The following is a 142,224-nucleotide window of genomic DNA, read 5'->3' on the forward strand; positions in this document are numbered from 1 at the left end:
CACCATGTTGGGCGAAATGTTGGGCGAAATGTTGGGTGAAATGTTGGATCCTTTGACCAGGGCTTTAGCACTCGAATATTAGGAAACCTTTGTTTTAAAGTAGGAAAGCGTAGTTTTTGAAAGCAGAATAACATTCCATCAGCACGCTTGGTTGCTTTCTAACAGGTGTTGTACCAAACCATGTGTGCGAGGGTTTGTGAATATCGAACAACCACCCGTATTTGCAGGCACTGAGATCAAAGCTTACGTCATGTAATTCAAATTGAATGTTAAAAATTTGACGACTTTCAATAACTTGTTTTTGAGCAATCACTGGGCCTATTTAATCAGAAGATAATGCGCTTTTGTTTCGCAGGAAAAGGCGAAAATCAAGCTTAAACAACAGTGACAATTTACTGAGTAAAACATCTTGTAGGCTACAAAAACCTGGCTACAGGATGGCTAGGCCAATTTTCTTTCTATTAGCTTTACTTTTTATTGCCGCTATCTGTCTACAAGCAACTGCAAAGCCGAAAGGAAAGCATGCAAAAAGGTAAGAAACTTCGTTATCTTATTTCTTCTTCATTTGCGTTGATGTTAAAGGCTTTCAAGTGATCAGGTTTATGTGATCTTTGGTCTTCATTGACACAATTGGCTATGTTTATTTCAAACATCTGTCTAACTACGATAATAATGTTTTTATTAGTAAACTAAGGCTGGTTTTTCAAAGAATGGGCATTGATTTATATTATTCATTATTTTAAGAACTTTTTAAAATTGGGACTTTTTTAAACATTCACAAATTTCGTGACTTCATTTAGACGTCACTGATTAAAATTGAATTCCTTTTTCCTCTTAGTCAAATTTTAAAGATATCACAAGTTTTTCTAAATGTTTCAAAAATTTCCCCAACATTTGGAATGTACTTTCAAAAAGAATTGTGTAAAGTCAACCCAACATCTCTAGCTACATAATAAAGAAATGCTGTATGCCATCATTTTGCAATTTGCATTTTTTCCTAAAGTAAATTGATATTCAGTTTTTGCTGCCCCCGACTTGGAAATGCCACAAAAGATGTCAACTGATCTTACTAGGGATTGCTGCTTTGGCTCATGAAACTCCGTCACACGGAACATGACTTTACTTCGAGCTTTTAATAGTCTTGTAATTATCATCATAAAGGACATACAGGCTATATAAACTTGGATGAAGCCACTGCAATTTAAAAATTGCTTCTAAACTTTCTCGATTTTCAAGGGTAATTTCAAAATCTGAATATCAAAATAGACATCATAAGATCATTAGAGCCGGTACCAAAAATTTCCTCTTTTTCCTTTCAGTGGCTTTAAGCCACCACTCGCTAAACTTGAGTTATGCTAACATAGCTTCTTAAATTCAAACTGTTAATACGATTTACAATTTAAAATACAGTAGTTCTTAGAATTCACTATCTCTATGAATCTTAGAGATCTTAAAATGAAAGCCCGAATTTGATTCTCTGATTCTTTGATTTTCAAAAAAGGGGAGACATGGCCCACGTGCCTTTTCTGTCATTAAAAGCATTAAATTTGCATCAGATAACGTAACTTTGAAGTTCGTCGTTTTCAAGCCTAGAATATATTCTTGGCTTTTTGCGTTTTTAATTAATTAGACGTTTCTTTCTGTGCAGCTCAAGCGCCAAGCCTGAGAGGAAAGAAAAGGAAATAAAGCACGGTAAGCGACAGTCTGTCGGGGCTGGCACCGGAGCTGGTACCGGAGCAGGCACAGGGGCATCGACTGATGCATCGACACAGTCAGATTCGGCGACCCAGTCCGATTCTGGCTCAGAATCAACGAGCCATACTGCAACTAAAGTAGGCACTAAAATATCCACATCTTCCAATGCACGCTCTGGTGCAAATGCTGCCTCAAAAGTTAAGACATTTGTGCATGCAAACACAAACACAAAAGTGGCTGCTGAGCAAAAGGGCGCTCCACAGACCACTCCAGCACCAGTCACTCCTCCAGGCGGAAAAGGAACCACTGCGACTCCATGTGGTCCAAAATGTCCACCCCCAAAAATCATTGTTTGTCCATGTCCTGTACCATGCCCTGCTCCTTGTCCATGCCCCTGTCCACCACCACCTCCACCGCCAATAATTTGTCATTGTCCACCACCATGTCCCCCACCATGTCCCCCACCACCACCATGCTGTCCACCGCCACCACCGCCACCACCGCCACCCCCACCACCACCACCTCCTCCTCCATGCCCACCGCCTTGTCCACCACCGCCGGCGCCGTGCCCGCCATGTCCTCCTCCATGCTGCAAGGGTCACATACCAACAGGACAGAAATTAACTTCGAAAAAGAAAGCAAAGATACATCGCAAGAAAAAGCAGGGAACTGTCATTAACTTTTAAAATAAAATTGAAAATCAAAACACTTTTATGGAAATGATTTACGAAGGCTGACACTTTATCGTACTGTGGAAGTTGGATTTTAGGATTATTTAGGCCCTTGCTTCTCGCATGAAAGGACAGAGGGGCACGGGAAAGTTACGGCACCCACCTTCACCAAACAATTATTTTAACGCAGCAAATACTGACAATGGCGCCCTTTTTGCATTGCATCGATGCCCCTCTGCCTCTCACGTGTCAGCAACGGCTAATCATATTACTTCATGTAAGTGAACATCTGTTTTGTACAGTTAACGTTAATCAAAGCACTATCATTTCGTACACAACTCAGTCGTATCAATTAGACAATATACCATATATAATAGGACAAGCATTCGGAAAGGAATTTTAGACTTATAAGTAATACCTTCTAAAGTAGGCCAAAATACAATGTTTGTCCGTATCAACTTTCCTTGCATAAGCATCGAATGGCAGCTCCTTTGAAGGAAAGAAGTTGAGATACTGCGATTTTTCCAGCTAATTTAGTTAATCGTGGTCCTAGTGTTAATATCATGTATACGCAATCGCTGCTCAAAAGTACCTAAAATTAAGAAAAAACAAGGCCCATTTATTAGAGTGAGCTAAAACGAGCAGTCTCTGACTAGGCCCTTGCTTGAGCTTATTACCTTTTTAAACACAATCTTCAAATAAGCGAAGTTATTTGTCTTCCTTTTACCTCTGAATTTTTTTGCTTCTCCCAGGCACACAAGTTCACCCCTTTGTCCCCTAGCCACGCAAATTCTCTTATGATATTGTAATGGCCGTGCCTTTATTCCGAAAATTTTATAAGTAAAACAGATTGCAATTGTACACAACCATGTATAGAATATACAACTATAACATTACTTGAAAAGTGTAACTCTATTGACAGTAAAAATAACTTCACCTAAATAAATATGTTCATTTTTTGGTGTAAGGTGTGTGACGCACAAGATTCTAATTTCTGTATCTTAAAGAAGAAAAGTCATATTGAAGGAAAGAAAAATCTATTATTTTCTTCTAAGACTTTTCTAGATGAAAAAATATATTCTATAAAAAGTATAGGCAAAAGGAGATTAATGGCCAAAATCGGCATCTGCAATTTCTGCCAAAACTCCCCCGAACACACTGAAGTCAAATTAAGTTTAAAAATTACCAGTTCTTGGCTGTAGAATACAAAAATTATACCCCCTTCTCTCAATCAATGATGACTGAAAAGCCTATAACGTTTTCAACAGTGCCACACTTAGTATCACATACAATAGCGACGCCACGGGGGATATGCCCCCACCCCAGTTCTCGGCAGGATCAGTGTTGTATTTCGTCTAAATTATACGAGAAACTGTTGGAAGACAGACATTTTTTGATAACGTATTTTTGCGATATACTCCTACGATTTTGAAACTACTTTTAAGTGACTAAAAATTAGTTATGGGGGTCCCCTGTTTGTAAAAGGGCGTTTAATGACATTAAAAAGGGCATGGCCTAAATTGTTTGTCTCGTCATTCCCCTCCCATAGAGCCTGGTGGCTGGTGCCGCCCCTGACCACATAAGCTTTGGAGCTATGACTAGTCAGTATTGTTGCAAGGAGGAGAGAAGAATGCAGCTGAAATTATGTGAAATTTTAACGTAAGGTAGCAAGTGCCTTATCACAGGCACTGTTTGTAATTTTGAGATTATAGGTGCCAAAAAATACTAATTTTCAGTCTCTAGTTGCTTTTAACCATGAAACTTTTAGTCAGCAGCTCTTGTCAAATATATTTCTTCAAAACTTTTAAGAATTTTTTCTCACAGATAAATCAATTTTGTGCTCTTTTTTCCATGGCGACCGTCCAATAATTCTCTCTTTGGCCAGAGAAATTTAAACCCAACAAGACGTCAAGAAATAGTGGAACACAACATATAGTATTGAAAATGCTTTTCTTTCAACAGAGTATTAAAACGGTCGAATAATATCCAAAAGTTAAACAAAAATTCGTTTCCCGATGCATGTCAAAATAGTATGGGAGGCAGAATGATCGTTTAAAATTTTGAAATTAAAGTCTTTGAAAAAAGCCTTTTCGATTATTCTTTTAAATGAACTCTACAATTTGATCAAAAATGATGTTCAGTTTTCGGAATATCTTCTTCAAACATATTTTCAGAGGAAATTTATTTATTGGAATCTTATCTTGTATTTTCTAAAGAAAACAAACAGGCTAAAGCACGAGAAAATGTGAATCGCTGGAATGTCAAAGAAGCGCAGCCTAACAAATTCAAGCACGCAGCCGTAGCCGCAGACCATTACAATTGTTCAATAATTGGAAAAGATATTCTAAAGAGGGGTGGAAATGCCGTTGACTCGATCATTGCTGTGCATCATTGTGTAGAAGTTTGCAATTTACATTCCACGGGCCTTGGAGGCGGTGGCTTTATGAATGTTTATATGAAGGGCAAAACGCCAAAGGATGGTAAGTTATCAGCAGCTTCAATCAGCTCAATGTAGTGTTTAAGGACACTTCCTTGATAGTGTTAAATTTGAAGGTTTTCATTGCAATACCATACCAAGCATTGTTAGCAAGTTTGCTTCGCTCAATTTTCAGAATGTTGTAATCGTTTTCGTTGTTGTTGTTGTTGTTGCTATTTTGTTGTTGTTGTTGTTGATGATGATGATGATGATGATGATGATGATGATGATGATGATGATGTTGCTGTTGAATCCTCATCTGTTGGAATAACAACATTGATGACGAATGAATTCCCATGTCGAAACAATGATTGGAGATTTTGTCTTGAGCAGAGAATAAAGGGCTATTCATGAACTTCATAAAACAGAAGTAAAAAATATTTTTATAACTTTCTTGGGATCAAATTTAGTTGATCTTTACTAATTCCACGTTTTGAAGCAACTGGTATTTCAAACATGCTTGCATAATTTTGAAGATTTTCTCCAAATTCTTTCGAAGACGTTTTTAAGTACGTACTTATACGGTGGAGAATAAAAGAACACATTGAAAATACTGAAGCATGTAAAGCATAAATGCTTTGTTATCCTAACTGCAGAATTCAGTTTCATTCTTTCAACCTGTTACACCCCTTAGATTCAATCAGGCTTGTTTACAAAAAACTCTTTCGTATTTTGGTTTCAATTCACTAACATCTAAACAATCTCCGGTAAGTGAGAACAAGAATGCTTAAATAGTGTAATCCTTTGAAAACAACGGCATCTAGCCTTGAAGAAAAGGGTCGTTAGCAATATGGAAAACTGGTGTTTAGGTCCCTTTTAACGTGAAAGAAATGTCCTTATTTTATCATTCCTACATTCTTTTACATATGGCAGTAAGTCTGCTCTACCATTTGAATTTGATAAAAAGAAAGCTACTTTGTATGCCAATAGTTTTCTTAGTGTGGCGTAATAAAGAACGCTATGAAATTCATCTAAAGCTGAAAGCTCGTTTGAATAAGTTCAATACTGGGTGAGATGTATTCAGTGAAAGTTCGCCAAGCGATTACTGCTATTTCGGCTTGGCCGATAAAGTTATGACAAATACCAAATTACAGTGATTTGATGGGATAACAACCTGTCATAATGGGACCTTATCTTAGCTAAACTGCAACATATGTACCTGATTTAGCACATCTAGCTGTATTTTATGATGCTATGTCAAGCGATGCGATCTAAATTCAAAATTTCAAAAATGAGACTTTTGTGACGTCATCACTTAAGAGCTCTTTAACAACAGTGGGCGAAGCAAAAGGGTAGGAAGTGCCGACATAAGGCAAATGTCTAAAAAAATTAGTTCAAGTCAGGAAAAATTGACAGAACTGCTTAGTGAATTTACAGTATAAAGGCAGACGGAAATCTATGTTAAATTTTTTATCAGATTCGTATGCGTTTCCCTTTCTTAGTATAGGGTTCTTACTTTCAAATCCAAAATGTTTCAAATGTTACATGAAAATTCCTCATAACATCATATCTTTCTAGATATCAAAGCAATTATTGACTTCAGAGAGACACTACCACTGGGATTCAACGATGAAAAAAGTATGCTTTATTTGAAATAATGATATTTTCTTGCGATTATCATGAGATTAAGGTATCCAGACTTTATTCAGCTGAACATCAGTATGGCACCTCTTGTTTCTCAAAACATTGATTGCAAGCACTGAAATTGTTTACTAATTTTTAATAGCATTCTAAAACCAAGATTAACCAAAGATTACAAAACTGAAATTTCTATTCAGCTATTGAGTAAATTCTAATTCGATAATTTGATTATCAACAGACAAGACACAAGGAGAGACAATCTTGGTTCCTGGTGTCCTGAAAGGCCTTTGGGAGGCTCATCAGAGATTTGGGCGACTGCCGTGGAAGGATCTCTTCCAACCTGCCATTAAATTGGCAAGATATGGATTCCGCATTCACCCGGCCCTTGCAAAAGCAATTGAAAAGAAGAATGATTTCATCGACTCTAATCTTGGATTGAGGTAGCAAGCAACCCTATTTTTTCCCAATTGACACCTACACTATTTATCAAGGAATGATGGCTTTTGCCCCCATAGCTACCTAATCTTTGATTTTGGCAGCGCAGAGAAGCACAGAGTCTGAATTTAGAAGAGTCATGTTCTACAAATCAAACCAAAGCGCAATTTTGAGACTTTTTGATGTTGTTACCAGAATCATTCCTCCGAGAGGCAATTCAATCTTGCAAACAGTGTACGATATTTTCACCTACACAAAAGGAGTTTTGGATAATACACTAGGATTTCCACCAAACAGAGTTTTTCTGCTATCGGAGATTTCAATAGAGTGATTTGCCCTTTGAATTCCTCGTAAAATCTTTGCATTCATGATGGTTGCTTTTTGCTCATCAAAGCCTATCCCACAGAAGACTTTATTGTTAAATTCTCTAATTGCACTTTTAGATTGAAAACCTATTTTGTTACAGGGAACTTTTCAAGCCAAATGGTTTTCTATTGCGAGAGGGTGATGTTCTACGTAGGCCAAAACTTGCAAACACATATGAAAGATTGGCTGAACAAGGAGCTGACCTCTTCTACAAGTAAGCCTCGTTTTCTGATTTCTAATACAGGTTCTTAATTTTACTGCCACAAATCATTACTTTTGCTATGTTTGAACGTTTCACGTCTTGTCGTCACCTGGTGATGTAATTGAAAAGAAGAAACAAAAACACATTTCATTCAAAACAGGCTTCTTTTTCGATATTTTGGATAGCGAATTGACGTAGTACAATTTATAAACGCTTGCCAGACTTAGTCATTTTTTCGTTACTGAGCGTCAAGTTGTATTTTGTGTTACGTTTATCATTACCTTGAAATACATGCTCTCCCCAGTAACAGCAACCCTCTTACATCACTTTGCTATTGATAAACCTCTTAAGGAGAGAACATGCCCTGTGCATATGAACAATTCCAAAGAAGTCAACGTTTAAGAAAATTAAAAATTCTAAACTTGTTCTTCAAATTTGCGACGCGATGATAGCAGAAAATCTTCTCTAAGTTCAATTTAGTCTATGTTTTTCTAGTCTTTGTCTGCTTTGTCTACATTCGCTAAATTTACTTTCAGAGGTGCAATCGCTCAGCAAATTGTCAAAGACATTCGCGAAGCTGGTGGCACTCTTAGTCTAAAGGATCTTGCAGAATACAAGGCAATTGTTCGAAGGCCATTGGAAGCAGAAATTAAAGGACTAACCATGTTGTCTAACCCACCACCAGGAAGTGGCGCTCTTATTTCACTGGCTCTGAAAATCATGGAAGGTATTAAAGTTATTTTCTTTCTTGTCATTTATTTCAAATATTTGGCAGAGTGTGTGCAATATCAAGGCTAAAATTTTGTGTAGCCTTTTTTGAGATGATTGTTTTTTTGTAATATTATCACAATGATATGAAGGTGTGATAAATATAGCTAGAAAATTACTCATAATATATTGTTGCAAATCAAATAGCCTTTTATTTCGATTTAGAGAAGTTGAGATCAATTAACATTATAAAAGCTAAGTCAATTATTTTTATGTACACGCCCACATCGAGACAGACACTTTTGGATCTGGGGTGTAGGAATGGTCAAAAACAACGAAGAAGGCAAAAAGTGACTTATGATTCATTGTTTAAACCAATAGAAGGGGCAAACGTTGCTACTATTAAAACATTTTAGTTTCAAGGTCCCTAGCCCCCCCCCCTTATCTGTTGGCTCTGCTTTTGGCAAACAAATTTATAATTAAACCTCTAGGATTACTTGCATGAGGGGCACATTTAGCAGCTAAGTTCTTCGCTTTTTGTTTCTCACTTGGCTGTTGAAAGTTTTGGAATCGTTGAACAGTTAGGATGTATGGCTTTCTAGATAAGTCATGCACATGTTTTTGCATTCTAACTATCAGTCTTTGTTGAAAAAAAAGCAAAAATAAAAGCTTTTGAAATAAACTTTAAATGAAATTTTAATAAGAATCTTTATGGGCTTTAAGTGAGCAACTCTGATCCTTGCCCTCTCGTGACATACCTTTATGCAACAATAGCTTTCACTCAACTCTCAATTCGATTCATTACTAGGGTTCAACTGGAATGCTGAAGACATGAACACAAATGAACGGGCTCCACTCACTTATCACAGGATCGTCGAAGCCTTAAAATTCGCTTATGCACCATTTACTTTTTTGACTGACCCAGGCTTCAACAACAACACTGAAAAGGTATTTGAAAAAAAATCCCTTTTAAATGCTATTTGTCTTCAAGATTCTTATAATTCAAAACAAACTTTTTCTGAAGGTAAACAGCAGTATCTTTTGCTAAGTGAATTCCATTTTTTCTCAGCCGAAGTTTTCAGATCGACTTTTCTGAGCTCCACAGCTCACGTATAGAGAATAAAGAAATAGCTTTTGAAATGTTTTTTTACCTTTTTACTCGAAAAAGTTCACAACTTCTGTGTTACGTATATTTTTTCTGGAAGTGATTGATAGAAATTTATAGAAAATTATAAACTTTGGTCTCTCTGTGATCTTTCTTTTAAGAAAAGGTTAAGAAAAGTTAATACAACGATGGGCTGCTCTCAATCCTGTTCTAGTGACTGTTTGACTCTTTACAGGTCGTCAAATACATGATGAGCCCAGAAGTGGCTGAGAATATGCGAAAAAGAATTGATGATAAATCTCATACCGTTGATTATTATGGGCCATACAGTGAAATTAAGTACGAAGACACAAATGGAACATCACACATGTCTGTTGTTGGAACAGATGGCGATGCTGCTTCTATGACAACGTCAATCAATGCTTAGTAAGTCAAAGTAGAATATTATTTGTAAAGAAACAGAAGCTAAGGTGTTTCAGAGATATAAGATTTTTACACTGGCTAAAACGCAAGTCAACAAATTCTGTGCTGATGTGATGGTATCCAAATTTCTAATCACTGTCAATGTTAGCTTGCTTCTTACTGATATCAGTGAGATGGAATAAAGCATTTTATAGATCCAATTAGGTGGATAAATTTTGTCAGCTTCTTATATACTAAATCTCTCTAACATCCATCGTAGTATAATCAATCCCTAGTCTATATCTTCCCGTGATTTTTAAGTTCTTACCCAAGGTAGTTTTGCTTCTGTTTTGTTTAACTATTTCTCATAATAACTAACACCAGCAGTTTGTCATCTAGAAATAATTTGAATAATACCAGAAGTATACGAGGCGATTTGTCCTATATTCTTACACTATTCTATTCTGATTCTTTCTTCCTAGCTTTGGCTCAAAATTGGTTTCACGTGAACTAGGATTTATCTACAACAACGAACTAGCCGATTTTTCAGAATTCTGGCCCTCAATCTACAATTTAACAAGAGATGAAAAAAACCCAGGAAAACGACCAATGTCGAAGTCTTCACCAACAATTTTCATCGATAAGGACCGAAATGTTCAGGCTGTATTTGGCGCAGCAGGGGGCTTCTTCATCCCATCATGCCTTTCGATGGTAAGACTATTACTTTGACTCAACATGTTCTTCAAAAAGTGAGAATATGACTTTTTCTTTATTTCTGTGTAAGTTAAGATGTCAGGTTCTCTAGGATGGAAGTATTTCAACAATGATTTTTTTCTCTAGACTATGGCAAATTGGCTGTTTTTCGGAGACAACTTGAAAGTAGCTGTAAGCAGACCTCGCCTTCATTGTCAGCTCTTTCCACCAACAATAGTCTACGAGCCGACTTTCCCAGATGAGCTTGTTCCGAAGCTAAAAGCTTTTCATCACGTTTCAGTAACTAACAGCACATACGACGTATCAGGTAATTCTTTGATATGATATAATACTGCTTGCTTGAAAAATACGTAAAAAATGCACATAGTTGTACATTATTCTGCAATGAGTACAATTGCAAGTTCGTTAGTTGCTACAGCTGTTTCTGCGACTTTTAATGTTGCGCCTTATTCATAGCTTGAGTTTCAATTCCTTATAGACCTGGGTGTAAATTATTTCAAGTGTTTGCCTGTAAAGTTTACATCTCCATATTGTACTACAACATAAGCCTGTGATAATGTTATTTTGAAAACCAACCTAAAACACATATGCTGAAAAGTAATATTGGGAAATTATTGTTTTGTATTGATTTTTGTCAAGGGTTTTATGAAACTTAAGACTGTTAGATGATTTTTAATCAATCCTTTCACCGTTATGGATTTATACCATAGCAAATGACAAATAAATTACCATCAGGCACTTTTAAATGAAAGTGGTAAACTTATGCAAAGTTTGAACAATCAGCTTCTCGCATTAAGCCTTGAAAACTGTATGTAAACACGTGATATATAACCGATATATTATCAACAAATGGATTCCTATTTTAGGACAAATGCATGCCATTATGGGTGTGGTTCAAGCTATTGTCCGAGATTCCGATGGTAAGCTTGCAGCAGTTTCAGATTACAGAAAAGGAGGAAAACCAGCTGGCTTCTAAGTATGTTATCAAATACCGTAGTCGTATACACCAAGAGCTAAAAACAAACTAGATGATCTATCTCCATTGTCAAAATGCAATAATGGGAGAGAATTAAAAGCAGAATATCACGATATCACATAACCTTTTCAAAAGAAAAATTTGCTGTGGGGGCAAATCATTGTTTATATAAAGAAGGGTACAATAGCCTATTATTTGAAACAATGGAAGTCAGTATGTTAAAACAGGCCCTGAGAAGATTTTATAATATTTTCCTAGGGAGCATGTTTTTTTAAGCGGAATAGACAACTTTAGCTTCTTTTCATTATAATAATCTTACATCTTAGGGCCTCTTGTTTCAGAGAACATGACCATCCGTAATGGTTAGGGCTACAAAAAAACCTAGGTAGAAAATTCTATATCTCTCCATCTTTAAAATGTCTTGGTCTATACCTTCAAAACAATTGTTTCAGACTTTGCTAAACTAGTAGTAAAGAAGCGTATCTGCTTTAAAAAATAAAACTGTAATTTCCAGGCACAGTAAACCTGCTTTTCTTAGACATGCAACTTATCCATTGTTTTGCATTCTAGTTTGATTTTTGCTTCGGTGTATTTGCCACATAGGCTTTTTTAGATAAAATGTTTGAATTTAACCTTAAGTCATTTTTAACTGTTAAGTTATTTGTAACAAAATGGTTTATGAAACTTTTGTGAGTTTGAAAAAATAATTATTGTATTTTCGAGAAGATTGAAATGTTTCATCCAACATCGGCGTCTCTTGTAAGCTCTTCGTGGAGTAAAACATTAAAAATTTGGTCATGATGATAGTTAGCAAACGATTTCTTTAATGAACACTCTACTGGAATAAGCATGTTTTTACCAAATCTTCTGGAAGAGCTGTACGAAACGTTTTCACAGAGTTATCTTCATAAGGTATTTTCAGTTTGATTCTCATCTCAAGCTAATTAGGATGACAGTATTATTCTGATACAATAATACAATGAGAAGCGACATTTTTGCAATTCTGGGTATTGTATAATTGCAGAAATTTCCTCAGTATTCGATAAAAGATCTTCTTTAAACGTGAAAAGTTGTAAAAGTTATTGATTGGAAATAATATAATATTTGAATATAACTTCTTTGTATTTTTCATGGCGACTCTTCTGCTTGTGGCTTTCAGCCTTTGAACTGGATCAGTAAATCAAATAGAAAATTCATTGGCTAGTTCGGGCGTTACAAGCTTTGAAATTTGGAAAAATCAAAAATTTAAGTTAAAAGCTGAAATATCAGTTGCATCTGTTGGAAAAGATTATTTGTCCGTTGTAGGAAAGTTTCTGCTATAAGAAGGTGTTGCTGTAAAAAGTTAACTTTGTTAAGCTTTGTTGCTTTTTTATGCAAAAATGCATATAAAAATTATATTATGTCTTTGAATTGGAAGCATCTCAAGTCTTATGGACATTTATTATTGGAGAGAATTTTTGCGAATAAATGGTAGATTTAGGCAACTAAACTTCTCATGATTGCCTAATTGGCCAAGAGCTATTTAAAAGGTAGGTTGGTAGCAATTGAAGTATAATTCCAATGACTTGTTTTGTATTTTGCTAATAGTAAACGACATTCCAAATAGAGATTTATTGATGAAAATCATAAAATCATGCTGAACATTACTTTTTACATAAATTTGCATAAATCAGCATAATCCAACATTTGGTCGAGAACAGAGTATTACGAAAAGCGTATGGAGAGTTTTCTAGCGACTTGAAATGTTTTCTTACACATTGATTGTTATCGAAAATTGCATTTGTTTGTAAACATTTGCTGAATTTACTATTCCACATTTTGAAGTCACGTTACATAACAAAATGTAGCAAGTCTCTAAAAAAATATGTTAAAGTTGTTGACTATTGCTCAAGCTTTGATATTTGCAGCTTAAAGGTCTTTGCTCTACACTGTGTGCAAACTATCTAATCTGCGTTTCCTCTGTCTTCTCTGTATTTTGAGCATTCTTTACATGTTTAGAGCGCTTTTGGACGCTTCGTACATGTTTGCTTTGATAAATAACTACTGGCTAACTAAAGATCTTTACGTTGATCAAGATAACAACCAAGGAACCGTTTTGGATAACAGCTGTCTGGAAAATGTTATTTCAACATAAATTTTCGGAAAGAGTCACACGAATTTCAGCAAAGATATAGTTTGGTACACCAAAGTGTTCAGTTTATTCGAAACCTCCATTGACCAGTAACATTTCCTTTCGATTTGAAAACCATTTAAGCAGGCCATTACAAAATGCTTCTTTGTTGTCAATCCTCGTAATTTCTTACATTGCAAGGAGAGCCCTTTTATCAAAAGGATTGCATTCCCTACTACCCAAGAACTTCCGTTATTTATGAGTTTGCATGCCAGTGTGGTTCTGGCTACGTAGAACGCCCAACCCAAAGATCACACTTTCATTATTTCACTTTTTCGCGGGATAATATAATAATATAACAATAATGAATAATTTATTTTTAGCTGACAGTAACTTATTTCGTCTATCTAGCATTAAGCTAATTCAGGCCAACTATTTACAATAAAAGTGATTATTTATAAAAAGTAATGATCTATGAAAAGCCTAACTGTAAAATATATATTTTGCACAATCTAAGGCTGCACTCGAAGTTTTCTTAAGTTTTTTTGTTTCGTTTAAAGAACTTTTGCCATATTTTTTGGCCAATAAATTAACTGGTCTCTGTACCATATGCTGTTGTTCTTGCACTGGGCAAAAAAATGGTGCTGTTTGCTCGAATTCATGTTTTAGTTTTCTAGTACCTAAGAAAAATTGCCCATAAATGATGGATTCAAGCTGTTGATAGTTTTATGTGTCTTGATCAAAAGCAGCGGTAAATTTGTCTGGCCAATAGACACTGATTTTATTCCAGTTAATAATTGAACAAAATTGTAGGTGTTTCTTCTCATATGATCCGAAGTGCATCTTTATCAATCTTGTTTATTTTGTTATTTAATTTAGTTTTTGACTTGTTTTTGCAGAGGTTAAGGTTACTCCAAGAAGTGTCTCCTCGGTGCTCTCTTTTATCACAGACCCACGGATGTTGACAGAAACCTCTGTATCTTTTTCCCAAATAAAAGGAGATGACATTTTTCTTCGTTCATTTTTAGGTAACTACCCTCAAACCATTGCGATAAAAAGCAAGCGTCTCTTTCGTACGATTCTATATCAGTATCTTTCACCAGATCAAAACGTCGTTAATGTAGATATTGAAGATCAGGGGACCCAGCACCGAGTGTTTATTTTGTTTTGCTCAACGAAACTCCATCTATTTCTCGATGGTCCGAACATATGAATCTCTATGGGTACGAACACAGAATAGGAAATTCTGTGGTACGAAGTTCTGCTTCTGCGGAGGACACTGCCTCGGCCAATTTCTACAGCAAACAGGGAAGGAAAGAAATGGCAGCGATATACAGTATTTACGTCGTGAATAAAGCGGGCAGTTTGATTTACCAGTTCAATCATTACGAGCCTAAGTCCGAAGTAGAGAAGACATTTGGTTATCCACTTGGCCTAACGCTGCGTGAAGTCGACGAAAAACTGGTTATAGCGTTCGGAGGAGGGGATGGCTTAAAAGTAGGCCATAGTCTTCTGGCAGTGAATGGAGAGCTCCTTTCAGGTTTGAAACTTATTCTCATTTTAGCGATACCATAAGTAACCGAGCCATAAAGCTACCTAAAAAGCTAAAAATTTTACGTGAGGCCAACTTGCGTTCTCCTAAGCGCAACATGCTGACTGATGGATCTTTACTTTACACAGTCTGTCTGTAGTAGCTAAAAAGAAGCTGGGTTCCAGGGTGGACAAATGAACGTTACACGAGAGGTATCCAGCATGGTTGCATGGACTTTTTCTTCAGGCTTGTACGCTTGATTGCGACTAAAATTTTGATACCTTGCTTTGATTAATGTAGCTATAATGGCTTCGTACGCCATAATCTCCAAAACAAAAATGTTATGTTATAGGCATTAAAGTATTTCTTTTAAAGCTAGTAACTTTAGAAATCCCCTCATAACCTCTGCTGCGATTGAGGCACTTTGGTTTGGGGTTTGAAAGTTAGGTTTAAGGTTATGGTTAAATTCCAGACTGGAAACTTTGTCATGCGTCTGCACTAAATTGCCCGCACACTCAAATTTACCATCTGCATACTTTTGCATATTGGCCGCACAAAGTCCCAATTTAAAATAAATTTCCATTATTAGCACTACAAATTTCTGAATGTGCAATTTTTCAGGCCTTGTGCATTATTTCAGGCCAAATTTTCAAAATGAACTTGCCTACCAAGAAACAAAGTTTCCAGTTTGTGTGGTTAATGCTGTCCAAGACTCCAGAGCTTGGTAAGCCATACTAAGGAGTATGACATCGGCTTTGAAAAAAGCAAACATTTGAGTTAATTAAAACTTTTCAAGTTTTGTACCACCAAAAGATTGTTTAGTATGACATCTCAGACAAGAGTGCTTGAAAAATGTAAATCCACCCCAAAGGGAACAATCTGCATGAATATGATTTTGCTGGGAACTACCATTAAGAAATGGTCTGAAAATTCTACCAGGCTTAAAAAAGGTCTATGCAAGAAATGCACAACAGGTCAATTATTTATGCCTCATGACCTTGGTTTTATATCTAAACTGAAGCTCAGCAGAAAAATCAATCAAATCAATATAATATTAATTCTCTCAACAAAAACTTTAAAAAGGTATCATTCAAGTTTGTATAACTGGTATGGTAAGCTGCAAAATTGTAATCATTGCTGTCTTTAGCTATTGATAAAATAAAATTCGGTATGATATTCTGGCAACACTGCAGAGATCACAAGATTTTTCACAACCAAAAGCAATCTTGTTGTTTTTCTTATAAAGTCTATTTAGAATTTTGTTATAGTTTTTTCTCTTGCTATAGTAAAACTTTGACCATTTTTGATGTGTTATGCAAATGTTCATCTTTAGGAAAATATTTAGCAAATGGCGAGGATGCTCGAGTTTTCTTGAAGAAAGAAGAAAACTACCCTGTTTCTTTAAAGTTTGGAAAATCCAAATTGACGACAAATGAAAGAATTATGCTAGCAAGTATGTTCCACTCTATGTTTGCTATTGCTTGTAAGTTATCACCAGTTGAAAAGTCATCAGGTATAGAGTCAATTGAAGCAGACTCATTCAAATTGCACTGCTACCAGACACCAACTGGTACAAAGTTTATTGTGCTTACTGAGCCAAGGGTGGCGAACATGGACTCCTTACTAAGAAAGGTGTATGAGTTATATGCTGACTTTGCAATGAAAAACCCATTTTATTCCCTTGAAATGCCAATTCGTTGTGAACTGTTTGATGCAAATTTGCAGCGACTGTTAGAGCAGACTGAAAAAAGCATGAACTTTTCAGGAATGAGCTAAAAATAATTATATCTTTTATTATTTAGAAAACCAAGAATAGAAGTAATCTTTGTAAGTATTGTATTTTAAAATTGTAGTTGAGTGAATATGTATTACACTAGTTGAAGTAAACGTATGCTATCCTGTTGTCTCTATGCTTAACTCATTTTCATGATGTCTGACCTTCTTTCTCGATTTCTTTGAATATTCATTCGCTCTTCATTTTGTTCTTTCCTTCCTTCGTTTCTTTCCTTTGTTCATTCCTGTCTTTGTTTGTGTCTTTGTTTCTTCCTTTCTTAGTTCTTTTCTCCCTGTCACACTTCCTTCCTTCATTGGTTAATAGTTTGCATTATAAAAGTCTATCTTTTGAATTTTTGAATTTCAACAGTAACAAATAAAATCATTAATTGTGCAGAAATGTTAAATCTATTACAACGCGGGTGCAACCTGGCTAGTGAAAAAATCAAGTTTTCTAAGGAAAAAGTTACTGTATAAGTTTGGTTTCAAAATTCAGAGCCAAGACTACGAAGAGCAAAGAACAGTTATTTAGGAAATGGCTCCTGCTTGTGTCGCCCTTTTCCAATTTCGGAAGATTCGCGAGTTGCTCTTGAAGGAACTATTTATGACATCTTACAGACTATATTTTATAAATTCTAAATACAACCTGAGGATAGGAATCTTTGGATGACAAATATCAAAATTTGATACAAGCATAAATACAATTAAAAAATATAAGACCTAACTAACTTTGTTTGATCAACCAGTGTTCTATTCTTATAGAAAACCTAGCTTTAGTAGAGAACATCACCCTAATTCCAATCAATTGTTAAGTATCATTTTTGCCTCTTTAAGGTAAAACATTTTCACGCTTTAGCTGGATCATATCGGTATTTGTAGAGTCTTATCAAATTTAAAAGTAACAAAAATAACAAACTTTTACACGCGCTTTACAAACAAATAACAAAATGATAGCTTTAAGCTTAGATTATTTTAAACGACCAGTGACAAATGCATTATCAAAATATTGTCGTTCCGAAAGAAACCCCGTTAGCGGACAACTCCTAATGACGGACAGCTTCAAGCAATGGAATACAAGTTTGTCTCAAAAATTCATTTTCACAATGGCAGTGCCTAGTATGAGTAGTCTTTCTGTAACGGAAACTGGTACCAAAGGTATCCACTGCATTGATTTTCCTATACTTAGTCCAATTCGGATTCACCAATACCGTAAGTCCTCAAATTGCCTCTCCCCCTCGAAAAAGCCCCCCCCCCTCCTCAAATAAGCCCCACCCTAGAAATATGAATTTTCAATAAGCCCCCCCTCGAATTAGCCACCACTGCTACCCTATATCTTTGAATTGGCCCCCCTCGATTTGTTGGCTGTTGTCATCTGGCGTTGCTTTTGGTGTTTTTTGAAATACCACAAAATTTCATACTAATAATTAATTAAATGTTCTTAAAGAAATTCATACTAAATTATTGGAAGTCTTTTAATAATGCCTTCTTGATGTCTACTTTCATTTTAGAAACTCCTCCATGTATAAGCCCCCCTCGATTAACCCCTCATCCAAAAATATAAAAATAATGTAAGCCCCCAGGGGGCTAAATCGAGGATTTACGGTACTTGTGTGTAAGAGCCAACACCAGAGACTACCAGGACCCAGGCCGTTTGCTGTTAAGGAACAGCGCGTAATCAAGTATCGTTCTTGCTACCCTGGGTACCAGACTCTCTATTTTATTTTATACATAGTGAGTCTGGTATCCAGGGTACGTTCTTGCATATGCGGTATTAAAATGCTCTCTAGGCTTTGTTGGATGTTTTATAAAAGGCATTAGCTGAAAAAGAATGTTTTTAATTCCTTTTTTTGGAACACAATAACTCGCCATGAAACCAGTAACTTTCCTTGACCATACTGTGTCAAACACTAGGTTATGTTAGCTCAACCTAGTTTGCTTTTATTCGCATCATAAACCATTTACACACACAATAACCCACCATATATCACCTAAATCCATGTAGAAAGTTTCATCGGCAAGATCACGATCTTCGCAATCCTTTTCACCGTAAACAATCGTCTTCTGGTGGGAGTTTTCGAATTGTTTTTTGAAACTATTTTCGTTAAGGTGATTAACCATTGGAATGGGTTGTCAACCAAGGTTAGCGCTCTTTCTCTTACAGTCGATGGATCATAAAACAAGAAAAAATTCCGGGGGTAGTTTGATAGACTTCTTTCCAATCCAGCTGGCAATTCGCAATAAGCATTTTTCGTATCTGGTTTTATTTTATCTAGAATATATAAATACAATTATGAAGATTCTCAAAAGAATTTAACAGTGTATAGCTACAAGCTTCACATTGGTTTTTTCAACAATCATTGCGGTGCGGTGACACGTTCGCTTCAGTTTATCTAGTTGTTCTTCTCAAATTTGCAGGAAAAACATCCATTACGTTATTCATCTCCATATTTTAGTTTGTGGTTCTCATGCAATCGTTATTCTATGGGCTTTTTGAAATTGCAATGCAATTTAGACTTTGCTGTTTGAATGAGTAGTGAGTTCATGTGGAATCGTTTATAAATTACTGATGCTGTCGAAAGTAAACCGTTTAACTTTGTACAAAGGCTTGTCTGTGCCCCAGTCCAGGCTAACAAAAGCAGGCATGAAGTGGACCACACCCTTTCTAGAGGGCCGCCTTGAAAATTTTTTGTTGCTGCTATTGCGGGCTCCTATCCCCAGCTCTAGCGTCTAAGATGACTACGCCCTTGAAAAGGTCGTAAACGTACTTTTCTGCCTGTGTATGGAGGAAATGTGACAAAAAAGGTATAAGTACTACCATGTCACAAAGCTGCTTACAAGGTTGGAATGCCCTGAGCTTTTTGAAAGCATTAGACCTGCTGTGACAATTTCGTTTTGTTTACCTCTTTATCTTTATACATCTTTATATGTCTTTATACAGCATCTGTTGTAAGAAAATTTTATTTTCTTTCATTGTGAAGATTCAAGAACTGTAAATTTATCGTAAGGGTTTACAAAGTGTAATAATTAACAGGTTTCTGCACGTTGCTGCCTTTTGCTAGAGGAAATGACTTTAAATATGGTCTACCAGTCTTTCGACTTTTAGCGATATGTTTTGGAACGATAATGAAAACTTAGGAATTAGTGGCTTATCTTGTGACATCTTTCAATGGGTTGTTTCATTGAGGATATCTTTGCAGATTTGAACTCATTTTATTTACCTCTTCATTTTATCGACCGATTTGAACTCATTTTATTTATGTTTTTTGTTGCCGAGCTTAGTATTAGTACATTGTTAGTTGTAGCGCTGTCTTAATGCGTCAACGTGCTTTTATTCATTTAAGTAAAAAGGGAGCTTTTTTGGGAGGACTTTTTACCTATATCACGTTACCTAAGCTACTTTCACCGTGTTATTATAGCTTATGTTTGTTAACTCCCCTTGCTTGCAAGCTCCAACTGAAAATGTTTTTGTTATCACTCTGCCTGCTTCACATTGCCTGTTATTCATTATCGTGCCCTTAAGGTTTCCACCAACCTGCCGGCTACTTAGAATTCTTTCTACTTCACCAATGTTTTATGCAATGGTTACCTTCATGGCACATCGCAAACCAAACCCATATGTTCCTTTTCAAAACCACTTCAAGAGTTTGAACGTACTCGGAGAGTATTCAGGGTGAAAATAAATAATTCCACCTTGCCAATTTCGAGTTTTTCTTGCAATCTTATTTACGCGCGCTTTCAAGGTCACGTTATAAAGTACGATCGATATGGTTCTAGCTCAGCTTGCCTATAGGGCTAATTGAAACTCAAGCAAGACATGGCATGGTTGTGATTGCAAGCTCGTAGTTTTAAAACGTAAATCGGTATGCTTGCACTTAGTTAATTTCTTTTTATTTTGGCTAGCTCTAAATGCTTAAAGGCTGCACGTTGCCATAGTTCCTGCCAACGAAGCTGCGGAGGACCGTGTCATTATGCAACTTTTTATAACATGGCCAATAACTTAAGACGTGGTTTACACAACAGTCCTTTGTCTAATACATTTTATAACAAAGTAAAACCAGTGGTTTTGTCAATTTATAATTTTTGCATGACAATAAACCATCTAATTGGAGATGAGCACAACCCAAGGAAACATCTGACCAGCTGCCTTGAATTCTGTGTACCTAATAAATAACTTTGTTTCGGGTTCCTTAGATTATAGGCGCTTGATAGATAGCCACATTGCTGATATGGTTTCGTTGGAATCCTCAATTGGTTACGATATTCCAGCGAGAAAAATGGCTTGGACTTGATTTTGTTAAGACCGACCTCCCCTCAGTGCTCCCAGACCTAACCCCCGGAAGAAGGTTTCGATGACTTTGCAAACTATTGGCATGGTAAAGGCTCTTTGTTTATGGTTTTACAGGACTATTTGTAAGCGGTTCCAAATGTTTCTAGCAAAAGTATTTCCTAGTTACCAAAAGCAAAAGGCCATTGACGGCACCATCGCTTGCAAGGACAGATGAATGCCCCATTGCTAACATGAGAAAGAATGGCCAGGCAACATTTCATACTGCGCGGAGTTTGGATTAACATCTTGTTGTCTTGTAACTTGGTGCTAAATGGATACCATTCTGAAGTGGCTGGTAAGTTTCGTTCGCTTGAAATTCCATTAATTGATGAGCTTTTCTTACCACTGCATGTTCTCTGGAACAGAGCAGATGGAGTGTTAAATGACTTATGAAGCAGCTTTTATGGACCATTAAAGCAGGGGCTACGGGGGTTTTAGCCCCTCCAAAAAACTTCCAAAATGTACTTAAAACCATATAGAAAATCGCCCTGCTCTTGGTTTTTAGCATGTTTAGCCCCCCTAAAACGTTTTAGCCCCCTTAATCTGTAATATGCTCCTATGTCCTTGCCAGGCTGGTATGGGCACATCATAGTCATTTTCAATTGACTATGGTCAGATCATTTAACTTGTTGACATCCATATTTAAAGTTGGAATAGCTACGTTGCAGGAATCATATGTTGTGTTATTTCATAAATGTCTAAATGCCATATTTTCAAGAAGGTTGAATAATGGTAACCAATGAAATATTTTCCAAAAGAGCTCAGCTGAAAATACTTTGTGGTGTGAGCAAACAAATGAGGCAAGTGCGTTTCATTTACAACATTTGTTAGCATATGAAAAGTTTTGTTTGGACCCAGTGTTTTTCGAGACGTCTTGGGTGCAAAATTTTAGACTTTTGAAAAGTAGTAACTTAAATATAAAACAGCAGAGAAGACTTTTTTGCGAAATGTGAAGGTTAAGGCAACCGTTGCTTCTCCTATTTTTACCATGATGCATAACCTTTGTCTTTCCAGGCTCCTATTTGGCCTATATCTTCGTCAATGAGATTAGTTTTGTTGTAAAGAAACAGGTTATTTTTAAAAATCTCTCAATAAAAGCAATATTCTCTTGTAAGTTTACCGCTAGACTTTTTTAATAAGATCAACATTGAAATGACATGCAAAGGACTTATCTCGTTGCCCATCTAACCAATCCAATTTTGTTCAGACGAGAAGAAATGTTTTCTTTAAGGTTTGGGTTTTGAGTATGAAAATGGAAAGGGGCCTTATGGCAGGCTGTGTTGGATTCCCAAAAAAAATACTTTGATAGATGCAATGTCGAATAAGCGAAGGATTATTGCTAGAAGAACAAAGTTAAGGTCTTTTATTATATTTATTGATATTATATTTCATGCTGTGCCGGGGCGTTTCAAAGCAAAATTGCAAAATCATGAGAAAATCCTCACACAAATGAGCGATTCTGGCATTCCAAAAATCCTAAAATGTTGAAGATGATATTTTTCACGAAAGCGTCAAATATTCCTAGTTTGTTCTATGCCATAAAATTGAAGAGATTCTGGAAATCAACTTCCTAGTTTAACATCTAACTTATGTTTAACTACGTAGCAAGGTAAAGATTTCCTTGATTTTCTTTCAATCTTCAGCATGCTGCTTTTTGCTGTTACATCCACTTACTTAGCCCAGCTTTTGTTCTGACAACAAAATGCTGATATCAGATTGCCATCCTTTTGCATCCATTACTACTGTGTAGGTTTAAAGTTGTGACGAACTTGAATGTCACATGGTTAATGACTGCGTGGAATGCTTTAAAAGGCGAAAAAAATTTAGTTAGCACAGCCAGCCTTCGCTTAACATTTTGGAAAGTTTTGGCTGATTGGATAGTGGAAGGATAACAACTTTTCTTGATGTATTAAGTTAGACATGTTCTTTCATATCAATGACCCTTAACATACCCATTGGAACAGCCAACAAAGGTCCGTGGTACTTCTGTAAATCATTATCAATCATTAACCACCTTAAAGAGATACAACTTTAGGTCGACTGGTCTCTAGTTACATAAAATCTGGATGCAATATCAGATCAGAAATTGTTTGAGCAGATCTCTACTTAGATTTTACTTTAGTAAAGGGCGTACAAAACCGCGAAAGTTTGCCAAGCTAAAGAGGCTAGAAACCATACTAAAAATGATAGAAATACAAAGAGCAACGGCTCATTAACTTCTTCAATGCTCTTGTCAATGATAGTCTAGTTTTGGACTACAGAGCTCATTCCACCAAAAAATTGGCAGCGAAAGTGGAGGTAAATCGAGTGTTTTTAGTTAGGCTATGTTCGTTCTTTATTTCAACATGATGAGATCCCTTCACTATTACACCGATGGCCTAGTTTTATCTTATTTCAATTAAGAAAGTCCTATGCGCAAAAGATGAAATGAGAGAGGCTTCCTCAAAGAGTCTATGACTGGAAGTCAATTCGTTCTACAAATTCCCACCACTGACTGTGAAAAAACCCGATTTCTTTTCAGCGTTTGAATGAGTTACTGAGAATGGCAAATGAATCGATTAAGTTGAAATAAGCGAGTCATACTTAGTTTATCTCTACTTGCATTCTTTTATGTCTCATAAAGAACCATGAAGAACAGTCAGCTTTTATGCAATGAAAATGTGACTTATCCAACATGCATTATTCATAGGGTATATTTACAATATCAACCGTCTAAATTATTGTCATCCATTGATGTGTTTCGCAGCTGTGTAACTCATTTCATATTTTTTCCAAAGATGATCAATGTGTCAATTATGCTCTACTCTTTCTTCGTTGCATCGCCTTAGTAACATCACATAACTTAGCTGGACGTACCTCATTACGAACTTAAAATCTGTTAAGATAAAGATTTTCGTAAAACTTTTAAGGAGTAAGGGTGCAACTTTTAGCACTTCTAAAGATAAAATGGAAATCCTAAATCTAAATCTAAAGATAAAAAGATAAATGATAAATTAACTTTTGTACATGAAAAAGTAAATACCACATTTAATGTGACACAGAGACTAGTCAAAAAGGAGCAATTTAAGAGTATCTTCTCTAAACAGGTTGCAAACATCGAATACCCTTAGGAATGGCGTCCGGGAGAATACCTGACACAAGTTTATCCGCATCAACGACGTACGGGTCACCAGGCAGTTTTGATTATGCTCCTTCTCAAGCGAGGCTAGGAACTGTCTCGTGCTGGTGTGGAACAGATAATGGAACCTGGCCAAATGACTGGATACAGGTTGCTTTTGGTGCAGAAATGTCTTTAACTGGAATTGCTATTGAGAGGGGCTCTGAGAATCCAGCAGACATATTGACCGAGTTATATCTGGAATACAGCCACGATGGCGTTGTCTTTACAAATCACACCGATCTCAATGGCAAAATTAAGGTACTGCTTATCTATAGTTTGTCAAGAAATCTGCTGTTTATTTCCTGGTATATTATTAAATTTTTTCGAGTCGAGGACATTGGTTTATGTTGATTAAAGTACTGGGACAGTGGATGATTTCTACAGTTTTACGATTTCTAGTAAAGACTTCTTTTTTCAAGGAAAGAACGCATAAACCACGCTTTTTCACAGTTTTTGGCTTTTTGCACAATTGGCTTCTATGGTCATCTTGATCTTGTAAATTTATCTAGCGTTGCATTAAAGTTCTTATAAAAAAAATTTGTAATCAAAAGAGTTCTCTACTCTACAACGAGTTGGCAAACTCTGCAGTATAATGAAACTTCAGTGCTGCAAACCTTTCAATAAACTTGTAATCTAAACACATTCATATTTTTTTTAGTACAATGTTATCAAGATGCCATCAAATGGTATCAACACACAGTTTTTCTGGCTTGATGCTTTTGCTACAAAGTACATTCGCATTCGTGCCTCGAAGTTGTTGCTGGCATCAGGTAGCTCAAGGTTCTGTCTACGATTCGAGTTATTTGGCTGCAATTCGACATTGGCTGGTAAGAGATTTGCTGCTGATAAGCAGTTTTATAATAAGATGCGCTATTTCAGAAAGGACTTTCATCCCTTAAGCTTTGTAACACCCCCCCCCCCCCAATACAGCCAAAGGAACGGAAGCCAAATGCAACTTCCAAGGCTAGAACTACCTCCTTTGGAATAGAAACCATTTCATATCTAGGGGGGGGGGAGTTATGGCATACGTTGTCCACAGAAATAAAAGATTCATCAAATCTTGTACAGTTTAAAGCTCGGAAAAAAATGGAAAGGACAAGAATGTTGTTGCAAACTATATAGATGCTACGTAGCTCAAGTTGGATTCCTTGACTAGAAAATTAAGAAAAATAGTCGTCTTGGTGTAAAAATATTAAAACATCTTTCAACTATTAACGCATTGTAAAATTTAAAAAGATTTTTTTTAATCTTCAATTTCATTTATTTCATTAAATAACTAATTGTTTTATATATGTAATTATTAATTATTCATTCTTAATTGCTTTTTATTCTAAATTTTTGTAAAGTAGGCCTCAATTAGCTTGTACATAAATTGTACATAAATAGCTATATTATACCCGCCTGCTGTAAATAAATTGATTATTATTAAAAGCTAGCAGTGGGGCGTCCATTGGTAGTTGCCAGCGCAACCATGCAAACCCGAAACCCCTACTAAACCACTATATCTTTTTTCCATTGCCAAGGGAAGCATTTTATCATTTAGAGATGTAACCTACGGTTAATAAGTAGTGTCAGTGATGGTTTTCAAATGCCAATTTCCTTTCAGATAAAGATATATTTCCAGCTGGTCTAGAGAACCAGATAATGACCAATTCACAAATTTCTGCCTCATCGAGTGCCACCAACAACCCAGCCTTTCATGCAAGGCTCAATTTTCCAAACAGTTGGTGCCCTGTAACTCAGATGAACGAATGGCTACAAGTAGATTTAGGCCTAATTTTGCTGATCAAAGGAATCGCAACTCAAGGGGCTTACGGAAGAGCTGCCAAAGAAATGGTTTCGTCTTACTTATTGTCCTATGGAAACGACACGACTTCTCTTGTGTTCTTACAAAATGGAGGGCAGAATTTGGTAAATCACTAGCTTATCTATATTTGCCAAATTATGATGTGAAACTTACATCTTTTCTGAACAAATACCAAACGAAATTGGGTTGCATAAATTGTTGCCAAATCGAGAACTTTTTCCTCACGAAATATTTTGGCAACAAAAGGTTATTGCAATTTTCGAAGAATTTGTCATATTTTGATTATTTTAGTAAATATAAGTTCAATTCTCAACGTTGAAAATTCATTAAAATATTATGAATTGTTTTGCAGCTTCTAATTAATAAACTGCCAAAATTGTCACTGCATCAATATGAAACTCTTATTCTTTTCAATTCCTTCCAAGTTATGTACTAAATTCGGATTTTTATTAAGCACAAACCTTTTTCGAAAACGATAACAGCGAGTCCTATTTGCAACAAAGGCACCAAAATTATTGAGAATTCTTTAGTAAAAGAGAGTAGAAGGCTGTTATTCAGAATGAGATTCAAACTCTCAAACCGTGCCTGCTACAGCATGGCCAATGTTATCATTTCCTTCTGTTCACACAACTATGAAGCTTTCTGTATTTTCTCAGACGTTTACTGGGAACAACAAGACAGCCGAAGACCCAGTGTTCAATGCAATAACAACGAAAGTTGTTGCAAAGTACCTCAGGTTGCATCCATTACTAGGATACAAAAGTGGATATACAGAAAGATTTTGCATGCGAATCGAAGTTTTTGTCACCCATCCAGGTTGGTGTATATTCTAATGACCCATTCATTGAATTTTCTTATTTTTGTATGTTTGTATGTCAATGATAACTGAGTAAGGGATTTGAAAACGGGCTTGTCGCCATGGTTCCCGAGAAATGCCTCAAAAGGTTGTTCTGTCCCAGTACCGCTTGACTTACAATAGTGCAGTTGAGATGACAGCATGAAAAAGGCCAACAAATGCGATTTCAAAAGAAGCGGTTTAAATTTGTATGGAAATGAAGCTATAAAAACTGTGACTGAACTAAAAGCTCACCATTGAATTTTTCGATAACATTTTAACATCAGTCAATGGATTGCAGAAGGGAAACTCTGGCTTGAACAATCCATTTGGGCCACTCTAAAGCTATTATTTGGAACGTCGTTTATATCTTAGGCTTTGCGTGATCACAAAGCTTCCTGCACGCTTGTTTTACCGGTCTCCATTTATTATATTAATTATTACTTTTCTCTTTTATTTTTGCTACATTTTATTCCCTCTTTGCGACGTTGTTTAGTTTTTGCATATGTTCCTCTGAATTATTCTGAATTATTCCTCTGAAATTTTTAATGTTTCGGAATTTCAGAATGTTCAACAGACTTGACATCCGAAATGCAAACAATAGCGACCGTTATCCCAAACGAGGCCTACAAGTATTCTCCTTTCCGGTTTGGCATCAACGCCGCCTCGTCCTGGTGCCTTGACTACCAAGCACAAGCCGAGTATTTACGAATTGACTTCGTTAATTTGCGCCTAGTCACTGGTGTTGCGGTTGCAGGCAGTTCGGATTATGCTGGTTGGGTGACAAAGTTTGATGTCAAATATGGCTTGGTCGGTAATAATATGAGAGTTTTGAGAAAGGTGAAAAATATTGCTTTTGTAAAATCACATTTCGGTTTAGTAAGACAGATAAAGACACACGAGAAAGAGTGAGATACATGATCATCTGGTCCTAACTATCGTTGGAACTTGCAATTTAGTTTTGATAAGGTGTCAAAAATAAATAGAACATAAAACAGACACGCAAATGAAGAAGGACTTCTTCTTTGGTTTAATTACATAACAGAACCCCGGCTTTGATGGAAGAATATGTACCGACGTCTGACAAAAATAGCCACCCTGAGAAATCAAGCTATTTCAACGCAAAATGTACCACCCAGAGCCAAAAGGCCAACCCAGATAAAAAATCCACCCCCACCAAATTATGTGAAACAAATACACCCAGTCCTGAATCCCCTCCACCGAGTGGGCAACACGACGACACGTAGATAGCATTAGGAAACCAGCAATCCAGGTTGCACTTTTTCAGCTAAGGGGCACAACCCACAGATATACTGTCAAACCTTATCTTGGATTTTTCTAAAGTGATGCTACGTTTGTTTTAAACACGATGGATAAGGCTGCTAGCAACGGGAAAGGAATGACCTAAGTACTAAGTGCTGTGCTATATCGTCATATATATAGTTTATTGAGTATTTGAGTAAGTCTCATTAAGTATAGCTGACAGCAGAAGTCCAAAGGATGGGTAAGGGGGCATTGAGCCCTTCTAGTACGCTTACAATGAAATGTACTGATCATGATGTTTATGGCAGTTTATTTGTGTGGTAAGGGCAAGAAGAGCGCATTTTATAAATGGTTTGGAAACGTCACTTGTATCGTAAATATTTTTTATACTTATCTTACGTTCTAGATTCGTTTGTTGTTTTTGAAAATAAGTAAAGTATATGCTACACTGTGTTGCAATTTTCGTCATTGCATGATATTCATAAGCGCTCTTATACCAACTAAATCTCATGTAGGCCCTTCATGGAAGCACTGGAAGAACCGAAGTAGCAGTAAACTGGCTGGATGAGCCAATTATCGCAAGGTATATTGAAATAGCACCTAAAGAATTTGTTGGAAGCAAGTGTTTACGAGTCAGCATTCTTGGCTGCACTGGCGGTGAGTGAAAATATTACTTTTATAAGATTTGCATCACAAGATTTTTTTTATGATTTTTATCCAAGTTTTTATGTGGCCGCCGATTTGTTATTCTCCCTGTCACGTTACGATTTGTTATTCTCCCTGTCGCGTATTTGGATAAAAATTGTCTACTTACCGTTAGCCATTATCTGACGTTTATGCTCTGCGCAGTTTCGGCTGAAAAGTACTAAAGGACTATATTCAAATTTTGCAGTATCAAATTTTTGGTCATACCCTCCCCTCACGAAAGTATACACTCCCCTCACGAAAGTATCCGGACAGTTTCGAATTTATTTGCGAATCTGTTGTTAGAGAAATTTGTTTACAAATTTCAATGTCAGTTTTCACGAAAACGTTTTAATCAATTTCCTCGAATTTTTTCTTGAAGTTTTTTTGGCCTTTTATCTATTTATTCGTCGAAAAAAAATAACCTTATCGATACGTAAGCAAACTCTGTAAGGGCTTTTCCTCAAGGTGGTAGCGTCCGAAACAAGAAAATTGACTCTGAGCAGTGTCTAGAAATAATGTTATATCGCATGGTGGGAAAAAGCCATCGTTGGATGCACATTAAATTGCTAGTATCGTTGGATGCACAAAGACTGCCGCTTTTGAGATATGCAAAGAATTGAAAAACAAGAAGTTTAGCTATTTACTGTAATTTTACTACAGTTTTATTATAAGACCTGTACGTCACATTCATTAAAAAGGGGGAATTTTTTTTGGTTCAGACAAACTGGATTTTTAGGATAGTTTATTTTTTATCTAAAATGGCAAATCTCACTCATAATGGCTCTTGTTGCATCAACTTAATGCAAGGAGGAATTTACATCCTTTTTGGGAATCTTTGAAAGCAAGCAAGGTTGTTCACTCGTTTGTATGGAACTTACATAAAAAAGTTTACCCCATTACATATGTTGTCGACGGAATTCCTAATTTGATCAAATGCAATTGGCCGACTTCACATCTTGCTTCACCAAAGATTGTCCTTATTTCTAAGCTAGAGAATTTATAATATTAGAAATTAACAAAATGTAGTCAGAATTTTTGGTAGCTTTCAAATGTAGTTAAATTAGTTGTATTTCAATTCCCTCAAGCAATCGATAGTTTCAGAGTTTCTTAGGAAGCGCAACCACAATTTGGCTGCTAAGTATTGTTTGCTCTAAATCATGACTAGTGTATAAAGAGGACAGGCTTACTGCAGATAGAATGGCCCTGCACTGTAAATGTTCCACAGAAGACTATATTATCTTCACTCAGTATTATTGTTCACGTTTTTACCGAGTGATCATCAGCCATGACACAACACGAGCACAATTATAATCACAGCTTCCCTACGTCCACCATCTGCTCATTCTCACTACATCTTATCTGTAAAAGCACTGCAATATCGTCAATGGCATATCAAAAATTCCGTTTCGGTACGTTTTCAAAGTACTCTCTGAGACCTCGCGTATGTTCCCGTAAATATTTAATGGAGCGAGGCTATTTTTACGTTAAAGACGTTGCAATGTTCGCAACAGCAGTCGAATATTTGCAACTGTTTTGATGAAAATTCCCTGAAAAGTGGAGGTATTGACTTTGAAATTAAAGATAAATGTCACGTTCGTCCTAAATTATTTGTTGGTTTGAAACTTTGAACAGTTTTAAGTATTCAAATACGTCCAATTCCTTGATTGTATTTTCGAAATTTCTTTGAAAAAAGCAGACATTTAATCACTTACTACTTAAAGCTTTTTCTTCTGACACTCCTCGGACTATTTGACATCAAAATAAGGGTCTGAAAGAACACTACGGAAAGTATATACCTGGTTGTGGATACTGTGAAGATGAGGAAGAATTAGATCAAATAAGGAAACTGATAAGAGGATTTTTGGAATGTAAAATTGTTTCTCTGCTTATTTTGTTCTCATTTGCTTTTAAATGTTTATTTTGGTTTGCTTTTCGCTTTAAATAATATATCTACTTCTAACGCGTTTTCTAATTGCTAACAGAATAAACACAGTCGAGGTCATTTATTCGGCATTATTTGAGTCAATAACAGTTATTTATTTAGATTAAAAAGTATCTCCTTAACACGTATCAATTTGTTTTTTTCAGTTCCAAGCAATGCATACAACCCAGTTATCAACTATGTTGCTCAAAGTTCTAGACATGCATTAATTTACTTCTTGGTAAGAAACATTATTTAGAAATTGTTTATGATTAAATGTGTTGCTGAAAAGAATTTGCATTGCTTGCCTTTAATCAAACTGTGTTTAGTGTTCGTCTGAAATATTTAATTAGGCTGTTTTTCAATGCAATTTTCATCTCATTTTGTCATTTTTTTGCAGACCAATAAAATTTCCTTCGTCAACGGTGTTATTGTCAAGTATTTCTGTGACAACAGCAGCTACGGGTTGCCATGTAGGGCTAAAACTACAAAGATTTTCTCTTGGAATGAGTTCAGTAACAGCACAGTCAATCTTACCGATCTTCAACCCTGGACAAAATATCGATTTACCCTACGCCTCGTTTTCAATACCAGTCTTTCCAACGAATCGAGCCTGACCAATTTCCAAACAAGCGAAGCAAGTAAGCACATTATTAAGAGCACTTTGGTTTTTAATTAAAAAATTTATGGATATTTTGCTTTATCAGCTGAGATACCCCGTGGTCCACATGCCCATTGTCCGATAATGCTAGAAATTTTCAGGGGGGGGGGGGTAATTTTCTATGAGGGGGTGAAATAACAACGAAAAACCGAAGCAGGCTGTTGCTGTACAAATCGGTACTTTTTGCTCATAATATCAAGCCTCCTGTCTAGATATCTATCGCTGTAAATCTCTTTTTCAGTTCTTATTCAATTCATATATATTTAGCCTTTTTATAAATTAGAGCTAGAAATTTTCCACTTGCTTCCTAGCATCCCAAAGAATTACTGTAAAAAGAGATTAAATCACTTTTAATCACATAATATTTTCAGTGCTAAAATTAGGGTTTTTGTAAATATCTGTTCTGTGCTTTTATATATGTTCTGGAGGTTAATCACGATTGAATGAACAAAAATATTTACTGAAAAGGCAGATATTTGTGTATTGAGAGCATCAAAGTGGTGGCTGGTGTGAGGAACACTCTACTTAGGTTTTACCCTGGAGGGGGAGGGAGGGAGAGAGGAGGGGGAGAGAAAGGAGTGAGGAGGGAGAGAGGAGGGAGAAAGGAGGGAGAGAGGAGGGAGAGAGGGGGGAAAGAGGAGGGCGAGAGGAGGGAGATAGGAGGGATAGAGGAGGGAGAGAGGAGGGAGAGAGGAGGGAGAGAGGAGGGAGAGAGGAGGGAGAGAGGAGGGAGAGAGGAGGGAGAGCTGGCTCTTGAGTACCTTTTCATGCATAAAAAGCACCTTATGAAAAACTTCAACCTTCTTCATAGAATTTAGTCTCTTTTTAACCCATAGGACCGAGACAAGCCCCAGGAAGCTGCAAGATCACCACAATGACCACATCCTCAATAACCATTTCTTGGACAACGTTGCCCAGCGATGCAGTCAACGGAGTTTTGTTGGGTTATCAAATAACTGTTAAAAGTACACAAGACTCGGCAGTAAATGTGAATATTTCAACAAGCAGCTTCCCAATGCATTCGTTTCATTATTTGAACTCCAACACCGGCTATTCAATTTCTATCTCTGCTTTTAACAGTGTTGGTCTTGGAACACCATGCACAGCAGCTGGACAAACTTTACCAAAAGGTATTGCCAGTGTTTTTTTAAGGCCAGATGGTTCCAACCTATGGGCTATTTATGCAAGTATTTCTATAGTCACCCTAATTTAGATGAAAAAGAGAGAATGTAAGCTCATGTCCAGTCTCTATCAAATGCCATTTAGACTGTCTATTTCTCATTATGTAAAGGAAGACATACTAGGATCTGAATACCTTATGATTTGCTTGAATTCTTTTCTGCTTCGTAGTAGCTCTCAAGTTGCTTATGATTAAACAGCGAAATTTGCATCTTTGAATCTTTTATGATCTTTTATGATTGCAGTCCCAAGTGCACCTATCAACGTTACCCTAGTAAAACTCACAAAGAAACTCGTTAAGTTAGAATGGGCTCAGCCACTTACACTTGATGGTCAACTGGAGTACTACGTTCTGAGCCACAAGGAACTGTCATCAACAGAGCAGAGAAAGGTGTTGTTGCCAAACTTTACCTATTTCTATTTGGACATAGACAACCAAACAGGGATATATGAATTCAAGGTAATCTTCCTTTGATATTAATAATTTGTTTAGTCGTTTTCTAACGAAGGCTTATTTAAATGATTACTATTAAACAGTTTGTAACATATATAGACAGATCAGACTCAAATTCTGGTGTGTAAAAAAGGATGGTTTTGCGTTGTTTACACGAGTTTCACGTTTAATGCAATCATCAGGCAATTCTATAACAAGAGAGGCATTTAAAATGGGTTTTTTTTCTAGAATGCCAGTAGAATCTATTAACCATTCTATGATTTAATCTAGCATCTAAAAACAGAAAAGTTACGTCATCATTGAGATCCTTAAACCGGCACGTTTTACTTTTCATGTGTGTATTATGAAAGTTCAATTTTTTCTTGGGTTTAGGTTCGTGCATACAGTGCCGTTGCTGGGTTGTGGAGCAATTCACTACTTTACTGGGCAAATGGACCACCTTCGAAAGGTAATTATCTACTGTTTTTATGAATCATATGAGATCTTGGGTGGTTTTGAGCAGCGACAAATCGAAACATTTCGCCCAATGGCATCAAGAAAGGAAATGGAGGTTTATAGAGATTTTCAAAATTTTGCGTAACCTCGTGATTTGTATCTTATAACTTCTAAACAAGAAATCCAGCAGGATTTGTTTCTTTTATACCTCTTAAAACTGAAATATGTGCATGAAATTTATTGATAAGCCTCAATCATGCATTTAGCAAATAATTATATGACAATTTGACTGAAAAAATGAGAATGACCGAGAATAATAAAGAAAGGTAGTACAAATAGGCCATTAGCTAGATTCACAGATTTTTACAGTAGTACGACTTTATTATACAAAATGTATTGTTAACACCATGTTTCTTCCTAACATGCAGGCTTTTGTTCTTGTAATTACGTAGTGCTGATGTATCCTTACCTTTTAAGTCTATGAAAAAGTAGAAATTGAATCAATCCCGCTTTCTTTTTCACTAGAATCCACGAATAAAGGATCATCACATGATAGCTTCTCTAGGAATTCAATGATTGCATTGGTGACCTGCGCAAGTGCTGTGATGTTCTTCGTGTTGTCATGTATACTTGGCAAAGCTGCTCACGAAAAATACATTGAAAAAAAGCGAAGAAAAACGTGCTTTAGACAATGGAGAAACTTGCAGCGACTGACAATAAACGATTTCTTAGAAACGCAAGAGAAAAGCATCGACAATGATTTGATTCAGGATCGCGATAAATTGCGCAGACTTATTGAAGACACTAGGTTAAGAAAATTAAAGGATGCAAGCAAAAGTCGAGCGGCCATTGGACCGGCGAAGTACTTTGAAACCGTAAGTGCGTCAGCCCAGTCTTCAGGTAAGCGCAAGAAGATGAAAGGTGGCGGTGGCCTTAACAATCTCCCATCAGTGAAATCAAATTCTACTAATAAGCTTTCACACGAGGCAGGGCCTGAGGATTCACCGCAGCTGCGAAAGGTTGGAATAGACAATACAGCTTTCGGAAGTAGCCATCGAAAGGAAATGATTAATAAAGTTCCAAGCAATTGAAGATCGAACTGCATCAATACAATGCAATCGCTTACAAGCAGTTTGATTCTTCAAGGCCGGCCCTGATAAAGTTCCACTCTAAGAATCCAACCTTTTTATATTGAATTTCGTGTACAGTCGACGGCTGTAGGAACGTAAAACCATTGAATTTAATTGCACTCTTTGGCCTATCATCGTCTTCAGTTGAGATGATCGGCATAATTTTCTTCTTAAAAGAGTAAAAATTTTAAAAATATCTCCCCTCTGGATAGGGGAAAGGGGTTAACTTTTTTCCACAACTTTATCATTTTGATTTTTGTACTGCATGAAAAAGACTTGCCCAAAACATTTTTCACTGCTACATGAGCTTATTATAATATAATCCACGTAAAAATTGACAAAACCCTTCTTATTAACTCAAGCATCTTTATTTCAGCCCGGCAGACTTTTCTGTTTGTTATTTATTTTTGGTGACGCCAGTGAACTTCTAAGCACAAAATCTAGTGAATTGGATCACAGAGGAGCAGTTCGTTGCTGAGATATAAGAAACGTAGGATTCTCCAATAGAAAACCTTAGATGCCAAAAGTGTATTGACAATCAAAATCTGATTTCCCTCTTCTCTGCAATTGCAAGCTCAATTGGTCTTCACAAATTTTGTGCTTGCTTTTTTCAGGGTAAATGAATATAACAGCACATTTACAGTCGAAACTTTGCCTGTCCAGTATATTGCATTCTTAATACACAGTTCTCGTACCTTTCATCTATGACAGCGTTTGACCAATTTACTGCCCTACCTAAGTCAGTCCCTATGCGGTGCACTAGTTTTCTACAGAGCAAAGTATGTAAAGCATGATCATATTAGAAAGAGTTGGTAATGAAAGTAGGTTAGAAAAGTGTCTTTTTACAATACCTACCGGTTGGATTAGATCAGCCGTAACAGCACTGAGAACATTTTGTATTCGTTTTTACAATTGGATTTTGTAAACAAGTGTTTTATTTGTAAAAATATCAAAAATTTTGTATAGAATATCAACAATGGGATGAAATTTGTTAAATTTTACATGCTTCTGCGAAGTCGCTTTTACATTAGTCCTTATAAACTTTCAAATTGGCACGTCTCTCGTACACAGTGTCAAGTAAAGTTTCCCCTTTATTTCATTGATCTGTCAGTACTACTGGCTACATGCCCTTCGTCTTGGTGAGCATCAAAATTCTCTAAAATTTTATTTGGCCCCAGTGGTTGCGCCAACCACAAGGCTCTTGAGGGGAGGAGGAGGGGGAAGGTCATAAAATAAAAATAAGAATTTTTAGGCTACGCCTTTTTTACTGTCAGTAAACGCTCCTTTACCAACAAGGATCGTTAATATTAGAAAATTCCCACCCCCCTCCACCCTCAACATTGCTATTTCAAAGCAATGTGTCTTTGTTCCAGAGGTGTTCTTTGTTCTAGTGGAAACAAGGGTTGAGTCCACTTGTTTTTGCTGAAAAGCAGCAAATTCTGCTTTTGCTTTTTCAACATTTTGCGAGAAAACCCTCCTTGTTATTTGTATAGCAAGCACTACAACTTTTTCGAACTACTACTACACTACAACAGCAAAGTTTTTCGAAGAACAACGTTTTTTGGCACCCGGTTGCTTAGAATGTATGTATCCCTGTGGCCTTGCGACACAGGTAGTCTCTGGACTGTATTTATGCAAGATGGCAGCGCATGCAGCAAGACGTGGGCTTCAATTTCTGGTCAAGGGCATTCTTCCAGCAGCCCCTAGAAGCATCAAAACACTGAACAGAACTGCGGCTCTAACTGGAAGTTCAAAATTTTCTTCAGCAGGCCTGCTAACTAGTGCATATTGCCACCACAGGTATTTATTTTTAGACATCAATCTCTTTCACACATCGTTCTAAAGTTAAGCTGTAGGTGCATTTCTTCAGTTATCAGCAAGCTGCCGAAAATTTAATTGCTAAGAGAAGAGACATTAGACAAATCTGGTTTTATTTGAACTCAGGAGTGCGTTATTCTAAATCTTTTCTTTCCGTCTTTCGAAATCCTGTTGCCTATGCCATATTCGATATCTCTGCAAAATAATTTGAAGTAATGAATCAGAATAAACTATGGGTCGTAGACAAAAATCGAGTTAAACGCAAAAATATGAGATGTGTCACTTCACATGACACAAATTCAGGTAGTGATCATCTGTGACCAGTGGCGTCGCCAAGAGGAGTGGACTGCGGTGGACATATCCACCCCAGTTTTCCCAGAAGTCGATTTTCTTATTTCTCGAAATATGTTGAAAAAATTTGTTTTCGTCCACCCCAGTTTTTTTGAGCTGACAATGCCACTGTCTGTGACACAAACGTGGCATGGATCTGCTTTGGAAACAAATTTTTAAGATCATTTGAAAAAAAGATTATATCGAAATAGGAGGACAAATGTAAGCAAGCAAGCAAATTTTAGCTCCCTGGTTTGAAGTTACCTTACCAAAACATTTTATCCTGGAGATTCATAGAGGGCATTAAAAAGTATGCTGCTTATCTGACAATAAACAGTATTTTGCAGTGATACTTTGTCCAAATGCTTGCAACTTCTCAGCATTCATAATTTTGATAAAATAGGGTAAAAAATTATTTCTGTTTGGCAGATGCTAATATTTGCCTCTCGATCAGGATGATTTTAATCAATCATTAAAAATCATAATGTTGCATGCAATTCAATTTTTATTTTTAGCCCCATACGTTCATTAACAGTTTTTGGCTGTGGTGCTGGGGCCCCCGTAAAGTCAATCAGAAACTAACAAAGTCAAAAGAACAATGGGCAATAAAGCCTTATACTAAGGTAACTGTTTTGAAAACATGGTGGAGGGGCATCTCCAATTTTCTTGTCACTCATATGCTTATGCCAAATTTGAATGCCTTTGCCAAGACTGGTGCACAACTTAAAGGTGCAAGGAACTTTTGAAGGGGTACACACAATAACCCTTGAATTAGAACCTGCTTTAAATGAGTACCCTTACTTTAATGTGCACACCCTCAAGTGAGTGCCCAGCAATTGCAGCACCAAGAGGGGGGGGGGGGGGTCAGGGCCTGAAATAAGAAATTTTTACAGATCCACAGTTTTTTGTAAAAATTGGGTCTGGTACTTTGCTGAGATTGGCATCATGAGGGTAGCAAATATAGAAACTGCCATCATAGTGCAAATAGCATGTCCTAATTGGGCAAATTTTTAAATTAATGAAGTATAAGTAGCAAAAGCTGATTCTTTACAATAAATGGATTGGGTTAATAAGAAATTAGCTACATATAGCGTTCCTAATATGTGAGCAAAAAGTTATCAAAAGGAAACTCTTTTACGTGGTTTGTTCAGATCTTTGTCAAGGTTATTTTTTATTTCCTTTCACCTTCAAAAACTCCCTTAAATCTGCCTTGCTTCCCAGACTTTGGTGTTTTTTGGTTTTTTGGAGCCATATCTTTGCAGCTTTTCTTGAAACTCGAAACTTGCGAGATCAAGCATATATATTGCAATATTCATATCTTTATTAAGCTATGGAGCTTTCCCCACCTGCTTCTATCTTATTGTAGGTGATCTTCTCTCAGTGTCTCTCTGCATTCTCGGTGTTCAATCAGCCTCTCTGCATGGACAGGATTAGGGTTTGCTGCGAGAATCCAAGCCATTATCTTGTCTGGTAGAATTCCACTGAGAACAAGTCTCAGATCTCTGTGATCTTAGTCGTTTATTTCTCAAAATTTAATGCATAATCGAATGAAATATTTTGTCTGGGAAAAAAGTTGGGTGAAGTCGCTTTTTCTTATGAAAAGTTCTTAATTGCATTCAGCCCATCAAATTCTTTGCTATCAAATCTGTTCTTCAAAAAGTTTTGATACTATAAACGAGAACCTCGTTACAGATGGCAAATAAATTCTTCTCTCGCTGATGTACAAATTGTGCTTGTTTCGTCTTATTCTCTTTTCGCCCATTTTGAAAGCATGATCTTTACCTCCATCTTGTTTGTAATGCAGACACCACGCACCAGCACCAGACCTTAATTTTGGAATTACGCCAAATTTGTCATAAGATTGTGCTAGATTTGCAAAAACTATGCTAGATTTCAAATCAAGGCAATCCTGCCCGAGAAGAGGCTGATCCATGCTCAGAATATCAAAAGTGGCCAGAGTTGCAATTTGGCCTTTTTGACAACCCAGTGTACTTATTCTTCATAAACAAAAAGGCAATTTAGATCCATGGTTTGATTGCCAAAATTCTTCATTTTGACAGTTTCTCAAAACCCCTTGGCCGTCATAAATTGATTTGGCCAAAGAAGCAAAATTTTCCTGAATTCTGGCAGCATGTGGCAAAAAGCAAAACAAATGCAAAGGAAACACACATGTTTGCAAAGATAGTATTTAATTTTTTTTAAAATAATTTCAAAATTGCAAATGATGAATGATGAAACAAAGTTAAAGATAACAGACAGTTTTAGATAAAAGCAAGTGAAAACTTTTGTAACCTACAAAGCAAATTTTGATTACGGTATCACTCCCAATAATTAGCAAAAATTTAGCTTTTTTGTATACTGCGTTTAGCTGGCTGCATTTGGCTGCCAACCACAAAATATGTGGCTGCCAACCATTCAAAACAACTGGCAATATCCTGAAGGTGGAAAGTCACAATTTACTCCCAAAATGAAACCACAGATGCTGGTGTAAAGTGTTTGCATTTGGTAACGATAGACAATGGATCAATGGAAACAATGTTTCTTCTAAATAATATCAGAATTTTGCAACAGTTATGCTAGATTCCAAATTATTCTAGATTTTATGCTAAATTACGTTTTTGGCCAATATTATGCAATATTACCCTAGATCAGATCACACTGGCACAAGCCCACAAGGGAGTGGCTAGAACGGGACTAGGAGTCTTGCCCCTAAATATTTTCACCGCCACGCCCTTTGAAACGCCGGAAAACATCCCTTTCAGAAAATATTTGCTTCTTTATGTCCTTATTCATAAACATATACAAGACCGAGTTAGATAAAATAAAAATTTATCTTTGATCACACAAGATAAATCACCGTCAAAAGGAACAAAAACGTGTTCCCAGCAGAACTGCTACTGTATACAGAGTCTATTTTACTTCAAAATAGCACACAGCATCATAAAGCGCAATTGATTTTTCTCCGCATGCACTGAAGCTTCGAGCTCTGAAGTTTCTTAATTCTTCTTTATTGTCCATTGCTTATTTCTTATCGCAATTTTCTTATAAAAAATGAGTGCAATACATAAGGCTGGCATTAGGCATTCACTTCGAATTCAAAAAATATTCCCATCTCTTTCTTAGGCGTTTTGATTGGTATTTTATGCTGCGCTTTTAAGAACATGCATTATTTACAAATCCACACTTTTTACAATTACAGTTCCACAATTTTAATTTACAACCCCACAAAGTGTGTCAGATCCACGCTTATTTTAGGTCCTGGGGGGGGGGGGGGAGGTTGGGGATGTCTGCCATTAGTTTAGTCCCCTCAGAGTCTAGTGGCTTTCCCACCGCTGGTACCTTGGCCCTTTAAATGTAAATCCAGCGTCTTGTTTATGAATTGAATTATAAGGATGATGTTGAATTATAATGACGACAGGGAAATTGAAATTTAAAATGAACTTGAGTAGAGAACTGACAATTCACTTTCTAAAACAACTTGGAACAAATTTATTTTCCAGCAATTATTTTTTTCTTTTGCATGAGATCTGTGAACTTTTTAAAATCTAATCAGCACTACCTTTTGAATGAGTGCCCTGCTTGAATGATATTTGAGGATTGCATGATGTTTTTGACGTATCTTTGTCACGAGTAAGAATAAAATGGCAAAAGCGATTCCAAACCGAAGTCAACAAATTATAGATATAGCATGGGCTCCGACGCAGGTTGGAAAGTGGAGGAGCCAAGAGAAAGTGTAACAATCATAACCAAAGTTACTTTTAAAAAGCTCTATTGTTTTGCAAAAAAAGTGAGGGGGCCATGGCCCCCCCGGCCCCCCTTTCGTCGGAGGCCCTGTATAGTATTCAACTCCACTTTCCACAACCTGCTCTTCAACTACTACTCAAAAACAACTCTACTATTGTTCTTTATATCAAACAAGAAACAAAGTCTAGCCCTCAAGGGGCTATTAATTCTACTTTAATTTCAATTGATCGATCTGAAGTAACCTTTAGATTTTGGTGAAGTGGTGTAGCATAGCAATAAGGAAGCTTAGAGGGCAGACCCCTGGTTCGATTGCCAGAAAGCTTTTCATAGCGCTACATCCTTTATCAAATGAAACTCTAGTCAATTTCGAACTGCAATCTATTGCAAGGGATTTTGTTTCAAAGTTTATTCATTTTTGCAGCCCTTTCACCCCCGCCCCCCTCCGCTTTCGGTATTTTTTATCTAAAAAAGGTTTCCCTGTGGCAAGCCTCGTTTCAAGCATACACGTGAAGCCTCACTCCACTCAAGGAATTTGCTGACAATCAATGAGACTGCAGAGCTCCAGCTCTTTCCCACATTTGTAGTCAAGCCAGAGGCGGAGCAGAGAAGTCACTAACCAACGTCGTTTTCTCTTCACAGCACCATGAGCAAAGCCTTCGTCCAACAAGCTGCACCTCATTTCCAAGGCACTGCCGTCACGACTAATGGTGATTTTAAGGATATAAAACTTTCAGATTATAAAGGTAATTATTTTCAATTCTCAGAAAACTGTGCCGAAGTCATAGTCATCTAGGCCCCACCCCAGCTGACTAGATTTCGCAAAGGGGCGCGTGGACAAAAAATTGGTTTTTGCATTTAATTTTTCATAACGCATAACTATCTGAGTGTGGTGAGAAAAGTGCGAAGAAAGGCCAATTTTTAAACGCGGCATATAGGGATGATCATAATCGCAAGAAACACGAAATGGCAGGTGGAAATCATTTGATGTACTTCATTTGATGGTCTTCAATCTTTGGCGAAATTTTTGCCCCAGTTAATTTTATGATTGTCTCCACGGAATTTATTGTTTTTTCGGAAGATGATTATTTCTATGCTGTGATAATTTGTAAACCTTGTCCATAGAATCCCAATCATCGTCAAATTTGTTAGCAAGTGCAAATGTGAATAGTCAGATTTGAACGTTCTCAGTCACATCGCATCGACCGACATACCGTTAAAACATGATAAGGAAAATTGTTCTAACTTAAAGTTTCTTTTATCCTGTGAAAAAAGACGAGAACTATTCCAAACTCGAGCTAAATAAATAAAAATAATCTGTGTGTGTATTTGAAATACAAATATAATTCTGTGTATTTGTTTTCCAGACTTAATTCCAGGACAGGGTTAAATCCTCTCATTTTTCACCGCATAGAAGTAAATGCAATGTTTTCTTAGAAAATTAGAGCTAGACGAAGAGAACAAAACAAGGAATCACCATATTTGCACACACAAAAACTTAGAAGGGACAATCTTGTTACCATTCCCTGTCTTTTTCCTGATTGATAAAGTACCCTGCAAATCAAATGCTTATAATTTTGCTCTATTAACGACAGTAGCGAATCTCACCATACAACACTTATGATTTAGTTTTGGGTTTTTGGTTGTCAGCTACTGAATAATTTTTAAGTATTTGTGCTGACATTTGCCAAGCAAACAAATTTCTAATTATAGATCAAGTATATTATCTGAGGTACAAATCACTTTGGCAAATAGTGTACTATTGATTTTCTGATGAAAAATAGGATTTCCACCAAAGTTGTATAAAATTGCCATATAGTGATCTGCCCCTTGATATTATCTAATGGCAGAAAAGTATAACACTCAAAATTAAATCTGATCTAATGAAAAAACAAACAACATATTCAAATAAAGCCTCTCTTTGCGGCTATCAAAAGATAAAGAATAATCAACTTGTTGTCAACAAATAAGACAATGCCTGAACGGCTCTTTCTTTTTAGGTTGCCTACATTACCTTTGCAGAAACTCTTTTTAGAGAGATACAATACTAATGAATTAAAAGAGTTACAAATGATTTGAGACAGATGTAGAATAATAGCACAGGAAAGGATTGGATGTAACAAATAAGATGCAAAGCAGGTGTGGGACAGGTGTTTTTCTGTTTGGTCAGGATAGCTTGATAATTTTGCAGGTGCCGTCTTTCTTTTTTGCAAAATTTAAAGAAAATTAGGTGCTGCATTATTGTTATAGAATTTTTGCATGGCTAAAAAAACCAGAATGAACAAGTGATACACCATCCCCCCTGCCATCATACTAAACCACAATTTTAGGTTTTGGCAGAGAGAAGGGGTTAAAAATCCCCTTCCAGGAAACTGTCAGTCTGTTCTTGGAGAAGCTTGAGATTGCTCATTTTGGATACTTCCATTTATAAAAGATTTTAAGAGCCTGCATTAAGACCAATTGGTGTCTGCAAGATGTCAGTAAATCAATGTCTTCTTGCACTGGTTGTGTTTTTTTTGTGATTGTTGATTGCTAATGAGAAAGACAGCTTCCTTGCATTTCCATCCTTTCATGGTTTTGAAAATGCTAGTTGTTTAAGAAGCAGAACCTTATGTTTGCTGACCTTTGCAGAGCTTCTGTGACCTTATGCTCGCTGACCTTTGCAGAGCACTCTAAGCAAAGAAGAAACGTCATTGGGAAAAATCTAGGTTAAGTGAGGTTGTCAACAACAGTGTTCTTTCTCTAAGCAATAAACTCTTGAGAAAGAGAAAAACATGGCATGGGGGAAGTTGCTCTCCTGTCCATTTAAGAGAAATACCAGCTTGTATATCAGCTTGAAATATCAGCTTGAAATATCAGCTTGAAATATCAGAATTATATTTGTATTTCAAATACACACAGATTCTTTTTAAGAGAAATATCAGAAATACCTACAAGCAACCCTGTTCATTTAAGAGAAATATCAGCTCATAATATGTGAAGCTGAATTCATTCAAGATGTGTAAAGGGTAACTAGTAAGAATATTATTATTATCTTAGTCAGGGGCGGTGCACAGAGTTATGGGGTTGGTAATAGCTTCTGTGAGCCATTCCTAAATAATGGGGAAGAAACTCGGCACCAAGGAAATGCTCGATGTTAGTGGCCATTCAGTTTTGCAAGTGATCAAAAGACACAGGATAAGAATAAAAGAAAACATTTCTCCAAATGAAGTAAAAACTCTTGTAAAAAGAAGTGCATTCATAAAAAACGAACGAATGAAGCTTCTTGAAGAAAATCCGTTTTCCTGAAGAAAAGGTACTTTCTTCATCTGAAAAAAAAACAAAATTTATTTGCAACGTTTTTGCATTGACAGACCCCTTAAAATGTTATTTGATATTTACTATGTTACCACAAGTTGTAGGCAAAATATTAATTCTATAAATTCTGTCCTTGTCATCCATTGTGAACGCATTGCAAAATAAAGGCCGGGGCTGCACAGGTGAGACCACTTTTATGCAACGCATTTCAATTGGATGGCTTATTGCCTTTTCTTTTAGCTGCTAAAAGGTGCATTAATAGATTTGCAATTATATTAACATGAGAGCCCCTTTCATTACCATTGCTCATCCTGAGCTTAGTAAAAAGGTCTGACAGAAATATTTTGATCTTTTTTTATTGTTTATAAAAGTAATTTGTTTCTAAGTTACTGTTAATAAGTCACCAATGACTAAACAAGGCCAAAGAGAGTATTTTTCTTCATCTCCACACGTCCATGGATATGCTTGATAAGCAGATTCACAGGGTCTGTTCTTGAGTGTGAGGTGTACCCTTTTCTTTCATATCCAGCAGTTGCTTGTGAATTAGCTTCCCTTGCGACAAAACCAGTGAAAAAACTTTCTGGACTTTCTAGTGATATTTAGTTTGATCGTTTGCTAACAAGCTCTTCGTGTTTAAAAGATTTCAACTGATTACCTGGTATTCTCTGGCTACGTTAAGAGAATTTGAGAACTATTGCCTCCAAAGCCAAAGCATGCAGTTTTTATTCATGAAAACAAAGGAGCTGAATCAATGGGTTATTACTAACCTGGTTGTTTTGCAAAGCTAAAATGGTAAAATAATTGCAAAACTATTAATGCATGGTGTTTCACAAAAAGCTCATTGATAACAGACAAACATGCTCATTATGATTTTTGTTGGCAATAGAATAGAAATTTGTTTCATTCATAAAAGTTCAGTTGGTAAACAAATTTTATTGACTGCCTTAAATTTTCTTTGACAGTTTATATTCATTCAGAGTTTTATTTTAAAAAAGTGGTAATAGACTATTAACATTATTACCACTGCCCGCTGCCCCTGATTAGTATTATTAGTTAATCCAGTCACACATTCTTTCGATCCACACCTGAATATAAATTCCCAGCCAGGGGCGGACACTTGATCAAAAAATATTGGGGGGGGGGGCAAGCCTATTGTTTTAATAAGATGACGTCACATTTACCATTGTTTTAGAACAAAAGACCATTGTCCTCCAAAGTATTGGGGGGCAGTCGTTGCCCCTTGCCCCCCCAAGTGTCCGCCACTGTTCCCAGCTTACTTTCAGCTTGCTTTCAATCGTTGGCAGACATTTATACTCTAAAGAATGTAGGACAAAACGTTTGCCAGTATGCTATGTTTCTGTTATTTCAAGCCATCTTCTAATTTTGGGGTACCATAGACTTATAGGCGTTCTGTAGAGCTTAAAACGTTTTTAACAATTGAACCTCTTGTGAATCATATGGGTTTTAGCATAAACAGGACTTAGACATGGTTTCTTCCATTTCACATCCTTTAAAATAGAATTATATATATTTTGTTTGTTATACTCTTTCAGTTTTATTTATTGAATAATTTGAAATGCTTGCTGATGCACATAATTTTTTTTCAGGGAAATACCTTGTTTTCTTCTTCTATCCACTTGACTTGTAAGTAGTTATGATCTTCAAATGTTATGTTGTAAGATATCTTAGTTAGTCTTTATTTGAAAACAGAAGAAAGCCAGGTTAACAAAACAATCGGAAAAAGTAATTGTTTTAGCTATCAAGCCACCAATTGCCATTTTTTGTTGAAAAATAGCAGTTATCAGCTTGTACTAGAGTTTTAAATTTGAAATTGAAACCAGAAAAAATATATAAGTTATCAAAGCTACATAAAGTTTGCAAAATTTACTGTGAAATACTCTACAGCACAGAATTTACTAACAAAGCTACATCACAAAACAATATTAAAAATATGTTTGCATCTTTTTTTATGCATGGAAAAAAATGCTGGAAGATTTTCATCAAGAAGATGAAACACTTTAGTAATTGTTGACCAAAATTTTGATCTTACCAGATCCTTGTGTTGATCAAAATTTTGATCTTACCAGATCCTTGTGCCAGTTGACAGTTTATCTCCTTTAGCTGATGAGGTAAAATTTGAATGACAAACTGCACTGCTATTTCTATCTCATGGTGGGAAGCCCATCACCAGGAAACATCTGATAAAATGTATTATACTATTAATACTTTGACAGGAGTGTGGTTTGAAGGTAGTTTTTTTAGAAATCCAAGGAAAGAGGATGTGTGGCTCTTTAAAATATTCTGTATAGATCTTAATATTTTACCATTTTGGTTTTAAATTTTTGTTGCAAATCTTATTCAAGAGTGATTCTTAGTTTGCAATGCATTCTGCTTCTGTGGAGGTGAATTCATAATTGATATGCATACTAGAACTGATATCATTTTGGTTTCAGCACATTTGTTTGCCCAACTGAAATCATTGCCTTCAGTGATAGAGCTGATGAATTCCGTGCAATTAACTGTGAAGTCTTAGCTTGTTCAGTAGACTCACACTTCTCTCATTTGGCATGGTAAGTTGAGTAAACATTAATCTTTTTAGTTTAAGTGACCTCGAAAATGCTAAAATCATTATCAGAACAATAATTATTTTTGTATCAAGCTGGCAAACACAAATTCCTTTTTTAAACTCTTTTGAATTACACTGTCTGTCAAAGCAAACAGACTTCTGTATATTTGCATGCTAGCACAGAGTAGAACCGATGTCATTATATGGTTGTAAATTAGACCAAATTAGATATGGATATGTTTTTTATCTTATGTATTGCTTATAGGAACAATACTTAATTGTCTTCTTCTTTAAAAAACCATACAAAGTGGCTCTTTCTGCAAGGTTAGCTTTCTTGAAGGAATTTTTTTAACCGGGGTCGATTTGTCCCTTATCATAGCCCCTTCCCCTGTTTGAAATAGCATGGACATGTTATTAGATAAAGCACTTGTTTTTTGAAACCAGAGAAGCCAATTCTAGTTTTGAAACAGAAATTGTTGGAAATTTTGGCTACCAAACTTTTTCAACAACTAAGTTAGTTTTCCTTTTAAATTGGTCAGTAGTAAACAGGCTACGAAATAAAGGTGCCAGTTTTCATCCTATGAAAACTCTTGGTTAATCTTCTCCTTATCCCTACCAAAACATAAAATTAATACATGGATGCTTATTAATGAACATAAAAGCCACTCGTGGTAATTTGTTGCCCCAGAAAGCTATCAATGGATTTTATATTTGAAAGGTTCAGGAAGAAGAAGCTACCCCTATTTCTACCCATCCTCCAGGGAGGGGGGCATGAAAACCCACCTGACCATGTGACTGGGTGGTTGCAGGAAAATTTTCTTGCATAAAGTTCTGCAGGAGATTTTTGAAAAAGTTTTTTCTTGCATTTTTCATTTGCATTCTAGTCAGGGGCAGACACTTGTACGAATATTGGGGGGGGGGGGGGAAGCTATTGTTTTGATAATGTGACGTCACATTTCCTCATTGTTTAGAACAAAAGACGAGTGTCCTCCAAAAAATTGGGGAGTGGGCAACTGCCCCTTCGCCCCCCCTGGTGTCCGCCACTGATTCTACTAAACTTTAATATTCTGATTGTAAATATTCTCACAAGTTAGGAGGTTTGAATTATAGCTAAGCCCTTTTCCAGATCAATTTAGGCTTTCACCACTAAAGGATAATATTCAGTCACCAAAACAGAAAATGATTTTGAAGTGTTTCTAAAATTGCCTAAACCTTTATAAATGTAGCTTATACTTTCGTCCACAAAAAGTTTGATTGCATGATTTTTTCATTCTCTGTTTGCCTCTGCCACCTTAGTGTCCCACCAAATCTTGGATTTAGCAGTTTTAATGGCACTTTATTTGAATACCGTATTCCCTCTAATGAACGCCATCATCTGATAAACTCCGCCCTCTATTAAACGCCGCATCCAAAAGTTGGATTTTTTAATGAACGCCGCGGCGTTGTTTAGAGGAAATAAGGTATATAAACTCATTCGTTTTCAGTGTATATTAAAATTGCTTTCTTAGTCAGCATTGATTCTTTTGTTTCAGGACAAGCCAAGATAGAAAGAAAGGTGGTCTTGGCAAAATGAAAATTCCAATCTTGTCTGACATCAAAAAGGAGATTTCTAGAGATTATGGTGTTCTATTAGAAGATCAGGGTATCTCTCTCAGGTAACCCATCATTAAACTATTTACGTCAACAGATTCTTCCTCAGTAAATTGCTTATTTTCGATCAATATCAAGCATAGCGTTATAGTTAATGCTTGAGGTAATAGCAGACTTTGTCATACAGTAATGTGAATGCAGAGAGACTTTCTTACATTGGACACCGGTGACCCCTTGAAATATGGTTTCGAACCGTTTTATTCGCCCGTTGTTTTGGTGTTCAGTCCTTTATGTTCATGCAAGTTAAATCGCCCGGTAAAACTGTTTTAACTTTCAATTTAAAAGTTTTGCAGTTGTTAACGTTGTTTGAAGTGAAGTGTTTGAAGTTTGGTTGCTATAAAGTTTTGTTTGCCTTTCTGATGACAGCTTGTTGATAGAGCGATTATGGATAAATCGAAGGGTGTCATATTGCAATAAACCACAAACTGATATGCATAAATGGCGTTTCAAATCATTTTTTTAAGAAACTTTTGTTCCGCCTGCCGATCCAGCTGCCTGGATTCAAACAGACTTTACCAGAATAAACAGGCTATTCTGATACAGGTTGCAGGTTTCAGCACTGACAGGAATCGTCGGCAGATCCTGAAGAATGAGGATGTTATTTTTGTGATACTAAGACGGATAACCACATGCCCAAGGAAATCAAACCGGGCTGTTGTACTTGACTAAATAAAGCGAAATCATTTCATTTAATAGGTAGCTTGAAATAAGAATCCCCAAGAAACATTCTCCCAACCCTTTACTTATTGCTTCTTCACACCTTCAAAATCTTTTGGATGTCCTTTTGCTTGAGTTTCTTTTAAGTTTTGTAGCTTTTGAGTTTCCGTCGTATAAGTTAAGATTTGATTTTTGTTCCAGCTTGATGCTAAACTTAAAGATTTTATCTACGACGATAAAAGTAAAATATTCCACATAAGCCTATAGTATCATATTATTGAACTCGGGCAATTTTGATATGTACCCGGAAAATTGCGGTTCCGTATTATTAAACTCGGGCAATGTTGATATGAACCCGGGTATTTTTGTTAGAATCTGTACACTAGTGCTTGGAAAGAAATGGGAGTAGAATTTAATTTAAGAAGAAATGGAAGTAGAATTTGTATAGTTGATAAATTGTTAGCTTGTATAACTGTATAATTTGTATAACTGGTAAATCGTTAATCGTTTGTTTGCAGAGGTTTGTTTATCATCGACGACAAGGGAATTTTACGACAGATAACTGTAAATGATTTGCCAGTTGGAAGATCTGTTGACGAAACGCTCAGATTAGTGCAGGCGTTCCAATTTACTGACAAACATGGTGAGGTTTGCCCTGCTGGCTGGAAGCCTGGTTCCGACACGGTGAGTGTTTTTCTCCGTATGCATCTAAAGCACTATTCCCAATCATTAAACATTTCACGTTAACAATAGGCTCGAAAAATACCCTTATCCAAATATGTATGGGGTTTTATCAATGACCAACAAAGTATCCATAACGATTCATAACGCGTATCTTCTGAAATTAAAAAGGCACAGTTAAGGAATTCTGCCTTAAAGACTCATTGCTAACAATGAGCCATTGCGCTACGCAAGCATCCCATAATGCATTTTTAGACAGTCTGAAATCAACTTTGGTTAATCCGTAGAAGTTTACTGCCATTGTTTGGATCGTCGCCACGCTCGCAAAGGCTCATTGTTATTGTTGAGGAAGACCCCAGATAAATTTCTCGATTTCTTTGACGAGCAAATAAGTTTATACGATATCTTATTTGATAATTTGTACACTTACTGCAAAATAAAGAAAATGCTGCGAATGATGTTTAGGTCTTGTTTTCTATGCCTAATGCAAAGGTACCCATTATGGACCGTCAATCACTTTTTACCTTTGCTTTTTCCACGCCCCCCCCCCCAGTGTAATCATTTAGCAAATTTGAAAATATGCATATATAGTAATTGAATAACGCTGCCCCTACCCTTTACCAGAAAAGTTTTTTATCGTAAAGAGTGCAGAAAAACTTCTTTGTCAAGTAAAAACAGTTACACACCATTCCACATCCACCAATCCGACATCACAATGGCCTATTTTAAATTTGTGCACTTTTTAGTCCGTTTACTTTTGCTCTGATGAACCCCCGTTTGCCGGGGCGAGTTAATTTAAGTGGGGCTATTGTTGTTTGTTCTCGGTCTGTAGCTTCATTAGAATCAGTTTCTCCGCGCCGCTCAAGGCGGAGGCTGGTCACACTACATATCGTTCCAATTAATTACAAGGACCAACTGAGTTTGTAAGTTCTTGCAAGTTCTAAGCCCCCATCAAGCTTACTTGTTTTTTAAGGTCTTTGAGAAAGTCTCAGTCGATTATGTTGTCATTGCAACAACGGCCCCCTCACAAAGAATTAACGATAAGTACCCCCCCCCTCCTTGGCTACGTAATATGTGTAAAGCCTTGGCTAAGATCGTTTGAGGCCTGTTATGAGAAACTGGTCTGGTTTTCCTTTCAGATTAAACCTGATGTCCAGAAAAGCCAGGAGTTTTTTTCGAAGCAATAAAGATCTTATAGCAACTCTATCAAAGACTGATTATGCTGAGGTAGCTTAGCTGTTTTAATTGCGCCAGGGTGAGAATCTGTTTCTTTGTGAATTGTGCTTTTGTTTTAATTCATGAACTGTATTCCTTATAAGCAGACTTTCTGAACTACAGAGACTGAATTGCTGGATAAATGCCTGTATCATAACAGATTTGTGGCGTCCTTTTGTGTTTGTCTTTCTGTTTTATGATATGTCTGAACAGTTTCAAATAGAATAGATGTAAAGCAAAGGATTTAGTTTGTTTAATGTTCAGCCATCCTTGCTTTAGGTGTTTACTTCGCACCACTACCACATAGCACCCAGGCAATACTACTAGCTTCTGCAAGTGATTCGTTGCCACGCTTTCTCGACATGTTTTATATAAAGCTAAAGTCGCGAAGAAAGTTGCGGAAAATAAGAAAAACATGCATTACTGCTTCAAAACATTTTCTTCCTTAAAAATTTCCACAATTACAGTTCGAACATGTTTCGGGCTCCAAACAGGGTTCTAAAACGTTATTTAGTGACTGACAAAGCATTTAAGAGCCTTAATTTTTGTCAATACAAATTTTTGATGCAAAGTGTGAACACAAGATTTGTATCCTTCAGCGAAAATTGAAATAAAGATTCTTGTCTTCAAATGCTTGTCATTTGTGACATTAACATGTAACGTTGTAAAGACAAAAATATGGAAGAACTTTGACAGTGAAAAGTGGGTGCTTGTCAATTGTTTACTAACATAGAGATATGCGTGGTCGAATTCCTTCTCAATTGTCGGTATTTTCACCAATTTGTTTTTTGGCAAATGCCCTAATGAAAAATTTAATGCTTGCCAAATCTTGAATGGCGAATCAAAACTGTCATTCGTATGAATTTATTTATATACATCAGCATCTAGCTTAGAGATGAAGACTGACTTTTAGAAGCATGCTTCTGATTATTTACGTGAAGTAACTGCAAGTCCTTCTCTAGTTCCATGTTTTCGGTTGAAACTGATTGAGTGATTGATTTACGTAGAGCCAACAGCTGTTCCTTTGACGAGCCCTCTCTCTGAAGTTTTTCTTGAAACACATCTCCATTGACCCTCTCTTCGGCCTCCATGCCCAAAGCTTTGGCTTCGTAATCATTATGAGACTGACTGTCCTCCCTGTTTAGCGGGATTGCATTGGTTGTGGTTGAGGAACGAAGCATCTGACCCTTGTTTGACTCGGTAACTTTGGTTAATTGCTTTTCAGGATTTTCGTTCTCTGTTTCTTTCTTCATTTCATCAGTATTAGGGTTTATTTTTAAAAAAGGAATCCGCACATCAAACTTTGGCTTATTCCCAATTCTTTTTTGTTGTAAAAGCTCAGGACTTTTGCGTGTTGTTTCTGTTCCGTGGTGCTCCGACTTATCATACTGACGAAAAGAACTATTTTCTTCAGATTCCAGGCTGCCACAACGAGAGGGCAGTTTTTCGGTCAATCCTTTATGGTTGCTGCCTTGCAGTTTGTTCGTTTGTTTAATGGGAACCGTCTTGCCGGTTTCTTCCTTACTACGACTTCTCTTTTCGGTTTTCTCTTTGTCTCGGCACTTTTGTTTAACAGGTTTATCGGTCAGTTTCCTAATGGATTTGCCGTCCACGGATAGGTAATTGTAGATGTTTGAACTTTTCTTTTTTTGTTGGTTCTCGTGATTGTCACTTACGGTTATCGATTCATTTGAAGATCCACCACTTGAGCTATAATATCCATCTAATGACGTCTTACAACTGTTCTCAAGACGAAAGCCTCGGATAGATTTCTGTCTCGTTGTCACGTTTGGCATACTTTGTATTATTCGTATATCCACGGGTCTGAGTGAATAACCGTGCCCGGCCCTACCACCCTGCTTCCTCTGTTGAAAATCTTTTCGTTTATGCTCGTATCGTTTCGGCTGGTGTGAAAGATTCTCAGGCGTTGTTCTCTGAAAAGAACAAAGCTTTGTGAAAATTTCTTCTAAAAATATGAAGATCGGTCTGCTAGAGCAAATTGTGTTTGCGATTCTGCTATTTTACAGCCCTAACTTCGCTGTTACGTCACACTAGCAATATGCCCAACTGTAATTGCCTTCTTATGTAATTATTATAGTGTGTGCTGTCAGACGCGGAGGATTCGTTTTTAGTAAATTTTTGTTGTTTTAAATGGTAGCTGAGATTGGTTTCTATTGTATGATAATAGGGTTGAGTTTCATTTGACGAAGTTTGGTGTGATCTTTAACAAGATAACGAGAAACAAAACAAGAAAGTTTCAAAATAAATCAGAACTTGAAAAAGTACAACAATAAAAAATAACTATAGAAAATAGCTTCCCCTTTCTAGATTTACACTGTCAACATAGACGGCAACAAATGAGAATATAAAAGTGGTTATTCTTTGCATCAGACAGTTCCTTGACATCGGAGTAATAGGTTTTGAGAGTTACAGCAGGATTTAATGATAGGCAAAAGAGAAAGGAGGCTGAAAGAAAATGGCATTGGCCGATGTTCGAGCATAGGGCTCCGAAAGGCTTTGCAACCCGACTTTGAAGTTGATACAGGCAAGACTAGCGAGCAGTTTCAACACTGTACAATATGCAGCCATGGGATCTAAAGATGAGGGATGCGAGGGACATTTTGTTTAATATTTCCATCTCTACACTTTTATCACGACAATCTCGACGGTAGCAATCTCGATGTTTGTGTTTTTAGTGGGGAAGGATTGCTCTTCGACTCTGCAGAGACCATTTTCCCCATAAACCCCCTATCAATCAATGTCTCCGTTGCTTTTTAGATGATGGTAGAAATAAACGAATTAGGCGTGACTTTATTGCTACTGAATGAGAGTCTTTGGATCATCGGAATCCTGTTGCTTAATCTTTCCTTACTTAGAGCTGCAATTAGTGGCATGGCGTCCAACGTCAAATGTCCTATCAATCTAGTTACTACGACCTTATGGCAACTTGATGACGGACCGAATAGCATTTGGGTAAATTCGGAAACCACCAGTTTTGAAAAACCGTGTGATATATCGCATACTTTACCGTGTGATCAGATCAGTAGAAGTGACGACTCCACGGAGGGGTTAGCAAGGGGAATGAGGAAGAGGATCTACCTTACCTACCCCCCCTACCTCTCTCATCTTTATGGTCTGTTTCCCTTGCCGGACATCATTGTTTTACGTCACTGCTTACCTTTATATACTACTAGTTAGATATCGTTAAATAACTCCTTAGAAGCGTTGATAAACCAACTCCTGAATGTCCTACTACCCAGGGGGTTACTTAAAGTTTTCATATACAGAGGGTCCATCCGATAATTGTGGGTAAAAATTTTCCTTGTGGTTTTGATAATTTGGGGTACCTGGTTTGAAAATATACTTTTTCATACTTACGGCTTCAACTAACACGTGACAATATTAAGAACAGGAATAACAGAACAGACTGATTATTATAGGAAACAGTCTAAATTACTTTGACTAGTAAGTAGTATCTTATGTACTCAACAACAAGATTTTGTATTTTGATTATTTTCGGTCTTATTGACACTTTTTACCTGATAATTATGGGTCAGTAAAATTTGTTTTTGATACTTTTAGGTAAATAACTGCGGATGGACCTCCACGTATATAAAAAGTTTGAGTGACTCCCCTGGTTAATACAATGAGTGCCTCAAATGGAAATCGTTAGTGTGCCAAAGGTCATTTACACTAACGTCATTTTTGGTGTGCGAAAAAAGTAACTGTGGGGTTTGGGAACACGATTTTTCAATGTTTCCTTTTTTTCTCGAAGGAAGACGGAGCACAATGGGTAGAAATTCAAAACAAAGAAAAAACGTTTCGATTTTCAAAAAAGAACATGGGGGCGGGGATAGCAATTTCACATTTGTTATTAAAATTACATGACAAGCAACAAAAATTTTAGTAATGCAATTTAAAGGCCTGTCACACAAAAAGCATTGTTAAATGTGTTAAGAAAAGGAAAAGCAGAAGAAAGCGTAGGAATGAGAGCTGCTGAAGTAATTGACGGCATTTGTCTCAGAGGGGTTGAGATTATCCCCAAAGACTATTCGTAATAAAGATGCATTTTAAAGAAGTTACAAAAAACAGGGTGGATCTAAAAAAGACAACGTCATGAGCATCGAAAACTTTCGTCACCAAATATCATTCCAGGGTCGGGGTAACTATGGCAATGGCCTTGGCGATATCTAAATGCTCAAAATACGAATTAAGGGATTTGCTTCGGTATTTACTGTAGTGTAAATAGGTTTTTGCAAGCCCGTGAAGTACAAATAAACATAGCATCTTTTTACAGAGCATCTGAAGCATATTTTCTAATATGAAATTAGGAAAGGAATTTCACACCAATGTTAAGAAAGTCGTATGAATGCTCCTTGCTTTGCAATGCTTGCAAAATTAGAATTTCCAGGGATTTCCCAATAATACAAGAGACATTGTTGCTCAACCTTACAAGAACCTAAATTTAAGCACCAATTCGCCGTCTTTCTAATAAGATCGACAAATGAAGTAGCCATAGGCATAAACCCCCTCAAGTTTTTCTTGAAAGACGACTGTTGGGTGCAAGTAAGTGTCATAGTGTCCAGGGCGAGAGAGAAAGTTTCATGACTTAATGCCATGCCAGATCACACAAAAATATTTTATTTCATGTTTTGTTTCCTGATTTTCTTTCTTTGTGAACCTATGAATTGAATCTGATCAATGGTCTTAATAAGGGTTTGGCCAATATATTTTGATGCTGTGTTACCATCAGCTGTGGTCAGGGAACACTGTCAGAAAGGATATTTAACAATTGTGGTCAATTTGAACCTTCAGTACTTTGCTGTGTATTATCAGGAATGTGATTGATTTTCCAGGCATGGCCTAACCATTAAGCTACGTTACGTAACTTCCTAATCTTGATTTAGAAGGAGGGGAGTGGTTTATATATTAGAGATCCAGTGTTGATTTTCAAGGTCTTGTATAGCTATTAGGACACATTCACATCCCGTTTGGCTGTCTCTGATGAAAAATATATACATGTTATGAAATTTCATTTGTCTGGAAGTTCCTGTTTTATTAATCAACAGAATTCGACTCGAAGGCGCACTATTTCCACCTGGTTTTCGCTGTTTATCTAGAGCAAAAATCGATCTTGAAATCATTTCATTGTAGGTGTCTTAATGTAATAAATATTCTAAGACAAAATGGCTATGTTTATCACTAAATACTTGATTTTAATTGGTTGCTCGAAAAAAGCAGCTGTAGTTTTAGTAGGAGCAGCTTTAAAATTCAGCTGTTGTTTCCCAAGTTATCTCATGCTCATCTATCAAAACAGCACAATTTTGAATTTTTTATCTGCATTTTCTAGGTCAGAAACTAAGAATAGAACTATTTTAAGCCCTTCGAACATTTGTACTGGGACGCTGCTTGTTTTTTGCGTCCCTTCCTTGTGTTAATGTCTCATAACACGCTTTTTACCTGATGAGATGTTCAAAAATAAAGTACGAAGATAGCAAATAACCTCGCACCACTTGTTATTTAGCAGTGACATAACCACAGAATACAAGCTGTTACAGGCAGGCCTATCAAGAATCAGTTGTTGTGTCGCAAACCTTATGGTATTTCAAAATATTTGAAACATAATAGGATGAAAAAAGGTTTGATTTGTATTAGAAAGAAAATTAAGTCGTTTAGGGTTTAGAATTTTTGGGTCCTGCGTGATTTCTAAATGATTCAAACTTGGGTCCAAAAAAGTGGTCCACTAGGTTTTGGTAACCATGTTTAGAATGATGAAACAACACTAATCCACTTGTAATGTGATAAGAATTAGCGATTTGCTTCCATCTCGGGGGCGCGTTTTGCATGTCAGGTTGCCATTGGCAGCTGTTTGTCTTTTGAAATTCACGTTCACAGCGGCTTAAAATGTGCACGTGACTAGAGAACAATACTCGCAATGCTGTAACCAGTTCGATCAATAAAACCTGGCAGATGTTCACAGAAGTTGAAGGTTTCATAAAACATAGCAGTTAGCGAGAGCGGTGAAAGGATAGACGGTCGTATACGATTGGATAACGTGCAATTTAAGGATTACGTAAAAGCGTTGGTTTCATTACTGTGGTTGACAGCCAATCATACCTGCATTCACCAGAGCCGGTGAGATATCGTCGATGTATGAAGGAAATGAATACACAACACTGATCTCTACAAGAATGAATACACTACACTGATCTTACCAAAATCGAAGTGCAACCGGGACGAAAACACTAAGAACTTCGAAGTTTTGATCAATTAAGCGGATATTTGGGTGGGCAAAAATTTCGACTGATTACAAAGGAAATTGGATTTATCGTTTTGAAATAAACCTGTTAAATTTTTGAATATACACCTCAATTTGACAGGCTTTCTGGCAACAGCGTTCGGAGACAAGTGTGTTCGTTGAAGCGGATAAAATATATCTAGCAGTTCCAACTTGATTTGGAAAAATTCAGTAAACATGCTTGACCAAACAGCGCTAAAATTTAGACGTGCAATGTCATTGCCGAGTATCTTACTTGACGTGGAGGCTGAGGAGAGTGAAAGGCTTGTTATTGGCGATAACCCAGAGTTTAAAGCTGGTCAGGAAAAAAAAGAAAAAAGAAAATGGTACAGCCGTCTCCCTAATCCGGGGCACCTTCTCACCCCGTTAAGAAACTCGTTGCTGAAGTTTAAGCGAAGGCATGATCATTACGAAGACGCTAGCAATGAGGACGAGAATGGAAACGTCGAAAGAGCGAGAAAAACAAGTAACGACGACGAATCTGGCGTTAATACAAACAAGAGCGCAAGTGATTACGACATCACCTACGTTGATAGCAATACTATAACAGTAGAAACTGGCATTGCTAAAGACTATAGGCTTTCTAATATTATCGACGTAGATGTCAATTCAAAGCATCTGAGTTTCAACGAACATATTGGAGAAGCTCGTGCTTTAGCGCATGGGAGGGTAACCGTCAAGGATGTATTTTGCGGGCGGTATAGAAAACTGTAATAGGTCTTTTGTGAGCATTCAATTCTAGATTTCTGACATATTTCAAAGTGGCATTGTGTATGGAATTACTCAGTCAATGCCGGATTGTGCAAAGCGTCTGGTCTTCCTTATTTTGCTCTACACAAAACATAACAATAAATGAATCGATGACGTGCTTTGTTTACCTTTTGAAAGGTCGGAATTCCGATCACACATTACATAAATACGAGGATGAATTTCGGGCTGGTTTCCTTTCCAGTGTCACAGTATTTCTCAATACACGCCTGTTTATATCCGATGGACCTGCTGATCCTGTTTCGTACGCGAATTCTTCAAAATGAAGTTGTACGGTCTTATCCCGATAACTCAAAAATTATCAGGGGGGTGTGAACGTATAAGGAAGGTAGAAAGAGGAATGCTCAATCAATTCGAGTTAGCGAATGCTCGAATTATCGAGGTTCAAGTCATACGGTCATACAGTACTTTAGTGCAGAGATTCCCTACCGCAATGGTACCTATCATAACCACCTCAAGAAAATATGCATTTAATTGCACATATGGAGGCTTGTGGCGGTGTGTGATTAACATTAACACGATATTCGAAATCTTAGCCATACCAAACCTTGGATATACGAAATATGAGTTATTCCGCAGATTCATTCATAATTTATACGTTGGTTAACTAAAGCATGTATTTTTGTCTTTTTTAGACGCCAAATGTGCACTTTAACCAAGTTTCGGTCGCCATTGCGTTTAAAAAGCGTGAATCTAGCGAATCGTTTACGCGATTCGCGTTGGCGACCGAAAAGGCTTGAAGTCAGCAAAATCTTTCAGTTTTGTTTATGCAACCAATGATATTCTCCAATGCTCAAAAATAATTAAAATCTTTTTCAAGTGCATGCATTTTGACGCAGGTAAAAATACTTAAGATTACATTTTGTGTTTAAAAGATGTTTAATAAAATGTTTCTCATCTTGAGAAACTTTTGGCAATCCGGCATATGTATGTACTTAGGGTAGATTTAATATATGGCTTAAATTTTAGAGATCAACACAATTTTAACGTCATCCAATGTTATTTATGAATAAGTAGGTTAGATTATCGTAGGATCTTCAGTTTTGTTAACTTGGATTTATAAGTTACGACTATTCTAGTGAAAATTCTATGCAATGATATATGGAACGAAATATACTTGATATAGAGAAGGCACAGAGAAAGCCCATTACTTTCTCCATGGTGGCTTCTATTTCCTTTTTTCAGTTCCTTTTCTTTCGTGACTATGTTCCTGACCCTTGTACTTTAACTTAGTTGTTTTAAATGTGTTAAATAATTTCTTTAATGTATCATTTGTAACATAAAACTGACTTGTATTTATGTTTAAAAATTGAAAAATTCAAGTTGATTCCTCGATGTTTCGTTTTTTGTTGATATGAAAATTTTTTTTTCAGTTAGGATGGAACTGGTAGAATTTTCTAGCAAGTGACAAACAACTTATTTGCGAAAATGCCAAGTTATGTGTTTAAATTTTGGTCTTTCTCTTTTGACAATCATCCTTTTGACTTTTCCTTTTCTGTGGAGTATCAAATTAAATAATTAGGGGAACATTTTGTTGTTTAAACGGAGAAAGATTAGAATTATTGGGCAAGGCAGTCGAAATGTATGACTACATTCACCGTCCATCGGGGATTTGTACCCAGTTGTAATGCTTGGTGAATGAACAGGTACGGCTGATGCTTTTCGAAACCAAGATGAAAATTTGTAACGGTTCTGTCCACGACGCATCTTACTCTCCTATTGTGTATATCAAGTTTCGAAACGCCCACCACGCGTTCATCATTGTTCAAAAAACAGTACACGTCCTGCTTCGAATGCTAAGGAAAACTCAGTACCTATACGTGACCAATTTTTTCAATTTCTTGCATTTTTTCTTCTTATAACCACGTAATATTACAAGAACTATTAAAGGTTATTTAAAATTTGAATTGTCTGATTCCATTTGCATACCTCATGGTGATTCAGTAGCGATTTTTGACTGTGGTATGCAGATATTCTGACAATTTTTGGCGTTTTCTTTGAAAATCTTCATCAACAAACAGCTATCTCCTTGTTCAACTCAGCAGCATCGTTGAAGTTTTAAATGCACATACTACACACTTTCAATCACTGCGTGGTACCAATGCAAGAAAAATGGTTGAAAATTCTTGGCATCGCTATTAAACAAAGAATCAACAAATCTTTAAACGTAAGTCGATTCCCAAAGTTTACTTCGGTATATTGTCAGTAGTGGGCATACTAAAACATTATGAGTTCGGTTAATATAGAAAAACGCTAAGGGGTAGCGCTGTAGCCCACATTTGCTTTTAGATTAATTGCTGTCTATCACTTGATGCATAACAACCATACATCCCTTGTTGCAAGCTAAAAATTGTTCATTGCAAAGTAAAAAATAATTGTTGTAGCCTGTTTCCAAACATAAATTTAGTATGTTCTGTTAAGATACCAGGAACAAGGCTCTGCCAAGCCCACCTACAAAGGCCATTCAAAATGGATTGCTTGTTACATTGCTTTCCCCTTCCCCGTGTTTTTTATCGCAACTCTACCTATCTCGCGAGTGACGTCACTCGTTCCCAGTTCTCTTACTGACAAGCTTATTTTTAAACACGACAGTCTTATTATACCTACCTTTTCTTTTCTTGGGTCTTTTTCAGGTGTAGTTATGATCTTCACCTGGAATGCAGAAGGAATGGTTTTGAAATAGCACAAATAAACCTAAGAACACGTAAATCTTGTGCGTTTTTGAAAAACTTTTAGAGGCAAATAAAGATTTCAAAATCCAAAATGACTTGCAAGATGAGTTGAAACGAGGATCTGCGTTTTAAGAATGTTTTGTGTATGAGATAGTGGCCGAGCTGCATCATGTGACTCCAGCCTACAGAGACTCAAGGGTGCATTATGGAAGCATGGCGTAGCTGCAAGTGAAGGCATTCCATTTATCTATAGTTTGAATATTAATAGCTAAAAGTTGGTATTAGAACATTGGTAGGTAAATGAAAATTGGACAGTTAAATGCCGAAACGGTGTCTGGATTTTTCCAAACTGAGAAAAATTTGAAATATAAGGTTTGTGTGCATCGTTGTAGGCCCTTCAGTATCTACAAGACATAGAGAAACTTTCACGTTTACTTACATTTTCCCAACTAAACTGCTCTTTCCACGATAGCGGGAACGGCCTAATTTTTTTCTCCCTGCATTTCGCTATATGTTCATCGTTGGTGCTCCACACTATTTTATCATTTTCCTCTTTTTCTTCTCTCTCTTCTTTTTCTATCCGCACCATATCTTTTCCATTCTGTCCAACTCTGATATTTTCAGGGTATTTAAGCAGTCTTCCAACTTTGTCACCTAGTCTCACATCCATCATATAACACATCTGATTCTTATTGCTTTGTTGGCATAAAAACGCGTCAAGTACACCTCCGTGGCCTTCTGCATGAAAATCTATCCATTTCGGTGCAGGAAGTGTTGGGTTGCTGAAGTTGTACCACTCAGAGGCGTAGGCACCCCTTTCTATTTTATGTAGTATTTCCTTAACGCACCGGTTAGTGTATGATTTTCCGACATTTGCAACAGTGTTAGGTCGCCATTCTGTCTTGTCTTTCTGAATACTCGCTCTTGATGATGGCCGGTGGACTGGTAAACTTTTTACAGATAGATTCTCTTTGGATAAATTTGATTGTGTCTCGCTCTTACTAAACTTTCTTTCCGTTGATCTTCCCACTTGTGGATTGTTACCCGCTGAAATTGTGCACACATCAATTAGTTCGTAAACGAAGTTAGTTTGCATAACATTTCTAAATATTTGCTACCAGCAATTTTGAATCACTCGCATGTTGTATTTTCTTAACCGAATGTCTATAACGTTAAAACTATACGCCTTATAGACTTTGGGGGCTTTTGCTACTTCAATGCTTTTTTTGAAGATAATCGTTTACTTCACATTAACAAAATCTATTTGATTTACAAATAACCAAAAAACCTTGACAAGGAAAAAACAATCATTCAAGCAGTTTTAGGTTCGAGAGGGTCGGCTGAGTGATATCTGGCAAGATTCTGCTCAGTCATGTAGAACCTAGAATACTATAATTTAAGGTCTTAAATTAAAAGGCAGCAACAGAACCCTACCCCAGCCTGTCAACCCTTTATTGTGCCACTGCCATAATTTTCTCTGGGTCCACCCCTGGTGGCTCAATTTGCAACAAAATATGACATTATTTTCTTTTGCTTTAGAAAAGGGCAGAGTTTGACAGCTTTTAAACTGTCCTGCTAAAAATGTCAGGCAAAACCGTCATTTAATGGTTTTCGAAACATTTTATAAATTGTAAAAAGTCAATGTTGAAATAGGAACATCATTAAAACCTCAAATTATCACAAAAATGTGAAATCCGAAGCCTCTTAAAGAAGGGAAGCATCCCATGGCTGAAAATCAGGTCTGAGCAGAGGTGATTTAGTCTTCCTATTTCCCAAAGGGATTACTCCTACATATACTGGTTTGAGATGTGACATTTTTTGGGGTACCTTTTTTCAAGTCGAAAATAAATTTTGAGGGTATCAATTTTGGTAAAATCAGACATCGTCGAATCCAAGCATGGCGGAGCTTTGAGAAAAGTAGGGGGGTCTAAAAAATGTGGGGGGGGGGCTAAAACCGTATAAAAAAGGCTTTATCATTTACCTACCAATGTTCTAATACCTTTGGTAGTTTATTACTTAGTATTTTCATTTTTTGCAAAAAGTGGGGGGGGGGAGTGGCTAAAGCCCCCTCAGCCCCCCTGCTACGTGGTGCCTGTAGTCATAAATCTTGGGACTGATATTAATCATGACCAGAAATTTTGGAGAATCATCTCCAAAAGAATGTTTTCATTACTTGATTGAGTTGTTGGACTTTTGCCTCAATTGAATTTGCATTAAATTTAACGTATGCATTTCATGTTATATTTAAATTTTTGGGTTGGGTTTCAAGAAAATTTATAAACTTTAGGTGTGTCTCCATAACTCAAAATGGTACACCTCTGTCCTCTGCCTATTAAAATTACACCCCAGGCTTATTGCTAGGTCTGAACTTACAATTTACAAAAACCAAACAGGTATATCACTCTTGTGTAACAAGCTCTATGAGAACCATTCTGCTGAAAATTTTATGACAGTGTCCCCTTTAAAAAAATTGAATGGTCAACAGTCAGTCTTGGGTTCCATCTTTGAAAGTTTTGCTTTTCTGCCTAAAAATGCACAGCAAAGTTATCTTCAAATGTTTTAGGGCCACTTTCTCTGGGCACATTGTACCCATCCTTTGCCAGTCCAAGACACAAACCCCAATAAAAAAGAAGCTTGTTTTGCGTGTTACAAAGGGGTGATGTATATGTATAAACATCTTTGGCTGGAAAAAAGGACCAGTATACCCTGCCTTTAATTAAACTGCTAAATACAAAAACCTTGGAAAAATGAAACAGAATGCATATTTACCTGCATTGGTCTCACTTCTTTTGAACACATTTGCAGACAGAGAGACATGTCTTCTCATACCAAGTTTCCTATTTAAAAAACTTTTAAAATAGTGGGAATGGCATCTTTTTGTTGCAATTAAAGATTGTTATGAAGATTATACTAGTTTTGAACTTTGTACCTAAAGCAGACAATGCACTTCTCATATCTCAAATATTAAATGCATGCATTAATCTAAGTGTCTTCATTAAACATGTTCACCAAATTTCAGCTTGACTGGAAAAAAAATATTGGCTACATGGAAGTCTCAAAACCAGTTTACAGTGGCGTCACCTGACTTTCCAGACTAGGGGGGTGGAGGGTCATCAATAGAAAAATTTACCGCAAAGGCAATAGAAGAGAAGAACTTGGGTGTGCTATTTCACCTACTGATGCATGATTTTGCTAACAAACTGACGATTTTCTAGACAAACTGAGGATTTACTGATGAATTTATGAAGTATTGGGAGGGGGGGGGGGGTTGTTTCATCCCCTACATCCCTGGTAGCTACACCCCTGCTATTTTATAAGAAATCTTTACCAGAAGGATGCAAGGGAGGCACTAAATTGAATGCAAACTTTAAGCTGGGGGTGCCATCCTAAAAAGTAAGGAAAGGGTTTGTCTGGTTGGCAAGTTCTAGAAGACACACCAAAAACAACAAACACTGCCATACCCATTATACTTACATTTGTGTTAAAGATTCAAACCCTTTGAACTCAAAAGGCTGATAGGCTGTAAAGCTATTTCTGCTTTTATCATTTTCTTGAATTTTTAAAGCTTAAAACTTGGCAGTGTGTGGCAACAGGGGTGTTTGTGAAAATGATCAAATTGCTTTGATTTGTACAGCAATTGTCATTTAAATAAAAAGGTGAGCCTGGCATGATGTAGTGATATGAAAGGAACAGAGAGTAATCTGATCCCCTGTTATTAAAAGATAACTGCAAGAACCAGTACCTAATTGGTCAACTTTGAAAATTTTGTTAAAAATGGGCCTCGTGGCAACATCCTTCAAGTGGATCAGAAATTTGTTGACGACAACTATTGACCTGATGTTTAATAATGTTTGTGCAAGCTGTTCTTTTATTGCATTAAATTAGTAGTCTTAATGTGCAAACGCATTGTATGCACTATTCCTCCATGATGAACATTTGAATAGGAAAGCATCAGGGGAAAAGAAATCTTTTTGTACAACAAATTAAGTAGATGTTAATGTGTTTCATTAAAACTTGGATATCCTACCTCTGAGAGCCAACATAACTTCGTTCTCTGTCGATTTTGGCCAAGATTTTCTCAGCATTAGAAAAAATATCATTCTGAAATTCATGCAAAAAAACACAGATTGATAAACAAAAATGTTAGGTGAGGCAAAAAACAACTTAACAGCATAGCGACGCAAAGTAATCGAATGCAGAGAAAGTATTTATATAGGTTTATAGAATTTAAATAAAGTTGCATAATCTGAGATACCATTACAGGGATTTTCCTTCTAAATTTTTGATCGATTCTATATTTACCTGTCGATGTTTCTTTTCTAAGCCATGGGACACTTCATTGATGGTTTCGACAGCAGAGAGGCACCTTGACACCATAATTGAAAGTCTAACTGCAGATGGTGTATTGATAAACTAATTGTTTTTCAATCGTCGTCTGATGTACATTTTCTTGTGAAGAGAAGCTGGGAAAAAAACAATCTGACGGCTTTGTCGAATGCAACTGGCCTGACCTGAGAAATCACGCGTTGGAACAAGTAGCGAAGAGTTTTGTAGAATGAAAAAGTAAAATATCAATTGAAGCTTCTTTTTGGTGACAACAGCACTCCGTCGCCTTTTTAATGATTTTTCTTGTATATTCTTGTGTGATTGATTAAGGTCCCATTAGAACAAGGAAGCAAGGTCACTTGCTTGGTGATAGTAACCAAGAAACGTTGTGCGTGAATTCAGGCAGGGGGTTTCCTACACATTTGAACTCACTGAATGAATCATTGTGACCGAATCTTTTGAGCGAGAGTGTCTTTGAAAAGTTTCCTTATTGATAAATTACACTATTTCTATTTTGGTTTAAATGCGTTAGGCTCATTTCATTTAATCTAAAATTTTTAAGGAGGATACCACTTGAGCAAAGGGACCCTCCATTTTTAATTTTTTCTCTTGAATTTTCAATTTTTAAGACAAATGAATTAAAGTTGTTAAAGCAAGTTCATCTGCTACACATAAAAAGCCTTATAGTCAAAATTCAATGTTTGGAATAGAAGAAATTTCAGAATTGTAAGCACTTATCTACTGCATATGCTCTCTCAGATAACCCCCTGTCCTAACTCCACAGGTAAACCATATCGTGATAAGTTGATTTGTCCCGATTCAAGTGTCGCTTACTTCTATTCTTTTGTATAGAAGCCGCAAAATACACATTCAAATCATGTTTATTTTCATCAACCAATAAATAATTTGTAAGTGATTTTTTATTGTCTTTTAGTCCAATCAAAGCTTGTTATTTATTTTAAATCCATTACGTCATTCTTCGTTTACACGCGGTTATTTCGAACAGTGTTGTGCTTATGCTGATGAATCACTGGAGAGCCTTCTACTACAACTTTGTCATAAACAACAAAGATGTCGCTGGAATACACGAAGGATCAGCCTTTGCTTGCTTCTAAGATTAAATGGACATCACAACCATCGGTAAATGTCTTATTTTCGTAATCTCAACAGTAGTTCTGTAGACGCGCGAGTTTTCGCATCACGCACAAGGCAAAGACCTGTTTTAGGCCACATTTGACAGTACAAGTACATACTGCTTGCTATGTTTGGATTGGGAAGTTTTGCTGATTTTGCATAAGAAAGTTCTTTATGATAATAAAATCCCAATTCTTTACATTAAACTTTGAAGTGAAGTAGCAGCATTAGTTTCTAGGCCTATCAGACCTATGGATAACGCCTCATATTCCAAGAATTCTGCCTTATAAACAATACACGCCTTCTTTTCTTTATCAAAGTGGTTTTTGGCCTGTAAAATGTTTTAGTCCAGGAGACTATGGTGAGATAATTTCTTTTCTGTGAAATTCAAGTTAAAATTGTTGCCAAGGTTTCCCCACCTATAACTGTCTCCTGTTAATTTTGACATGAATCTATTAACAGTTATGTAGCCATTTAGATTGCTAGATGTTTTTGAGAAATATTTTTAAATTTAGATTCAAGATTCTAGTTATGAATAGAAATACAGCTTTTCAGAAGGGGGTGCCTTCTCAAATTTACGGCTTTTTGACGGGATGGCTTCCAAAATTTGAACCTGAATGTTGTCAGTCAGTAGGTTGTCACATTTGGTTCCAAATAAGTAACAGATGGTGCCTCAGAATATTTCTCTGATATGCATATGTAAACCCTCTCTTTATGGTTTGAAATATAAGACCTGTTTTAATGTGATGCAGTTATTATAACTTTTTACAGCATTGAAAAGGGTGAAGGCATTTATGTTTCCACTTTCTTATGCATACATAATCTTTGAAATTTTGCACTGCAAAAGGTTTGTTTATTACCAATTTATTTTGCCAAAAGTTACAGCATCATATAAGCTCTATTTGAATCTATTGACAAAGTAAAGATCACTGATTTCTGGTCCTAGAAAATTCGCTAAACCAAGTAAAATATATAATTAGAGGATGTCAATGTTTAATCTTTGTTAAACAGCTATTTCAAATCAAAAGGACTCTCTGGTAGCCTGAACCATGCTGTTGGGAATCTTGGTAAATTTGCATTGCCCATCAGCATACAGCGATCCTACCTTGAACTTTGGGTTTGCGGGACTATAGTGTAGGGCAAGTTTTTGCTATCAATAATTTGGAATGTATATCATGAAAAGGTGCTGGGGTCATCATGGGCCCCTAGCCCCTTAATGGCACTGCTCCTGGGCACACTAGCAGAATCCAAATTTGCTTTTCATGTATAATTTATTTACAGTATAACCTTGGAAAAGTTTTGTTTATTTTGCTCTTCAACATAACTAAATACTTGCAAGCTTCTCTGATGTTGTAGTTTTATATTTGTTAAATTTTCAAGGGTATAATCACTCTGATAAGTTATTCTGCCGTGAAACTGTGGGAAAAAGAGAAAAATTGAAAATGCATCATCTATCAATTGCTGCAGACCTCAAACCACTGAAATAAGCTTCAATAATTTCGTTAAGGCTAGGGATTGTTGCACTTTGTTATAAAGGATTTTGGCACAACTCACAAGTCTGATTATTCGTTAAATTCAACCTTTGCGAAACCTTTGCGCTTTTGGCGTTTGCCTCGTTTAATAAAAATTTCAAACGAGACTGCGTCATAATAGCCCGTTTGTTTTGAATCTTTGAATCGACTGTCCATTACTTTTTGGGCTGTGGCTTCCATGGACTGATGGACTAGCGACATTGATTTAAGTATAAATCTTCTAGTAAGTTCTCATCAAAATTATTTTAGAAAAGCGTTGTCTTTACGAATGGTAAGTTTGTTTTATAATTCATTTGTTTTTAAAATGCTTCTGGGAATTTTATATTTCCAATTGGTTCTGGCTTCGTGGTTTGAACGCCGCTGGTAGAGTGGTCGAATGTTGTTTAAATTTCTTACGCATTGACAATACTTTATTTTGAAACCATGCTGTTAGGTCGGACGTTTTGTTAGTTTATTTTGCGTAATGTTAACGGATTAGAATATAAACTGCTCATTGGCCAACACTTGTAACAAAGAAAACAACTAGGAGGGATGCATGTCATTAATAATTAACGGTAAAATTCCAATCTGCAAATTGAAACTCAGCTCTCGATTCATCTGGTTCGATGCACGAATGTTGCCCTGAGTAAATCTTTCGCTCCAAAAATTACGTGTCACGCATACTTTTACAACGAATATCGATTCATTCAGAGTTTGTTTTTGAGAGGTAAGTGCGTAATTTGTTCAGAAAATAAGAGTTCCTTTTTATTGAAACGGCATCATATTTTCTGACGTTCTTTGACTGTTTTCTCTTTTCACATGGCTTCTAGAGGACCAATTGTTTCAATCAAATGCTATTTTTTTTACTATGATAGCCACTTCATGGCTATTCACTAAGTATTTTGATTTACAAAGGAAAAAATTATGTGCTGAATAAATGACAGGGGCAAGAGGATATATTTTCAAGATATTGAAAATACAAAGATGTCAAGATGATTATCAGATAGAATGTGTTGTATTCTTGAATTTCTTGATAGTTTTGCATTATGTTGTCAGATTGATTAATAAATGAACTAGGTTTATAGGTAGTCTGATTAACAGAAAACTCTAGATGTTAAGTTACAGCCTGTGATAAGAAGAGTAGATTGAATATATCCATACCATTCAGAATATCAATGCAATCTGAATTTATTAGAAAACTGATATATATCTATTGCCTGGCAGATCTATAATGAAAAGACTTGGTTAACAAAATTTTAGGCTTGAAACTTTACCTCAGCTTTTAATGAATTTTATAGCTGCTTAAAATGGCATTTCCTTCATCGCATTGTATTTCTTGAAAATCATAAAATCTTCTTTGTCAGAACTGAAATATTTTTGCCTACCTAGGACAAGTGTCACCCATTAAGCTTTGACACAACTGCAGAAATCAAGGGTCAGAATTAATCTAAAAAACTGATGCAAATCTTGGTGTTCTAATGCATATAAGGTTTTATGCATCTAATCATGCTATGTATGTTCCAAATTGTTGATGTCTGAATTGACTCTCTAGATATTATGCTTTTCTCTAGACATTCTGATTTCTGAAGAGACATTATGCTTTTGAACTAAACATTTGATTATGGTCCTTCCTAGCTGGAACCAAACAAGCAGATCAAAGCAACCATGTCAAATAGCAGCCAAAACCAAAGATCACCATCTCCACTGGTAAGCTGCATTGGTGTTATAAAATTTTCAATATGAAAGAGGAAGATATTTTTGTAGAATTAGGTGATATCCAGTAATTTAATTTTCTGATAATTCAAAATACTATTGGTTATTTTAATGAATTTATTTCTGATTTTGGCCTCAAGGGTTCTCCATAAGTCCTTTGTGCATTCACAGTTATTTTTTTTAGTTAGCTCAAAATGTGTAGCTTTTTCAATTAAGGTTGTAACTATTTTCTGAATTAGGTTAAGTTCAGGTGTCAGGCATTCAAAAAAATAAACTTTTTCCATGATCAAGAAATTTGATTGCAGTTTTTATGACAGAAAAATGCCATATGGACCTGTAGTTATTCCACAGAAGCAATACTTTTGTATCCCTCTTTTTCAAAATCCTGCTGCAATGAATGGAAAATTGCCTGGGTTTGATGAATAATGTATGATAGTTTTGTCTTTTCCTTAAATATCAAATCTCGAGTTTTCCTCTGACTCAATAAAGTTATTGAATTCAGTGTTAGCTTGTTGCTCCTTGTGCTGACTGAACAGCTATTCCTCAACATTGTTTAGGTATCTTAAGAATGTATTTTTCTTTAGATTTTTGCTGTTCTATACTATTGCCATGCATACCTACAAAATTCAGACTTTTGAAAGCATTTATTTCAAGATGTCCAGACCATAGAATCCCAGCATTTTCATGGAAACTCTAGTATGATCAAACAATCTCCTTTCCACTGAAATGTGAAAAACAAGTGAATCATTGACCAAAAAGTTTTCAATCCCCCAGTTAAAAAGTTATCCCATCAATTGGTTTACCCAAAAAAGTTTGTCAATGATTTCTAGAGAATTTTTATATTACCACCTGTACACAGTTCACAACTGTGAAAAGCTTTCTTCAGATCATGGTTTGCCTACTATTGAATGCATGTTATGTATAATGGAATATCATGACGGATCATGAACTTCCAAAAAGAAAGAAATTTTTCAAATTTCCTCCGTACTTTTTCTATTTCTATTTCAAAGGAAATTTTGATTTTTAAAGGGCAGCGGCTAGGTTGGTAGTGATTTGAGACATATTAAGTGAGCCTATTGTTTAAATTTACTCTTGTTGCGGTACAAATGTGGCACTTTTTGCAGAAAAACACATTTTGTATCATCAGAGAGTTTCAAATAGAGTTTGCTAATAAAGAGAGACCAGCACATCAGATTTTTTCAAATATACATTGGAAATAGAAATACTTTGAAACTGCGTTAAGCAAATAGAGTTGGAATGAATCAACCCTAGCATCTATATTTGCTTGTTATTTTGGTGATATAGGCCTTAAAACGGCTCTTTGTAAGTATACATAATCGCAGCCTAGATCGTATTTTCTTGTAAATCGCTTTGTGGACATTATTCTTAAAACGCATACATATAACTACTGACAAGTCTTAACATTGGCTCAACCGGTGTAAACCTCTTTATATGTCCTGTTTGCAGTATCTCGCAACTGATCTGCGAATTAGTTCAATTATCTCTCCGCACCCATTACTGCATAATGTAATCGCAGATGACTTCGTTAGCTACAAGGCTATCTTCTGTTTATCATTTGAGAAATACGTCGTGTACTGCGTTACATACTGCCTATCACTTCATCATCGTGGTTTGGAACGTCATCGAATTGGGCATCTCGTGTCTTTGATTCGCGTTTTTCTGTTTGTAAACAAACGTAATGTCGACTGTTAGTCATTCAGTGCACTTCCAGGCATGTTTTATTTGCCACCTGTAATGGACGTAAAAGAAGAAACCAGTGAGAAGATGTTTTAAAAACAAGCATTATTTGATTTTGAAATCTTCTCTGAACACAAGACTGCACGTGATATTGCATCAAAGACGAATTTTTTGGCCACAGTATGGCGAACCACCTCAATACAGACTGGGTAATTAAAATTGTGTCGTCCATTTCTATTCTCCAATGCGCACTAAATAAAATTTAACGCTCTTAATGGATTCACTTTTTCCACTGAATGAGTTTTAAGCATTTTGTGGATTGTTGGCCGAATTGTCGAATAGGAGAACTCCTAGCCTACAGGATCATTTTTAACTAGAGAGTCTATCGTAGCCAATGTCATTTTCCAACACTGGCCTAGAATACTTTTCATCTTAGTGCTATAGAGATAATAACATATGTGCAGTCAAGACCATTCATGTTATTTATTAGAAATTTGTGTTAACTTTCCTTACTGACATGCCTTGTTATTGTTTTGTTTTGCGTCTGAATAGCCCAGGCTTTCCGAAAGTTTTGTATGCTCCATGCCTATCTTTTTGCTGTAAGGAATTCTCAGGAGATGGCAATTCCATTTCTTTTAGATATTCATACTACATTGCCATTCATGCAATCCCAGTGTCGACTTTTTAGTGAAACCCCCTTTTCTGGACATAGCTGTCTTTATCAATCCAACTCTTCATTAAGGTTTTATTCCATAGAAAATTTTCTTTTCTGTTAGAGCATAGTTATGTTAGCATAAACAAAACTCGACTCTTGTCCTAAAGAAGTAAGTCCTAGTTGCCATTGTTGTACCTTCGTCAATAGATTGTGTTTTATATTTCCCAACCGGCCTAAACGATGGGGAATATTCTTACTCTTCGTTTGGTTTCAATTAAGTAGCCGAAGAAAGCTTTTTGCGGTTACAAGGTGTTCTGGTTTTCCAATTAAAGACACTGAGATTAATTCTAAGACTTCGAATGGATTACCCAGACGCTATAATTTCGAGAAAAGTGTTTTTGCAATGATTAAATTGGGGATTTTTGTAATAATTTTATCAAAATCTCTACTGCCGAAAGCCATTTTGTCAAAATTTTTTCGTTGCTAATCGTTTTCAATTTGAGTTAGACGATTAACGATGGTCGATGATCTAGTTGACCTTTTGAACACAATATTTGTTGATCTTCAGAGTAAAGAGAATCTCGTTAACAGACCTCTTCATTGGCTTTTGCTTCGTCGCTTTTAGAAGCCAACTTTGTTTTTAGCTCTTTTATTTTCAGTTTTGTATAGCCCGTACGTCTTGCTACGAAATACATTTGTTTACAGGCACAAAACAATATTATGAAGTGGCCTAACTTCAAAATAATGTTGATCAAACATTGTTCAAAAAATTAAAAAATTCAGTTCATGTATATTTAATGAGAGAAACTAGGATTATCGAAACTGTAAAGGTAGCAATATTGTGTTTGCATACGGTGCGTGTTTAACGAAGATTATAATGACAGTTCTAACCTACAATATCTTTCGATAGGTTGACAAGCCGGTTTTTAATCACAGACGTCGTAGTCCATCCCCAAAGTCAATGGTTTCTGGACGATCGAATTCTGAGAACGTGCTGGACAATGATCTATCTGCAAAAATGAAGAAAATCGTCCAGAAAGCAATGAGAGCCAGGCTATATCTTCTACACCAAGGCGGTCCGCTGACATTCCTTATTGGTGGTGATTCACCTGAGCACAAGTATCGTGTTACGATTGGGAAACAGGTACTTAATTATCGTGTAAATCTGTCTTAAACTTGTGAAATATCCTCAAAGCTTTGCCTATTTACACCGCCTGTTTTACGGAGGCCTCCAAGCAAAACCATTTCAGCTTAGCCTGTGTTACCCAAATTCCAAAAAGAGATTTACTTTTTGCTCATATTCAAACATTCACGACCAAATAATCCCTACAATTCTTGTTCAATATTCCTTAAGCGGACGTTTAATTAATTTTTTATGTTTAGTCCTATGAACCTTGCAGGGAGAAGATTGCACCGTTATGTAACTGCTGATATTACAGGTTTTTCTTAATCCATAAGTATAGGGTTTATTGGTGATCTCATGTACCTTCATTTGCAAGAGCTGTTTTGCTTTTAATTCTTATTGACAATGTTTTAAGAAGGCTCATATTTTTAGCTTTATTTTATTTTTGCTGCAACATTGAGCTTTTGATACAACATTATGAAGTACTTGATAAAACACAGTATAGATAAAAGCTTGAAATTTAATTTATTTTGAAATTTATTTCGTGACATTGGATTCTCGTCGTCGTATTGCTTTGTTCCTGTATACCTTTCATAGATAAAAGCTGTCAGGAAAATACTCCGCCATACGTTGAAAACAATTGAATATTACATTTTTTGCTAAAAGTAAACCCAGTAAGAACAGAACAGAAACAGAGCAGCAATATTAAAAAGAAAAAGCTGCATCTTTTGGTTATGATATAAAGCAATTTGACAAGCTTTGGAGGAAAAGGCCATGTAGAATGTGATATTGGCATTCAATGAATGATTGGAATAGTTAGTGGAATATTTGCTAGAATTGTTAAAAGTTCGAATAATTAAGCGTTGGCTTAAATGGGGATGTGTATAAAAGGAGAAACATTTTCTTTCATTTAGGGTGAGGGGAGTCGCTAGTTCTCTGTTCTTCCAGGCGTAGGAATCACGAATTCTCGTCATATCGAGAGGAAGGAGCTGGGCACTGCTCAATAAGCATAGCTTCTCAAAGTCTTAAAGCTACTTTCAGAAGTTTGATAGTAGCAGATACAAATAACAAATAAAGATTATCAAGCAGTTGATTCACCTGGTTTTAAGTTATGTCATTCCTACCCTATTTTATTGACCTACCTTAATTTATTTCGAGCATAGCGTTAAACACGTTCTTATACATTAACAGCTTCAGGCAGCAATCAGTTACATTACAGGCAATCAAAATTCTTGACAATCATTCTGCCAGTTGTTATTTACATCTATTCATTTTGCAACGTCATCAAACACATGTAGTCTGCGTCAGACAAAAAGAAAGTGTCGACTTAAAAGAAGCGAATCTGCATCGATTTTTATGAAAATGTTGACTCCATACCAATGTTTCTATGACCCATCTGTAAAAGGCAATGTTGCCTGTCGATTCGATCAATTCAAGAGCTTACAAAGATAATTAAGTAATTTACAGAGGTTAAAAGCGCGACAAGCAGAAAATTGTCAGCTCAAATTCATGTCTATAGTTTAACGTAAAAGCTCTTTTGTAATTAGCCCTTTACAATGTGTCAGCAGATGTTTATAATGTAATCATCGTATTTCAGACTGGGCGGTATCTCCTACCAGTCATGCACATTGTTTGGTGTCGCCCTTCATAACAAAAATGATTAAGTTCAAGCTGTGGTTTTTTCCTAAACCGAATCTGTCCAAGGCATATGAATTTTGATTCATTGAGCGACGTTCTCCAACAAGTATCTGCTAATAAGCGAAAGAGTTTGTTTATATCAGGATACAGTTAGTGGTTTTATAAGGTTACGCAGAAGTACTGTTTTATTATTTTTTGAAAAAGAAAACCAAAAAGGAAGAAATACATGCTTGTCGATGATAAATTATTGAGTGATTCATATGCCAAGTTCTGGAGCACCGGGAACAAAATTTTAGCCGTTGACATCTAAAATAGCTTTAAGAACAAAACATTCTGCAAATTTTTGTTATGGAGGAGCACTTGTTTTACCACCTATAGTTTTTGTTTTTTAAATACCGTCTTTCTTTCGCTTTTTCTTTACCAAATTTTGGGGTATAGAGTCTGAAACAGATTAGGATTGCCGGATAAACTGTCGTATAGGGTTACTGTACAAAATCGCCAAAAATATTTCGAGAAGAGCTTTTAACTGTGTTCTGCTGAATATTTTGTCCACAATAGTTGTACCCGGTCCAGAATTTTGAAATCTTAATCGTAATTTTTGAAACGAAAATTTTCTTTGTAAGTGCTAAAAAGCAAAGTAGGTTAAGCATGCCCGGAAATCTCTTAAGTGGTTTCGCAGGAATCTATTCCCAACTGAAGGAAAAGCAAACAGAAAAAGACGCAAAGAAGAAGGTAAAAAATGAACGAAAAATAATTAAGCTAGATTTCGGAAATTGTAAATATCGGGTAGCAGAAATTTAGATGGTAATTTCGCCATTGGTTGGAATAAATAATAGCCCATTGTTACGTTTCCCAATCGGCAACAGAAGACTTATTCTCAACGTAAATCCTGTATTGCCGCTTTTTTCAGTTATAAACGCGACGCTGAGCCTGAAAGATTGATTGACGGGACAAAGTTCCTTTAACAATCAGCCAACAGTTGTCTACATAACAAAGTTTTGGTGTTATGTTTGATAGTTCTAATTCTGTTCTTTTTACTAGTCCTGCAGCTGTGGTAAAGGCCCCCATTGCATTCACGTGTTATTTGTCATGCTTCGTGTGTTTCAACTGAAAGAAACCGATCCTTTGCTGTGGGCAAAAGAGCTGAAAAATTACGAGGTACGAGCTGCGTTTTATTTCATCATTTAAGTAGCTTGAAAGTATGGTAATGTTGCTTTTGTTCTCCTTTGCAGAAATCTTTTATGTCTCTGTCTAGCTATAACCAATTCGTTCATACATCAGCCTTTCATTGTCGTCATAATACCAGAAAAGGGAACGGAGATGGGCAACATACCCTCTTTCGAGAAAATTAAGTGCTTTGTAGTTTAGTTGACTTTGCTATCTCAAGCTGGAATGTGACAAACCTGAATTTCAATAGTATTTTGCAGATGGTGTTCAGTAGATACTTTCGTCCAAGAATGGGACCTTTTTGCCTATTAAGTATTAACCTTTAGCTACTCACACTTACCAATGAAAAACAGGCCTCCCTACCTCTGCGAAGGTTTATTGTTATCTCTCAGTTATTTTCTAATTCATTTCATTCAACCGAAAATAACAACATTTATTTAGTAGCTAATTAAAATTACGTATAAGAGTCTTTCGAACAGTAGTACCACTCAGTTTAGCATTTTGCTAATAAACATCAGCATGTCAAACATAAATCAATTTACAAAGAGTACGAAAAGAAAAATATCATCAACTTAACACAAGATTGCTGAACCTAATAACTCTAGCTAGAAAATGAAAACCTAGACATAAGTTTGGCATAAAGTAAAATGAAAAATCACCACTACAGTACAGATGCTCTGATATCCTTAGGGGAGGGGTGGGAGGGAATTCTTATCCGCAAAATAGCTATCGACGTGTGAACTTAAAATTTCAGTACAGACTATTTATACTGACACAACTTCACGTGTAAAACAACTTAAAATCACTATCACGCTTGCAGCACAACACTATTGTAACCTTCTTGAAGACTCTATTCTCTTTCTTCTCCTGGAACTAAATAAATTCAGTGATGTTCTCTCTTAAGGTGGAAAGTCTCTTCCGAACGTACCACAAACGGCTTGCCAATCTTGCAAAAGGAAAGAGGCAGCCTATAACTGATGGAAGCAAGAAGTCGTCACAACAAACCGAAGTAGCATCGACATCACAAAGCTCCACCAGTGGTTCGAATTCGCTGCCAAAAGAAAAAGATGATGACGAAACGTGTCCGATTTGTTTGCTCGAGATGGTCGAAGGCGAAAGTATGACTATATGTACAGAAGGCTGTTTAAACAAGCTGCACCATCACTGCATGTCTATCTGTAAGTTGTTATTTGCAATGTACTATAACTCCTCCTTGTTTGTGTTTAAAAGCTTGCAAAACAGAATTATACCATAGACAGTTGCAGTTGAGCTCATTTTGTTTACGATCCAGACTTTGCTCACACTTTGCTACTCTACTATACAACTAGGGGGGGATTTTAGCTAGTATAAACAGCCTTTCGATTCCTCTACCTTTTTGAGTGCTGAAATGAATTATTAACAATATGCTTGTTATCGTTGAAGCGCTTTCTGGTAATGTAAATGTCTGTTTTAGGGGCACAAGAATGCAAGAGACGTCATGAACCAATGCTTTGCCCTCTCTGTCGAACAGAATGGAAATCAGCAAGGAAGCGAGCAGCAATGCCTGTAAAAACGAGGTAAGTTTTACGAACTTTTAAAGAAGAATCTTTTCTATCTGTACCAAAATACTTGCTCCTCAATTTTGTCCCGCGTTTACACTGAATCAATTAATAAACTACTGCCAAATTCCAATAGACAGTTTCGGTATCCCTAAATCTGAGAAAAGAAGCAGAAAAGTTCCTCACGAGTCATTCACTAAGCTGTCCTTGCCTTGTATGAATATGTTGTTTCTGATTTATAAAGGTTCTGTTGTTATTTTTATACTTAAGAAAAATCATTTTCCATAATTTGTCACGCTAGATACATATTTTTTGAGTGTTTACATCAAATTATGTTGATTGGTTATGACATTGCTTGTTCGTTGTGAAAATTTAAAGTTCTAAGAATGTTTATTGGGTAGTTCTTTATCAGTTTCATCATGCTCCTTACTATAGCGAGATGAATATACCTCACAAGGGTATAACCTTAATCCCCCCTTTTCAAATGTGATATATTCTCCTCCCAAAGACTTTGAGTCTGCATGCATGCTACCCTCCCAGGGCCCAAGCTACTCCTGCAGGGGTACCAAAGAAACAATGGAGATAACAAAAAACATTCTTTTTCTACGTTTCTTGCATTATCAGACCACTTCTAAACGACTGCCATCGTAATATTATATAATATTGCAACATGGCAATATTTCATGATATTGCAGTTATATATATTCATTGTTGCAGAGATTCTATATGCTTGCATTCAGCATAAGTTTATCACGGCTATTTAGAGCACTTGATTTCTATAGGCTCCCTCAAGGTTCAGAGTTTTCATTTTTACTATTAGATTGTTCCTTGTGGATTTCAACAAGTATGAACATTGTTTTTATAGCTTGAATTCTCCAAGGATGGCAACAGTGCTAGGTGGAAGTCAACAACGAGAATCAGTGTCACCAACTTTGAACATTGTTCAAGAAGATGTCGGCCTACCTAAAGGAGAAGTTATTCCTGATGATTCGAGAGAGTTGACACAGTCATGGGTGCAGGTGAAAAACCTTTCTATTTACCATACTTGTCTCATTTATGCATTGCATATAGACTAAATAAATCAGAAATGTTTGTATAGAAGATACCGATAAAAATAATGTATATGTCAGATAGTTTTCCTACATTGACCTTTCAAAAGCAGTAAGGACTGCTTCCCTCGTTTTTTTATTTTGCCATAAATCCATCTCTTGTCAATTTACGTAACAATATTTTCTTGATATTTAGGGCTTAATGTTCTTAAGACTTTTGAAGCTTTATGGAACTTCCTCCTCATCCTAAATAGAGTTTGGATTTCTCAGTAAGGTTTGACATAGAACTTTTCAAATTGATCAGTTTTTCTCAAAAGCTTTTGTACTTGTAAATGAATTTAGCACTCACCAACCTAAAAGCGAGGACGCCAAATGGTACAACAGCTTTCTTCAATGAATTAAACATTAGCGTTCACACGCCTTCATTTCATCAACACTGCATTTTAGATATTCGGGAATGACATGGTTGCTTGTTTGCTCTCGAGAGATTGGAAAAACAGAGAGACAGGATTAAAGTACATGAGTCGCAAAGTGACAAAAGTTTTAAATGAGAGACGAACGACGACATCTTACCAAGAAACAAGATGGAGTGTTCTAGATGTTTGCTGCTCCGTTCTGAAGCACATGTCAAGTGATCCTGTCTACAATGTTTATGTTGGAGCTCTGGTAAGCTGATGATTTCATATTAGATGCTTCCTGGTGCAAAACTCTAGATACGGATCCTAAATCAAAGCAAACATTTAACACCTTATTCCTTCACCATAATCAAAATAAGGTTACCTACCTCAACCATGATTAGATTGGCTCAGGTATCGTTTATCTCACATGGAGACCAAATCATAGCAATTGCAAATTACTTCGCTAATGCCCCCCTATAAACTAGGTGGCAAATATGGTTTTTAAGTTCTGTTATATATCTTTATCAATAGAACATGACATACTTCATTAGTATCTTACAATACAACATAACCTATATTGCTATCAAACGACTAAACAAAATAAAGGATTATAGATAAATTTTGAAAAGATTGAACAATAAGGGATTGAATTTGAGTTTTGCCTGACTTTTCATAACAAATATTCACTCATTTATATATGCCTATGAAAGTACTCGAAAGATGTGAATCAATCCACATTGAAGAGTTGAGAAGGTCTTGGTTGCTTTTATCGTAGTGTTCTTTATAAAGTTGTTTACCTCATCGAGCAGCTGGCTAACTGCAAATTTTCTGATTCATCGAGTCTTTATGCTCTTTAAAACTGTTCTCCCATGATGATTTTAAAATTCCTTGCTCATTTTCGTTTTCTATTCCCTGTCATTTGCAAGTCAATGATTTTATTCCATTGTTCTCCATTTTCAGCGTACGTTTCGAGCAATGCTAAGCTGTGTCAATGTGCGCCGTCATGACGATGTGGCGACGTTTTACGAGATGGTTCAACCAGTCATCGAGAAGATTATTTTGAAATGTGCTGACAGTAATAGGTGAGAAATTAATGTGCACCCATTGTAAAAAGTTCCACACAATTATGTGGTGTTATCATATTTTAAAAATTGTCTGCTATTTTCATTGTATAGGAACATCAACATGTGGCGAATGAGTTGTTGATAATCTCCTTTAGGCCATCTCCTGTTGCTACGAATTTTCATTCCGACTTCTATGGAAGCTCTACAGTAAACAAAATGCCCCTCTTTTCGAACAAAATTTTCTTTCCCTTTGCAGTCATAAAAGGTGATTCTGTGTTAAAGTTTCTAGCCAATTTTAGTGCCATCACACCATTAGTGCAAATAAAATCAATCTTCTTAAAACCGTATTGCTAAGTGAGGCAAAATCTTACTGCATTAAGTCTTTTAACCTTTTGGTACTGCCTTGGATGAAGGAAAAGCACGGCCTTTAACTTCAACGCGGACTTTCATAAAACTTGAATGCCAATTGCAATTTCTCATAACATTTCAGAATTGATGAAATTCTTGAAGGAGAATAAATATTCGTGCGCCATTCAACGTCTTGCATTTAAGCCAATACTAAAGCTTGTTTGCGACAGTAATATGTTTTTGGGAAAGCTTAAAACTGGTCAGTATATTTTTGAGCATCATTAAAAACTACGATCTAAGTCAGATTCTCTAAATCCAAAGGCAGTCATATCACCGAATCGTCGTTTAATTACGCCTTGCTTTTTATGTGTAAACATATCGATCGAAATATCGTTACTTCTTTTTTGTCAATACATTAGAACAGCCATGAACAGTGTAGAACGCAGATTTCGATTGTTACCAAACATTTACTTTATATCAATGTTCTGAAGGCCTAACGCAGCATCATTGACAAAGCAATTCTTTTTTCGAGGCGAGTGACGGTAGTATCATTGAAGATTCTTCAAGAGTTTGTCAAATGGGACAGTCAGCCAAGAGATAACCAAGCAGCATGCAAGGTGCAGTCCTCGGGTTTCGATTTCATAGTCGAGCTGCTAGAGAAATACGAAAATCGTGGGGACTCTTCGTGGCAATGGCGTCTCGGGTTTCTTGTGTTCTTGAAAAGAGTTTTTGATGAAAATCTAGAATTTGTTATAGGCATACCAGAAGAGGATCTTGACGAACTATCTATTCAGCCAGTGTCATTAGATTCAGATTTTGACATGAGCAACTTTCTTGAAACCTTGGAGCAAAATATAGATCATGTTTCTGGAGAAAAGCTTTTTGATGAGGAATCTCTTTCGAAACTTAGAGCGATTCTCCGATTTTGCGCCACCTCCTCAAATTGTAAACACAAAAATGTTTGGAAGATGGCGCTTAGTCTGCTTATACGAACGACTCAAATTGTTGCAAAGGATAGAGAGACGTTTAATAGCTTGAAAGTCTTATTGAAGAGTTTAAAACCAAATATACAACATATTCTTCAAAGACAATTATCTAGCGATAGATTAAGAACTCCGACCAGCATGAGTCCTCCTGCTGAAGATTACGCACCAGATGATATGATCATAAACGAAGCGATTGATCTCGGAGCAGCTGGAACATCAACTCCTGTTCGATCAGGAAGCCCATTAAAATGTGACAGGCGCTCTGGCACAGGATTTTTAACCCCACCACCAACCCCTCCAAAGTCTGAAAGTGCCACTGCTTCGCCTCTTAATAATACAGATTCACCAAGGTCTAGACTGAGTCAGTTACGAGAAATGTATGTTCCAAAGTGCGAGGAGCTAGTGGCACAAGAAGAAGCTGAAGCACTTGCTATGGCTATTAACATGTCACTTACCAAAATGCAGTCGGTCGTTCCTGACCAACTGTCCCAAGGGAAGGATGATGACATCATAATAAGGGTGCAACCGGAAGTAAGTAATTAAGAATATATCCTTCTGGTAACATAAAGCTAGATTTCTGCTTTTGGTATTTCATATTGCCTTTCTTCAACCTTAATAACCAACTTCTTTTCTAATTTTATTCAAAATCGCTAAACTGTCGCAGCCATTTGCTTTCGTTTTCAAGATGCATTAAAGGTTTGGCCGAACGAATAAAACAGCCTCAAACAGTACAAAACATTTTTGTACCAGCATTGTTGGACGATGTTTTATGACCTGGCCAAGCGAATCAAACAAATGTTAAAACATATGTTATGATTAAGCGCTGCCGCACAGCTTCCTACAGTTACTCCGCTGCATTTGCCAAATTTGAACCTACTGCGCTTGTGTACGTAAAGCAGATGTTTTAAGGGATGGCCAAACGAACGCAACATTGTCGATCAAACATGAGAACAAAAGAGATGTTTTACGAATTGTTTAATGGAAACCAAATTTTGCAAAACATCTTGAAACATCGTTAAACATTGTGGCCTAATGAATAAACATGTTTATGCAACAATGTTGAATGATGTTTTATGCCGATGTTTTATTCATTGGCCAGGGATCAAGTAATTTTAGCATTTTCTTAGCATTGAATAATTCTGATGCCCAGATGTAAGAGAAGGTTTAAGAAAAGATTGATAGAGTTTTTTTCTTCCAACAAATTGTGTTTATTTGTAGCCAGTGAAAGTACCAACATGGTTGCAAGTATAATTGCGAGGAAATATATAAGGAAGTAATTGAAAGACTCAGTGAAAGAGAAAGAAAGTTGTGGAAATGTTCTATATAGCAAAAAATGTCATGAACAGCTTGGTTTTTTAATAAAATGATTTCAGGAATTGAAACAAGAGTTTGAAGCGCTTATTTAGACCTATATTTATAATATCAAGTGCATTTTATCTATAGGTCAAAATGATAACATGATAATTTAGTCACGCGTGCCTGTCCCAAATTATTTTTTCTACGTTTTCAGGTTTGATTTGGTTAGCAAAATCATGTATTATTGGATGAAGTGGCATGATTTAAACATCTACATGATGAAGTGGCATGAATTTAGTCTCTTGTGATTGGAAAATTATCTCGCTAACGTCCCGGTTGCCCTCTAATTTTAGGGTCAAAGATATGTTGATTAAATTTCCAATTGTAACTAAGAAAATTTACATTATTGGCCTATTTATAATCGCCTAATTGCTTTTTTCAGAGTGAAAAAGACGAGCATGATGGCAAGCATGTCTACCTTGAGAATAGTCAATGGAGGAAAGGGGGTCTTCTTGGAACTGGCGCATACTCTTCCTGTTTTGAGGTCTCTGATATCAAAACTGGAAGGCTAATGGCTGTAAAACAGGTATGCTAATTTTGAATGGGAAATCCGTAGAACCTGTATTAGAGAGATTCATAACTTCAGCTGTCTGCTTGCTTCAACACTACGTTAACGCCATGATTTGCAGATCATATACAAACATTTTGATTTCAATTGAAAGCTAAAAAAATTGTATAATATATATATATATATATATAAATATATATATATATATATATATATATATATATATATATATAAAGCCATGTATAGCTGTGCGGTGGAAAGAAACAAATAATAAAGCAAAGAAAACGCAATAAGAAATCGTCAGAAATTAGAATGTGCATTATCAATTTGATATGATAATATGCATATTCACGGTCCTCTTTCCCCGCTGCCGGGGAGAGAAGGTCCTATGGCCCAGATTGGTTTGAAACACCAAAACAGTTTTGTTGCAAAATCTTTATCATGGGTTTTCAATTTGCTCCTGCTCCCCCCCCATCCCACTTTCCAGCTTGTGCTGGAGACTTTCAATCTAACGTGCCATTATTTTCATCTTCATAGTTGGTATATCGTCCTTTCTGTAATGTAACATTACTGTAATTGACATCTTTCATCATTTTGTCATTCAGGTATCATTCTATAGAAACAGTTTGACAGAGCAAGAAAAGGTGAAAAAGGCTGTTCTTGATGAGATCAATCTAATGTATCGTTTACATCATCCACATATTGTAAATTGTTTGGGTGCAACTCAACATTTGGGTCATTTCAATATTTTCATGGAAATAATGCCAGGTAAACATTTAATAACCATTATTTTGATGATTTTTTTGTTTCTTTCTGCCCAAGCATATTGACTTTGGGTGACCTATAAAAGACCATTGACCTGTAAGTTAAAAAATTGTTTGTTTGTCATATCGTTTATGCATGCTAAGGATCTTGAAGTTGTAGGATGATCTTCATTTTGTTAATAATGTTAAAAACACAGGCTAGTGTAGGATTCATGCATCAGAACTAGTTCCTCTTCACAGTGATTCAAAATTAGTAATTGATCGTGTTATCTGACATCTCATTGTGTCATTCGGAACAACTTAATTTAAGGTTGTTACTGTTAGCATTATTTCGCAACCTTTTAATATCAACATTGTTTATGTTTTCTGTAGAATGATTTAACTGTTCAGTTATGAGTTAATAAATGACAAACATTTAAAGTGTTATTGCGTCCTAAGAAGTAAGTTGCACACGTGACTACGTTGAATGCAAATTGCACAGAAATATGAAGATGATTTCCGTTTGGATGGATTCATGGCATATATTTTATTGTTCATTGCTGTTTTATCAATTTGCTTTTAATGAACCATTCAATTTTATCGCAGGTGGATCGTTATCAAGGCTGTTATCCCGTTTTGGCGCTTTCCAAAATACTGTTATCTTAAAATATACTAGGCAAATATTAATGGCATTGGCTTATCTTCATGACTACGGATGTCTTCATAGAGATATTAAAGGTAAGGCCAACTAATTAATTAAAAATTCATCAAAAGTATTGTCAACATTTCTGTAGCTGATGGTTTTGTCACACTATTCTTTAAAGCTATCTTTTTCTAATAAAAGCTCGATCCCTCTACTAGCATGGGTTATTTAAATTTTTTTCATGGTGTTATTCTGTTGTGCATCAATGTAACTAAAACGTTGACAAAATATGCAAGCAAAATAACTGCATTTTTGTTAGTCATGATCCTTTGCTATTGATAGGCAGCGTATTTTTTGAAAAAAAACAAACGACTAAATCAGGAGAACATTTGATAACATTTGGAATGGAGTTGAAAGTCTCCTAGGCAACACATTGTAGCATTTGACGATGCAATTGTCATATGAAATAGCCGCAGTGCAAAGCTCTGTCTGCAGATCTTCCTTGCAACTATTTCTCTCCTCGTATATCTAGGCTATCACTGAAGGTTTTATATTTGTTCTTGATTTTGCTTTGTTATTTGTGACGAAATTTACACATATTCACCAATTTTGCCGAGCGTGGTAGCTAAGAAATAATGAGTCATGAAACTTGTAGCAGTTTAGAAGTCAATTTGTAATATAGCTATGTAATGCGTGCATGAACTCAGTCCTTTTCCCTTCCTTGCAAACTTATTTACGCGTCGTATTCAACATCTATATTTTGAATCTAAGGATACCGTTTGGATCTTTTTTAGGCGCAAATATTTTAGCAGATAGCACTGGTCAAGTTGTCAAACTTAGCGATTTTGGAACGTCTTCTAAGCTACTTGCACAAGGAACAGGCTCACATGAGTTTTGTGGCCAGCTTTTAGGGACAATAGCATTCATGGCTCCAGAGGTAACAATGAATTCTGTTTTCATACTGGTGTTTTTCTTATATGTACTACATATAACGCATCCATTCTTGCTGAATAGCTCTCAGGCAATGCCGTTTTTTATTTTTCTTGTAAAGTATTAGATATGTGAGGATATAGTATATTAACACATAAAACTTCATATCGCACCAGATTATCATATTTTGTTTGAGTTATTCAACCTTTTAGTGCTCAATATATGATGCTAATGTATTTCCAGTTACTTTGGCTTGTTGTGATATGTTACTGATACAAAGTGCCAAAATCTTTTCTAGCAATTTTTGGATGACAATGTTTTGATAATTTGTTAAAAAGCTACCTTAATTAAAGCTTTGAAAGTGGAAATTTAGCTTAAAAACGTAGTCATATTATAAGAGATTGCAGTGGAGACAGGATCAAAGCATTTTGATGCAAGGAGTGTAACCAGAATGTTGCATAACCTGATTTTTTACAATCAAATGAAGCTCTCCTGCATACAATCGTTGTAATGATTAGATTCAAAGGTTTTAAAAATCTATATTTCTGCAGAAGTAGCAGTTAAATGTTATATTACCACCTAGGTTATAAGAGGGGAGTCATATGGTCGAAAATGCGATATATGGAGTCTTGGTTGTGTTATTATCGAGATGGCCACGTGTCACCCACCTTGGAATGCAGAAGCTGTGTCAAACCATTTAGCTTTAATGTACAAGGTAAGATTTGAAACATCAAATGAGCTGTGGCTATGCAAGCCTTGTAAACTTTTCCATCAGTTATAATTGTGAAACTTTGGCCACTAGGTATCAGGGGGTAGTGCTATTAAACGTAGGGGGTCCTCGCAACCAATTCTTTCAAAAACGATAACCAGAAGTAGAAAAGGATTTTCTCATTAACAAGGATGCGCATCCCCCTAGCTCTATACCTCTGTTAGGTATACAGCTACTACCTAGTTTTTACCGAGAGACTGAACTATTTTGTCGTTTAATAAGATTCAACTCTAAAGAATAAATTTTAAAGGGAAGCTGAGACTACCATACAGTGATTCGCCTCAGTAAAGAATAGTTTCAAAACAGGGGATTACGGAATGCATACCTTATTTCTAGCTTTGTTCTTGTTCTTGTTTTTGTTTTTGTCCGGTAGTCCGCTGCTTTTTGTAGATAACTGAGATAAAAGTGTCTATTATTATATGAATTGTTCGTAATGAAGCTGAGTTTTGTGTATCATTTTCTCCACAGATTGCTAGTGCAACAAACCCACCACCGATACCAGATCAATTAGAGCCAGGTATGCGGGATGTAGCATTGCGTTGCCTTGAGCCAAAAGAATCTGATAGACCAGCCGCTCTCGATCTTTTGAAGCATGCCGTTTTCAGAGTTTAAGAACGGATGAACCGTGAACTTGCTCTGGTGAGACCTTGTTTTCTATTATGCTGTGGCATAGGATGAAAACATTGATGCATCCTTTACTGATTTAATTGTGCGGTGCAACATTTAACTTTTTCATTCTATAAGGACTGGTCCATACTTTGCATTGATGCCTCAAACATTATCGGAATGATAATGTGCAAAAAATGCGCGTTAGGTTATAAATGTGAAGGAAACATGCAGCAACCCCATAACGCACGGCGACAAACAATCATGCAGGGGTGAACCCAATGAAAACGCCCGCATCTCAAAGTCAGGTGATGCATGGAAGATTGCAGACTCTTTGGATCTTGCAGACTGGCTACTTTTGGTCTACGGCAATCTTTGCTTACTTTCTCCCAGAAGCCAATTTAAAATTCTTTACCCTCAAGGGCAGTGTTGACAAGTGTCCACTACGTAAAGTCTGCTCAAAACTTTTAAAAGTGTATCAGTTTGAGGATCAATATAGCAGCTTCAAGGAAGGTAGATTTCGGTGGAAGGATATTGGCTGGTGATTATGATATTGTGTAGGTCATTCACTGCTGTTTGATTCAGATTCCGTTCACAGTACTATCTTTTCCTAAAATGCCGTTTTGAATTTATCCATTGTTGCCTTGCATTTAAGTTGTCACGGCATAAAAACAGATATATTTGAAAGCGTTGTTTGAAAAGGAGCAAAACGAAAATGGACCTGAGTCGAAATATGCAATGTCGATGCAAAAATACCGGAACAATTTTCAAATGTACATAATGTGATGACTGTGCTAATTTTTCAAGCGAAGCAGTATGAACTGCCAGTTAAAAGGGGACATTTTGGCCAAGAATCGAAATGAAGACAGCACAATGAAGATGGATTCATAAGAAAATCGCCTTGGACATTGCAAGTTCACGACATTGGCATTGAGAATGTTTACTATTTAAGAACAGGGTGATAATATATACAAAGTTTGGTGACCTTGTTTGTACCAAAATATACGCTAAACAAAAAACCCTTTCGTTGACAATCCTGTATGTGTATGGTGGCAGAAGGACTGCACGGAAACCTGCACCAATTGGCCTGTGTGATGAAAAGTACGTTTCTCGCTTTTTGAGGGTGTAGAATTAGATTCCTCACAAATTGGCGAATTTGATTAATGTGATTTGACAAATAACTCCAATTGAATGATCTTCCGGCTATGATATTTTAAAAAGGGCTTGAACTTTTTATGTTGATCAATGGGTTTTTGTCATGGTTTCAGTCTTCGTCATTATTGTCATATGTCAGGTAAGTCACACGCATGATATATTTCATGCGTGCGATTCACCCTCTTAGCCAGGGTCCCCAACAACAAGGGGCAATGGGGCCATTCCCCCCACTTTTGCAAAACAAAATATATTTTTAACAAATCATTTGTTATAAGTTTTAAGTCCCCCCCCCTTACTTTCCTATTTGTGTCGGAGTCTATGTTACCTATTTGGCTTTTTTATTGAAAACGTTACTTTTGGTGGGCGCTTACTTTCAGCATTGCGTGTATTTCGGGATTTAAAAATCACACATAAAAATGCATATTGCGCTAATTCTTTGATTGTACTTAGTTTCGAAAACTTTAGGGCAAGTACCTAATCATTTGAAAGAATCATGACCATCCCATCTTTAAAATAATAATTTTCGAGCAGTTTATTCAAGTTGAGATTTATCTGTACTATGGTTCGCAGTTCAATTTTGTTACTTTTCCTTGTTTCTACTACAATTAAACGCAAGTGAAAAAATGAAGGTGAAAAGAACAAAAATGATTAAAAAAATGTAAAATAACAGTTAGTCTGGGTAAAAACGGGAATGGAAAATTTTCAGCGCTTCTGCATTACTGCCTGTTCACTAGTGGAATTTGAACAAAGCAAACCAATTAGCCCACTGACACAGAGAAATTGGGCAACTCTTTCAAACGTTTATTTTTATCACAACACCCAGGTCTCAAAGATAGACGCACGGGCGTGCGGTCGTTCTTAGCGTGAAGCTATTGTACGTGAAAGTACAGTAGCAAGTACGACTCTGTATGATAAAACCAGCTGGAAAGAAATCGTCAATACAATCTAAGGATAGAAACATCGGAAATTAATGCATTTCCCCGCCCCACATACTTTTTATCAGCCCAAAAAGACCTGCGAACTGTCATAAACATATCGCCTAAAACAAGTGCGAAGAGATTGGCATCCTGGATTTGGTCGAAAATTGATTTTTATGTCTTTGCTGTCCCTCGATTGCATGTTACTGTCCTAAATAATTTGAGTGTTGCTTTTTTCCAACTGTATGATATTTTGATTGTAGATAGGGTATGCAACAATTTTATATGAAACACAGATACTATGTTATTCCCTGTGTTAGAGTCAACGTAATTATTATTGTAAACCATTACTGTGTTCTTACTAAAAGTCTTTTTCGTGTTATTCTGTTATTTTCATGTGGCTGTTTGTTCTTGTAGAGAACAAACTTGAGTCCCATCACTACAAGGGGGCATGTGACACACCCTTGAAAAAAATTACATTGTAAAAAGGGAGGATTTTCCTATCTATGGGTGCTAAGTCAACATATTTCCAAGCTTGTTGGCAAATGGGACTTGGAAACCCCCTTGAGCACAATAGCTAGCAACAGGGCTGATTAGGGTAGCGTGAAACAGGAAGCAGATAAGACTTAATTGCAGAATGACATAAAAAGACTTTGAGCAAGTCACCCTTCACAGTATTTTTTAGTTATAGACCATTTGTTGTTTTAGCAAGCCATGTAAATATAGATTAATGCCAATTTGGGAGATGTGTATTTTGAATGGAAGTAAAATATAAACAATTATATTTCAACTAACATTGAAGTTCACTTGTTCATTTTTGCTTGCAATTGAAATTTTTCAACCAACCCAATGTTTGCTAAAGAATAAGCTTTTCGAGACAAATCAAGCTGCTATAGATATTTTTAATCAATTATATCATGAAAATAAATTAATAAGTATATCGCAAAGAATGTAATAAATTATCCCTCATAACATGAAACAGAGCAACTTTGAATGTATGTTTTACAAAAAATGTTTATTATTTTGAATCTGAATCATCCTAATAAAAGTTCCTTTAACTGATATTTGTTCTTGAGTTAGAGTCCATAATTATTTCAGAAATCTACTTCTAATCCTTGAAATCTGTTGTTTCTCGACCCACTGAAATAATAAACGACTCTATTCTAAAGATTTTTGTACTCTTCTCTTTTTATGATTTCAACAAAAGTTGCATTAATGTTGTACAAAAGATTTTGTAGAAGGATGCAGATGATATAATACTGAACTTGCAAAAGTGAATAAGTGAACCTGCAAGATTGTCATTCCATTTGTTCTTGTAAATAGTGGATAAATTTGATTTTGACAGTGTAAATTAGACTTTGAAGTGATCAATTTAGATTGATATATGATGTGTTTCATTACCTGTTATTCTATTCTATTTTTCTAAACATTTTAAGCAAAATGCTTTCTTCAGTATTGGACTACAAAATAGCTAGGCTGGTGTTTTTGACTTGCTGGTGGGTTAAAAATTTGGTAAGATTACCCCTTCCTTCAATTTCTTGCTGCTATTTGTTGGCATAAAACTTCAATTTAACAAAGCCATGAGGTGCTTTTCAATAAAATGATTATTAAATTCATGCAATTTCATGCTATTTGTTGGCATAAAACTTCGATTTAGCAAAGCCATGAAGTGCTTTTCAATAAAATGATTATTAAATGGCAGAAAATCATGATTTGCCTAAAGCTATGCACATGAAGCAATGCATGATTTATCAAATCCATTTTAGTAATTTTAAAAGATATCAAAAACATTTTTGATAAACACTACATTCTTGAGAGAAACTTGATAAACACAAATTAACTCAAGTATACAAAAATCCAGCATGTTATAGTTTCAACAAAAATATTGAAGCAAATTGGCACTGCAAAATTAAGAGAATTAGTGCTCAAAATGCATGCAGGTTCCAATTTTGCTTTTATATCATTGATGAATTCAATATGACCTTTCTATTTGCATTCAAAAGGTGTTAATACGGGTCGTGGAAAAGATAGGAAATGATACTTGTATGTGAAAGGTGGAAATGTTATCTTTTCAATGAGATGTGGCAATTAAAAGTGGCCAGTGAAAGTGGCAATTAAACAAGACCAGCAAAGTGACCATCAAAAGCATAGCTGGTCCCAAATATGATATTGTGTGTTACTACTATGAGGTGCTCGACCCAATGTTGCTTTTATTCTGCTTCTTAGTTGGAAAGGTCTGGTACCTGGTAGGAGAAAATCAGAATATTGCAAGAACACAAACAAAATGAACAGATCCAAGCAATAAATTCAATAAATTACAATAGGGATGTTGGATGTTGGCTACAGTATGAAAACTAAAAAAAAGCATCAATGGTTTGCCATAGTTTAGGTTAGTTGACACAAATAGAGCAACGGAAGAAGTAATCACTTTGGTCAAATTTGGCAATCGCTGAATATTGAGGCTTCATTATCAGCAAGAGTTATCAACCTTGCAGCCTTTTGTAGGATGCCAATTGGTCTTTGTTGAAGAACATGACTTTATCTAAAAGGCCAGCTTATATTGTCAGTCATTGGCTGAGTTATCCAATGTCATCTGCACTGGAATCACTATATCACTTTCAGACCTAGGCAGGACTAAAATTGTAGAAGAGCCATTTTCATTGCCACTTTGATCATAACTCACAATTGTTATTTGGCTTTCATGGAGACCCTGAACCATTTCAGAACTTTCATTGTCCAAAATGTAAGCCAAATTGTCTGCATTTTTCTCAATGTCCTTTGTATTTGAAATCCTATCACCAAAAATCATGCTATTTTCCTTTAGAAAAGATGTAGCCCAGGTTTTATCAATGACCATATCACCTCCAAATTCAAACAGTAGAGACCTAGTATAAAGAGAAACCCTTTTTAGATTGAAAAATTGACAAACCTAAATTGAAGGTTAAGAAAACATTTTAGAACATACTTAAACTTTTTGTCTGACACTCTTTAGAGTATAAAGCATCAGAACATAGATCAGAACACTAAACGCATATATTCTAAGTTGCTTGATGATCATCAGACAACTTGATGATCTGAGAAATTTTATTCACATTTAGCATAAAAACCTTAGAATGATCATTTTGCAGGCAAGAAATTACTTCTACCTCAGCCTACATGGCATCAAGTACTCTGTAATAAACAAGGAAGAAGTTATCTTAGTTTATTATATGCAAATATAAACAAACACATGGCTATTGAATGTAATTTCTGTTGGAAATTCGTCTGTGGATAGTTTGCTGGGGTGCATTATCTGTTGCGTTTATCAGAAACTGTTTTCAAAAATTATCAATCTATAAGGTGTTTCCCAGAACTTATGGCTTGGGTTATACCTAATGCAAAATCTTTTTTTTAAATTTTATCTTACTTCACATTCTTTTATTTCTAGAAAGTTGAAGAACACAAGGACACGGGGAATAAAAAGCATCAGGTCTCTGAAGAGCCTGCTAAATTGAAGATGGGTTTTGTGGCTGCTACGTCCAAAAGATGTGCCTGAGAGAAAGAGGTTTCTGGTTTAATTTCACCAACACTTATTATTCTTATTATTTTTATTATTGCTTAATGAAACTTTTTATCTTTTTTTGTAAATAAGAATTTTGAATGTCTCAATGTTATCATAATTGATAAAGGAAGAATCATATGAAAATATAAATTGTGAAAATGCTTTCAATAAAATTTTTGTTTTGGCTACATCAAGTGCTTTTTGGCAAAGTTTGAAACAAAGTCTTTGCACTTAGAATAAAATAAAGTTAATATGAATAGGATATTTTATAGCTTTATGCTAAATAACAAATGTCAACTTTTTTAATTGAGCTAGTAAATATAGCTCAAGGACTGAAATTAGGATTCACCACTGCCAATAAGGAAGTGGAAATTTGATCTCACAAAGTTTAACAGGTAATTATTGTATAGATAGAAAATACCCTGTTTTGATAAGTAAAAAGGACAGAAATAGAAATGTATGCACAAAATAAGCATGATATTTTGCACAATGCTGCTGCCAGATAGATTGTGGGGTAGTTTCCAAAAGAATTTGACAGCAAGTTCCATAATTTAGGACTGAGTTTGTAGAAACCACATGTAGAAAGCTTTCAACTTCTTGAGAACAAGTTGAAAACATATTATGCTCTGTTCACGGTTTGATGGCACAAATAGGAAGAGGCACATGTCATAGAACAAGAGCACTTTTTGAAGAGGTTATCCTTAGTTAAAGAGATGTGTGACCCTGGTGCACCCCTGGTTCCAATGCCCCAATCAATATACTTTTTAAGAATACCTGTTTTCAGTCATAATGACACCTTTGGCGATAGCAATCACAGCTTTTGTGTTCAGCATATTTGAGTCTTTTTCTGCTATTGCTTGCAAGTATTTGATGATTGTCTCTTTTATTTGTGGATCATCTCTGTCTGGACGAGCCCTTTTCTTTCGTTTCTTTCTTGGTAAGTTGTTTATCTCATTAGCTATACTTGTTATTGGGATTATCTTATCTGTCAATGTTTCAGAATCCTCATTAAACTTGACTGTTGTTACTAAATTTAATTTATCCATGTAGCTTCTATTCACTTCTGAGATTTTATCTAAACCTCCATTATCCTGAAGCTCGCCAGCTGTGCGCTTTTCTAATTCTTCCTTGAACATGTTTTTGAAGCCCCTAACCGTTGACTCAGAAAGACCTGGGTAATCTTCCTTTAAGACTTTCAATGCATTCATATTCCCATTTTCAAACGCGAATTTCCCGATAGTTGCTCGTTCCTGTGCAGTATATGTCCGGTACTTTCCTCTTTGTTTTCTCTCGCGTTTTTCTACAGTCTTTTTATTTTTGGCCATCTCTTTTAAATAGAAAGTCTTGAAACTCCTGACAGTCGATTCTGCCAGCTTCAGCCCTGGGTTTTGTGTTTGTAATTGCCGCATTGCCCTGGTGCTTCCAACAGCTACAGCTAGCTGGCCTATGTTGCTTTTTTCTTGCGGTGTAAACTTGTGGTAGTTTCCTCGTCGCCTTTGCCTGCTGTTATGCCCATTATTCCCTGCAAGATCTCTAGTCATTTTTTGACAACCATTTTCATCTCCATTTGATTGCTGTTCGGTTACATACTTGCTAGTATCCTTTTGTTTCGCTCCATGGGTGCAGCTTTCCTGCTCCTCATTCTCCTGGCCAGTTTTAGCTTTAAGACTCACATCCACTTCCTCAACTTTGACGACCTCCATATATTCTTCGCGCTATTCCGCTCCTCCTCCATCCGCCATTAAAATTTGCGTCGTTTCGCGATATTATTGCGCATTGTTTTTACGCATCCACCGCCTCCGCAGTTCATATTTCTTGGAAATTGCTGTTCTCGTGGGCACGAAAAACGCTAGACTTTTCATATGGTTAAGCAAATGCTGGACGCTGGACTGAAAAACATAATTTTGAAAAGTATACCTGTCCGTGGATAAGATTCTGAAAATATGAGACCAGTCCTTGAATAAGATCCAGGAAACAAATGGTTTCACTGATTTGCGTGTTTGTTGTTGTTTATTCTCGTCGCGTTGCGGTGTTCCTTATACACTACTATTTTATCGTTTTTTCGCCGCAACATTTCCTCCGGAGTCCGTCGAGCAGCCTGCTATCGTGGCCTCTCCTTTTTTCGCACACCAACAAATGGTTTGCCTAAAAATAATTTCAGTGATAATACCTTTTGTGTATTTGAAGGAAAGTTAATTTTTTTATTTCCGTGACAAATCTGACATGACCTGAAAAAAGCATCTTCAATATGCGTGCAGTTCCTGTGCTGGAAAAGAGAGACAAAAAGTATAACCATTTCCCAGGTTTTTCAGACATATTCCAGCAGTCATTGTATCGAGAACCCCCTGCCCCCCCCCCCCTTAGTCAGAGACATATCACTGCATACATGGGGCATTGTTACACCATACATGGGGTTTTGGGTCCTAAACTGAGGTGTCAAGAGGCAGTGTTGGATAACACCCAATTCAAGCAAATCTGGCACCGCACAGCCATTAGTCTAGCAGGGGCTATAGCCCCCCTTTTGGCTATAATAGGCTAGAAAACTTCTAAAGGTTTACATTAATGCAACTTTGAAAGGATCCTACTTAGTAGCAATTCATCTTGACTGGGAACCTTTTTTGCTCATTTTCATCCTGATTGGTGTCTTATCTTGTTAAATCGATTTTTATAGTTATTGATATCCTCTCTGAATCAGACTGCTTTTAAAAGATAAGTGGAAAGAAATAGAAAAGTTTTCTAAAAGGGACCTTTTCCACCATTCTTAAGGGTGTGGCCTCAAAAAATTTCAGGCCATGTCCTCTTAATCCCACCCACTTTTAGAAAGGTGCATGATGCAAATGCTTACAAATCTACAGTTTTGTCCAACACAATTTCCCCCTTATAATAAGGACAAATTTCGAAAATTTGTGCTATTGTACTTCTGTTTCAAACCCATTATCTTCATGCAAATTCCTTTTTGTCTACAGGTTCATGAATTTTTTAAACAATAAGTCAGTCTAGGCTGGATTATGTTGAAGATACAGTCAACTCAGCTTACAATCACTTGCAGTCAATTTAACAAAATACAAAAAGATGGACCCAGTTGTACAAAAAACTGTAAAATTTAGCTCTGTTTACAGTCACAAGTTTTCAAGCAACATTTAGTGTGACTATCAACAAAGTCAAGTGTACCTTTACAGTATCAAGGGAAATACCTTTTCAAGTTTTCAAAAACAAAGATACTCCTTAGCCACGATTAGTTACCCAGCTGAATTGATATAGGAGCAGTAAAGTTTACAGCTAATATTCTCCTGTGTGAAGTTTAAGCAAAAGTCTAGGCTCATGCTGTTTTAAGCTTAACACTGTATGGTGACTGAGCATATTTATTAGACAGCTATAGTCAAATAAAAATGACTGAAATTTAAGTGTTTTAACCCTATCCAGACTAGGCTTTTTGAAACTTTCGGGAGACTAGGGGGGGGCACAAAGTGCCCCCCTCCGTAATTTCTTTGTCCCTCTAGCTAGGACAATAAACTTTGTTTTGATGGTACTCCTATCTTTTCTCCACATTTTAGTATTTTTGTTCAATTTTTAAGTCACGTGGTTTTACGATGACGTCATCATAATGGTGGCGGGGTGAAGCAAAAATTTAGAAAATTTTAGAAAATCTTAAAATAATCATTAATTTCAAAGCATCGGGCTAAGATATTAAAATAAGCAAATTTGATGCATTTTCTAATAGAAACAAGAAGATTGCCACAATTTTAATGTTACTTCTCAAAATTATTAACGTTCCCAACAAAAGAACTCAACATATTTTGTATTTGGCTATAGTATTTTCTATATAACTAAATGATCGATACAACCAAATGTCATGTTTGAGTTCATTTTTAATGCCTTAGCAGACAAATTATTCTAAACTGGCAGTTTTATTAATGTAATACCTATAAATCTGTCAACAAATGCGTGCGCATGCGCAGCAGAAAAATCATAGAAAAGGATGTTGAATTTGAATTTTCTGGTCAGAATCATAAAAAGAGCACAAATTTATGCCTAGATACTAATTTTCATCAATATATCTACTTTTGTTGCGAATCCGTGGCGGATTGAACTATTTTTTACTTGACTAGTTTTGAAAACGCCCCTACACAACCCCCTGATTAATAATAAAAAAATTATCTTTTTATATGAACATGTGTCAGATAGGTTAAAACTAAAAGTCAGGAGGTCTGAGGGGTATTGCTTTGAAACTCCTGAAGTTATGAAAGAAAAACCAACCAGGGGGGGGGGGCACTTTGTGCCCCCCCCTAGTCTGGATAGGGTTAAGAGCCTTTTGGGGTTCAACCTGCAAAGACAGCACTGATGCAACCAAACATATTGGAGAGAAGCAAACAAATTAAAGACAAATCTGTGTAATTCCTCAGATCTTATTCAGATTGGGCTTTTATTTTACAGAATTTATGTAGATTTTTGAGTGGCTGCCTGTCCTTTCCTCTTCTGAGACTTGGCTTCTGTTCCTTCCCTAAATCCATTTCTAAACTTCCTTTGAACTTTCTTCAGGTACCTCATTCTACCAGTTCCGGTTGTTCTTCTTCTCTTGGCTTTCATACTCCAGTTAACTATATGCAAAGAAAATTTCATTACACTTGGCATACAAGCACCATTTCAATAGCAGTAAATACCAATAAAATATGAAGATCTAAAAATCATTCACTCCACTAAGGCTCAAAAAATGGCACAAACCATTAAAATGAAACATGTAAGAATAAAAAATGATACCATAGTAATCATTAAAACCATGGAGATCAAATTTATATTGTAAAAGGCACACATCAATCAGGAAATTGGTTAATTTCAGTAGATATCTACAGGTATACCCTGTTAATAAGTATGTGTATCAAAGTATGATATTGTGCGAATTGAGGCTGGCCTAACTTTTTTGCAATTGAGGCTGGCCTAACTTTTTTGCAATTGAGGCTGCCATTGTGATACATACTTTCAGACTGGAAACTTTGTCGCAAATCCCTCAACATATATAGCCCATGCACTCAAATTTTATATCGGCATCTGTACACATTGCTGCACAAAGATCCCATTTTATAAAATTTTACATTTTTACCTCAAAATTGAACATGTCCATGCAAAAAGTTTACAGCCTGGACATATTTCAGTGGTGTGAAATATATTAGTGATATCAAGTTTAAGATTATGGTGAAAAATGTGGCCAGGTCTTAACTTAAGACTTTCAGAAAGGAGAAAATAGTTTTCCAATCATGTTTTGCAAGACCATCAGGTTGGCACAGAAAGACTTTCTGTGTTTCCAGGCCAGCTTTCATGTCAGCATTGATACTTGACACCCTTCATTAAAAGGGTTGTGTACAGGACTACACCTGTTCAGAAAGTATGGTACTCGCACAATTGATACTTCAAACATGACACAAACAACGTTTACACCTAAAGTGGTCGTCAAAAATCTGCTGGCCCCTAAGACTATTCAGTTAACAATGCCAACATAAGCAAGTCTATAGGCTTGCTACCTTTTGAACTACAGCATAACAAAAAAATTAAGGAAAATTTATTTGCCCAAACGGACTATACATTTATGAAAGCAAGAGGGGGCTAGACCAGGATAAGATGGCACTCAGAAAACTAAGGATATTGTGATTCTTTGAATGATTGGCATACTGATAGACCAAGAAGTGTGAAGTTTTGAATTGCTAGTTCTGCATAATTTGGAAAACTGGCCATCAAAGAGAATAAAGTAGGCAAAATGTCAATCTTACTGCTGTCATGAATTTGGTGCAAGTTTTCAAATTTTGGTATGCAACCTGCATCTGCCATACTCTCCTGTCTGGCCTGAGAGTGTATCCCATGCTAAACTAATGCTGGAAAAACTCTAAAATAGTCATTTCCATTCCCTGCATCTGAATGAAAATGACCTATCTTTCCATATACAGGGATGACATTTTAACTATTAAGGTATCCTTTAAAATATGTCTGTAAAAACACCTCTGATATGAAAGTCTTGAATTAAGCAACGAGGTAAAAACTATAGTTGTAAATAAATAGTAGTAGAACTTACACCCTCGTCTCCTGGCAGATGGGTAGCCACATTGGGCGCAAGTTTTCTTCTGAATATGAAATGCTTTTCGGCCACATCTTACACACAAGGTGTGTGTTTTGTTGTGTCGCTTTCCAAAGCTGGATGTTCCTTTCGTCTGGAAGATTGAAATAAATCTTAATTATTGCGTGGAAAATTTAGAAAGTCACTACAGATAAGGTTCAAATTGTAGTTTTGGATAGTTCCTATTTCATTAAAATGTAGATGTTTATTGAACGGGAGAGTTAGGAACTTGACGTATTCTGACACACAAAAACAAATTAATTGTTTGGTAAAATTCCAGTTGAAGCGATTTGAGTCAATTTACAGTCGTACAATACTTTTTTATACTGGATGATAAAGGATTTAGAACGTAAATCGTGAACTGACTGGGCACCTACCATCTTGACTGTACAGAGGAACCAAAAGGATGCTTCGAAGGTGGAAACGAAAACGAGGCTGCCTCAGGATGGAGAATGAAGAAAGATGGCGAGGAACTGTGAAAAACACTTCGTTGGTCTTAATAGAATTTTCCTAGAAGAGCAGTGGAAGAGTGAGTTTATTTGTTTCTTGGGAAACTATATGTATATAAATTTAATATCTCTGTTGCAGCGAAATGTATCGTACCCAGGAAAGCTAGATATCATCGGAAAACCTATTTTAAAACTGTACACAGTTCACTTCATGAATTCATTCACTTCATTACATGAACACAGTTCAATAAAATAGAGGCTTGACCCAGGAATTTGTGCTGACCAAGCATCTAAAACGCCAGCTGAGCTGCTAGCTAAACGATTTTTGCTACAAACGCAAAGTTTTAAAAGTATCTTGGAATGCCCTCCCTGTAAATCTATGGAAAGTCTTCCCTGACAAATTTTCCAAAAGTTTTGTGCATTTATTCATTGTTCACAAATTGGTTTCCAATGTCAAATAAGTTTAATGCATCAATCTTCAGTTTTTTTGGAGTGGAAAATGGACAACCTGTTAAATCTCTGTGTCAATTTTGATATAAGCCAAGTCGTCAGATGCCTTTTCATTGAAAAGGATATCTCCCTGAAGCTCTTGGTGCTGGGCCTGCAGTATCCTCAAAATGGTGCCCTACATGGCAAGTTAGTTTATGGTGGTGTCTAATGTATCTTTAAAAATGGCTGGCAACAAGCCGAGCTGAGAGTTGAAAGCTGTAACATCAACATCACCACTGTAATTCAATTTTAGGAATAAAAGTTCATGTTTAAGACTGTCTTTTGATTGCAGGGCATTTAGAATTAAACATTTCCTGCTGCTTTCATGCTTCAAAGCTTGGAATAAATCAAAGTTCTAGTGATTCTACAATAGGTCTTTTGCAGTATCATGAATTGCAGTATCATGTATTGCAAATCTTTTTCTTGGTAATGAAGGCACACCAATAAAGCTTTTGTCTTGTTTTCACCAAAATTGATGTGTAGAACAGCTCAAAGCAATGGTCATGCCTAAAGTTTTGAAGTATTGTCTGCTTCAAATTTTGACACAGCTGCTTGACACTGCTGACATGTCTAGGTCTTTCCAGGAAAGACGTGTGATTGCACTCGCACACGCCGGTACACACCTCCCCACACTGAGGAGTGTGTTAAATCGCATGCCTATTTTTTATAAGCTAATAAGTTGACATAAACAATAAATTGTTTTTTGTTTTTATTTTGGTGTGTTTCACCGGACTTGTCCACCATCCTGGATAACCGTAATCATTTTGACTTCTTGTGCAACTCTTGTATGCAGTCAAACACAGACCAAATGACTGTAGCATTGGGGCTAGTAGTAGTCTGACAAATTTCATTCTTACATCGCAAAAACCATTATTATACAATTTGCAATCATCTTTTAGCCCAGTGCTCACAAAAACTAAGTCACATTTTACCATAGACCTGTGTTAGCATGTACATGATTCTTCAATACCATTTTCGAATGGTAAATTAAGTCAAATTTTTAAACAAAAGGCTTCCAGTTTAGATAAGATTAGTGCTGTATTTCTTCTGATCTACACTCGTAAACTTAGTCAAAAAGGAGCTAGCCCTATTCCTGAAATGGGGCAACGATTACATTTTAGGCTATACTATTTAAGCCCACAACAATTAGCAATATGTAACAACGATTTGTTGCAAGTTGTGTGCGAAATATCAGAATGTCAGGCATCCATGTTCTAAGGGACTGCAGTTTTTATGTGAAAACCTTTGATGATGGCTCATGTTGGAAAGCTTGCTTTCTGTATCATATTGCTTTTACGCCAGTGATTCCAGTATCCAGTTGTTACCACCAGCTGGGATAAGTGCAGCACAATGCAACACTTGGGCTTCACTCTCTGGATTTGAAGAGAGGAAAATCTGCAATAGAATTTTTCTGTTTTAGGCGTTTCATGACACTAAAACGTTTCATGACATTTTCAAATAGTGCGTTTTCAAATTGTGCTGTTTCAAAATTGTTTTCATATCCCTTTTGATGAGAGACGATTGAAAGTGGGGGCCAAAATATTAACTTTTTCAAGGGTTTCACAAAGACTGCCCCATGGTTGGTGGCAAGAGAGATTGCAGGGAACTGCAAGTAAAATATTTTCAGCAACAAATTTAGTTAAGATCCCTGGCAATATCCATAAGCTTTCCTTTATCGTTATGCCACCAGAAATACTTGTTGCTAAAGTTGTGTGAAAACTGAAGAGATGACTCAAGAATGGGGGTTTTTGAAGTCTCTATATACTATATATGTAAACCCTTGGTAGAAATGAGACAAAACACCAATAGCACTCCATCACACCCCTAAAACAGTCTAGGGGTGCAAAATGCCACACTTGTGCTAATTTTTTCCCAGGAAGGCCTGCATGTCCCTTTCCTGTTTGTAACAATTTGTCTCTTTCCAATGTTTTTACAAAGGATTATCCCTGTGACCAATTGTTTTTGCAAAAGATTTATTCCAAAAAAATTGAAAGTTTGTCATTTGATGTTTCCAGCCATTGATATTTGCTTGGACACAAGGATCCATTGTTCTCGATAAGAATTCTTTCCACAACTTCTTCACACCATAGTCTCTAAAATTCTTTGAAAACCATTAACCAGCAAGGTCCACCTTGTTGTGCTGAACTTTGTCAACCCCCTGACACCTTGTCAAAATTCTGTTGTTGGTTATTTTGTATCTGATGTATTCAAATTGATCTGATATATCTTATAGTTATATAACTATCTCATATATCTATGATATATTTAAATGGACCTCATAACTGTGGATTGATGATCGTCCTCTTCTTAATTTTTACATTTTTTGGCCACTAGTGGAGGAGCTTTAGTCCCCTCCCCCAGCCCACTGCTCTGCAGTGACTGCTGTGTTAAAATTGCCAGCCTTGGGCCATGATCTGGAATTGTATTGCAAGTCATATTATATTGTACAATAAATCGACCATACATCAGTGCCTCTTTTTTTAATTATAGGAAAGTAAAAGAAAAGGTTACAATTAGAATAGTGGTAAAAATATTATCACTGTATCTTCTTGGACAGAAGCTAACCAATATACAACATTACCTTTTAAAGAGTTTTTTGCACAACTTCCATCTAACTGTTTTTTTATTATTACTTTTAGAGGACAAAGAAAGAAAAAGGCCACATCTGGTAGGCATTTCTAACTCTACTTTGAAGAATTTTATTTTGTTTTCAGTTTATCTCACTTAGAATCTACTCAGTTTTTTTTGCAAAATTGTATTCCGCAGAGGACTAATCATTTTGCATAAAATTAACATGAATCAAATAGCTAGCACAATATATTCATTAACAATGCCTGAAATTTATTACTACAAAATGAGATTTTAAACTAAATCCAGTATTACCTAACTATCAATTATATATAACTTTGCATGAAAAAATTTAAAACATTTTAAACTGATTACTTCTCCCAAGAAAATTGTAACACAGCAAGTTACATACATTACTTCTCCAGCAATCTCTCAACACTGGTGCAGAAATCAAGAAGTGGATACCAAGTATAAAAAGAGAACTTAACTACTGCTTACAGGTGAGGTTACTGCTTGCTTTCAGAAATCCCAAGCTTATAGTTGCAAGTACTTGTGGTTGAAATTCATCAGTTTATGGGAATCACAACACTTCCTTTTGAAGGCCAAGATGTTGTTTGATTGCAAGTAATTTTTTTCTTAGCAACTTTCTGGTGCAAGAGGACATGATTACACAGATGCAAAGATAAAAGAGTTTGAAGAGAGGGTTCAATATCTTGAAAGAGAACACAAGAGGTATGATATCAAATTGGAAGTGAGCTTGATCAAGCATATAGGGTGAATTTCAAACTTAAGGGACAAGGCAATTCAAGGGCACCTTGAATGCACTCCTTGCTGCATGAGGAGCAAATTGCAGATGCCTATTTTGTCAATACGGTTTTCTTTACATTACTTTTTGATTTATTGCTGATAATTGTTTTAGAAACAACAATTATAATCAGCTTGGTTGTCTGTTAAAAAAATGCACTGGGTAGTTAAGTTTCTTCATTTATTGTTTAAACATAGATTTATTCAAAAATTGCGTCAACTGGATCCTAGCTCAAGTGGTGTACCATGGGAAGCAAGACCATACAAAAGAAAGAATACACAGGTATCTCTGTTTGGCCATGGCTATCTTTCTAGAGAAATTTATTTCAGTTTTAATTCACAGACGACCATAGGCTTATTTATTAAAGATTTTCACCCATTCTCTTTACTGGCCCCATGCCATCATGTTGTGTGTTTTCATATTTCATACAATATGTTCAACCGTTCATCCATACATTAAGTGACTCAATGGTGGATGTTGAGATTGAATACTGCAAAATTGTTTAACTAACAAAAAATTTAACTGTTACAATGCTTTACCGGTATATCCAAGTTCCTTAACTATCACTAAAGAAACAAAGATGATAGAATTGAGAGCTCAGACCTATAGCATTAGATGAATGACGATGGATTTGTTAAAGTAATGAAGATTTTGAGTTACAGTCTCTGTGTAGTGCATTAGAACCAAGATCACAATTTTAATTTCTTTGCTTATTCAGTAGTCTAGAAACAATGTCCAAAAATTTCTTAAATTCAGGAGGCGATTTTTAACTGCCTCATTTGGTATATTTTGTCCTTGTCTCGATTATCAATGAAAAAAGGCAATTATATTTCCTTTAGCTTTAACTGGTGGAACATCCCTTGCAAAGGTAGAAAATTAGCGAGATGGCAATGGTTAATGGAGGCGGAATGTTATAACCCTTAATGGTAGCACTGTATTTTGTCCATCTGGCGTGTCTGAGTGCTGCCTCAAGTATGAATTTCTCAGATGTACCCCACGTATCTTCAGTTCATAACATATTTACGAACTGGAGCTTCTCTAACAAACACCTTGCTTTCGAATCTACCTAAAAATTCAATCATAGTTCTAAGTAATTGATGTTTGTTTTGAGTATAGAATTTATGGTTAAAAATTTTCAGATTTTAAAAGCTAGTCTTATTTGAAAGATTGATGCCAATTGCAAAGTTTGCTAAATTTATAGTTATCGGCAGTTTAAGCCTGTTGATTGTAAAAATTTTAAGGTTCTTTGTGATTATCTCCACTATCATTGTGATTTTTGTTTTCTTTCAGGATTCATACTGCAACAGGAGGCTGGGAAATTCGAAGGCGAAAAAGAGGACTATAGAAGTATGTCAAGAGCTTTTGGACGAAGAGGTAAGCCTACAAAATGATCTAAGAAAAAAGTCGTATTTCTTTCTAATTCAAATGTGTTTCTTGTTAGTTGGCGTAACCAGTCTACAAGTAATGCGAAGGTGTTCCCAGTTATCAAAATGATATTATAAATAGGCTGTAGAGTTGTTAATTTGTAATTGCTCTAGACATATCTATCATGAATGAAGATCATTGGAACAAACGATTTTGATACTAACAGAGAGATTCTTAGTTCATAAAAACATTGTAGAACATGTCTCTTTTCATGTGCTCGCTGATAACTCATTTGATTTTCACTGCCTGTGGTGATAGTAAACTCGCTTAAAAGATATTTTTTTAACAGATCCAGGCTGATTTTGAAGATGGCAAGGACTTATCACCACTGCTTCCTCCCATTGCCAGTAGCAATTCAGAACCACAAGATGAAAAATATATCTATACTAGAGAAAAGGTAGTTTTACTTTGCCTAATCGTTGTCAGAAATTTGTATCAGAATTTATATTTTCCTAAGTGTTTTCACTTACCTAAATTTCTAATAGTTTGATATTTCATATTTCACAGAGGCAAACGAAACAGTTCTTGTACCAGAGATTTTGTAGTTTCATTCAATAATTAAAGGATTATTTTTGTTTTCTTCATTTCAAATTCATTTTAGTAACCTGTCTTAAAAACATTTTACCAGTTTTGGCCTTTTTTACTGGATATAAACCTCTTCCCAATTTTCAGCAGCAGTTTAGCGGTAAAATAACAGAATTGATTATTTGTTAACTTATATCTGGTCGATGAAAAGAAATCCGTCTGATCTATGATGTAACATTGGTTTTCAGCATCAACCAAAATTAGAAGAATCGACAAAAGCAGAAACGTCTTGTCTTGGACTTGTATGTTATGACTCTTCGGACTCTGATGATACATAATTAAAAATGATATATTATTTTGAGATTGCACATGGAAATGTGTTTCATTTATTTATATAGAGATGTCCAGTTGTAGTATGACTGAAGAAAAATTTCTAGTAAAGTGCCAAATTCGTGCCATTAAACAAGGGGACATGCGTATTAAAAAGAACGCTTGTCCTGAGTAAAAAACATGCATCAGGATGGCAGGGTATCCCCTCTCTTCGTTGCCTTTAATTTTGCCACCGAGTACCCGTTTGTTGCTAGGTAACCGGTTCCTTTCCTGGCTGGCTTTAGGCCTTCCCAGTGTTGCCGCCAGCTACCCGTTCACTGCTGGAAAGCGATCGTCAAAATCACGGCCAGACGACCTGAGTACGAGACAATAGTCTTCGGCATTGTTGTTAAGTACTCTAACTTTTGGCACTGCATTTTAGGACTAAGAACAGAGAACAAAAGGAATTTTTAGAGAGGGAATATTGAACGAGATTCATTTTTTTCTGGACACTTATAAAGTACTTATATCCAGTAGTTACACATAGGAGTATGGAATGATGGCGTCGAGTAATGAGTGACTATGTTTACATTCATGCGCATTTGAATTAATTATTTGATAATGCGTATGCAAATTATATATATATAGGTACTAGTAAAAAAATATACGAGATTACTGCCGACTAGTTTCGACCTTAGGTCGTAATCATGGCAAACTAAATGTTACAGAATTTTGAAATGCGTTATATAATTATTACTTGATATATGTGACATTTGATTAATACAATGATAGATATTCTAAACCCATACCCTGGGAACGAGACAATCAAATTGAAAATGAACGAATGATAAAACTGCACTCCTGGCCAAAAATAGCTGAGACATTTGAATAAAAAAGGAATTCGCGTGCTATATCTTCATATTATATGCGCTGGTGGCCTAAACTCCCTCCCCCCTGGGGTCAATGTTGGTTAAGATGGTTACGGAATAAGTGGGGATTACTACGTTGGTTACCAATCCAATCCCAACATTGATTTGAGGGAAGGGGGGCGGGCGAATTGTAAGTAGCTTCTTTTTTTGCAAGTGTCTCAGCATTCTTGGCCAAGACTGTGGGTATAAAAGGGGTATATATCGTTCAAAGTTTGGCAAAGGATGATTGATTATGTGGTTATAGCCAAGTCGGGTTAGGGTTGTAAGTTTTTGTATAAAGAAATCCTTTCTTTTTTCAAGGCGTGTCCTTAAGACTTCTTTTTCGAATGGTATTGTTCTTAATTGCTCAATTATGATGAATTTTGCCTGGAATCATGATAATCATTATTGAAATGTTTGCATGCTGGTCTAGCGTTAGATTTGGAGTCCTGACGGTGGTCATTCATTCTCAGATTGAGTGGGGTTTCGGACTTACCCACGTTTGGTAATTTGCATCTTACTCATTCCACCAGGTAGACAACGTGTTGGCTTTTACAATCAACATTGTGAAATATTTTGAAGGACTGGTTTGTTAGCCTGCGCGCAGTATTTTTTTGCTGGACATACGGGAATTACATTCCTCGTCAGCAACAGCAACAAAAGACTGCGCGCAGGCTACTGGTTTGTCTGATTGCTACGAAAATGAAACGTTTGTAAGATTTGTTTACAGCATAAGTTTCCAGATTTAGTGTTTCAGGCAGAGCTGCGGTGAGGTTTTATGGGCCCCGGGTCAGGACGAAAGATAAATGGCAAAACTTGTCTAAGGCATATGTTTCTAGGGGCATGGGGAATGCTCCCCCTGGAATTTTTGAAAATGATGGTTGCTTAAATCGCCATGGTGGCTATTTTGGTTGCTAAAATTGCTATGGTGGCTATTTTGGTTGCTAAAATTGCTATGGTGACTAAACTGCTCTGGTGGCAGCGGCGTATATAGAAGGGGGTCAGAGGGGGCAACAACCCCCTGTAGAGCTAAACTGCTATTCTGTCGGAAATCCTCTTGTTTTGTCGGAGATTTAACATGGTTGTCTATGTTACTTCAATTGCTATGTTTTGATAGGAAAGAATTTAAAGTTGAATAAACATATGAATATCTGAATATATCAAAACATTTATTTATTTCTGTTCCGATGTCGTTATGTTATGTTAAAATTTATGAAAATAGTATTAATGCTTGTTAAATTTTTGAGAAATTATTAACAAAAATATTTTTAACACCAAGGTAATGAAAGACTCAAACTGGCTCTACCTTAATTCATTCATAGACTTTTGCATTATTGTCTCTATTCATGACAGTTTGTGGTAATGGAGAGGCTGGATTATTGCTCAGAAATTTTTCAAATTGAATTATTATTTATGGGCCACTATAGCCAAGGCCGCCCGGGTCAGTGACCCATCTAACCCCCTTCTCCTCAGCACTTGTTGCAGGGTTTGCAAATTCCCAAATGTTGACTATTATTTGTCTTAATCAGTTGGTTGTTTTCGATCCTGTTGCTTCCTAAAATGTCTTTGAGGCTTTTATTTCTCTTGTAAGCAATCACAGGTGGGTCTTTAGAAGTGTCCTTCGTATTGGGGTTTAAGGTTACGGTAAACGTTTTTGACATGATATTTGGTTTTCTCTTCCTAAAAGCAAACTATTAACGGAATCAGAGTAAACTACACATCATTCGATGCACAAGAATGTGGTGATTCCAACCATACTAAAATAATTGGCAAAGATTGTAAAATTGTACTTTCCAGGCAAATTTATTGCTTAAATGAGTGTACCACCTTGAAAAGCTATTTTGTACCCTTGCGTTTCAGGTAACAAAATCTGACTTACAGCAGCAGAAAGCGCAGATCCTTAGCTACCAAAGTGTGTCTCAGATTTTTCAAATACCTCCTCCTCTGGAAACCACAACCTGTCAAAAACTGGCAAACAATTTTTCTTCTCTCATAGCTGTCTTTGGCTATAAAAGACGGACCAGATCAAATGTAAAAATTTTGAGACACTCTTTGCTTACCTGACATCTGTCCTGGCCGTGTGCAAAGCTTTGAGCCATTCGATTGGTTCCTTGGGTACAAAATAGCTTTTTTGTACCTGTATGTAGAGGAGTTGTAAGTCCGGAGAGAACGGGATTTTACTGATAGCACTTGCAAGGTATACTCGTAAACCACAGTGTAATCCTGGTCAAGTCACTTGAAGCTTTTAGGATCAATAAACCTGTTTAAATAAACACGCCCGAAAATTGGATACATGACCACAACCGCAAAGCAAAGATAATCCGCTTAACAGGTCAAGAGATTTTCAGGCCTCAACTAAAGTTCTGATAAAGAAGTTATGGAAACCTTCGTTTACATGGAATATTTTCCATTTTCAAAATTTCTGTTTGTTTCAAATTTGGTATCATTGTGTGCCTTGAAATGTCGGCTACTTGGATGTGAAAAAGTCGAAAAGATGGATGTTTTCATCCAGAAAACGTTTACCGTAACCTTAAATTGAGAATGTTCCAACTTCAGGATCTGTTTGTAGGCTACGTTTGTTTATGTGTTCTTGTAAGGTTTGTCTTACTGCTAGTATCCCTTCGTTAGTTGGAATATTGGTGTATAGTGATTTAAAATCCATGGAATTTTTGCTAGAATGACATTCCACAGAACTGATGACAGGTCTTCCTCAGCTTCCTTGGGAGTAATTTTTGGGAGTAAATAAAATCTTGGTGTCCTTGCCTTTTCGAGTATGAGTCCTTCTCCTACTTTTTCTTTCAATAAGTTGTTTTTTTTAATTTTTTTTTGATTGTTTGGGTTATTTCTTGGTTGTTTTTTAGAGTTGGTATATAAAAACAACTTGGTTGACGTTTCGCTGTAAGATTCTTCAGAATATAGAAATATATATGAATAAATACAATGTAATATCAATACTCTAGTGTCTCTAATAGAAGGGGGGAGGTAATAGAAAGGGGGTGCTCATTCCGGCCAATTTTCAATAAAAGGGGGGTGCTAATAGAAGGGGGTGTTCATGTCGACCAGTTTTCAATAGAAAGGGCTTGCTAATAGAAGAGGCTGTTCAGGTTGGCGAATTTTCAATAAAATGTCAGCAAATTTCAATAGCAAAAAGGGAGCTAACAGAAGGAGTGGATGTTGGATATCTTTTTATTAAAAGGCAATGGAATTAGTAGGATGGTGACACTGGTTACTTGATAATGGATAGATGGTTAGAGATAGACAAACATAACAAGGGAAATTATGACAAGAAAAAATAAGCGACAGGGGAGGGCAAATTCTTCTGAAATCAATACATGGGGGCGTCTATTAGAGACACTAGAGTATAGTATTTCGTTTGGCATTGTTTCTGATCCGTGACCCGTTTTTAAACCAGAAGCGCTTAAAACTATCACTGTTATTAACTATTGCAGAGCTGTTGTGGAACAAAGGAAAATAGTCTGTTGAAGTTCGTTTTGATTGTTCTCGGAAGCGCAGCAAAAACTGTAACACCTAGGTAAAACAAAGTTTCGAACAAAAAAGAGCACCAATTACCAATGTCAATTTCATCACGGTCCAGAATCTGAGTCCCGGGAGAACGTGATTTACGTTTGCCACATTTTCTCTGAAATCTATGATTGTTATTCGATTTGTCGGGAACCCCGTTGTCGCCAGGCTCAAGAGCAAATATACATTTTTTTAGGCAAAAGTGAAAAGAAATGTACTATATCGTTCTCTACGTAACTATGCTTAGGCCCCGTTCACACGGGAACGCAATCGTTCCGTTCCATTTTTGTTCCAGTTTCTGGAACGAAAAGTTATACTGTTCACACGGTAACGGAACGATTGCGTATCGATTTTTGTTTATGTTCAGACGGGAACGCAATCGTTCCGTTCTGCATTTTGTGCGCCAAAATAAGCGAATGATTTTTAATGCGCATGTCCATAATGGAGATAGATTTCATCATTTCGATTTATCTCTGAGCTATCTCTGAATTTTTTAAACAATTTGAATAAATGGAGAATACAAAAGCGCCCCAAAATAAGCAAGCTCGTGGGAAAATTGAAGCCAACCCTAAAAGAAAGGAATTTCAATGTTTGCAGAATGGTGTTGAATCTTTTAAATGGACTAAGGGCGAGATTCAGCCAATGGTGTTTTTGAAATCCTCCATTTTCTTCGCTAAGTTTATTATTGTCACCTTTTCCTTCCCTCAACAACAACACAGACGCATGCGCCAAGGACAAAACTCTTATCGTTCCATTTTCTGGACCAGTTCTGCGCGTTCACACGGGAACGGAACGGAACGATTGTGTACCGTTCCACTTTTCGTATCACTTATTTTATCGTTCCACTTTTTGGAACGGAACGATGTCGTTTGAAGCGTTCCCGTGTGAACACAACCCCTGAGCGTTACGCTTTTCGGAACGGATAAGAACGGAACGGAACGATTGCGTTCCCGTGTGAACGGGCCTTAGTAATCTCTGAAATACACCCTTTGCTTTAGCTTGGTTGATATACCACACAAGACATCCAAGTCGTACAGCGAGTAACAGCTTGGCTTAGGAAATATATCAAGAATCCTGATCCAGAATGACTTTGTACCAGCACAAATTGACGGAGTTTCGTTTTTTCTATGGCCTAAACTTGGCAAACAAGGTCTATTTGTTGACAATTTTTCTTAGAAACATTACAAAATAAAATAAATTAGCTGTTGAAGAAAAAGAAATAGCTGGAAAGAAAAATTTTGAGGATATGAGAAATAATGAACGGGCAGATTTTTTCTTAAAAAGTATCATCAAGAAAACTTAAAGTTTGATCGTATCGATAATCCACTCCCAAGAAAGAGAAAACACAGACGCCATTAAAAATGCTACTAGCCCAGTTCGGAAGTTTTTCAAATCAAGATTCTTTTGTTAAAAGCACTTTATTTCCGAAAAATTTAAGATTCTCACAGATGTTACAAAATTTTATCCTAACTGTACGAAATTGCTTTATCTTTTATTTTTAGCTGATAGTTCTTCTGTCCATACTTCATTGTTAATGCTTTTTTAACCGTGTTTCATTTTTTTCTACCCCATTCTTATTTTGGATACTTTTAAAGTCTGAAAAAAGGTTCATTAAGAGTAATGTTATAAAGGTTATTCTAAAACTTTGCAAAATCATTCCTATTTCAAGTCAACATTACAATAAACCAGACTATGAGACATATTGTTAAAACAAATCTTAAATATGTTGTGTGAGAAGGAAGAATCGCAGGATTGACTGTCCGCCGGATTCTGTGAATCTTGCAATGAGTATAATATAAATATGATGACTATGAACATGAATATAAAACAAAAATGATAATGATAATAATTATGATGGAACTGAGAATAATGGAATGTTGATGATAGTAATGGTGGTGATGATGATTATAATGGTAGGAAAACATGGTGTGGGTTGTGAGGACGGCGTGATAGGTGATATGTTGTTTTGTGAAGTTAAAGGTCGGTGGTTCTGTTTATGCCATTGGGGGTGAGGGTGTGCGCCAGGCCAATAAGATATTGCTCCTCAGCTCGACGAACACTTTCTCGTTTGTCATTAAGTCTAAGTAATAGTGTAATGGCAAGGTCGTTGATGGTGTTTGCTGGGCTGCAGAAATGTTCTGCAACTCCAGACTTGTCTTCTTTTTTTGTTGATAATGTCTCATCGGTGTTCATTAGATCTGTCTTTAAGTCGTCTACTAGTTTGTCCGATGTACTGGCAGTTTTTGTTTCCGTTATTTATACAGCGTTTGCATTGTAATGCGTATAGGACGTTGGTGGAGTTGCACTCGCATCGTTGTTTTATGTCGTAGTTTTTGCCAGTGTTAGAAAAGTTCAATGTTATTGTCCCGTCTGTGATATGTTTGAAATGCTAAACAGTTACGTCGCGAGTGGCATTTGTAAGAACCCCTGGGATCACTGGGCGTGGCACTTTTTATTTTGGCCCGAACCAGTAAATCCCGGAGGTTTTTCGGTCTGCGGTAACTTTGTATGGGTGCGTCCGGGAAGGCTCCTTTGCATGTGTTTGTAGTATGTCAAGGTTTGTTTCAGTATGGTGGATAGCTTAAATATGTTGCCTCGAATTTTTCCTCAGTCAGAATCCATTTTGAATACACTTTTTGTCCATCCCTAAGACACAATAATTCTAAAAATTTTCTTATCACCAACCAAGGACCCAGATACCAAAGCGGGGGGCGGGGGCGGGGGGGCCTTGGCTTCCTCAAAAACTTGAATAGTATAAGCAAAACACTTTTATTTTGTAAAATATGGCTGTTTTTTACACTTATTGATCAGGGCTGCCCCCCCCCCAAACAAAAAAGTTGTACCTCGGTCTTCGCCGCCAACCACAGAAGCGGCCTTGCCTAGGTCCTATCAAGGCTTTGATATTTTGGCACCTCCACTTTCAAATACGTTTCGCCGGCCCTGCAACAAGATAGGTTTTTTGGTGATCACATGATTGGGCTTCAGTTGTCACACGTTGATTTAAGCAATTATGTGCTTTAACATTAGTGATCATGCTATCATATTTTATTGGTCACATGATTTTCCTGAAGTAATCACAAGACATTTGTATCATTCTTGCATTGTACCTTTCTTTTGGTAAATTCCTTATGTTTTGAGACGCTTTTGCGTCGCTGAATTCATTTGGTTTAGAAGTGCCTATGATTTTGTTTTCATGTTGCTCAACTCATTAATAAGTTACACATAGTTGCAGATGTCATTCAAACAGCTAACTGCATGAAAATAGTATTCATTACAAAACTGTTTTGATAACTCAATTTATAGTTTTATGAAAATTTCCGTAAATTTGGTATAATCACATCCCTTTTTCGGGCGCATCCGGCGGTCCGCTCCAGGGTCATGGGATATATTTTCCAAACGAGGCTTCAACAGCAACATTCATGAAAGGTCCCAATATGGGTGGTCTAAAAGACGAAATGGTGAAGGATTACACCATGCCTTGACTAAGAAAAGTCATATTATTTGGGATGTGAACTGCCAGAGAACAAGAAAGCTGCAAGTGCAACCAGCCTGAAAGAAACACATCAAGGTTGCCTTTACTTGGTTGCATGCTGTGATAACGGAACGACACCACTCAGTATCAGCGACAGCATCAGCAGGAAAGGAGAGATTATTTGCGCAAAGGATCCAGAAGTAAGAATATTGCACTGAACGGTGTTTGTTAGAAATGAAAAGAGCATTACATTGCAAACCAGCACAGAAATGCTGGTTTTTTCAGAACCTCGCCTATGTTGATAGGCTTCACTCTTTGTATACAAGAACAAGATAATTTTTGCCAAGGGGTGATGTTCTTAATTTCTGGATAACTTTAGGTATTCTTTTACTCACTTATACTTATACTTATACTTATACAATTTTTGCATAGGCTCATAGCCTGTAGCAAAATCCTACAGGGACCACACAGGTAAAAGGGAGGGCTAAGGGGCAGTTATTGAAATAATGAAATTTAAGTCAAACCAATCCACTAAGGGATTCCACTAAGGACTGGAAACCAATTAGAGCAGGATTTGTTAACCATTACACATTGACGACTATCAGATAGGAAATCCTGTATCCACCCTAGCACATTTCCTCTAATACCATAGTTGTTAAGTTTCCATAACAATCTTTGATGAGGGACAGTTTCAAATGCTCTTGCGAATGTAACCAAGTATGTAACATCTAGTGCATGCACTTCATCAAATATTTTAGTCCAGCGGTCAATTACTTCTAATAGATTTGTTGTACAGGATCTACCTCCAATAAACCCTTGTTGACATTCAACTAAATGCTTTCTCATGTGGTTCAGCACAGCCTCCTTAACAAAATGCTCCATTACTTTGCATACTGTTGATGTCAGCGTCACTGGTCGATAATTGCTTCTGTCCAACCATGAAATGCCTTTGAAAATGAAAAAAAAGTGAAATGTGTTAATAAATTCATGAGATATGACCAATAGAAGTTTTAAAATCTGCTATCAGGTCATAGTAGGCCTGGCTCATATAAATATTAACAGTGACCAAACTGCAGAGATTTGAATGGGGAATAGCTTGGCAGGTGTTAAGTGACCAGATCTCAGCTGATTACAATTAGCTGATTTGCTGCACTTAGAGATTTTAAATGAAGCTTTTATGGTATGTGATCCAAATTTAGGAATTCAAATATATATTTTGTGACATCATCACTTAAAAACCTTGTTTGGCAGCTCCCTATTTTCATGGGATCACTTATATTTTACTTTTGCTTGCAAAGGAGCAGTTATGTTATGCTCCTACATGGTCTTGGCAAGGTTTTTCAGAATCCAGTTTGTTCAAGGAAATCAACTGGTATAAAATAGCTTGATTTATCGCATTGTATGGGATCTAATCATTTAGTTTTGTTGATACTTTTTGACACTATTATCATCTCCGCTATAGTGGAAAGAAACAAGGTTGTTTGCACCATAGTGGATATGGATAATAATCACTTTGCATATCCAATTGAAAAATTCTCTTTTCAAACTTAGAGGTCTCGTGCTGAAAAAGTGATTTTTTAGCTTTGCAATGATGTTTAATATTAGCTAGCAAAAACAAACACTTTCTTTTTAACACATCTAGTTCAACATCTCTACTATATATTTATGCATAGCTCAAATCTATGTATTCTTTAAGTTCATTCTCTATATCTCCACTCTAACCTTTCATCATCAAAATCGAGTTCTTCAATGCGAACAAGATGTTTTCCTCCAACCTTTTCCAATATGAAGCCTAAAACAAGATTCTCTGTTGATCTTTTTATTTTGATTTTGATCAGTTTAAAAAAAGGCGAAAGCAAAATTGCAAAATTTTTAGCTTTTACAAAGTTTACTTACGGGTCCTTATATTCAAAGATATAACTTAGAAATGTATTGAAAACTCTCGGAATGCTGTTCTGAACCTATTTCAAGCATTTCAGGTTGTTTTGAGTGAATGCAAAATTATCAGATTTTTCAAATTTTTTTACAGGTCCCAGGTCACAGATTCTTTGAAACATAACTTAGTATTCTTTTTCCACATGACCTAGAACTTCGTCAAAAATTCTTCAAATGGTGTTTCAAGCGCTTCAGGTTGTTTTGATTTAAAAAATTGCAAAATTTTCAGATTTCTGAAATTTTTTTTTAGGTCTGTTGTCAAAGATTTTTTTGAAAAATGAATCAGTTCTTCTTTTGCTAGACTTGCCCTCACAACCTCTCAAAAACTCTTCTTTCCGTGTTTTTAATATATCATAATCCGTTTGGTTATTTGGAGTGAAAGTTATTATTTTTAAAAGATTGCATTTTTCCAATCTTTTTGCAGCAAAAGTGCATTGTTTTTTAATCTTAACGAATTTTTTTCAGATGTCACTTGGAAGCTCACAGATTTGTTTTCAAATGACTTTATAAAGGTATTTGACATTTTTTCGTTTATTTCCATCCATATTCTTTATTTGCAAAATTTTGAAATTTTCTAAGTTTTTTTACAGGTTTTTTACAGGTCACAGATTTTTTCGAAAAATGACTAAGCTCTTGTTTTCCTCATATGGCCTAGAAATTAATCGAAAACGCTCCGAATGGTGTTTCTACCATATTTGGAAATATTTCTGGCTGTTTCGAAAGAAAAAAACTTTTTGCAAAATTTTCAGATTTTTGAAGATTTTTTACAGGTCCGGGGTCACAGATTTTTTCAAAAAATGACTTAGTTCTTTTTCTCCTCATATGACCTAAATATTCATCCAAAACACTCCGAATGATGTTTCTAGCGTATTTTCAGGCATCTATGGTTGTTTCGAGAAAAAAACTTTAATAAGAAATTTTCAGATATTTTTACTTTTTACCGGTCAATGGTCCAGATTTTTGAAAGATCACTCGGTGCTTCATTTGCAATACATGCCCTGCAACGTTTCAAGATAACTTTTTTTCCTGTTTTAATATATCATGAGCCGTTAGGTTGTTTGGAGTGAAAAATTTTGTTTTTTTCATGCCTATTTCTCAATCTTTTTTGCAGCAAAAATGCATCGTTTTTTAATCTTTACAAATATTTTTCAGATGTCACTTGGATGCTGACAGACGTGATTCACAATGACTTCAGAAAGGTATTTGACTTTCTTTTATTTATTTCCATCCATATTCTTTATCTACCAAATTCTCAGATTTTTGAAGATTTTTTACAGGTCTGCGGTCAAAGAATTTTTCAAAAATGACTAAATTCTTGTTTTCCTCATATGGCCTAGAAATTAATCCAAAACACTCCGAATGGTGTTGCTAGCATATTTTCAAGCATTTCTGGTTGTTTCGAGGGAAAAAAAATTTTTGCAAAATTTTCAGATTTTTGAAGATTTTTTACATGTCCGGGGTCCCAGATTTTTTCAAAAATGCCTTAGTTCTTTTTGTCCTGATACGGCCTAGAAATTAATCCAAAACTCTCCGAATGGTGTTGCTAGCGTATTTTCAAGCATTTCTGGTTGTTTTGAGACAAAAAAATTTTTTGCAAAATTTTAAGATTTTGAAGATTTTTTACAGGTCCGGGGTCACAGATTTTTTCAAAAAATGCCCAAGTTCTTTTTTTCCTGATACGGGCTAGAAATTAATCCAAAACTCTCCGAATGGTGTTGCTAGCGTATTTTCAAGCATTTCTGGTTGTTTCGAGAGAAAAAAAGTTTTTGCAAAATTTTAAGATTTTGAAGATTTTTTACAGGTCCGGGGTCACAGATTTTTTCAAAAAATGCCTCAGTTCTTTTTTTCCAGATACGGGCTAGAAATTAATCCAAAACTCCCCGAATGGTGTTGCTAGCGTATTTTCTAGCATTTCTAGTTGTTTCTAGAGAAAAAGAATTTTTGCAAAATTTTAAGATTTTGAAGATTTTTTACAGCTCCGGGGTCACAGATTTTTTCGAAAAATGCCTAATTTCTCTTTTTCCTGATACGGGCTAGAAATTAATCCAAAACTCTCCGAATGGTGTTGCTAGCGTATTTTCAAGCATTTCTGGTTGTTTCGAGTGAAAAACTTTAATAAGAAATTTTCAGATATTTTTACTTTTTACCGGTCAATGGTCCAGATTTTTGAAAGATCACTCGGTGCTTCATTTGCAATACATGCCCTGCAACGTTTCAAGATAACTTTTTTTCCTGTTTTAATATATCATGAGCCGTTAGGTTGTTTGGAGTGAAAATTTTTGTTTTTTTCATGCCTATTTCTCAATCTTTTTTGCAGCAAAAATGCATCGTTTTTTAATCTTTACAAATATTTTTCAGATGTCACTTGGATGCTGACAGACGTGATTCACAATGACTTCAGAAAGGTATTTGACTTTCTTTTATTTATTTCCATCCATATTCTTTATCTACCAAATTCTCAGATTTTTGAAGATTTTTTACAGGTCTGCGGTCAAAGAATTTTTCAAAAATGACTAAATTCTTGTTTTCCTCATATGGCCTAGAAATTAATCCAAAACACTCCGAATGGTGTTGCTAGCATATTTTCAAGCATTTCTGGTTGTTTCGAGGGAAAAAAAATTTTTGCAAAATTTTAAGATTTTTGAAGATTTTTTACATGTCCGGGGTCCCAGATTTTTTCAAAAATGCCTTAGTTCTTTTTGTCCTGATACGGCCTAGAAATTAATCCAAAACTCTCCGAATGGTTTTGCTAGCGTATTTTCAAGCATTTCTGGTTGTTTTGAGACAAAAAAATTTTTTGCAAAATTTTAAGATTTTGAAGATTTTTTACAGGTCCGGGGTCACAGATTTTTTCAAAAAATGCCCAAGTTCTTTTTTTCCTGATACGGGCTAGAAATTAATCCAAAACTCTCCGAATGGTGTTGCTAGCGTATTTTCAAGCATTTCTGGTTGTTTCGAGAGAAAAAAAGTTTTTGCAAAATTTTAAGATTTTGAAGATTTTTTACAGGTCCGGGGTCACAGATTTTTTCAAAAAATGCCTCAATTATTTTTTTCCTGATACGGGCTAGAAATTAATCCAAAACTCCCCGAATGGTGTTGCTAGCGTATTTTCTAGCATTTCTAGTTGTTTCTAGAGAAAAAGAATTTTTGCAAAATTTGAAGATTTTGAAGATTTTTTACAGCTCCGGGGTCACAGATTTTTTCAAAAAATGCCTAATTTCTCTTTTTCCTGATACGGGCTAGAAATTAATCCAAAACTCTCCTAATGGTGTTGCTAGCGTATTTTCAAGCATTTCTGGTTGTTTCGAGTGAAAAAAAATTTTTGCAAAATTTTCAGATTTTTGAAGATTTTTTACAGGTCCGGGGTCACAGATTTTTTCAAAAAATGACTATGTTCTTTTTCTCCTAATATGGCCTAGAAATTCATCCAAAACACCCCGAATGGTGTTTCTAGCGTATTTCCAGGCATTTCTAGTTGTTTCGAGAGAAAAAAAATTTATGTAAAATTTTCAGATTTTTGAAAATTTTTTACAGGTCCGGGGTCACAGATTTTTTCAAAAATGTCTAAGTTCTTGTTTTCCTCATATGGCCTAGAAATTCATCGAAAACACTCCGAATGGTGTTGCTAGCGTATTTTCAAGCATTTCTGGTTGTTTCGAGAGAAAAAATATTTTTGCAAAATTTTCAAATTTTTGAAGATTTTTTACATGTCTGGTGTCACAGATTTTTTCAAAAATGCCTTAGTTCTTTTTGTCCTGATACGGCCTAGAAATTAATCCAAAACTCTCCGAATGGTGTTGCTAGCGTATTTTCAAGCATTTCTGGTTGTTTTGAGAGAAAAAAATTTTTTGCAAAATTTTAAGATTTTGAAGATTTTTTACAGGTCCGGGGTCACAGATTTTTTCAAAAAATGCCCAAGTTCTTTTTTTCCTGATACGGGCTAGAAATTAATCCAAAACTCTCCGAATGGTGTTGCTAGCGTATTTTCAAGCATTTCTGGTTGTTTCGAGAGAAAAAAAGTTTTTGCAAAATTTTAAGATTTTGAAGATTTTTTACAGGTCCGGGGTCACAGATTTTTTCAAAAAATGCCTAAGTTCTTTTTTTCCTGATACGGGCTAGAAGTTAATCCAAAACTCCCCGAATGGTGTTGCTAGCGTATTTTCTAGCATTTCTAGTTGTTTCTAGAGAAAAAGAATTTTTGCAAAATTTTAAGATTTTGAAGATTTTTTACAGCTCCGGGGTCACAGATTTTTTCAAAAAATGCCTAATTTCTCTTTTTCCTGATACGGGCTAGAAATTAATCCAAAACTCTCCGAATGGTGTTGCTAGCGTATTTTCAAGCATTTCTGGTTGTTTCAAGTGAAAAAAATTTTTTGCAAAATTTTCAGATTTTTGAAGATTTTTTACAGGTCCGGGGTCACAGATTTTTTCAAAAAATGACTATGTTCTTTTTCTCCTAATATGGCCTAGAAATTCATCCAAAACACTCCGAATGGTGTTTCTAGCGTATTTCCAGGCATTTCTAGTTGTTTCGAGAGAAAAAAAATTTATGTAAAATTTTCAGATTTTTGAAGATTTTTTACACGGCTGGGGTCACAGATTTTTTCAAAAAATGCCTTAGTTCTTTTTTTCTTGATACGGCCTAGAAATTAATCCAAAACTCTCCGAATGGTGTTGCTAGCGTATTTTCAAACATTTCTGGTTGTTTCGGGAGAAAAAGACTTTTTGGAAAATCTTCAGATTTTTGAAGATTTTTTACAACTCCGGGGTCACAGATTTTTTCAAAAAAGACCTAAGTTCTTTTTCTCCTAATATGGCCTATAAATTCATCCAAAACTCTCTGAATGGTGTTGCTAGCGTATTTTCAAGCATTTCTGGTTGTTTCCATAGAAAAAAAGTTTTTCCAAAATTTTAAGATTTTGAAGATTTTTTACATGTCCGGTGTCACAGATTTTTTCAAAAAATGACTAAGTTCTTTTTTCCTAATATGGCCAAGAAATTCATCCAAAACATTCCGAATGGTGTTTTTAGCGTATTTTCAAACATTTCTGGTTGTTTCGGGAGAAAAAGACTTTTTGGAAAATCTTCAGATTTTTGAAGATTTTTTACAACTCCGGGGTCACAGATTTTTTCAAAAAAGACCTAAGTTCTTTTTCTCCTAATATGGCCTATAAATTCATCCAAAACTCTCTGAATGGTGTTGCTAGCGTATTTTCAAGCATTTCTGGTTGTTTCCATAGAAAAAAAGTTTTTCCAAAATTTTAAGATTTTGAAGATTTTTTACATGTCCGGTGTCACAGATTTTTTCAAAAAATGACTAAGTTCTTTTTTCCTAATATGGCCAAGAAATTCATCCAAAACATTCCGAATGGTGTTTTTAGCGTATTTTCAGGAATTTCTAGTTGTTTCGAAAGAAAAAGAATTTTTGCAAAATTTTAAGATTTTGAAGATTTTTTACAGGTCCGGGGTCACAGATTTTTTCAAAAAATGCCTATTTTCTCTTTTTCCTGATACGGGCTAGAAATTAATCCAAAACTCTCCGAATTGTGTTGCTAGCGTTTTTTCAAGCATTTCTGGTTGTTTCTAGTGAAAAAAAGTTTTGCAAAATTTTCAGATTTTTGAAGATTTTTTACAGGTCCGGGGTCACAGATTTTTTCAAAAAATGACTATGTTCTTTTTCTCCTAATATGGCCTAGAAATTCATCCAAAACACTCCGAATGGTGTTTCTAGCGTATTTTCAAGCATTTCTAGTTGTTTCAAGAGAAAAAAAGTTTTTGCAAAATTTTAAGATTTTGAAGATTTTTTACAGGTCCAGGGTCACAGATTTTTTCAAAAAAGGCCTAAGTTCTTTTTTTCCTAATATTGCCTAGAAATTCATCCAAAACTCTCTGAATGGTGTTCCTAGCGTATTTTCAAGCATTTCTGGTTGTTTCCAGAGAAAAAAAGTTTTTCCAAAATTTTCAGATTTTTGAAGATTTTTTACATGCCCAGGGTCACAGATTTTTTCAAAAAATGACTAAGTTCTTTTTTCCTAATATGGCCAAGAAATTCATCCAAAACATTCCGAATGGTGTTTTTAGCGTATTTTCAGGAATTTCTAGTTGTTTCGAGAGAAAAAGAATTTTTGCAAAATTTTAAGATTTTGAAGATTTTTTACAGGTCCGGGGTCACAGATTTTTTCAAAAAATGCCTAATTTCCCTTTTTCCTGATACGGGCTAGAAATTAATCCAAAACTCTCCGAATGGTGTTGCTAGCGTTTTTTCAAGCATTTCTAGTTGTTTCAAGAGAAAAAAAATTTATGTAAAATTTTCAGACTTTTGAAGATTTCTTACAGGTCCGGGATCACAGATTTTTTCAAAAATGACTAAGTTCTTGTTTTCCTCATATGGCCTAGAAATTCATCGAAAACACTCCGAATGGTGTTGCTAGCGTATTTTCAAGCATTTCTGGTTGTTTCAAGAGAAAAAAAGTTTTTGCAAAATTTTAAGATTTTGAAGATTTTTTACAGGTCCGGGGTCACAGATTTTTTCAAAAAATGCCTAAGTTCTTTTTTTCCTGATACGGCCTAGAAATTAATCCAATACTCTCCGAATGGTGTTGCTAGCGTATTTTCAAGCATTTCTGGTTGTTTCGGGAGAAAATGAATTTTTGGAAAATTTTCAGATTTTTGAAGATTTTTTACAGGTCTGGGGTCACAGATTTTTTCAAAAATGACTTATTTCTTGTTTTCCTCATATGGCCTAGAAATTCATCGAAAACACTCCGAATGGTGTTGCTAGCGTCTTTTCAAGCATTTCTGGTTGTTTCGCGAGAAAAAAAGTTTTTCCAAAATTTTAAGATTTTGAAGATTTTTTACAGGTCCGGGGTCACAGATTTTTTCAAAAAATCCCTAAGTTCTTTTTTTCCTGATACGGCCTAGAAATTAATCCAAAACTCTCCGAATGGTGTTGCTAGCGTATTTTCAAGCATTTCTGGTCGTTTCGGGAGAAAAAGACTTTTTGGAAAATCTTCAGATTTTTGAAGATTTTTTACAGGTCCTTGGTCACAGGTTTTTTCAAAGAATGACTAAGCTTATTTTTCCTAATATGGCCTAGAAATTCATCCAAAACACTCCGAATGGTGTTTCTAGCGTATTTTCAGGCCTTTCTAGTTGTTTCGAGACAAAAAAAATTTATGTAAAATTTTCAGATTTTTTAAGATTTTTTACAGGTCCGGGGTCACAGATTTTTCAAAAAATGACTAAGTTCTTTTTCTCCTAATATGGCCTAGAAATTGATCCAAATCACTCCGAATGGTGTTTCTAGCGTATTTTCAGGCCTTTCTAGTTGTTTCGAGACAAAAAAAATTTATGTAAAATTTTCAGATTTTTGAAGATTTTTTACAGGTCCGGGGTCACAGATTTTTTCAAAAATGACTTAGTTCTTGTTTTTCTCATATGGCCTAGAAATTCATCGAAAACACTCCGAATGGTGTTGCTAGCGTATTTTCAAGCATTTCTGGTTGTTTCAAGAGAAAAAAAGTTTTTGCAAAATTTTAAGATTTTGAAGATTTTTTACAGGTCCGGGGTCACAGATTTTTTCAAAAAATGCCTAAGTTCTTTTTTTCCTGATACGGCCTAGAAATTAATCCAATACTCTCCGAATGGTGTTGCTAGCGTATTTTCAAGCATTTCTGGTTGTTTCGGGAGAAAATGAATTTTTGGAAAATTTTCAGATTTTTGAAGATTTTTTACAGGTCCAGGGTCACAGATTTTTTCAAAAATGACTTAGTTCTTGTTTTCCTCATATGGCCTAGAAATTCATTGAAAACACTCCGAATGGTGTTGCTAGCGTCTTTTCAAGCATTTCTGGTTGTTTCGCGAGAAAAAAAGTTTTTCCAAAATTTTAAGATTTTGAAGATTTTTTACAGGTCCGGGGTCACAGATTTTTTCAAAAAATGCCTAAGTTCTTTTTTTCCTGATACGGCCTAGAAATTAATCCAAAACTCTCCGAATGGTGTTGCTAGCGTATTTTCAAGCATTTCTGGTTGTTTCGGGAGAAAAAGACTTTTTGGAAAATCTTCAGATTTTTGAAGATTTTTTACAGGTCCGGGGTCACAGGTTTTTTCAAAAAATTACTAAGTTCTTTTTTCCTGATATGGCCTAGAAATTTATCCAAAACACTCTGAATGGTGTTTCTAGCGTATTTTCAGGCCTTTCTAGTTGTTTTGAGACAAAAAAAATTTATGTAAAATTTTCAGATCTTTGAAGATTTTTTACAGGTCCGGGGTCACAGATTTTTTCAAAAATGACTTAGTTCTTGTTTTCCTCATATGGCCTAGAAATTCATCGAAAACACTCCGAATGGTGTTGCTAGCGTCTTTTCAAGCATTTCTGGTTGTTTCGCGAGAAAAAAAGTTTTTCCAAAATTTTAAGATTTTGAAGATTTTTTACAGGTCCGGGGTCACAGATTTTTTCAAAAAATGCCTAAGTTCTTTTTTTCCTGATACGGCCTAGAAATTAATCCAAAACTCTCCGAATGGTGTTGCTAGCGTATTTTCAAGCATTTCTGGTTGTTTCGGGAGAAAAAGACTTTTTGGAAAATCTTCAGATTTTTGAAGATTTTTTACAGGTCCGGGGTCACAGGTTTTTTCAAAAAATTACTAAGTTCTTTTTTCCTGATATGGCCTAGAAATTTATCCAAAACACTCTGAATGGTGTTTCTAGCGTATTTTCAGGCCTTTCTAGTTGTTTTGAGACAAAAAAAATTTATGTAAAATTTTCAGATCTTTGAAGATTTTTTACAGGTCCGGGGTCACAGATTTTTTCAAAAATGACTTAGTTCTTGTTTTCCTCATATGGCCTAGAAATTCATCGAAAACACTCCGAATGGTGTTGCTAGCGTCTTTTCAAGCATTTCTGGTTGTTTCGCGAGAAAAAAAGTTTTTCCAAAATTTTAAGATTTTGAAGATTTTTTACAGGTCCGGGGTCACAGATTTTTTCAAAAAATCCCTAAGTTCTTTTTTTCTGATAGGGCCTAGAAATTAATCCAAAACTCTCCGAATGGTGTTGCTAGCGTATTTTCAAGCATTTCTGGTTGTTTCGGGAGAAAAAGACTTTTTGGAAAATCTTCAAATTTTTGAAGATTTTTTACAGGTCCAGGGTCACAGGTTTTTTCAAAAAATGACTAAGTTCTTTTTTCCTGATATGGCCTAGAAATTTATCCAAAACACTCTGAATGGTGTTTCTAGCGTATTTTCAGGCCTTTCCAGTTGTTTTGAGACAAAAAAAATTTATGTAAAATTTTCAGATCTTTGAAGATTTTTTACAGGTCTGGGGTCACAGATTTTTTCAAAAATGACTTAGTTCTTGTTTTCCTCATATGGCCTAGAAATTCATCGAAAACACTCCGAATGGTGTTGCTAGCGTCTTTTCAAGCATTTCTGGTTGTTTCGCGAGAAAAAAGTTTTTCCAAAATTTTAAAATTTTCAAGATTTTTTACAGGTCCTGGGTCACAGATTTTTTCAAAAAATGCCTAAGTTCTTTTTTTCTTGATACGGCCTAGAAATTAATCCAAAACTCTCCGAATGGTGTTGCTAGCGTATTTTCAAGCATTTCTGGTTGTTTCGGGAGAAAAAGACTTTTTGGAAAATCTTCAGATTTTTGAAGATTTTTTACAGGTCCGGGGTCACAGGTTTTTTCAAAAAATGACTAAGTTCTTTTTTCCTGATATGGCCTAGAAATTTATCCAAAACACTCTGAATGGTGTTTCTAGCGTATTTTCAGGCCTTTCTAGTTGTTTTGAGACAAAAAAAATTTATGTAAAATTTTCAGATCTTTGAAGATTTTTTACAGGTCCGGGGTCACAGATTTTTTCAAAAATGACTTAGTTCTTGTTTTCCTCATATGGCCTAGAAATTCATCGAAAACACTCCAAATGGTGTTGCTAGCGTCTTTTCAAGCATTTCTGGTTGTTTCGCGAGAAAAAAAGTTTTTCCAAAATTTTAAGATTTTGAAGATTTTTTACAGGTCCGGGTTTTTCCAAAATTTTAAAATTTTGAAGATTTTTTACAGGTCCGGGGTCACAGATTTTTTCAAAAAATCCCTAAGTTCTTTTTTTCCTGATACGGCCTAGAAATTAATCCAAAACTCTCCGAATGGTGTTGCTAGCGTATTTTCAAGCATTTCTGGTTGTTTCGGGAGAAAAAGACTTTTTGGAAAATCTTCAGATTTTTGAAGATTTTTTACAGGTCCAGGGTCACAGGTTTTTTCAAAAAATGACTAAGTTCTTTTTTCCTGATATGGCCTAGAAATTTATCCAAAACACTCTGAATGGTGTTTCTAGCGTATTTTCAGGCCTTTCCAGTTGTTTTGAGACAAAAAAAATTTATGTAAAATTTTCAGATCTTTGAAGATTTTTTACAGGTCTGGGGTCACAGATTTTTTCAAAAATGACTTAGTTCTTGTTTTCCTCATATGGCCTAGAAATTCATCGAAAACACTCCGAATGGTGTTGCTAGCGTCTTTTCAAGCATTTCTGGTTGTTTCGCGAGAAAAAAAGTTTTTCCAAAATTTTAAAATTTTGAAGATTTTTTACAGGTCCGGGGTCACAGATTTTTTCAAAAAATCCCTAAGTTCTTTTTTTCCTGATACGGCCTAGAAACTAATCCAAAACTCTCCGAATGGTGTTGCTAGCGTATTTTTAACATTTCTGGTGGTTTCGAGAGAAAAATAATTTTTGGAAAATTTTCAGATTTTTGAAGATTTTTTACAGGTCCGGGGTCAGAGATTTTTTCAAAAATGACTAAATTCTTGTTTTCCTCATATGGCCTAGAAATTCATCGAAAACACTCTGAATGGTGTTGCTAGCGTATTTTCAAGCATTTCTGGTTGTTTCGAGAGAAAAAAAATTTTTTCCAAAATTTTAAGATTTTGAAGATTTTTTACAGGTCCGGGGTCACAGATTTTTTCAAAAAATAAGTAAGTTCTTTTTTTCCTGATACGGCCTAGAAATTAATCCAAAACTCTCCGAATGGTGTTGCTAGCGTATTTTCAGGCCTTTCTAGTTGTTTCAAACAAAAAAATTTATGTAAAACTTTCAGATTTTTGAAGATTTTTTACAGGTCCGGGGTCACAGATTTTTTCAAAAAATCCCTAAGTTCTTTTTTTCCTGATACGGCCTAGAAATTAATCCAAAACTCTCCGAATGGTGTTGCTAGCGTATTTTAAACATTTCTGGTGGTTTCGAGAGAAAAATAATTTTTGGAAAATTTTCAGATTTTTGAAGATTTTTTACAGGTCCGGGGTCAGAGATTTTTTCAAAAATGACTAAATTCTTGTTTTCCTCATATGGCCTAGAAATTCATCGAAAACACTCTGAATGGTGTTGCTAGCGTATTTTCAAGCATTTCTGGTTGTTTCGAGAGAAAAAAAATTTATGTAAAACTTTCAGATTTTTGAAGATTTTTTACAGGTCTGGGGTCACAGATTTTTTCAAAAAATGACTAAGTTCTTTTTCTCCCAATATGGACGAGAAATTCATCCAAAACACTCCGAATGGTGTTTCTAGCGTAATTCCAGGCATTTCTAGTTGTTTCGAGAGAAAAAAAATTTATGTAAAATTTTCAGATCTTTGAAGATTTTTTACAGGTCCGGGGTCACAGATTTTTTCAAAAATCCCTAAGTTCTTTTTTTCCTGATACGGCCTAGAAATTAATCCAAAACTCTCCGAATGGTGTTGCTAGCGTATTTTTAAGCATTTCTGGTTGTTTCGAGAGAAAAAGAATTTTTGGAAAATTTTCAGATTTTTGAAGATTTTTTACAGGTCCGGGGTCACAGATTTTTTCAAAAATGACTAAGTTCTTGTTTTCCTCATATGGCCTAGAAATTCATCGAAAACACTCCGAATGGTGTTGCTAGCGTATTTTCAAGCATTTCTGGTTGTTTAGAGAGAAAAAGAATTTTTGGAAAATTTTAAGATTTTTGCAGATTTTTTACAGGTCTGGGGTCACAGATTTTTTCAAAAAATGACTAAGTTCTTTTTCTCCCAATATGGACGAGAAATTCATCCAAAACACTCCGAATGGTGTTGCTAGCGTATTTTCAAGCATTTCTGGTTGTTTAGAGAGAAAAAGAATTTTTGGAAAATTTTAAGATTTTTGAAGATTTTTTACAGGTCTGGGGTCACAGATTTTTTCAAAAAATGACTAAGTTCTTTTTCTCCCAATATGGACGAGAAATTCATCCAAAACACTCCGAATGGTGTTTCTAGCGTAATTCCAGGCATTTCTAGTTGTTTCGAGAGAAAAAAAATTTTTGGAAAATTTTCAGATATTTGAAGATTTTTTACAGGTCCGGGGTCACAGATTTTTTCGAAAATGACTAAGTTCTTGTTTTCCTCATATGGCCTAGAAATTCATCCAAAACACTCAGAATGGTGTTTCTGGCGTATTTCCAGGCATTTCTAGTTGTGTCGAGAGAAAAAAAATTTATGTAAAATTTTCAGATTTTTGAAGATTTTTTACAGGTCCGGGGTCACAGATTTTTTCAAAAATGTCTAAGTTCTTGTTTTCCTCATATGGCCTAGAAATTCACCGAAAACACTCCGAATGGTGTTGCTAGCGTATTTTCAAGCATTTTTGGTTGTTTCGAGAGAAAAAAGTTTTTGCAAAATTTTCAGATTTTGAAGATTTTTTACAGGTCCGGGGTCACAGATTTTTTCAAAAATCCCTAAGTACTTTTTTTCCTGATACGGCCTAGAAATTAATCCAAAACTCTCCGAATGGTGTTGCTAGCGTATTTTCAAGCATTTCTGGTTGTTTCGAGAGAAAAAGAATTTTTGGAAAATTTTCAGATTTTTGAAGATTTTTTACAGGTCACAGATTTTTTCAAAAAATGACTAAGTTCTTTTTCTCCCAATATGGCCTAGAAATTCATCCAAAACACTCCGAATGGTGTTGCTAGCGTATTTTCAAGCATTTCTGGTTGTTTCGAGAGAAAAAGAATTGTTGGAAAATTTTCAGATATTTGAAGATTTTTTACAGGTCCGGGGTCACAGATTTTTGCAAAAATGACTAAGTTCTTCTTTTCCTCATATGGCCTAGAAATTCATCGAAAACACTCCGAATGGTGTTGCTAGCGTATTTTCAAGCATTTCTGGTTGTTTAGAGAGAAAAAGAATTTTTAGAAAATTTTCAGATTTTTGAAGATTTTTTACAGGTCGCAGATTTTTTCAAAAAATGACTAAGTTCTTTTTCTCCCAATATGGCCTAGAAATTCATCGAAAACACTCCGAATGGTGTTGCTAGCGTATTTTCAAGCATTTCTGGTTGTTTAGAGAGAAAAAGAATTTTTAGAAAATTTTCAGATTTTTGAAGATTTTTTACAGGTCACAGATTTTTTCAAAAAATGACTAAGTTCTTTTTCTCCCAATATGGCCTAGAAATTCATCCAAAACACTCCGAATGGTGTTTCTAGCGTATTGCCAGGCATTTCTAGTTGTTTCGAGAGAAAAAAAATTTATGTGAAATTTTCAGATTTTTGAAGATTTTTTACAGGTCCGGGGTCACAGATTTTTTCAAAAATGACTAAGTTCTTGTTTTCCTCATATGGCCTAGAAATTCATCGAAAACACTCCGAATGGTGTTGCTAGCGTATTTTCAAGCATTTCTGGTTGTTTCGAGAGAAAAAGAATTTTTGGAAAATTTTCAGATATTTGAAGATTTTTTACAGGTCCGGGGTCACAGATTTTTGCAAAAATGACTAAGTTCTTGTTTTCCTCATATGGCCTAGAAATTCATCGAAAACACTCCGAATGGTGTTGCTAGCGTATTTTCAAGCATTTCTGGTTGTTTAGAGAGAAAAAGAATTTTTGGAAAATTTTCAGATTTTTGAAGATTTTTTACAGGTCCGGGGTCACAGATTTTTTCAAAAATGTCTAAGTTCTTGTTTTCCTCATATGGCCTAGAAATTCATCGAAAACACTCCGAATGGTGTTGCTAGCGTATTTTCAAGCATTTTTGGTTGTTTCGAGAGAAAAAAGTTTTTGCAAAATTTTCAGATTTTGAAGATTTTTTACAGGTCCGGGGTCACAGATTTTTTCAAAAATCCCTAAGTACTTTTTTTCCTGATACGGCCTAGAAATTAATCCAAAACTCTCCGAATGGTGTTGCTAGCGTATTTTTAAGCATTTCTGGTTGTTTCGAGAGAAAAAGAATTTTTGGAAAATTTTAAGATTTTTGAAGATTTTTTACAGGTCCGGGGTCACAGATTTTTTCAAAAAATGACTAAGTTCTTTTTCTCCCAATATGGCCTAGAAATTCATCCAAAACACTCCGAATGGTGTTTCTAGCGTATTGCCAGGCATTTCTAGTTGTTTCGAGAGAAAAAAATATTATGTAAAATTTTCAGATTTTTGAAGATTTTTTACAGGTCCGGGGTCACAGATTTTTTCAAAAATGACTAAGTTCTTGTTTTCCTCATTTGGCCTAGAAATTCATCGAAAACACTCCGAATGGTGTTGCTAGCGTATTTTCAAGCATTTCTGGTTGTTTCGAGAGAAAAAGAATTTTTGGAAAATTTTCAAATTTTTGAAGATTTTTTACAGGTCACAGATTTTTTCAAAAAATGACTAAGTTCTTTTTCTCCCAATATGGCCTACAAATTCATCCAAAACACTCCGAATGGTGTTTCTAGCGTATTGCCAGGCATTTCTAGTTGTTTCGAGAGAAAAAAAATTTATGTAAATTTTTCAGATTTTTGAAGATTTTTTACAGGTCCGGGGCCACAGATTTTTTCAAAAATGACTAAGTTCTTGTTTTCCTCATATGACCTAAATATTCATCCAAAACACTCCAAATGATGTTTCTAGCGTGTTTTCAGGCATCTATGGTTGTTTCGAGAAAAAAACTTTAATAAGAAATTTTCAGATATTTTTACTTTTTACCGGTCAATGATCCAGATTTTTGAAAGATCACTCGGTGCTTCATTTGCAATACATGCCCTGCAACTTTTCAAGATAACTTGTTTTCCTGTTTTAATATATCATGAGCCGTTAGGTTGTTTGGAGTGAAAAATTTTGTTTTTTTCATGCCTATTTCTCAATCTTTTTTGCAGCAATAATGCATCGTTTTTTAATCTTTACAAATATTGTTCAGATGTCACTTGGATGCTGACAGACTTGATTCACAATGACTTCAGAAAGGTATTTGACTTTCTTTTATTTATTTCCATCCATATTCTTTATTTACAAAATTTTAAGATTTTTGAAGATTTTTTACAGGTCCGGGGTCACAGATTTTTGCAAAAATCCCTAAGTACTTTTTTTCCTGATACGGCCTAGAAATTAGTCCAAAACTCTGCGAATGGTGTTGCTAGCGTATTTTTAAGCATTTCTGGTTGTTTCGAGGGAAAAAGAATTTCTGTCAAATTTTCAGATTTTTGAAGATTTTTTACAGGTCCGGGGTCACAGATTTTTTCAAAAAATGACTAAGTTCTTTTTCTCCCAATATGGCCTAGAAATTCATCCAAAACACTCCGAATGCTGTTTCTAGCGTATTGCCAGGCATTTCTAGTTGTTTCGAGAGAAAAAAAATTTATGTCAAATTTTCAGATTTTTGAAGATTTTTTACAGGTCCGGGGTCACAGATCTTTTGAAAAATGACTAAGTTCTTGTTTTCCTCATATGGCCTAGAAATTCATCCAAAACACTCAGAATGGTGTTTCTGGCGTATTTCCAGGCATTTCTAGTTGTGTCGAGAGAAAAAAAATTTATGTAAAATTTTCAGATTTTTGAAGATTTTTTACAGGTCCGGGGTCACAGATTTTTTCAAAAAATGCCTATGTTCTTTTTTTCCTGATACGGCCTAGAAATCAATCCAAAACTCTCCGAATGGTGTTGCTAGCGTATTTTCAAGCATTTCTGGTTGTTTCGGGAGAAAAAGAATTTTTGGAAAATTTTCAGATTATTGAAGATTTTTTACAGGTCCGGGGTCACAGATTTTTGCAAAAATGACTAAGTTCTTGTTTTCCTCATATGGCCTAGAAATTCATCGAAAACACTCCGAATGGTGTTGCTAGCGTATTTTCAAGCATTTCTGGTTGTTTAGAGAGAAAAAGAATTTTTGGAGAATTTTCAGATTTTTGAAGATTTTTTACAGGTCCGGGGTCACAGATTTTTTCAAAAATCCCTAAGTACTTTTTCATGATACGGACTAGAAATTAATCCAAAACTCTCCGAATGGTGTTGCTAGCGTAATTTTAAGCATTTCTGGTTGTTTCGAGAGAAAAAGAATTTTTGGAAAATTTTAAGATTTTTGAAGATTTTTTACAGGTCCGGGGTCACAGATTTTTTCAAAAAATGACTAAGTTCTTTTTCTCCCAATATGGCCTAGAAATTCATCCAAAACACTCCGAATGGTGTTTCTAGCGTATTGCCAGGCATTTCTAGTTGTTTCGAGAGAAAAAAAGTTTTTGCAAAATTTTCAGATTTTGAAGATTTTTTACAGGTCCGGGGTCACAGATTTTTTCAAAAAATGCCTATGTTCTTTTTTTCCTGATACGGCTTAGAAATCAATCCAAAACTCTCCGAATGGTGTTGCTAGCGTATTTTCATGCATTTCTGGTTGTTTCGGGAGAAAAAGAATTTTTGGAAAATTTTCAGATTTTTGAAGATTTTTTACAGGTCCGGGGTCACAGATTTTTGCAAAAATGACTAAGTTCTTGTTTTCCTCATATGGCCTAGAAATTCATTGAAAACACTCCGAATGGTGTTGCTAGCGTATTTTCAAGCATTTCTGGTTGTTTAGAGAGAAAAAGAATTTTTGGAAAATTTTCAGATTTTTGAAGATTTTTTACAGGTCACAGATTTTTTCAAAAAATGACTAAGTTCTTTTTCTCCCAATATGGCCTACAAATTCATCCAAAACACTCCGAATGGTGTTTCTAGCGTATTGCCAGGCATTTCTAGTTGTTTTGAGAGAAAAAAAATTTCTGTCAAATTTTCAGATTTTTGAAGATTTTTTACAGGTCCGGGGTCACAGATTTTTTCAAAAAATGACTAAGTTCTTTTTCTCCCAATATGGCCTAGAAATTCATCCAAAACACTCCGAATGCTGTTTCTAGCGTATTTCCAGGCATTTCTAGTTGTTTCGAGAGAAAAAAAATTTATGTAAATTTTTCAGATTTTTGAAGATTTTTTACAGGTCCGGGGCCACAGATTTTTTCAAAAATGACTAAGTTCTTGTTTTCCTCATATGACCTAAATATTCATCCAAAACACTCCAAATGATGTTTCTAGCCTGTTTTCAGGCATCTATGGTTGTTTCGAGAAAAAAACTTTAATAAGAAATTTTCAGATATTTTTACTTTTTACCGGTCAATGATCCAGATTTTTGAAAGATCACTCGGTGCTTCATTTGCAATACATGCCCTGCAACTTTTCAAGATAACTTGTTTTCCTGTTTTAATATATCATGAGCCGTTAGGTTGTTTGGAGTGAAAAATTTTGTTTTTTTCATGCCTATTTCTCAATCTTTTTTGCAGCAATAATGCATCGTTTTTTAATCTTTACAAATATTTTTCAGATGTCACTTGGATGCTGACAGACTTGATTCACAATGACTTCAGAAAGGTATTTGATTTTTTTTTATTTATTTCCATCCATATTCTTTATTTACAAAATTTTAAGATTTTTGAAGATTTTTTACAGGTCCGGGGTCACAGATATTTGCAAAAATCCCTAAGTACTTTTTTTCCTGATACCGCCTAGAAATTAGTCCAAAACTCTGCGAATGGTGTTGCTAGCGTATTTTTAAGCATTTCTGGTTGTTTCGAGAGAAAAAGAATTTCTGTCAAATTTTCAGATTTTTGAAGATTTTTTACAGGTCCGGGGTCACAGATTTTTTCAAAAAATGACTAAGTTCTTTTTCTCCCAATATGGCCTAGAAATTCATCCAAAACACTCCGAATGGTGTTTCTAGCGTATTGCCAGGCATTTCTAGTTGTTTCGAGAGAAAAAAAATTTATGTCAAATTTTCAGATTTTTGAAGATTTTTTACAGGTCCGGGGTCACAGATTTTTTCAAAAATGACTAAGTTCTTGTTTTCCTCATATGGCCTAGAAATTCATCCAAAACACTCAGAATGGTGTTTCTGGCGTATTTCCAGGCATTTCTAGTTGTGTCGAGAGAAAAAAAATTTATGTAAAATTTTCAGATTTTTGAAGATTTTTTACAGGTCCGGGGTCACAGATTTTTTCAAAAAATGCCTATGTTCTTTTTTTCCTGAAACGGCCTAGAAATCAATCCAAAACTCTCCGAATGGTGTTGCTATGGTATTTTCAAGCATTTCTGGTTGTTTCGGGAGAAAAAGAATTTTTGGAAAATTTTCAGATTATTGAAGATTTTTTACAGGTCCGGGGTCACAGATTTTTGCAAAAATGACTAAGTTCTTGTTTTCCTCATATGGCCTAGAAATTCATCGAAAACACTCCGAATGGTGTTGCTAGCGTATTTTCAAGCATTTCTGGTTGTTTAGAGAGAAAAAGAATTTTTGGAGAATTTTCAGATTTTTGAAGATTTTTTACAGGTCCGGGGTCACAGATTTTTTCAAAAAATGACTAAGTTCTTTTTCTCCCAATATGGCCTAGAAATTCATCCAAAACACTCCGAATGGTGTTTCTAGCGTATTGCCAGGCATTTCTAGTTGTTTCGAGAGAAAAAAAGTTTTTGCAAAATTTTCAGATTTTGAAGATTTTTTACAGGTCCGGGGTCACAGATTTTTTCAAAAAATGCCTATGTTCTTTTTTTCCTGATACGGCTTAGAAATCAATCAAAAACTCTCCGAATGGTGTTGCTAGCGTATTTTCATGCATTTCTGGTTGTTTCGGGAGAAAAAGAATTTTTGGAAAATTTTCAGATTTTTGAAGATTTTTTACAGGTCCGGGGTCACAGATTTTTGCAAAAATGACTAAGTTCTTGTTTTCCTCATATGGCCTAGAAATTCATCGAAAACACTCCGAATGGTGTTGCTAGCGTATTTTCAAGCATTTCTGGTTGTTTAGTGAGAAAAAGAATTTTTGGAAAATTTTCAGATTTTTGAAGATTTTTTACAGGTCACAGATTTTTTCAAAAAATGACTAAGTTCTTTTTCTCCCAATATGGCCTACAAATTCATCCAAAACACTCCGAATGGTGTTTCTAGCGTATTGCCAGGCATTTCTAGTTGTTTCGAGAGAAAAAAAATTTCTGTCAAATTTTCAGATTTTTGAAGATTTTTTACAGGTCCGGGGTCACAGATTTTTTCAAAAAATGACTAAGTTCTTTTTCTCCCAATATGGCCTAGAAATTCATCCAAAACACTCCGAATGGTGTTTCTAGCGTATTTCCAGGCATTTCTAGTTGTTTCGAGAGAAAAAAAATTTATGTAAATTTTTCAGATTTTTGAAGATTTTTTACAGGTCCGGGGTCACAGATTTTTTCAAAAATGACTAAGTTCTTGTTTTCCTCATATGACCTAAATATTCATCCAAAACACTCCGAATGGTGTTGCTAGCGTATTTTCAAGCATTTCTGGTTGTTTCGAGAGAAAAAGAATTTTTGGAAAATTTTCAGATATTTGAAGATTTTTTACAGGTCCGGGGTCACAGATTTTTGCAAAAATGACTAAGTTCTTGTTTTCCTCATATGGCCTAGAAATTCATCGAAAACACTCCGAATGGTGTTGCTAGCGTATTTTCAAGCATTTCTGGTTGTTTAGAGAGAAAAAGAATTTTTGGAAAATTTTCAGATTTTTGAAGATTTTTTACAGGTCACAGATTTTTTCAAAAAATGACTAAGTTCTTTTTCTCCCAATATGGCCTACAAATTCATCCAAAACACTCCGAATGGTGTTCCTAGCGTATTGCCAGGCATTTCTAGTTGTTTCGAGAGAAAAAAAATTTCTGTCAAATTTTCAGATTTTTGAAGATTTTTTACAGGTCCGGGGTCACAGATTTTTTCAAAAAATGACTAAGTTCTTTTTCTCCCAATATGGCCTAGAAATTCATCCAAAACACTCCGAATGCTGTTTCTAGCGTATTTCCAGGCATTTCTAGTTGTTTCGAGAGAAAAAAAATTTATGTAAATTTTTCAGATTTTTGAAGATTTTTTACAGGTCCGGGGCCACAGATTTTTTCAAAAATGACTAAGTTCTTGTTTTCCTCATATGACCTAAATATTCATCCAAAACACTCCAAATGATGTTTCTAGCGTGTTTTCAGGCATCTATGGTTGTTTCGAGAAAAAAACTTTAATAAGAAATTTTCAGATATTTTTACTTTTTACCGGTCAATGATCCAGATTTTTGAAAGATCACTCGGTGCTTCATTTGCAATACATGCCCTGCAACTTTTCAAGATAACTTGTTTTCCTGTTTTAATATATCATGAGCCGTTAGGTTGTTTGGAGTGAAAAATTTTGTTTTTTTCATGCCTATTTCTCAATCTTTTTTGCAGCAATAATGCATCGTTTTTTAATCTTTACAAATATTGTTCAGATGTCACTTGGATGCTGACAGACTTGATTCACAATGACTTCAGAAAGGTATTTGACTTTCTTTTATTTATTTCCATCCATATTCTTTATTTACAAAATTTTAAGATTTTTGAAGATTTTTTACAGGTCCGGGGTCACAGATTTTTGCAAAAATCCCTAAGTACTTTTTTTCCTGATACGGCCTAGAAATTAGTCCAAAACTCTGCGAATGGTGTTGCTAGCGTATTTTTAAGCATTTCTGGTTGTTTCGAGAGAAAAAGAATTTCTGTCAAATTTTCAGATTTTTGAAGATTTTTTACAGGTCCGGGGTCACAGATTTTTTCAAAAAATGACTAAGTTCTTTTTCTCCCAATATGGCCTAGAAATTCATCCAAAACACTCCGAATGGTGTTTCTAGCGTATTGCCAGGCATTTCTAGTTGTTTCGAGAGAAAAAAAATTTATGTCAAATTTTCAGATTTTTGAAGATTTTTTACAGGTCCGGGGTCACAGATTTTTTGAAAAATGACTAAGTTCTTGTTTTCCTCATATGGCCTAGAAATTCATCCAAAACACTCAGAATGGTGTTTCTGGCGTATTTCCAGGCATTTCTAGTTGTGTCGAGAGAAAAAAAATTTATGTAAAATTTTCAGATTTTTGAAGATTTTTTACAGGTCCGGGGTCACAGATTTTTTCAAAAAATGCCTATGTTCTTTTTTTCCTGATACGGCCTAGAAATCAATCCAAAACTCTCCGAATGGTGTTGCTAGCGTATTTTCAAGCATTTCTGGTTGTTTCGGGAGAAAAAGAATTTTTGGAAAATTTTCAGATTATTGAAGATTTTTTACAGGTCCGGGGTCACAGATTTTTGCAAAAATGACTAAGTTCTTGTTTTCCTCATATGGCCTAGAAATTCATCGAAAACACTCCGAATGGTGTTGCTAGCGTATTTTCAAGCATTTCTGGTTGTTTAGAGAGAAAAAGAATTTTTGGAGAATTTTCAGATTTTTGAAGATTTTTTACAGGTCCGGGGTCACAGATTTTTTCAAAAATCCCTAAGTACTTTTTCATGATACGGACTAGAAATTAATCCAAAACTCTCCGAATGGTGTTGCTAGCGTAATTTTAAGCATTTCTGGTTGTTTCGAGAGAAAAAGAATTTTTGGAAAATTTTAAGATTTTTGAAGATTTTTTACAGGTCCGGGGTCACAGATTTTTTCAAAAAATGACTAAGTTCTTTTTCTCCCAATATGGCCTAGAAATTCATCCAAAACACTCCGAATGGTGTTTGTAGCGTATTGCCAGGCATTTCTAGTTGTTTCGAGAGAAAAAAAGTTTTTGCAAAATTTTCAGATTTTGAAGATTTTTTACAGGTCCGGGGTCACAGATTTTTTCAAAAAATGCCTATGTTCTTTTTTTCCTGATACGGCTTAGAAATCAATCCAAAACTCTCCGAATGGTGTTGCTAGCGTATTTTCATGCATTTCTGGTTGTTTCGGGAGAAAAAGAATTTTTGGAAAATTTTCAGATTTTTGAAGATTTTTTACAGGTCCGGGGTCACAGATTTTTGCAAAAATGACTAAGTTCTTGTTTTCCTCATATGGCCTAGAAATTCATTGAAAACACTCCGAATGGTGTTGCTAGCGTATTTTCAAGCATTTCTGGTTGTTTAGAGAGAAAAAGAATTTTTGGAAAATTTTCAGATTTTTGAAGATTTTTTACAGGTCACAGATTTTTTCAAAAAATGACTAAGTTCTTTTTCTCCCAATATGGCCTACAAATTCATCCAAAACACTCCGAATGGTGTTTCTAGCGTATTGCCAGGCATTTCTAGTTGTTTTGAGAGAAAAAAAATTTCTGTCAAATTTTCAGATTTTTGAAGATTTTTTACAGGTCCGGGGTCACAGATTTTTTCAAAAAATGACTAAGTTCTTTTTCTCCCAATATGGCCTAGAAATTCATCCAAAACACTCCGAATGCTGTTTCTAGCGTATTTCCAGGCATTTCTAGTTGTTTCGAGAGAAAAAAAATTTATGTAAATTTTTCAGATTTTTGAAGATTTTTTACAGGTCCGGGGCCACAGATTTTTTCAAAAATGACTAAGTTCTTGTTTTCCTCATATGACCTAAATATTCATCCAAAACACTCCAAATGATGTTTCTAGCCTGTTTTCAGGCATCTATGGTTGTTTCGAGAAAAAAACTTTAATAAGAAATTTTCAGATATTTTTACTTTTTACCGGTCAATGATCCAGATTTTTGAAAGATCACTCGGTGCTTCATTTGCAATACATGCCCTGCAACTTTTCAAGATAACTTGTTTTCCTGTTTTAATATATCATGAGCCGTTAGGTTGTTTGGAGTGAAAAATTTTGTTTTTTTCATGCCTATTTCTCAATCTTTTTTGCAGCAATAATGCATCGTTTTTTAATCTTTACAAATATTTTTCAGATGTCACTTGGATGCTGACAGACTTGATTCACAATGACTTCAGAAAGGTATTTGATTTTTTTTTATTTATTTCCATCCATATTCTTTATTTACAAAATTTTAAGATTTTTGAAGATTTTTTACAGGTCCGGGGTCACAGATTTTTTCAAAAATGACTAAGTTCTTGTTTTCCTCATATGGCCTAGAAATTCATCGAAAACACTCCGAATGGTGTTGCTAGCGTATTTTCAAGCATTTCTGGTTGTTTCGAGAGGAAAAGAATTTTTGGAAAATTTTAAGATTTTTGAAGATTTTTTACAGGTCCGGGGTCACAGATTTTTTCAAAAATGACTAAGTTCTTGTTTTCCTCATATGGCCTAGAAATTCATCGAAAACACTCCGAATGGTGTTGCTAGCGTATTTTCAAGCATTTCTGGTTGTTTCGAGAGGAAAAGAATTTTTGGAAAATTTTAAGATTTTTGAAGATTTTTTACAGGTCCGGGGTCACAGATTTTTTCAAAAAATGACTGAGTTCTTTTTCTCCCAATATGGCCTAGAAATTCATCCAAAACACTCCGAATGGTGTTTCTAGCGTATTTCCAGGCATTTCTAGTTGTTTCGAGAGAAAAAAAATTTATGTAAAATTTTCAGATTTTTGAAGATTTTTTACAGGTCCGGGGTCACAGATTTTTGCAAAAATGACTAATTTCTTGTTTTCCTCATATGGCCTAGAAATTCATCAAAAACACTCCGAATGGTGTTGCTAGCGTATTTTCAAGCATTTCTGGTTGTTTAGAGAGAAAAAGAATTTTTGGAAAATTTTCAGATTTTTGAAGATTTTTTACAGGTCTGGGGTCACAGATTTTTTCAAAAAATGACTAAGTTCTTTTTCTCCCAATATGGCCTACAAATTCATCCAAAACACTCCGAATGGTGTTTCTAGCGTATTTCGAAGCATTTCTAGTTGTTTCGAGAGAAAGAAATTTATGTAAAATTTTCAGATTTTTGAAGATTTTTTACAGGTCCGGGGTCACAGATTTTTTCAAAAATGACTAAGTTCTTGTTTTCCTCATATGGCCTAGAAATTCATCCAAAACACTCCGAATGGTGTTGCTAGCGTATTTTCAAGCATTTCTGGTTGTTTCGAGAGAAAAAAAATGTATGTAAAATTTTCAGATTTTTGAAGATTTTTTACAGGTCCGGGGTCACAGATTTTTTCAAAAATGACTAAGTTCTTGTTTTCCTCATATGGCCTAGAAATTCATCGAAAACACTCCGAATGGTGTTGCTAGCGTATTTTCAAGCATTTCTGGTTGTTTAGAGAGAAAAAGAATTTTTGGAAAATTTTCAGATTTTTGAAGATATTTTACAGGTCTGGAGTCACAGATTTTTTCAAAAAATGACTAAGTTCTTTTTCTCCTAATATGGCCTACAAATTCATCCAAAACACTCCGAATGGTGTTTCTAGCATATTTCCAGGCATTTCTAGTTGTTTCGAGAGAAAAAAATTTTTTGGAAAATTTTCAGATTTTTGAAGATTTTTTACAGGTCCGGGGTCACAGATTTTTTCAAAAATGACTAAGTTCTTGTTTTCCTCATATGGCCTAGAAATTCATCGAAAACACTCCGAATGGTGTTGCTAGCGTATTTTCAAGCATTTCTGGTTGTTTCGAGAGAAAAAGAATTTTTGGAAAATTTTAAGATTTTTGAAGATTTTTTACAGGTCCGGGGTCACAGATTTTTTCAAAAAATGACTAAGTTCTTTTTCTCCCAATATGGCCTAGAAATTCATCCAAAACACTCCGAATGGTGTTTCTAGCGTATTTCGAAGCATTTCTAGTTGTTTCGAGAGAAAGAAATTTATGTAAAATTTTCAGATTTTTGAAGATTTTTTACAGGTCCGGGGTCACAGATTTTTTCAAAAATGACTAAGTTCTTGTTTTCCTCATATGGCCTAGAAATTCATCGAAAACACTCCGAATGGTGTTGCTAGCGTATTTTCAAGCATTTCTGGTTGTTTCGAGAGAAAAAAAATGTATGTAAAATTTTCAGATTTTTGAAGATTTTTTACAGGTCTGGGGTCACAGATTTTTTCAAAAATGACTAAGTTCTTGTTTTCCTCATATGGCCTAGAAATTCATCGAAAACACTCCGAATGGTGTTGCTAGCGTATTTTCAAGCATTTCTGGTTGTTTAGAGAGAAAAAGAATTTTTGGAAAATTTTCAGATTTTTGAAGATATTTTACAGGTCTGGAGTCACAGATTTTTTCAAAAAATGACTAAGTTCTTTTTCTCCTAATATGGCCTACAAATTCATCCAAAACACTCCGAATGGTGTTTCTAGCATATTTCCAGGCATTTCTAGTTGTTTCGAGAGAAAAAAATTTTTTGGAAAATTTTCAGATTTTTGAAGATTTTTTACAGGTCCGGGGTCACAGATTTTTTCAAAAATGACTAAGTTCTTGTTTTCCTCATATGGCCTAGAAATTCATCGAAAACACTCCGAATGGTGTTGCTAGCGTATTTTCTAGCATTTCTGGTTGTTTCGAGAGAAAAAGAATTTTTGGAAAATTTTAAGATTTTTGAAGATTTTTTACAGGTCCGGGGTCACAGATTTTTTCAAAAAATGACTAAGTTCTTTTTCTCCCAATATGGCCTAGAAATTCATCCAAAACACTCCGAATGGTGTTTCTAGCGTATTTCCAGGCATTTCTAGTTGTTTCGAGAGAAAAAAAATTTATGTAAAATTTTCAGGTTTTTGAAGATTTTTTACAGGTCCGGGGTCACAGATTTTTTCAAAAATGACTAAGTTCTTGTTTTCCTCATATGGCCTAGAAATTCATCGAAAACACTCCGAATGGTGTTGCTAGCGTATTTTCAAGCATTTTTGGTTGTTTTGAGAGAAAATAAGTTTTTGCAAAATTTTCAGATTTTGAAGATTTTTTACAGGTCCGGGGTCACAGATTTTTTCAAAAAATGACTAAGTTCTTTTTCTCCCAATATGGCCTACAAATTCATCCAAAACACTCCGAATGGTGTTTCTAGCGTATTTCCAAGCATTTCTAGTTGTTTCGAGAGAAAAAAAATTTATGTAAAATTTTCAGATTTTTGAAGATTTTTTACAGGTCCGGGGTCACAGATTTTTTCAAAAATGACTAAGTTCTTGTTTTCCTCATATGGCCTAGAAATTCATCGAAAACACTCCGAATGGTGTTGCTAGCGTATTTTCAAGCATTTCTGGTTGTTTTGAGAGGAAAAGAATTTTTGGAAAATTTTAAGATTTTTGAAGATTTTTTACAGGTCCGGGGTCACAGATTTTTTCAAAAATGACTAAGTTCTTGTTTTCCTCATATGGCCTAGAAATTCATCGAAAACACTCCGAATGGTGTTGCTAGCTTATTTTCAAGCATTTCTGGTTGTTTCGAGAGAAAAAGAATTTTTGGAAAATTTTAAGATTTTTGAAGATTTTTTACAGGTCCGGGGTCACAGATTTTTTCAAAAAATGACTAAGTTCTTTTTCTCCCAATATGGCCTAGAAATTCATCCAAAACACTCCGAATGGTGTTTCTAGCGTATTTCCAGGCATTTCTAGTTGTTTCGAGAGAAAAAAAATTTATGTAAAATTTTCAGATTTTTGAAGATTTTTTACAGGTCCGGGGTCACAGATTTTTTCAAAAATGACTAAGTTCTTGTTTTCCTCATATGGCCTAGAAATTCATCGAAAACACTCCGAATGGTGTTGCTAGCGTATTTTCAAGCATTTTTGGTTGTTTTGAGAGAAAAAAAGTTTTTGCAAAATTTTCAGATTTTGGAGATTTTTTACAGGTCCGGGGTCACAGATTTTTTCAAAAAATGACTAAGTTCTTTTTCTCCCAATATGGCCTACAAATTCATCCAAAACACTCCGAATGGTGTTTCTAGCGTATTTCCAAGCATTTCTAGTTGTTTCGAGAGAAAAAAAAATTTATGTAAAATTTTCAGATTTTTGAAGATTTTTTACAGGTCCGGGGTCACAGATTTTTTCAAAAATGACTAAGTTCTTGTTTTCCTCATATGGCCTAGAAATTCATCGAAAACACTCCGAATGGTGTTGCTAGCGTATTTTCAAGCATTTCTGGTTGTTTCGAGAGGAAAAGAATTTTTGGAAAATTTTAAGATTTTTGAAGATTTTTTACAGGTCCGGGGTCACAGATTTTTTCAAAAATGACTAAGTTCTTGTTTTCCTCATATGGCCTAGAAATTCATCGAAAACACTCCGAATGGTGTTGCTAGCGTATTTTCAAGCATTTCTGGTTGTTTCGAGAGGAAAAGAATTTTTGGAAAATTTAAAGATTTTTGAAGATTTTTTACAGGTCCGGGGTCACAGATTTTTTCAAAAATGACTAAGTTCTTGTTTTCCTCATATGGCCTAGAAATTCATCGAAAACACTCCGAATGGTGTTGCTAGCGTATTTTCAAGCATTTCTGGTTGTTTCGAGAGGAAAAGAATTTTTGGAAAATTTTAAGATTTTTGAAGATTTTTTACAGGTCCGGGGTCACAGATTTTTTCAAAAAATGACTGAGTTCTTTTTCTCCCAATATGGCCTAGAAATTCATCCAAAACACTCCGAATGGTGTTTCTAGCGTATTTCCAGGCATTTCTAGTTGTTTCGAGAGAAAAAAAATTTATGTAAAATTTTCAGATTTTTGAAGATTTTTTACAGGTCCGGGGTCACAGATTTTTTCAAAAATGACTAAGTTCTTGTTTTCCTCATATGGCCTAGAAATTCATCGAAAACACTCCGAATGGTGTTGCTAGCGTATTTTCAAGCATTTCTGGTTGTTTCGAGAGAAAAAGAATTTTTGGAAAATTTTCAGATATTTGAAGATTTTTTACAGGTCCGGGGTCACAGATTTTTTCAAAAATGACTAAGTTCTTGTTTTCCTCAAATGGCCTAGAAATTCATCGAAAACACTCCAAATGGTGTTGCTAGCGTATTATCAAG

General features: G+C 35.7%; 9 protein-coding genes and 1 long non-coding RNA gene across 19 annotated transcripts; 6 read left to right on the top strand and 4 right to left on the bottom strand.

The window, feature by feature from the left end:
- Nucleotides 1-261: 261 nt before the first annotated feature.
- On the top strand, nt 262-12,445 carry LOC135694738 (glutathione hydrolase 1 proenzyme). The gene is made up of 12 exons (XM_089109795.1): nt 262-532; nt 1,649-2,370; nt 4,583-4,846; nt 6,361-6,420; nt 6,662-6,863; nt 7,325-7,438; nt 7,963-8,153; nt 8,943-9,082; nt 9,475-9,665; nt 10,124-10,352; nt 10,482-10,662; nt 11,222-12,445. The coding sequence occupies exons 1-12, from the start codon at nt 438-440 to the stop codon at nt 11,329-11,331; spliced, it is 2,499 nt and encodes an 832-aa protein (XP_088965921.1). The 5' UTR covers nt 262-437; the 3' UTR covers nt 11,332-12,445.
- A 2,262-nt stretch (nt 12,446-14,707) lies between these two features.
- LOC135694741 (trafficking protein particle complex subunit 4) lies at nt 14,708-16,859 on the top strand. The gene is made up of 2 exons (XM_065213600.2): nt 14,708-14,981; nt 16,306-16,859. The coding sequence occupies exons 1-2, from the start codon at nt 14,762-14,764 to the stop codon at nt 16,746-16,748; spliced, it is 663 nt and encodes a 220-aa protein (XP_065069672.2). The 5' UTR covers nt 14,708-14,761; the 3' UTR covers nt 16,749-16,859.
- A 1,201-nt stretch (nt 16,860-18,060) lies between these two features.
- LOC135694735 (uncharacterized) lies at nt 18,061-36,089 on the top strand. Its single transcript, XM_065213591.2, has 13 exons — nt 18,061-21,367; nt 24,159-24,490; nt 24,891-25,059; nt 25,839-26,143; nt 26,696-26,855; nt 27,440-27,714; nt 28,653-28,794; nt 30,913-30,986; nt 31,146-31,386; nt 32,243-32,536; nt 32,831-33,045; nt 33,412-33,487; nt 34,000-36,089. Exons 1-13 carry the CDS (start codon nt 21,274-21,276, stop codon nt 34,563-34,565), a joined length of 2,943 nt encoding a protein of 980 aa, XP_065069663.2. The 5' UTR covers nt 18,061-21,273; the 3' UTR covers nt 34,566-36,089.
- Nucleotides 36,090-36,229: 140 nt separating this feature from the next.
- On the top strand, nt 36,230-50,720 carry LOC135694740 (peroxiredoxin-1). The gene is made up of 7 exons (XM_065213599.2): nt 36,230-36,404; nt 41,136-41,239; nt 45,398-45,434; nt 46,244-46,360; nt 47,889-48,011; nt 49,182-49,347; nt 50,484-50,720. The coding sequence occupies exons 1-7, from the start codon at nt 36,244-36,246 to the stop codon at nt 50,529-50,531; spliced, it is 756 nt and encodes a 251-aa protein (XP_065069671.2). The 5' UTR covers nt 36,230-36,243; the 3' UTR covers nt 50,532-50,720.
- Nucleotides 50,526-65,028, bottom strand: LOC135694736 (uncharacterized). 3 transcript variants are annotated; one of them, XM_065213592.2, is made up of 6 exons: nt 64,600-65,027; nt 64,325-64,398; nt 63,067-63,134; nt 60,737-61,344; nt 60,233-60,277; nt 50,526-52,493 (listed from the first exon to the last, which is right to left on the bottom strand). In XM_065213592.2, exons 1-6 carry the CDS (start codon nt 64,672-64,674, stop codon nt 51,444-51,446), a joined length of 1,920 nt encoding a protein of 639 aa, XP_065069664.2. In that variant the 5' UTR covers nt 64,675-65,027; the 3' UTR covers nt 50,526-51,443. The 3 variants fall into 3 exon arrangements, with proteins under 3 accessions (XP_065069664.2, XP_065069666.2, XP_065069665.2); XM_065213594.2 differs by lacking the exon at nt 64,325-64,398 and having other exon boundaries at nt 64,600-65,028; XM_065213593.2 differs by lacking the exon at nt 63,067-63,134 and having other exon boundaries at nt 64,600-65,028.
- Nucleotides 65,029-65,470: 442 nt separating this feature from the next.
- LOC135694734 (mitogen-activated protein kinase kinase kinase 1) lies at nt 65,471-92,592 on the top strand. Of its 6 annotated transcripts, XM_065213584.2 has the most exons (17): nt 65,471-65,763; nt 68,904-68,975; nt 72,245-72,478; nt 75,137-75,253; nt 76,167-76,440; nt 76,716-76,818; nt 77,666-77,819; nt 78,297-78,515; nt 79,208-79,329; nt 80,192-81,176; nt 82,384-82,527; nt 83,115-83,277; nt 83,859-83,990; nt 84,690-84,832; nt 85,409-85,540; nt 86,063-86,233; nt 91,700-92,592. In XM_065213584.2, the coding sequence occupies exons 1-16, from the start codon at nt 65,695-65,697 to the stop codon at nt 86,204-86,206; spliced, it is 3,207 nt and encodes a 1,068-aa protein (XP_065069656.2). In that variant the 5' UTR covers nt 65,471-65,694; the 3' UTR covers nt 86,207-86,233; nt 91,700-92,592. The 6 variants fall into 6 exon arrangements, with proteins under 6 accessions (XP_065069656.2, XP_065069655.2, XP_065069659.2 ...); XM_065213583.2 differs by lacking the exon at nt 91,700-92,592 and having other exon boundaries at nt 65,472-65,763; nt 86,063-87,167; XM_065213587.2 differs by lacking the exons at nt 65,471-65,763; nt 91,700-92,592 and adding an exon at nt 65,771-67,560 and having other exon boundaries at nt 86,063-87,167.
- LOC135694744 (uncharacterized) lies at nt 70,115-72,363 on the bottom strand. Its single transcript, XR_010517201.2, has 2 exons — nt 72,226-72,363; nt 70,115-70,731 (listed from the first exon to the last, which is right to left on the bottom strand). It is a non-coding gene; the product is annotated as an uncharacterized LOC135694744 (long non-coding RNA).
- On the bottom strand, nt 88,594-93,516 carry LOC135694739 (uncharacterized). The gene is made up of 2 exons (XM_065213598.2): nt 92,588-93,516; nt 88,594-91,157 (listed from the first exon to the last, which is right to left on the bottom strand). The coding sequence occupies exons 1-2, from the start codon at nt 93,514-93,516 to the stop codon at nt 90,836-90,838; spliced, it is 1,251 nt and encodes a 416-aa protein (XP_065069670.2). The 3' UTR covers nt 88,594-90,835.
- A 2,687-nt stretch (nt 93,517-96,203) lies between these two features.
- On the bottom strand, nt 96,204-98,409 carry LOC148959839 (large ribosomal subunit protein eL37A-like). The gene is made up of 3 exons (XM_089109560.1): nt 98,294-98,409; nt 97,875-98,010; nt 96,204-96,411 (listed from the first exon to the last, which is right to left on the bottom strand). The coding sequence occupies exons 1-3, from the start codon at nt 98,294-98,296 to the stop codon at nt 96,251-96,253; spliced, it is 300 nt and encodes a 99-aa protein (XP_088965686.1). The 5' UTR covers nt 98,297-98,409; the 3' UTR covers nt 96,204-96,250.
- Nucleotides 98,008-116,403, top strand: LOC135694742 (uncharacterized). Of its 3 annotated transcripts, none has more exons than XR_016143907.1 (10): nt 98,008-98,445; nt 101,494-101,522; nt 101,848-101,922; nt 102,063-102,154; nt 102,425-102,509; nt 103,518-103,601; nt 103,942-104,049; nt 104,426-112,767; nt 114,789-114,835; nt 115,476-116,403. XR_016143907.1 is itself a non-coding variant. In XM_089109557.1 (9 exons), the coding sequence occupies exons 1-8, from the start codon at nt 98,379-98,381 to the stop codon at nt 114,831-114,833; spliced, it is 585 nt and encodes a 194-aa protein (XP_088965683.1). In that variant the 5' UTR covers nt 98,008-98,378; the 3' UTR covers nt 114,834-114,835; nt 115,476-116,137. The 3 variants fall into 3 exon arrangements, 1 of the variants encoding a protein (XP_088965683.1); XR_016143906.1 differs by having other exon boundaries at nt 104,426-112,588; nt 115,476-116,402; XM_089109557.1 differs by lacking the exon at nt 104,426-112,767 and having other exon boundaries at nt 115,476-116,137.
- Nucleotides 116,404-142,224: the final 25,821 nt, after the last annotated feature.

Source organism: Rhopilema esculentum, chromosome 8, assembly GCF_057945365.1.
Source record: "Rhopilema esculentum isolate cy_ngs chromosome 8, ASM5794536v1, whole genome shotgun sequence".
In the NCBI taxonomy this organism is placed as follows: domain Eukaryota; kingdom Metazoa; phylum Cnidaria; class Scyphozoa; order Rhizostomeae; family Rhizostomatidae; genus Rhopilema; species Rhopilema esculentum.

Excerpts from the sequence above, each read along its gene's own strand:
- LOC135694738 (XM_089109795.1), top strand. The coding sequence starts at position 438 with ATGGCTAGGCCAATTTTCTTTCTATTAGCTTTACTTTTTATTGCCGCT. Across the intron at positions 6,421-6,661 it reads GGGATTCAACGATGAAAAAA|ACAAGACACAAGGAGAGACA; the intron begins GTATGCTTTATT and ends GATTATCAACAG. Across the intron at positions 9,083-9,474 it reads TCAACAACAACACTGAAAAG|GTCGTCAAATACATGATGAG; the intron begins GTATTTGAAAAA and ends GACTCTTTACAG.
- LOC135694741 (XM_065213600.2), top strand. The coding sequence starts at position 14,762 with ATGGCAGCGATATACAGTATTTACGTCGTGAATAAAGCGGGCAGTTTG. Across the intron at positions 14,982-16,305 it reads GAATGGAGAGCTCCTTTCAG|GAAAATATTTAGCAAATGGC; the intron begins GTTTGAAACTTA and ends GTTCATCTTTAG.
- LOC135694735 (XM_065213591.2), top strand. The coding sequence starts at position 21,274 with ATGGCCAGGCAACATTTCATACTGCGCGGAGTTTGGATTAACATCTTG. Across the intron at positions 27,715-28,652 it reads ATATGAGAGTTTTGAGAAAG|GCCCTTCATGGAAGCACTGG; the intron begins GTGAAAAATATT and ends AATCTCATGTAG. Across the intron at positions 32,537-32,830 it reads TGGACAAACTTTACCAAAAG|TCCCAAGTGCACCTATCAAC; the intron begins GTATTGCCAGTG and ends TTATGATTGCAG.
- LOC135694740 (XM_065213599.2), top strand. The coding sequence starts at position 36,244 with ATGGCAGCGCATGCAGCAAGACGTGGGCTTCAATTTCTGGTCAAGGGC. Across the intron at positions 36,405-41,135 it reads AGTGCATATTGCCACCACAG|CACCATGAGCAAAGCCTTCG; the intron begins GTATTTATTTTT and ends TTCTCTTCACAG. Across the intron at positions 45,435-46,243 it reads TTCTTCTATCCACTTGACTT|CACATTTGTTTGCCCAACTG; the intron begins GTAAGTAGTTAT and ends TTTTGGTTTCAG.
- LOC135694736 (XM_065213592.2), bottom strand. The coding sequence starts at position 64,674 with ATGGTGTCAAGGTGCCTCTCTGCTGTCGAAACCATCAATGAAGTGTCC. Across the intron at positions 64,399-64,599 it reads TAGAAAAGAAACATCGACAG|AATGATATTTTTTCTAATGC; the intron begins GTAAATATAGAA and ends CATGAATTTCAG. Across the intron at positions 63,135-64,324 it reads AGTTATGTTGGCTCTCAGAG|GAAACTTGGTATGAGAAGAC; the intron begins GTAGGATATCCA and ends TTTTTTAAATAG.
- LOC135694734 (XM_065213584.2), top strand. The coding sequence starts at position 65,695 with ATGTCGCTGGAATACACGAAGGATCAGCCTTTGCTTGCTTCTAAGATT. Across the intron at positions 68,976-72,244 it reads AAAGATCACCATCTCCACTG|GTTGACAAGCCGGTTTTTAA; the intron begins GTAAGCTGCATT and ends ATCTTTCGATAG. Across the intron at positions 72,479-75,136 it reads GTGTTACGATTGGGAAACAG|TCCTGCAGCTGTGGTAAAGG; the intron begins GTACTTAATTAT and ends TCTTTTTACTAG.
- LOC135694739 (XM_065213598.2), bottom strand. The coding sequence starts at position 93,516 with ATGGAGGTCGTCAAAGTTGAGGAAGTGGATGTGAGTCTTAAAGCTAAA. Across the intron at positions 91,158-92,587 it reads GTCATTATGACTGAAAACAG|GTCTCTACTGTTTGAATTTG; the intron begins GTATTCTTAAAA and ends TCTTTATACTAG.
- LOC148959839 (XM_089109560.1), bottom strand. Across the intron at positions 96,412-97,874 it reads ATCTGCCAGGAGACGAGGGT|TTAACTGGAGTATGAAAGCC; the intron begins GTAAGTTCTACT and ends CTTTGCATATAG.
- LOC135694742 (XM_089109557.1), top strand. The coding sequence starts at position 98,379 with ATGGCGAGGAACTGTGAAAAACACTTCGTTGGTCTTAATAGAATTTTC. Across the intron at positions 101,523-101,847 it reads AAAGAAAAAGGCCACATCTG|CAATCTCTCAACACTGGTGC; the intron begins GTAGGCATTTCT and ends TTACTTCTCCAG. Across the intron at positions 104,050-114,788 it reads ATATCTATACTAGAGAAAAG|ATGTCACTTGGAAGCTCACA; the intron begins GTAGTTTTACTT and ends AATTTTTTTCAG.